The sequence below is a fragment of the Schistocerca cancellata genome, chromosome 1, assembly GCF_023864275.1.
Source record: "Schistocerca cancellata isolate TAMUIC-IGC-003103 chromosome 1, iqSchCanc2.1, whole genome shotgun sequence".
NCBI lineage: Eukaryota > Metazoa > Arthropoda > Insecta > Orthoptera > Acrididae > Schistocerca > Schistocerca cancellata.
The window spans coordinates 1,023,811,599-1,023,955,777 of NC_064626.1; the positions used below are offsets into that span (position 1 = coordinate 1,023,811,599).

At 40.2% G+C, this 144,179-nt stretch overlaps 1 protein-coding gene across 1 annotated transcript; it reads right to left on the reverse strand.

The window, feature by feature from the left end:
- Positions 1-4,753: 4,753 nt before the first annotated feature.
- On the reverse strand, positions 4,754-100,120 carry LOC126162844 (uncharacterized). Its single transcript, XM_049919612.1, has 11 exons — positions 99,943-100,120; positions 98,388-98,741; positions 97,941-98,020; positions 94,845-95,003; positions 76,752-76,914; positions 76,525-76,663; positions 54,163-54,377; positions 42,774-42,866; positions 38,702-38,877; positions 27,018-27,233; positions 4,754-5,201 (listed from the first exon to the last, which is right to left on the reverse strand). The coding sequence occupies exons 1-11, from the start codon at positions 100,099-100,101 to the stop codon at positions 5,030-5,032; spliced, it is 1,926 nt and encodes a 641-aa protein (XP_049775569.1). The 5' UTR covers positions 100,102-100,120; the 3' UTR covers positions 4,754-5,029.
- Between the last annotated feature and the right edge of the window lie 44,059 nt (positions 100,121-144,179).

Here is a 144,179-nt window from a genome sequence, read left to right on the forward strand (position 1 = left end):
GGATCTAAAGATTTATAAGTGTTATAACTTCAAGTTGAACAAATATATTTCAAGGACAACACAATACATGTAAGTCACGGATCAAGTAAACAAAGTTAAGACGTGTGTACACTTTAACAGTCAAATCAGAACTGAGTCCGAGTCTAGCGGCCACTGGCTGGTTGGCCGCTTAGGTGGCGCTGCTGCTGCATGGCTGGCAGACAGCACCGCATGTAGAGGACACGTGTAATTGTGCGGCAGCACTTTGAAAGACTGGCGAGTCACAACACTTTTCCCCCCTTTAAAGTTTTTGCACAGGTCTTGATGGAGGTGGCCTGTAGATTGCTAACATCCATAGGTGTTGTTTGACTGGCCGTAAAGTCTCGAATTGGAGGCTTCCCGTACGGTCGGAAGTGTCCCCGATGATAATGGGTCGAGATGACAGGAGATGTGGGGGTTGAATCTGCTGGGGCCCTGTGCACCAATCTGCCCGATGCGGCAAGTCCAGTTGTTATAACAGGAGACATGGGCGATGTGTCCACGTCCGTAGGAGAAGGACGCCGAATAGAGTTGCTCCGACAGATGATGGTCATCTGGTTCCTGCATGGCCATGTCTCCTGTTGGCATCAGTTCTTGTGCTGGCACTGATATGATGGTGAGAGGACTGCATAGTGTGTAATGAGAGATTCCAGGATCCCAAGTGTCAGGTAGAGCCGAAGGTGGTGTAGCGGCATCCGGAACAGGCTCTGCCGGCACATGAGGCCGAAGCTGGTCTGAATGATGCACTGCAACACCCATGTCCATCTGGATTTCATACAGGCATCGGCCACAGTGTCATAAGATGCAGTCAGGACTCCATTTTGACTGCCTGCCTTATCCCCATACCCATACAAGGTCGCCGGCAGTGAATCGGCCAAGCAAAGGCACCTAAGGCCGTGAGATGGAAGGCCACAGAAGATGAAGTAGCGTGTGGGGTTTCGGCCATGTAAGAGCTCAGCCGGGCTGTGGTCGTCCATGGGGGTGAAACGATAAGAAGCCAGAAATTGGAGAAGTGCATCTTCAGCAGCAGAAGAAGTCAGGAGTTTCCTCATCTGAGCCTTAAATGTGCAGACCAGTCGTTCAGCCTCACAGTTTGACTGTGGATGGAACAGAGTGACCATGACATGCATGACGCTGTGACAGGCACAAAAATCTGCAAAATCGGAAGAGGCAAATTGCGGACCATTATCAGCAACAAGAGTAGAGGGAAGGCCTTCCAATGAGAAAATGCGAGCTAGAGCATTGGTGGTTGCCGACGTGCAATGGACAATGAAAGGAAAGTTAGAGTAGGCATCAATAACGAGAAGCCAATAAGTACCTAAAAAAGGTCCTGCACAGGCAGCATGAATACGCTCCCAGGGCTTCTCAGGCGAAGGCCACAGTGACAAAGATGACTTCAGGGCAGTGGCCTGTGACGCACAAGGGCCACAGGCAGCAATCATGTGTGCGATTTCAGAGTCGATGCCGGGCCAGTACACATGACGGCGCGCCAGAGATTTTGTGCAAAAGATGCCCCAGTGCCGTTGGTGAAGGAAGCACGCAAAGACACAGGTACACAATACGCAGCGAAGCATTTTCGGTGGAAAGGAGGATAACACCATCCCTAGCCATGAGGCGGTAGCACAAAGCGTGGTAGTTCTGCAACAGATCAGAAGTCTTAGTGGACGGACGATCTGGCCAACCCTTCTGAATACAGCATAAAACCCGGGAGAGGGTAGGGTCAGAACCCGTAGCAGCCGCCAGCCGGTCCCCGGTGATGGGGAACCCGTTCACAACCCGGTGCTTGGCAACACCCAGGTGGAAACACAAAAGTTCGTCCCTATTGAATGCCAGATCAGGACCCATGGGAAGGCGAGACAGGGCATCAGCATTCGCATGTTGAGCAGTCAGCTGGAAATGAATCTCATAATTGAAATGAGACAAGTAAAGAGCCCAATGCTGAAGGCTGTGTGCAGCCTTGTCGGGAAGTGACGTTGATGGATGAAACAAGGAAACAAGTGGTTTGTGATCCATAACAAGATGAAATTTGGATACATAGAGATAAACACCAAACTTATGAAGAGCATAAATAATGGCCAAAGCTTCTTTTTCAATTTGAGAATACTTTTGTTGGGCATCCGTGAGCGTTTTGGAGGCATAAGCAATGGGTTGTTCAGAACCATCAGAAAAACGATGTGCAAGGACTGCACCAATCCCGTATTGAGAGGCGTCCGTGGCAAGAACAAAATGTTGGCCAGGTTGACAAGTAGCCAGGCACATGGCCTGTTTCAGCATAGTCTTCAGATTCTGGACCAGTGAAAAGGCATGTTTTTATGCAACAGGCGATGCAACGGCTGAGCCACTGAAGCAGCAGACGGTAAAAACCTGTGATAGTGAGCTATTTTCCCCAAGAAGGCCTGCAGTTCCTTAATAGATGTAGGGTGAGGAAGGGCATCGATCGCAGTGACAGTTTGCTGAATTGGACGAATACCATCCCGATAGAGTTGAAACCCCAAGTACATGATAGATGCCTGAAAAAAATTATTATTTCTCAAGATTACACTTAAGACCAGCAGTCTGTAAAACATGAAAAAGTGTGCGGAGATTCTGAAGATGTTCTTCAGTGGTGGAGCCAGTGACAACAATGTCGTCCATGCAATTTATACACCCAGGGGCAGTGAGCAATAATTGTTCCAAGAATCGCTGAAAGAGAGCAGGAGCGCTGACAAACCCGAATGGCAATCGTTGGTATTGATAGATGCCGAAAAGCATGTTAAGGACCAGAAACTGCCAAGAAGCAGTATCGAGAGGAAGTTGATGATAAGCTTCTGACAGGTCAAGTTTAGAAAAATACTGGCCTCCAGCAAGTTTAGTGAACAATTCTTCAGGTCGAGGCATAGGGTAAGTATCAATGAGGCATTGAGCATTTACAGTGGCTTTGAAATCGCCACAGAGATGAATATCACCATTGGACTTAGCAATCTACAATGACAGGAGAGGACCACTCACTGGAAGTGACAGGAAGCAAGACCCCTGAATCAGTGAGATGATCCAGCTCCCGTTTGACCCGATCACAAAGGGCCACAGGAATGGGCTGAGCCTGAAAAAACTTAGGCCGAGCAGTGGGTTTGTGCATGATATGAGCTTCAAAGTCGTTTGCACGGCCTAACCCAGGAGAAAAAAAGGGATGAAAATATCATCGACAAGAAATCCAATTGAGCATAAGGAATAGCATCAGAGACGATATTGACAGAGTCATATATGGAGAACCCAAAAACGCGAAAGACATCGAAACCAAAAAGATTCTCCACATTACTACGATCGACCACAAATATGGGAACAGTGTGAATGACAGATTTGTAAGATACCTCAGCATCAAATTGTCCCAAGAGAGAAATCTGTTGTTTATTGTAAGTCTGTAATTGCCTAGTGACAGGTGACAGGATTGGAGAACCCAACTGAAGATACGTCTGAGAATTGATGATAGTGGCAGCAGAACCAGTATCCACCTGCATGCGAACATCCCAACCAAGTATTTGGACAATGAGGAATAACTTCCCTTAAAGGGAAGAAGTACAATTGACAGACAACACAGAAGCAGAATCAGCATCATGTTCATGAACATCAGGTATGTGGTCGGATTTGCAAACGGATGATACATGACCCATTCTTGTTGCATTTGTGAAAAAAGGCCCAACATTGGGGATAATCCTCTCGTGAATGTTTCGTAAAACACTGCGGACATGAAAGAAGTTGCCGTGGGGTTTGCTGCAGTTTCTTAGAGGTTTGTTTATGGTTAGGCCGAGGCTGCGCTTGGGAGTGTACTGCGGCCACGTTGGCTGGCGGGGACACGCCGCATGCTTCGTCAACAGTGCACAGAGGTTGTATGTCCCCAACATCACCCCATGCCTCTATTTGTGCTCCAGTGGTGCGAGAAATTTCAAAAGACTGAGCGATGGATAGGACTTCATCTAGAGTCAGATTTGCCAACTGAAGGGCATATTTCCTAACTTCTTTGTCGGGCGCCGACCGGATAATAGCATCCCTTACCATGGAATTGGCGTACAATTATTTGTGAATGTCAGTAACAAATTGACACTTTTGACTGAGGCTGTGAAGTTCTGCAGCCCAAGCACAATAGGATTGATTCAGTTGTTTTTGACAATGATAAAAGGCAACATGAGAGGCTACCACATGCATATGCTTTTGTAAATATACCGACATAAGTAAGCACATTTCAGCAAAGAACAAAGACGCAGGATCTTTCAAAGGAGCCAATTACAACAACAACCGATGAATTTGAGGTGAAATCCATGAAAGGAACAGAGACTTACATGTTTGGTCATCTGCAACATGAAATGCCAAGAAGTGCTGTCAAAGACGTTTTTTGTAATCAGATCAGTCTTCTGCCGTCTTGTCGTAAGAAGGAAAAGGAGGTAGAGACAATGACGAGAGACGCCCCGCATTGGATGCCGTGACGAAATCACGAATCGCATTGGTGAGAAGTGTTTGCTGTTCTATGAGACCTTGCAATAGTTGCTCTAAAGTATCCATGGAAACCTGTGGGTCAACGATGAAAAAGAAAATTTCACTACCTCATTGCCAATTGTTATAACTTCAAATTGAACAAATATATTTCAAGGACGACACAGTACATGTAAGTCACAGATCAAGTAAACAAAGTAAGACTTGTGTACACTTTAACAGTCAAATCAGAACTGAGTCCGAGTCTAGCGGCTGCTGGCTGGCTGGCTGCTTAGGTGGCGCTGCTGCTGCATGGCTGGCAGACAGAGCCACATGTAGAGGACACGCGTAAATGCGCGGCAGCACTTTGAAAGATCGGCGAGTCACAACAATAAGCTTCCTAATCTTGTAGCCTTCTGAAGATGGCAAATTAATTTGTTGAAACCATTAAAGCATAACAAAATCTATTTGCAAGTGATGATTGAAATTTATCCAAAAATATTTTTTTACAGTTTCTGAAAATTACAGCCTTGAATAAACTATTATATTTCTTATCTATTCAGGATTGTCAATGGATAAAGGGCAACTCAGTTTTTGTAGTGGGCATTAAAGTATTAAGCTTGTTCCAGAATGTTTTCACTTGGTGTGAGGACCGTCTTCCATTATTTCTAAATGACCAGTCATTGGAAGTGACCTCTTCTATATACTGTTCAGCAGATTTCCTTTGCATATATCTGGTACTGTAACAGAAGGATACAGATAACGTTAGTCCATGTTGTAGAAATAACTGACTATAATGATTTTTCTAGAAATAAAGGTAACACAATTCCAGTTCTTAAATTAAACGATTTTCCAGTTTTCTGATACCAGTGTCATGCATAATGCAGTGAAAGAAAGCATAAAGTGTAGAATATTTCATTGGTGGATAGCTACGATCACTGTTGCAGGCCATTCATTTCTATAGTGATGACCAATGTTTCAACTGCTATACTTTCTTTATTTATTCCTGTTTCACCTACTTATCATTTTAGGGAACTTATTTATTTCAATATAAAGGTTATTGTATCACTACTATTACATTTTAGGGGTCTATTTTTGTTACTATGCACTGCCCTTTTCATTTTCATTGCACATGCTTGGCTGTTTCATTATGTTACAATTCTAGAATATGTTTCAGTTCAGTTGTGATGACATTTTTAACAGTAGACACCAAGTGGATTCTCTTATTGTAATACATAGGACAATTGTTACCTTTTTTTAAAGATTATATTGATTTTATGAACCATTATTGTTAAAGGCCGAAACTTAAATATAGATTCTCTAATTTTCCAATATCACTATTTATCATACTGTTATGATTGCTAATGGACTCTGTATGTTTTGTGGCTGTATTGTGTATATTTGATCTATTACTGTAATTGTTTCACTAGATCCTCTCTCTTTGTGCACACAGAAATACTAATAGTGTAGTGGGGTGTATGCCTCCTTCTTCTAAGTGTGTGAATTAAAAAACAAATGCACAAGCAAGATTGTAGTATGTCATTTCATTCCAGGACAAGCTCAAGTTTCAGGTAGGGTACAGGTATGATATTTGGCAGAAATCATATTGTTGTTGTAGATAAGAATACAAGGATATATGTCACAAAACAGGCTCAAACAGTCACATCCATATCTTGTGTCAAATGTCTGATGTCTTTGTGGCAATTGCAGTGTGAAGGCCAGTTGTTATAAGATTCAACAGAGCATGTAACAAATGAGTCAAATGGACAGCCATTGAAATTTTACTTTCTCCAACCATTGTAATCAAAGGATTGTGTTTCTATGATTAGAGTTTGTTGAATCCATGTTAGCATGGATGACAGATCTCTAATCAGATGAAATCATTTTCCATGTTCCACTACACCTTCATTATTGGGTTCCTTGAGCAGAATCTTCAGAATGTAAAGTTTAGAAACTGTAAGTAAAATATCAGACATATCTGTTGTAAATTAGATAAACTTTAATACATGCAAATCAAAATCCACCATGAAAAGGGAAACTGGAAAGAGTGACTGAGCGGTAGTATCGTCAGAAAAATCAGAGCCATAATCACAGATGCTATACAGTAGGAGGAGCCTCATTATTCAAACAAATTTAAAACTTTGAGCTTTTCATTTTCAATGAATACTTAATTTGAAAAACAAAAATTGCATTACTGTGTACATTTAAAATGAAACTATATTACATCAATATTTAAAGACAAAAAATATTATTAATCCAGTATTGGTATTTATTATGAATAATTATAATTTTTGTATATTATGATTTTAGCACAAGATCTCTAACCTAACCTTACAACATGTACACTGGTTAGTTTATGGTGTATACTTTACAGGAGATAATGTTATGAAGTACAAGTACATTGATGCATGTAATCTTGAAAAAAAAATTATTATTACATCTGTATATGAGACTTGAAAGTCTTCAAATCGATCATGGAATAAAACTTATAAAATTATAACTCCAACCTGAGGCTATTTTATTTATTATTATTATTACTATTGATGATGTCAACATTTTTGGGGAAACTGATGGGTGTAGACAAACATCTAGGTGACACATTTTGTTTTTATGATGGAATATTATGAATTATTCTCAGGTTATCAGCTGAGTGGTGGTGTTGTTTTGTCACAATGTTTCGATGAGTGCGAAACTCATCGAAACGTTGTGACAAGACGACACCACCACTTGGCTGATAACTCAAGAAGAATTCATCATTGGAATACACTGAGAAAGACTGCAATTGCATATACGATGGAACATATTTTGGGATAATGAAAATAGTAAAATGGCCGTGGTGTCTATGGCACAGTGTGCCCTATCTTTGGGGACCTTTTTTCTTTGGACTAGAGAGTCTGGCATGAATTTTCTGCTCATGATATATGTAACAGCCATAACTGTTGTATGCACAAGTGTTCAATAAATGTATATTTCACACCGAAGTGAGTTAGTTAGACATTGTGGTCTATCCTTCATGTACATCTTTACCTTTGGGATGGCTTGGCGTGCCAGCAAACTTCCAGGACTGTGAATCGAACATTACAATGCACTGGGTAGCACATTCTCATTTACATACTGTTGCATCATCCCCCCCATCCCCACCCTCCACAAGCCGTTTCAGCAATGCCGGTCGCCTCGACTGCGCTGGTTTCCGCGACCATCACACCATGGTTGCACCATGACCACTTTCTGCTTGCTTTCATAATGGCACTGGCCATTCCATCTGCACTGGATCCCAGGTCCACCACCCCATGGCACTACCACGACCATCTCCCGCCCACTTTTGCAACAGCACTGGCCGTTACACCCACGCCTCTTTGTTCGTCAGGTTTGCTGGCTGGACACACCTTGACAGCTTATACGCCCACCACCACCTCTGCTCCCTCCATATCACATGCTGCATGCAGCCACCGCCCCACTCACACCTCAGGTGACACACCATTCACCACTACCGCACTTTCAGCATTGGAGGCATCCTGCTCCACCTGCACGGATCCCAGCTCCCGGTACAGACTCAACATGTGTTGCCAGGCAGGTTCCCTAAGCTACCTGCATTGCAAAAAGACAACTCAAGAACTTGGTTCACCTTAGTGGACCACTACCTGGACATCCACAGCATTTCCAAAAGCGGCACCCATTTTGTCTGCCTGGTAAGCTATTTCCACGCACGTACGGACCTCATCAGTGATTTGCTCCTCTCACTGCCCACCTCACACAAATGTTCAATGGCCAAATTACTGCTCATTGAGTGTCTTTCCTGCCCTCTGGTGGAGGCTATCCATCACATTATACATGAGGAGCATCTTAATGCGCACCGAATCATCACATGCATGGCATACCATACATCGACTACCTGCAGCCACGCAGCAAGGTGGCCCAGCACACACCTCTACAGAGTCTTCTCGCCAACCTGCTCCTGTGTTGAGAATTCCCCCACCTGCTGTTTTTTTTGCATCACCGTGGATGAATCTCCAAGATGCACCTGCATGTGCCTCTCCAGATTCTTCGTGCCACTTCACTCATGCATTGCACCTTCCATCGCCGACTACAGCCAACACCTTGCCTATGTCATCCTTGTTCATCATGCTCAGTGAACCAACGTTGCTTATGGATACCTTCTTGACCCCTCATGCTGACTCCCCTACACTATTATTGGCCATAGTAATGGCACTTGCCATAAGATTCACACCACTGATGGCCCACCTGTTTGTTATAAGGCCATGCATCTTAACGCTTCCAAACTTCTGCGCTCCAAGGAAATCCTTCAGGATCTGTTGGCTTTGGGCATCCTCCACCCCTCTGATAGCAACTGGTCTTCCCCTATTCACCTTGTTCCCAAAAAGGATGGCACCTTGCGCATGTGCAGGCACTATAGGTCCCTTAATGCCCACACCATTATCAATAACTACCCCATACCGCATATCCAAGATTTCACACAGTTGCTTCATGGTCCTACCTTTCCCTCCATATTAGATTGTTCCAAAACATATCAGCAGATTCCTATGCATCCACTGGATATTCTGAAGATGGCCATTATCACACCCTTCAGCCTATTTGAATGCTGTTACATGCCTTATGGATTGAAAAATGCTGTCCAGACATGGCAGCAGTTCATTGATTCTATTTTGCTTCCTCTGCCTTTTTCTTATGCTTACTTAGACAATATCCTTATCTTTTCTTCCTCTGCTGAGAAGCTTCAAGTTCAACTCACTTCAGTCCTTCAGCCCTCGCTGCCAACATCAGTTATCTTCCTTGGCCATTCAGTCTCTGCTGATGAGTTCTCATGTCGAAATCATACTTAAACTTCCTCTCCCCGAGGATTATGCTCAGCTCCATCATTTTCTGGGTATGGCAAATTTTTACAGCCACCATATTCCTCAAGCTACCTTTCCCACATCTGCCTGCTAACCACACCACTGAATCTGGAGGAGCTTGCCCGACTACAAGCCAAAGATGACAATACACAGCAGCTAAGATCAGTCAACAGTTCATCGCTCTCTGTCCAGCCCCACGTACTACCGGTTTGGCAATCCCTGTCCTTTGTGACACCTCCACGTGCATACTTCAGTCCCTGGTCCCCGCTGCCATAGGGTCTTTACCACCTTGCATGGCTTAGCTCACCCTGGGACATGAGCCACAACGTGGATGGTTATGGAGCACTTTGTCTGGCCAGTGTCAAGCAAGACTGTCATGCTTGGAGCTGTGGGTGTGTTCCATGACAGCACAGCAAGGTCAGCAGGCATGCCCAGCTTAATCTGGGCAAGTTTGACATCCCTAAGGGGTGCTTCTGACACATCCATATCAATGTCATTGGTTCCCTTCCTCCACCTGAGGGCTACAGATACATCTAGTCAGTCATCAACTGTGTGACCCGCTGGATTGAGGCGGTCCCCCTTACTGACATAATGGCTGAGACCGTTGCCCGTTCCTTCGTCTCAGCTTGGGTTGCTCACTTTGGCTGTGCCCTATATCTCACCACCGGCCAGGGACAGACACCAATTTGAGTCTGCACTCTTTGCACTACTTTGTGAACTCTGCAGCGTTGCCAAGTTTCATATGACAGTTTACCAGCCGCAGGCGAACAGCCTCATCAAGCAGTGGCACTGCACACTCAAGGCCACCCTAATGTGCCATGGAGTTCTATGGCTGGAGGACCTCCAATGTGTCCTGCTGGGTATTCGCTTGGTTCATAATGAAGATCTTAATGCCACGCTCGCTGAGGCTCTGTAGGGCAAGCCACTCCTTCTTCCTGCTCAGTTCGTCAAGGAGTCACCTCCGGTCGCATCCAAGGATCTCTCTGCTCTGGTTGAGCATGTCCGCACGCACGTCACGCACCTCCGCGCCCCCTTGCACTGCCCCCCGAGCCCCCCCCCCCCCCTCCCTCCGTGTTTGTCCACAAGGACCTAGCTACATGCAACTATGTTATGCAGCAGAATGACACTGTGCGAGTAGCCCATCAGCTGCCCTATTTGGGCCCTCACTGTGTACTACGCCTCAGTACCAACACGTTTGTCATCCATCTCCACAGATGGCCCCAGACAGTCTCAGTTAATGGACTTAAACTGGCCCTGTCTTTGGTTGACTCATCTCTACCTGCCGTCAACTCTCACGTGCAGTCATTGGACCCACCAGGCTGCAGCACCACCGACATCACCACTCCCACTTCCCACTTCCCACGTCAACCACCACCTGCACCCACCACATTGGCACCAAGATTACGACTTCTTCTCGTGAGCCTTCCCTCTGCAGCACTCTGCACTACCGGGAGTGTGTGTGTTTGTGTGTGTGTGGGGGGGGGGGGGGCCTCTAAGTCATCTCTGGCACAGAGTGCCCTATCTTGGGGACCTTTTTTCTTTGGACTAGTGAGTCTGGCATGAACTTCTTGCTCATGATATGTGTAACAGCCATAACTGTCATATGCACAAGTGTTCAATAAATGTATGTTTCATATCAGACTGAGTTATCTCTCAACTGATCTCCCATGGTAACCACATGGATAATAGTGAAAAACAGCTGTGTTGAACTACCACCAGAGTGTTTCTTCAGAGTGTATACACAGACAAGAAAAAACATTTCGGATTCTTCCCGGATTTCCCAGTTAAAAATACACTTTTTCCTTCATGAAAGCACACTTTTTCACGTTAAGTGACAGTACTCTTTCCCTCAGAGCTATAAAATTTATCAATCCTTTGAATGGTAAAGGTTTTATACATCAGCATATAAGTTCCCAGCAGTTTAGAAAACAAATGCAATGACATGTACACTGCGTATTTTGTTATTACAAAAGTATAAACATGAATTCCACCAAATACAGCATATTGGTTTCCAAACATTTGAAATTGATATTGCTATGAGCCTTTGTCAGCCAGTCATAGTTCATGTCACGTGACCTCACCAGCCACTAGCATGAAGACACAAATAGGAAAAGTTAATGGTTTAAATTAATATCCATAATGTATAGCTACAAGCAAAGCTAAGCTTTCAGATATAATACTGGTTCTTCATTGCATGTGTTACCCTTTAAGGTTTACCAAACACAAATGTGCCATTAAAATTTAAATAATGACATAAGTGGCTGGTCTTGCAGGCTTGAAATGTTTCTAAATGGCTGGTCCTCAGAATGTCATGTTTTGAATGACAGTCAAATGCTCTCTGATTTGAAAAATTTATTGGACATTCTCACACATAACACAATTCATCCTGAGTGAAAGGAAATATACTTTGAAAGTAATGCTTCTCAAACCAACATTCCCAATTTTTTCCCCGGGACCTGTTAAAAATAGGTTTGTCTGAACAGTTGCCAGGAGAGAAAACAGGTATTACTGTGCATGTGCAGCTACTATGGCACAAGAAGTCTGTGCTTGGTGTTTGCTCATGTGCCTTTCGTTTCATTTCTGTTTGGAATTTCATACCCCGTGGGGCATCATGTGACGGTGGGCAGCACTGTAGTATGTTGTTCGGAGAGGACAAACGGAGTTATTGTACTGAGGACAGCTGTTATATCCTATCCAGATAAGGAATGCAAAATAAGAAAGCAGTCCTTGGCATAATATTCATTAAAAATTAGACTCTACAATTCTCAAAAGTACGCTGATATATTGCTGATGTGCTATGTGGTAACTTAAACATAGATTTTTTTTTATTCGTACTCTACAGCACGTATCTAGCATTTCCAATCAGGTTTACATAAACACAATACCACAAAAAAGCTAGTTAGAAGAAATACAAATTTTTTGCAAAAATAAAAAAAACAGTTGTTTGTATACATGATAACTATAGACAATAAATTTTTCAGACTTCTTCAAATGGTATATGAAATTACTTGGTTATCTGTGGAGCCAAAAAGCTATATAACTGACAGTTTATATTCTACTCCAGGAATAAACATAAAGCCTTGTGGGGAGTTAACAATGATAAACCATGGTGTGGTGCCAGTCTATAAACTACCCAACAATGGGGTTCTGTAAATGTAAGATGTAAACAACACCAATTACAAAATAACATCAAGCAAAGAGGAGGTACCAGACAATTGTTGAAACACATCTTATGATCAAAAAACATTGTTTTTCACAGAAGGCAGATTAGTAAAATTCTGCTAAAGCTGTCAATGTTTTATAAACAAAACATTTTATTCTTTACTACTGACCAAATTTGCCCTCTTATTCATCTTCAACTGAAGAGCATCAGAATTTTGTAACCATACTAAAATGTATAATTTGGCTTGAAATGCACATTCGTATGTCCAGATTTACCCTGAAGTAGGTTCCTATCTGCTATTAAGCTTTTCAGTGTGGTTTTTGGGATGCTTATTTTCTTGGAGTGCCATTACTGTATTATCTCATGTTTGGTTCTTAATTATGGTATCCATACCAGAAGATGAAAATGTGCCTTTTAAATTCAGCTAAAAGTCAGAACTAGCCAACAGTGTGGAATGAAATCCTTTGTTTCAAATAAATTGGCTGCCTCCACAGAAGGGATTAATAAAACCCAGTTTCCTTACCAAACCAACAAAAGTAACTTCATTGTTCTGCAAGACAGTTAATGCTTGATTCCCAATCATGTGGGAATAAGATCAAATCAGAGAACAGACATTAATAACATGTTTTAGTCTTCTGTAATTATGTGAATGTATTTTAATTCACTTGATAGCTCCAAGTCACAGAAATCCTTTTTGTTTTCATTTTATGTGAGAGCTATAAATGTAGAGAAAGCAGCATTATTGCAAAATGTAAATATGGATCATGTCAAGGCTAAGCACTCCCCCCCCCCCCCTCCCCCCACTACAACTCATATTGCCTCTATGTATGCATAAATCTGGCTGCTTGGGGGCACCAGAAATTTTTTTCTGGCTGAATTTGGCTGCTTGCTGCTCTGCTTACACATCCAATAGCTACGCTTCAAGTAGCAAAAGTGGGAGAGCTGCTCATATATAACTTCAGCTCTGTGGATGCATGAGAGCCTGCTGGCAGCTGATCAAACAGAACCGATGGAAACAGTTGTGGTGTCATGCTCACTGAAACCAGTTTGTTGTTACTAAGTATTGCATAGTTTTTGCCCCAAAGCCTTTGTCATATTCTGCTGTCAGGAGACGCTTGTGAATGCACTGTATTTTGTATAAATAGCACATTTTCTTTGAAATTTAAGTCTCATTTTGTTGTTTTTCTCTTGGTAATGTTTTATTGCTGCAGTATTATTCTGCAGTATTGGACTAAAACCTTCTTTGTTAGAGTTTCAGTTCTCATCAGTCAACATTACAAAAACTTAACTGAAAACTAAAACAATGAATATTTCCAGAATTCTAAAAAATTCCTAGGTTTTCCCTGGTTTCGCTCTGGATAAAAAAATTCCTGTGCTTTTCCCAGATTTCTCAGCTGTTCCAGAGTGTATGCATCCTGTTGTTGAAAAAAAAATCTAGGCTATTCATAAGGACTTTATGCCAGAGGGAATTTTGGGAAAGGGGGGGGGGTGCTGAAATGGAGCAAAATGGAATTATTCCATCTACCACCAACCACTTCCTTAACTAAACAAATCTTCGTATCTGGTCTGTCAATTGATCTCCCACTTATTCATGAATGCGTGTTATACCACATGTGCACAAAATTACCAAATTATTATTCATGCAGTACTTTACATAATCTTATTAGCCACATTACAGTTTCCAGTCAAGTGATTCTATTGGTATATTTGGTTTTGATTAAAAATTGTAAATTAAGAGAGATGGTGATTGAAGTTTTTCCGTTAGCAGATAATCGTGGAATGGTGTGAGCTAATAATAGTTTATTCACAAATATGCTTTACTCAGTGGATAGCACTATTTTTATGCTTTTTGTAATGATTTAAATTTTTTTCAAAAACTCATTACCTAAGGAATTATCCACGTTTAAAGTTTTGCTACACCCAAAAATATTTAAGTTATTTGAGTCTCTAAGCTTATTTTTCCCACATTTGACTTTTTTTACCCTAATTTTTATGAATCAGGTAATGTATTTGTTTTTAAGAATTTGAAAAATTAGAGAAATTATTAACCTAAGAAATTTACATTAAAATTGGTAGTTGTAGGTGCTATATTGTATCAACCACATAGTACACTGAACTTAAATATTTCAAAAAATTCCTGGAATATAGTTAAACAAAATTACAACATCATCTAATAGACCAACATTCCTACTGATTTTGATCCTTATATTATTATAAGCTATAATAACAGTCACCAATTTCACAAAAAGAAGGTGTGATCAAAGAGTAACAGAAATTTTTGTGTTTCTTAAAAAACCTTTATTTATTCATCAACACCAGCTTTGTCTCCTTGAAAGTAATCTCCCTCAGATGTAATACTCTTGCACCAGCACTTTTTACAATTTCAGAAACACTTATGAAACTTACTTTTTGTTATGATATTCAGCCCCTTCAGCAGTTATGTTTTATCTTATTAATGGTGGCAAAATGATGTCCTTCCATGGTTCTCTTCAGCCTTGGGAAGACGCAGAGGACCATGTCCAGCAAATACGGTGGCTGAGGCAAAATAACAGTTTTGCTTTTGGTGAAAAATCATGAAGGACCATTGAGGCGTGAGCAGGAACATTATAGTGATGCAATTTGCACCACAATTCTGTCACAGTTCTCATTGTTTTCTTCAGATTGCTTCACAAAAATGCCACATAACTTCCAAGTAGGATTCCTTATTGACCATATGACTATAAGATAAGAACTCATGATACACTACCCCATTGTGATCAAAGGAAACAGTGGAAATAACCTTCATATGTGATTGAACGTATGGATTTTTACTTCTTTTTTATTTTTTTATTTTATTTTATTTTTTTTATTGTGGCTCTTCAGTGGTTTCCATTGGATTACTGGGTCTTGGTTTCAATGTCATGCCCATATGCCCATATTTTGTCACCTGTTATAACCTTCTTTAGAAGTTCTGGATTATTGTCAACTTCATTCGGCAATCCCTGAGCAATATCTATATGATGTCATTTTTGCTTGAAATTCAACAATGTAGAAAAAAACTTTGCTGCTACATGTATCTTGCCCAAAACATCTGAAAAAAAAATGCTCGCCATGAGCCAAAGGACATCATCAGAAACCTCTCTGATGGTGATTCAGTGATTTTCCAGAATGATTTTCTTTACTTCTTTCACGTTGTTGACAGTAATTGATGTGCTAGAGCATCCAGATTGATCATCATCTTCAACAAATTCTTGATCCTCTTCAAAATGTTAATACCACTCATAAACTCATGTCTTACTCACAGATTAGCCAAAAGCCAAACTCAACATTTTGAATGCAGTGCTGCAGTTGATTCCATTTTTCCAGCAAAATTTCTACATCTACATGTGCATGGACACTCCACAAATCACATTTAAGTTCCAGACAGAGGGTTCATCAAACCACCTTCACAATTCTCTATTATTCCAACCTCGTATAGCTCATGGAAAGGACGAACACCTATATCTTTCAGTATGAGCTCTGATTTCCCTTATTTTATCGTAGTGATCATTTCTCCCTATGTAGGTTGGTGTCAACAAATTATTTTCGCATTTGGGGGAGAAAATTGGTGACTGGAATTTCGTGAGAAGATTCCATCACAACAAAAAACACCTTTGTTTTAATTATGTCTAGCCCAAAGTCCTGTATCATTTCTGTGACTCTCTCTCCCATATTTCATGATAATACAAAATGTGCTGCTTTTCTTTGAACTTTTTTGATGTACTCTGTCAGTCCTATCTGGTAAGGACCCCACACGATGCAGCAGTATTCTAAAAGAGGACAGACAAGTGTAGTGTGGGCAGTTTCCTTAGTAAATCTGTTATATTTTCTAAGTGTCCTGCCAACAAAACTCAGTCTTTAGTTGGCCTTCCCCACAACATTTTCTATGTCTTCTTTCCAATTTAAGTTGTTCCTAATTGTAATTCCTAGGTATTTAGTTGCATTTATGGCCTTTAGATTTGACTAATTTATTGTGTAACTGAAGTTTAACGTATTCCTTTTAGAAATCATGTGGATGACCTCACTTTTTTCGTTATTTAGTGTCAACTGCCAATTTTTGCACCATTCAGATACCTTTTTTAAATCATTTTGCAAATTGTTTTGATCTTCTAATGACTTTATTAGTCATCTGCAAACAATCTAAAACAGCTGCTCAGCTTGTCTCCCAAATCATTTACAATACATAAGGAACAGTAAAGTGCCTATAACACTACCTTGGGTAACACCAGAAATCAATTTTGTTTTACTCGATGACTTTCCATCAATTACCATGAACTGTGACCTCTCCAACAGGCAGTCACAAATCCAATTTAATGCAGATTCTTTGAGCCATCTTTTTGGAAAGTAATAATTCACCATGTGCTCAAAACATGTAAACCTTTTTGACTGTCAACAATAAACTAAATATTCAAAACAGCTGAAAATGCAATCCTAAATCAGGAACATATGTACCAATGAAACAAAACAAAAATTAAAAATTGGAAGTATAAAGACCACAAAATTAAAAAATTCCCATTCCTTTTTTATCACACCTCATAACAAATGCCTGTCTTTATATATCCCCTCCAGACAATGAATCCTCAGTTGATGTCTAAATTTCAGTTTGTTAATATCTCTTTCACAGTGTCTGCTCTTACATACAAGGAATCCACACCAGGTACCAACCAATTGACTTCTTAGTGATGAAGTCCGATTGTAGAGCTCAGTCAAGTATATCTCTGTGTCAGCCATCTCATTAACAGCATTTAGTTTCTTTCTCATTAAGAGTCCGCACTTGGGAAACATCATGTGTCTGTGCCTAGTTATCAATTGTCCACCAATGTTAATGTCTGCTTTAATTATTTTATTGATTTTTGTGTGTCAACAACATGAAAATTTGCATATTGCTATCAGTAATCAGAAAAACTACTGTGTACAGTGACTGTGCAATCAAAACTAACTTAGTGATAATCATCCATCAGTACTTGCATGTGAAAGTACACTGTCTGAATGTTTCATAGTTAATTGGTAGTTTGCACTTATGATTAGAGTTATATGTAACATCTTAAAGACAAATTGTGAGCGATAAAAAATATGAAAACCAGAAGAATTAACTGAATACTGTGGTGTGTGTATTATTTAAGAATGCATCATAAAACTAGAGTACAGCTAGATGATGGACATTTTACAATTCACTACTGAGAGCAATCAGGAAATCACATGAAGGCTTGTTGCAGGTTCAGTGAAATTCTGTTTTGAAATAGAATAGGCATGGGAGGTAGTGATATCTAATACAGCAACTGAAAATTTTTACAGTTTTTAATGTGTATGAAAAGGTTATAATTTTTCGTAAAACATTATTCTTCAGATACACATTTTGACGTGGGACTTTGAACTGCTATGGGGGAATGGTTAAACTTTTTCTTCCTTTAGTAATAATAAGTATTTTTATGCTTTTGTATGAATAATAAGACATTTTCTCCATGGTTTTGAAAAGAAAACATATATCCCTTTGTCTTAAACGTGGAAAATACTTTAAGGGTGGATTAAAATTTAATATTTTTGTACTATCATGGAGAATTATATGCATGATGTTTAGATAGCTTATGCTATCATGCAAACTGAATTAATATCCTCTCATCACAATGGAACAATATTGTCACATAAAAGTAAAATTTGATGATGTATCTGGTAATTTTTGTCAAGACTCAAAGAAGTCTGTGTGACTCTGTAGGAGCTGACTTGGAAAAATTATGATGCTTTATTAGTGAAGTATTATGTGAAAAAACTGCTGTGTGTTACATGAAAAAAATTATGTTTCAGAATATTATTAATCAAATATGATTTTCACATTCTAGAATTTTTTTAAGTGGTGGTTAATTGATTCTCTCTGCAATGAGAAATATGCTAAAATATCTGATTAAGAAGTTAACAAGGCTGGGGGGGGGGGGGGGGTTGCAAAATGCAAGCACAACAATAAAGATTTCACTGTTTTTCCTGAAAAATCATAATTTTGAAGAAATACACAAATATGTCATGTCTTATAATTAAAGATAATTTATTCTTAAGAGTTTTACCTTGTTTTTGAAAACAAGAAAAAATTTCCAATGTTTGTCAAATGTGCTTTGAAAGAGAGCCAAAACTTTTCTTATGAGTTGGCTAAGCTATTGAAAAATTGACATCGCTGTTCTAACAATTTAGGAAAAGGACAGATCGCTACTCATCATAAAGATGACATACTGAGATCCAGACAGGAACAATGAAAAGACTGTTACACATTTAGCTTTTGGCAAAAGGTTTTTTCAGAAAAGAAAACAACACACACATACACACAAGTATGTACACCTTACACACACAACTGCCATTATCGGCAGCTCAGACAAGAATGCGTCATGTTGAACAAAGGCAGCAAACTGGAGTGGGATGGGGAAAGGGGAGGTAAGCAGGGTATGGGTTGGGGGAGAGAAGAGTACTGTCTCGCTGAGTGTGCAGGGACTAGATGGAGGCATGACAAGACTGCCAGGTGGAGTGTTGGGAGGCTGCGGAGCAGGGAGGTGGGAGGGGGGAGGGGGACTGAAAAAGAGAGGAACAGAGAAAGGGAAAGATAGGGCAGATCCATTGGCAGAAGGTGGCATACATTGATGGTGAGGGGGCCCAGATAGGGAGGAGGTAACAGGACAGAGGGGGTAGAAACTGGTGGGTGGAGGTTGTGGGGCAGTAGGTTGGGATAATGTTGAGAGTGGAGAATGTGTTTATAAGGATAACTACCATTTGCAGGGGTTGTGATGCAGCCTTTGAAATCAAGCATGTTGTTCAACTCTATGTTGTGCCACATGGTAGACCATGGTAGACCATGCTCTTGGCCACATTTTGGTGTTGGCCGTTCGTCCAGGTGGACAGCTGGTTGGTAGTCATACTAATATAATGAACTATGCAGTGATTACAGTGGAGCTGGTATATGACATGGCTTGTTTCACAGGTGGCCTAGCTTCTGATGGGTTAGGATAAGCCTGTGACAGGACTGGAATAGGATTTGCTGGGTGGTTGAATTGCACAGATCTTGCACTGGATCTTCCACAGACATATGATCACTGTGGCAAGGGGTTGGGATTTGGAGTGCAGCTGAACATAACATGCTTGATTTCACTGACTGCTTCACAACATGAGCCATCTGGATCCTCCACTCCACTCTAAACTGTGCAGATGGGAGTTATTCTTACAACACATTCTCTGCTCCTGTGATTATCCTGGCTACAGTAACATTCTGTCCTCGCGCCCACCACCCAACAGTTTTCACTCCCTGTGTAACATCATCTCCTCCCCATTCCCGTCTCCCAGCCTCTTTGTTTGCCACCCTTTGCCAACACACCTGCCCCCCTTTCACTGCTCCTCTCCTTTTTGCTCCTTTTTGCCCACCTCCCTGCCTCACAACCTCCTGACACTACACCTGTTGGCATTCCAGTTCCTGCACACTCCGCCAGACAGTGTTCATCTATCACCCACACCTATACACTGCTATCCCTTCCCTACCCCTCTAGATTGCTGCTGCTATCCCATGTGATAGTTGCATTCTGGCCTGAGCTGGCGGAGTTGGCGGTCATGTGTGTGTGTGAGATGTGCTTGCTTGTGTGTATGAATGCTATGCATTTCTCTGTTTCTCTTTTGCTGATGAAGGCTATGGCTGAAAGCTTTGTGTAAGTGTCTTTTAATTTTCCTCTCTGCAGCTTAACATGTCTTCTTTATGGTAAGTAGCAATCCATCTCTTCCTACAGTGCTGAACATTTAAAAGGCAGTGAAATAATGAATCTTAAAGAGATTTCACTACATCATTTAATTCTATAGTTGTATTTCATTAGAATAATACTAATTATAAATCAGTAGATAAAAAGATTCTTTCAAATAATTGTGTGATTTTTTTCTGTATCAGACTGTTATTGATATTCTAATAGAGATTCAGGCAAATATATGCTATGTACTTTTTTTTAAACAACAATGTATAGGTTTCCTGTTACAACCAAATATGAGAAAGAAATTTCTGTGAAATTGTACAGGTTCACTTTTTCCTCACAGTCGATGTTAATTGCAATAGTAGGACATTAAACCATTATATAAATTGTTTCTCCCTTTCACTAACTCTTACCACACAGTATCTCAAAAACTAAACCTATACTCAATACCATTAGTACATACACTGTATATTTTTAAACAACACTTTATACGAAACAATATTTATGTAATAGTCTAGATGTGGTGTGATAATGTGTTGTTTTGTTTTCTTCTTCACAGTCAAGTTTTAACTATGATAGCAGGGTATTTAAAAAACTAGCCGAATATTTCAGATGGTCATTTGTATGCTGTACTATCATGAACAGGTATTTCAGGAAACCAGTTCTTACACTTTACCACACAGTATCCAAAAAACAAAAAATGTTGTATATTCTAAACTTTTGTAATTGTACTGTGTACAAAAAACTAAAAACGAAAACAATCCTTTGTTTCATTCATATCTTACATGATTTATTATACTTTCGAGTTCCATTTTCTCAAGGTGGCTAAAGTCAGTTCCCAGGGATACCCCCTATTATGATATGTATCTAGTTCCTGTATATATTTAGCAGTTGTGAAGCATTTTCAGGTTCACTCTTCACCAGTGGAGGTGGTGCAGTGGTTAGCACACTGGGCTTGCATTCAAGAGGATGACAATTCAAACCTGCGCCCGGCCATCCTGATTTAGGTTTTCTGCGATTTCCCTAAATCGCTTCAGGCAAATGCCAGATGGTACCTTTGAAAGGGCACAGTCAACTTCCTTTCCCATCCCTCCCTAATCCAATGGGACTGATGACCTTGCTGTTTGGTCCCCTCCCCCATGCCAATCAACAAACCAATCAGGTTCATTACTACATTCTATAATTTTACAGAATGTCATGTACATTCTATTCATAAAATATCAATTTGGTTTATATAAGTAGTTAAGATGTTTTAAATATTATATAAGTTTGCTTTCTGTAACAACACCATATCAAATGAAAGTAAGGCCACCTATAGCAAATCTAGGGAAAGCTTCATCTACTCATGCTACTGCAATAAAAAACTACTGTAAATCAATGCTGTGCCAACAGCAGACTTACCCTACTCTTTTTTCGAAAGAAGATACATACTGATGATGACAAATAAAACATCACAAGCAGTATCATAAATTTAAAAACATTCTATGTTGAAATAATGGAATAGGCATACCATGATAAAACTATACATGCAAACGTGCAACAACAATGGCAAATAAAAGTTCATAAGAGATGTTTCACAACATAGTGTGGTGATTGTGCCTGAAACTGTTGTAAGGCTTTTGTTTTTATCATTCTGGCTGATGAAATGATTGACATAGCACAAAAAATCTATAAGAAATAGACGTTTTGATTGTAGTGATGAAATTTGGTAATATGTGCTACTACTTAGACAAAATATTTTTTTTTCTCTCTATGCAAGGGGCACATCTTGTGGCTACCACTTTAGGTACATGCACTACAGTTGTACTGAATTATTAAAAAAAAAAAAAAACAAAGCAGTAATATTTCAGTGTTTATCAATAGTACATGCATGTTCAAATATATCTGTATTTATTGGGACAAAAATTAAAATACACCTATGCTCTTGAGTGATCTAAGAAAGCATAGCTACGTTACGTATTCTGACATGCATGTTGCACCCGCAATCAGAGAACAGAAGATGAATCTAGCAGCATGAAAATTCCTGGACAATAACAAAGACTCTCAAGATCAGTGTGTACATTGAATGGGTTTGTGATTGAACAAGAAACATTAAAACTCAGTGCCTTAAACTTCCGTCTCACAACTACTGACTCCAGAACTGATTGGTGTCCTAAGTAAGACTCACACAGTGTTTTGTGGTAAATGTCTCAACAGGTAGACATTTGTGTCTTTCATCAACCAGTTGAAATCCCTGAGTCTTTCAAAATTACCAAAGTGTCATAGAAATCCCTGATATTGCCAACTTATTAGGATAAAATCAATTTCCATGAGAGTTCATCATCCTGCTGACTGCAGCCTAATGTCTGCCTTCCATGCCATATGTGGCGTTCATTTATGGAGCTCATTTAGGTCTCTATTTAAGAAGCTCATGATATTGCCAACTTATTAGGATAAAATCAATTTCCATGAGAGTTCATCATCCTGCTGACTGCAGCATAATGTCTGCCTTCCATGCCATATATGGCGTTCATTTATGGAGCTCATTTAGGTCTCTATTTAAGAAGCTCATGAGATTTGTGGTTAACATTATGAACTTATTTACAGGGAACAGCAGCATTCACTCACTGATGAATGGTCTTTAGGTTATGAACACACCACTAACTATTGTTCAAAAATCAATGCATAATGTACATTTTAATAGGTAATAGGCTGACACAAGTCAGATCATACTGTGGAAGTGGTGATATAGGTGCTGTCAAGGCTACAGGCACAGGAATGTGACTTCTCCTACCCCTTGTGTTCCTGTCTTAACGTTTCCCTTGCTGCCTCTACTGTGTCATTCCATCCAAGCAGCATGATAAAGAAATGACTCCTACCCAACAGATGTCAATTCCTAAAATGCTTTATGTGGGAGCAGTGCACTTAATTCACACACCTGTCATTACACAGCTCACTTGCGTTCGACAATGCAGTTCTTGTTGCTGCAACTGTATGGTCAGTGAGCAGGTACTGAACGAAATGTAATATTTTATTTAAGGCTTCCAATTTACTCTGATTTATGCTGACTGAGGTCTGGAGCAAGATGTGAAGTGGTAGAAGCACACAAAAAAAAAGATGGAGGACATATTTGATTCAAATGCGTCTCCAGTGGTTACTTTTGGTACTCAGTTGGCAAGATCTATTGTGTAAATAAAAGGGAATTAAAGACTGAGACTTATGTGGCTGATTGATGGTATTATGGGAGTTTTGTACCTATAGGAAGTTGTACTCGATCATCCTCTTTCTTTATTTAGTACATCCAATTTTCTGCTGCAGAAAATATAATTCCTTCAATAAACATAACAGATCAAAAGAAGTCAGTATCCAGGGTAGAGCATACTAAGTTTTTGGGTGTACATGTAGATGGGAATCTTAATTGGACAATTCATATTTTGGATCTCCTAAAGCGACTAGGTTCAGCAGCTTTTGCAATCAGAATAATTGCCAATTTTGAGAATGTAGAAATTAGTAAACTAACATACTTTGCATACTTCCACTCTCTGATGTCGTATGAAATAATATTCTGGGGCAACTCAACACTTAGCAAAAGGTATTCACCGCTCAAAAGAAAGTGGTTAGAATAATGTGTGGGGTTCATAGTCACACATCTTGTAGGCATCTGTTTAAAAGGTTAGGAATTCTTACAACTGCTTCACAGTACATTTACTCAGAAATGAAATTTTTTCTCAACAACATGGACTAGTTTAAAATCAACAGCAACATTCAGGATTACAACCATAAAAAAAGGAAAGACCTACACTATTCTTTACTTAACCTATCTTTGGCACAGAAAGGGGTAAAATATACTGCTATAAAAAGTTTTGATAAATTACCAGGTGAAATGAAATGTCTGACAGACAGCAGTAATAATTACTAAAACAAATTGAAATTGTGCCTCCTTGACAACTCCTTCTATACCATAGATGAATTCTTGAATATGAGTAAATAAATCTGGAGATATAATTTATGCATTTTGTGCCATTTAAGGGAATGGGATAGATAATAGAAATATTTAGGTATAACACTGTAATGATAAAAAAACACCTTGTTTCCTGTGTGCATTTCCTGTGCATTTGACACATTCCACATCATAGGGGTTTTCCATGCTATTGATCAATGGAACACATAACTGACTAACTTTCTCATTATTAATTTATGCACTATCAATTATCTGTGAGGAGCAAATAAGATATGCTGTTTATATGACATCTTGCTAAAAACAGTGTACAATAGCTGTCTTCAACAGTAAGATTTAGATTTTCTTTTACTTTTAATGTTTTTGAAAGTTTATTCAAGCTATAATTTATTTGTAATGATGACACATGTAATTTTTTGTGTGTGATATGTTTCATTGATACAGTTCATTTAAGTAATATTACTCAATCACACTTACTTTTTATTAAAGCTATTTTTAAAATTATATGATCGGCTAATAAATTTTTAAAAAATTGTAGGAAGATAGTCTTACGGGAGACTGGGGTGGGGTGAGTACGCAACTTTTGATAATTCTGCTAAGGGCACTGGATCAGTTCAGCACAGTTCTGGACACAAGAGTTGAAAGCTTTCATTGTGACACTCTGGATTTTAATATGCAAGTTGGGCACTTTTTTCTGTCAAGCTCCGTTCATCTACTACAGGAATACTTTACATTCACCTAAGTGTGTTATGGGAATTTAATTCATGAAATTAATGAACTGGTAGGCAATATTGCTCACATATTATTATTTAACATTTATTTGATTGTATTATTGTAATTATAAGTCACAAAGGTGGACAGGTAAATGCAGCACCTGTTATTCTCTAGAGACTACAGGCCTGTTTATCTGGTGGCCATCCAGATTTAAGTTTTTGTGTGCCTTCCAAAATAGTAATAATAATAATAATAATAATAAAGTGTGTCTTCCAAGCCATATGTGGTGTTCATTTATGGAGTTCATGTAGCTCAATGGGGCTCTTAGGTAAATACTGACATTACCAATGTCTTCCCCTTTCCTCAGGTACTATTGAAACTTGTACAATTATATTAATTGTTATAATGTGCATTTCGTTAGTATTACTATCACTATATTTTTAAATCCGAAATGTTGTTATTCCATAATTTCTTTTCTTTCAGCAAGTTTTGTGTGCTAGTGATTCTGTGATAGTGTGTCACTGACACAGATGTTCAGTTGACTAATAATGAAATTCATTTAAACAAGCATCTTCTACTGCTAACATGTATCTGTATTCTACAGACTCTATTGACTTATAATAGAGACCACATTACAGACTTGTCCCAGAACACTTTTCTCTCTGTTGTGTAATGGTGACATCATCAGTGAGTTTCAGCTTTACATGGACACAACTTGCAACAGCTGCATGTGCTCTTATGCCTCAGTTGTACAGCTGAGTAACAAGAAAAATGTGGAATACGGTATTAAATGGCTAGTATTGCTGTTACAGTCATGTGACATTGTCTCACATATTACTTACTTCTGTGATAAACTTTATACTTTACTTTCACCCAGTTCACCCTTTTGTCTCTCAATCTTTGTTAGAGTTTCCTTTTCATGGATTATGCTTCATATTCGTACTCTAATGAGCACCACATAAACTATGCTAATATAAAAATGGAAGCATTGATTGCCATGAAGTTATTAAATTATGTACTAGGGGTGTTCAAAAAGAAATGAGCCAGAGGCATAATAAGGCCTTTTTAAGGGGACCAAAAATAGCATAATAACAGGAAGAGAGGTCTAGACTGTATGGAGGATAGCCGAGAACCTCCCATTTGAATTTCTGCAGGAGCGCCATGACTGTGTTGGCTGTATGAGGCTTTGCATTGTCATGGAGCAGAATGACCCCAGAGGTGAGATTGTCTGGGCGTTTTGATTTGATAACTTGGCGAAGGGTGGTCAAGGTTTGCAAGTAATGCTAGGCATTCACTGTTGTCCTGTGCTGCAGGAAGTGAATCAGAAGGGGGCCAAAGAAGAACATCAGCATAACCTTCCCTGCACTTGTGTGGATGGCCTTGGGTGTTTTTGGTGGTAGTGACCCTGGATGCTTCCACTGGAGACTTTGTCATTTTGATTCTGGTTTGAAGTGATGACACCATGACTGATCTCCAGCCATCACTCGTGCCAGGAACACATTCCCTTCCCGAGCATAGTGCTGCAGATGAGTAAGACAGAGGGCCATTCAACATGTCTCCTGGTGTGGTCAAAGACTGTGGGGCACCCAGTGGGTACACACTTTGCGCATGTGCACTCATTCCTTCATGATGGTGTGAACACGTCCGATGTTCTATACGACCATGGTGGCTATGGCTTTTACTGTCACTCGGTGGTCCTGGTCTAATGAGTGCATCCACCAGCTGGACGATGCCATCGGTAATGAAGTGTGGTGCTCCAAAGTGTGCATCATCATCTAATGACACCCATCCTCCCCTGAAGTACTCTATGCCTTGACCCTTGCAAGGGGCATGCAGTGTTCGCTGTACACTTGTGACATCTGTCAATGAATGTTTGTTCCTTCTACTCCTTCCACCGTCAGAAAACAAACAACACCTCTTTGCTCTTCTGTTGATGCCTCCATGTCACTGTTTGCAATGTGACTGGCCGCATTGGCCAATTGACGCATGCTGCTGCTAGCTCTGTATAGTAATGTGATTACACATGCCACGATATTACCCTCTTGTCACTGGTTTGCACATTCCAGACTCTGGCTCATTTCTTTTTAAAAGCCCATATATGTTAACAATTTGCTTGTCAAAACATTTTATGAGGCAACAAATCATTGCTTTTTAATAGTACCAACCATTGCCTCACTAGTAGCTCAGTGGGTAGCAGCAGTATTGCAATTGTCAGACCCACACCAAACATTTTAACTGCAGGCCACACGTCATCTAGTGTGATCCTCACAAATCCAGTACTGGAACTAGCTTCTTCACAGTGCAGCTCACTGGCTGGCCGTTTGCCAAAATAGCGATGCCATTCTCTCTTGACTAACCCATGCTCCATCAATCTTAACAACCTGTCATACAACAGAACATAGTATATATTGATCACCTCAGCAGCATGTAAGTTTTCAGCATAAATAAAAGACACATTACTATACATGTATTTAACGTACGAGATACCATACGTTTTTGAGTTAAACACATTCTTTATTTACTTATTTTATTATGTGAGTAAACAGTGACACAAAATGGATATCACAGATCTAATGAAAAGAAAGTTATGATGCCAACAAAAGAATATTCTATATTAGGTAATTCTAGTCCTTAAAACTTCAGAAGTGTCTAGATATGGGAAATCTCTTTTCAGAGACTAATCATCAAACCTCATCGAAAAGCATTCCTCTAGTTACAATCTAGTTCTGTAATAATGTGTGGCACAGATGCCAAATATGGTCTTGCAAGGTAGTGTTCCTTGCTTTTTGCAGCAGAATCAGTCACCCAAAGAACATTGTAACTAAAATAAAGTAAATATTACAGAAAAAGACTGTTCTATGGTTATTTATTTGGATGTTCATCATGCAGATGGTGTATATGAGGCAGAATGCATTTATGCATAATTTTGTGAGAGTTATTACACAATTGTGTGTGCTATCTTTGAAAAAATAGAACTATTTTAATTTTCCTGGATGAACAATATTCTATCTGCACAACTACAATGTTATACTGCTGAAACACACTTGTTTTTCAGTGTTACCCATTACGGAAACAGAATCTTATTTCAAGAACATACAACAAAACAGGTCAAAATTGATAATGTTTATTGCAATACAAATATGAAGAAGCTGTAGCAGAACATAGACTCACTGAAAAACTTAATACAATTTTGTTTGCTATTCCACTAAATATGTACATTGAGCTTTACATCCTCAGCCATCAAAGAGTTTTGCAGACCAATGTGTAAATCCACTATTTACTTTGTAGCTGCTGATAAATATCCCTTTCTTCAGCTTGGGAAGCAAATCTTCATTTTATGTGTTTTTGATTGGCAAAAGTTTATGATACCAGACAGGGAAAGCAAATGTTAGCTATAGGCAGGTTTCTTCTCCCAGTGTCTCTCAGCTCCTTTACTAAAATTGGTCAAACCACATCTACAGGATGTTATGACTTTTCTCCTCAGTGTAGTAGTTCATCATGAAATTTGTAGCCAGACATAATTTTATTGTGAACAAGCCTATGTACAAACCTTGGTTTAGTGCACTGGGATCCCCAAAATCCTCTTGATCCTGGTTCCATCTAACAGACAAAGAAACTGTTGTCTTTGGCATTGAAAATAAATCCAGTTATCTGTGTGAAAGGCCATTTTGTTTCTCTATGTAAGGGAAAAATATTATGTTGTTGGAAACTAGGCTCTGCCAAGAGGAGTGGGCCTACAGCAGATATATTAAACAGATATTCCATTTTGGACTAAGTGTTAGAAATCTGCAGTTGGTAATGAAATACAACATTTTGGCTGCACAAAATGTGAGCAACTATTTTTCATTATGAGTAGCAGCTACAACATAATTGTACTCACCCTCTCAGGTGGCAGTTTTTCAGAAACAAAATCACGTCTTCTTGACATATATAAGCACATCCACTATTCCTCAGTCCCTTTTGTTTATTGTTCTACCACCCACAAATATTAACATCATGACAGTTCCCTTTATTAAATAACTTCTGTGCTCCATTCATAACCTCAATTTTCAGTGTGTCACCCATGATGCCTTCACTTACAACAATAGTGGTCACAACAAGGAATTTTGTTGTTCACTAGTGGTATGAAAAAGTTCAAGGCACAAAAAATTTAAGAAGCAGGTAAAGGAGGTCAGATATAATGCTATTCCGACTCTAACTCACTTTCAAAAAAGATGTTAGTTACAACATTTGAGACATAGTTAAGCACATCTACATCTTAAATTTTTCTTTTTTCCCATTATATATGTAATACATATGTTAGAGTTCAAGAAAAATCTATTTTTTTTTTTAATAAAGCAGGAATTCATAAAAATTTTATTATTCGTTGAGTAATTTCCTGATTTCTCACAACAGTAGTATAATTAGTTTACTTGGAAACAATTTTCATAAAGAAATAGTCATAATTTAGGATTCATCTTGAACGCATGTAAGAGAAATTTACAGCAAGCTTATAGATTAATTTTGCTAAATTGATACATATAATTTCAGAGCCCTTATTCTTCTATCGAAAGTAGGAAAAGGAAGAGAAGGAAATGTAGTAGGTGAATATGGATTGGGGCTAAGAAATGAAAGAGGAAGCCACCTGGTAGAATTTTGCACGGAGCATAACCTAATCATAGCTAACACTTGGTTCAAGATACATGAAAGAAGACTGTATACATGGAAGAACCCTGGAGATACTAGAAGGTTTCAGATAGATTATATAATGGTAAGACAAAGATTTAGGAACAAGGTTTTAAACTGTAAACCATTTCCAGGGGCAGATGTCGACTCTGACCACAATCTATTGGTTATGAACTGTAGATTAAAACTGAAGAAACTGCAAAAAGGTGGGAATTTAAGGAGATGGGACCTGGATAAACTGAAAGAACCAGAGGTTGTACAGAGTTTCAGGGAGAGCATAAGGGATCAATTGACAGGAACGGGGGAAAGAAATACAGTAGAAGAAGAATGGGTAGCTTTGAGGGATGAAATAGTGAAGGCAGCAGAGGATCAAGTAGGTAAAAAGACGAGGGCTAGCAGAAATCCTTTGGTAATGGAAGAGATAATGAATTTAATTGATAGAAGGAGAAAATACAAAAATGCAGTAAATGAAGCAGGCAAAAAGGAATACAAACATCTCAAAAATGATATTGACAGGAAGTGCAAAATGGCTAAGCAGGGATGGCTAGAGGACAAATGTAAGGATGTAGAGGCTTATCTCACTAGGGGTAAGATAGATACTGCCTGCAGGAAAATTAAAGAGACCTTTGGAGAAAAGAGAACCACTTGTATGAATATCAAGAGCTTTGATGGAAACCCAGTTCTAAGCAAAGAAGGGAAAGCAGAAAGGTGGAAGGAGTATATAGAGGGTCTATACAAGTTGTGATGTACTTGAGGACAATATTATGGAAATGGAAGAGGATGTAGATGAAGATGAAATGGGAGATATGATAGTGCGTGAAGAGTCTGACAGAGCACTGAAAACCTGAGTCGCAACAAGGCCCAGGGAGTAGACAACATTCCATTAGAACTACTGACAGCCTTGGGAGAGCCAGTCCTGACAAAACTCTACTATCTGATGAGCAAGATGTATGAGGCAGGCGAAATTCCCTCAGACTTCAAGAAGAACATAATAATTCCAATCCCAAAGAAAGCAGGTGTTGACAGATGTGAATATTACCGAACTATCAGATTAATAAGTCACAGCTGCAAAATACTAATGCGAATTCTCTACAGATGAATGGAAAAACTGGTAGAAGCCGACCTCGGGGAAGATCAGTTTGGATTCCGTAGAAATATTGGAACACGTGAGGCAATACTGACCCTACGACTTATCTTAGAAGAAAGATTAAGGAGAGGCAAACCTAAGTTTCTACCATTTGAAGACTTGGAGAAAGCTTTTGACAATGTTGACTGGAATACTCTCTTTCAAATTCTGAAGGTGGCAGGGGTAAAATACAGGGTGTGAAAGGCTATTTACAATTTGTACAGAAAGCAGATGGCAGTTATAAGAGTCAAGGAACATGAAAGGAAGCAGTGGTTGGGAAGGGAGTGAGACAGGGTTGTAGCCTCTCCCCGATGTTATTCAATCTGTTTATTGAGCAAGCAGTAAAGGAAACAAAAGAAAAGTTTGGAGTAGGTATTAAAATCCATGGAGAAGAAATAAAAACTCTGAGGTTCGCTGATGACATTGTAATTCTGTCAGAGACAGCAAAGGACTTCAAAGGAGGGTATAAGATGAACATCAACAAAAGCAAAACAAGGATAATGGAATGTAGTCAAATTAAGTCGGGTGATGCTGAGGGAATTAGATTGGGAAATGAGACACTTAAAGTAGTAAAGGAGTTTTGCTATTTGGGGAGCAAAATAACTTATGATGGTCGAAATAGAGAGGATATAAAATGTAGACTGGCAATGGCAAGGAAAGCGTTTCTGAAGAAGAAAAATTTGTTAACATCGAGTATAGATTTAAATGTCAGGAAGTCGTTTCTGAAAGTATTTGTATGGAGTGTAGCCATGTATGGAAGTGAAATGTGGATGATAAATAGTTTAGACAAAAAGAGAATAGAAGCTTTCAAAATGTGGTGCTAAAAAAGAATTCTGAAGATTAGATAGGTAGATCACATAACTAATGAGGAGGTATTGAATAGAATTGTGGAGAAGATGAGTTTGTGGCACAACTTGACTAGAAGAAGGGATCGGTTGGTAGGACATGGTCTGAGGTATCAAGGGATCACCAATTTAGTATTGGAGGGCAGCGTGGAGGGTAAAAATCGTAGAGGGAGACCAAGAGATGAATACACTAAGCAGATTCTGAAGGATGTAGGCTGCAGTAGGTACTGGGAGATGAAGAAGCTTGCACGGGCTAGAGTAGCAAGGAGAGCTGCATCAAACCAGTCTCAGGACTGAAGACCACAACAACAACAACAATTTTTCTATTTTCCATTAGTATTTTATTTTTCTAAAAATTTCCAATTTCATAATCAAAGTGAGTCATGCTTGGGTAGTTCAGTTGGTAGAGCACTTGCCTGTGAAAAGCAAAGATCCCGAGTTCGAGTCTCGGTCTGGCACGTAGCTTTAATCTGCCAGGAAGTTTCATATCAGCACACACTCCGCTGCAGAGTGAAAATCTCATTCTGGAAGCTTCCCCCAGGCTGCGGCTAAGCCATGTCTCCACAATATCCTTTCTTTCAGGAGTGCTAACTCTGTAAGGTTTGTAGGAGAGCTTCTGTAAAGTTTGGAAGGTAGGAGACGAGGTACTGGCAGAATAAAGCTGTGAGGACGGGGCGTGAATCATGCTTGGGTAGCTCAGTTGGTAGAGCACATCTCCAAAACACTACAAGGAAGAAGGGAAGATTAGATTTTAATGCCCCATCAACTTTGAGGTCATAAAAGCAAATTGCAAGCTCAGAATAGGAAAGGATGGGGTAGGATATCAGTGATGCCCATTTCAAGGAACTGTCCTGACATTTGACTCTAGCAATTTAGGGAAATCACAGAAAACCTAAATCTAGTTAGTGAGATGTGAATTTGAACCATCATCCTCCCAAATGCGAATCCAATGTGGTGACCATTGTGCCACCTCTCTCAGTTGCAGTCACTGTATAAGGATGACAACGGATTAAGCTGGAGATGACTTGGATGTACTTTTGTGATTAGTGTTCTCTTAACAAAAATCAGAGGAATTCAGTCATACAATACCATGGCTCATAACAACATCATGCCTGGAGTTGTTCCTGTATTGTTAACTGATACATTCTTCCAGCTGCCATTATGGTGGTTGAAGCTGGACTTGCAAATGAAAATCACTGTCACCAGGTACAGGTCTGCTCTCATTACTAAACATAGCTGAGAGCCATTAACCTTTCATTTGAGTCTTTTATTACTTCAGTTCACACAGCCTTCATAGTAATTAGATGTGAGAGAAATCTGCCAAGGGGCACATAGTAACTATGGTAACTAAAGTTAATAAATCAGTCAAGAAAGCTAGGAGAGTGTTTCTACTTGGAAGAGCAGATAAGCAGTTGTTAGCATCTCACTTAGACAATGAACTGACATCATTAAGTTCTGGTTTGATGGATGTACAGGAATTATGGGCAAAGTTTAAATAGATTGTAAATCATGCTCTGGAGAAGTATGTGGCAAGTAAGTGGATTAGGGATGGAAAAGACCTGTCGTGGTTTAACGATGAAATTCAGAAAATGCTGAGGAAGAAATGGCTGTTGCACTCTTTGTTCAAAAAACAGCATGCAAATGATGACTGTCAAAAGTTAGTAGAGATTCATGTTCTATAAAAAGATCTATGCCTGAAACATGCAACAACTACTGCCGTTATACCTTAGCAAAAGATCTGACTGAGAATCTGTGAAAATTCTGGTTCTACATGAAATTGCTAAGGGGCTCTGAGGTTTCTATCCAGTCACTCATTGAGTAGTCTGGTGTGACAGCAAAAGGAAAGCCAAAGCTTTAAATTTTGCATATAACATTCTTCACACAGGAGAATCATACAAACATACCATCATGTGACTATCACAAAGAATCCTGTATGGATGACATAGTAATAGGCATCCCTGGCATAAAGAAACAGTTGAAAGAGTTGAAAGCAAATAAGTGAACAAGTCCAAATGGAATTCCAATTTGGTTTTACAAAAGCAATTCCCAACCCACGGGCCACGGCCAACTTAAAGGCCATGGGCAGTGTGGCACTGGGCCGTGAACACTAGTCAAGATTCAAAAGACAATATAAAAATTATTGGAAGCTTCAGGGTTTTGACTCATCAGTTGTCAGGGTCAGTGAGTACAGAATTAAATAAGAGTCAAAATGCACTATAGCTATCCTATACCATTCACCAGGTAATGGTCCATTTTATCATATCAAATCTACCCTGCCCCTCCTTTAAAAAAAAAATAAATTAAATAAAATAAAATCTGCACACCTACAGACTGCACTACATGTCTAATGTGCAGCCTTAGCTGTTTGCTCATGGCTTTAACACATAACATGCCACAATCTGATTGTAATTTGTTGTGTTAGTAGTTTGTCAGATGCAATTGTTCACAAGGATGACTTGCTTGAATTGCTCATTCAATATCCAGCCACAACAAGAAAGGAGGGAAGAAGATTGTTATGCTACCTCCCATCCACTGCTACACAGCTAAGATGACTAGAGATGGAGCTTTGCTTGAATTTCATACTACTTCAGGGAAGGAGGTGGGCATGGCCCTTTTAAGGTACCATACCGGCACTTGCTTGGGTGACTGCAGAAAACTGATATCTGAAAGGCTAACCCAAGAACTGAACCCAGTTGTCTTGAATGCAAATTCAAGGTGTCAGCTACTATATCACCTCACTCAGTTCCTGTGGAGATGATGCTGATATAGTATTCACGGACTTTTCCATATATTTGGCTGTTAATAGAATCCGTATTTATGCAAGTTTGTAGAACTGATATTCAGATACTGAATTGTGGCATGTACAATAATTTTTATAGCTAAGTCATTGCAAAATAAAGAAAGAGAGAGAGAAAAAGAGAAAACTGTTGCTGAATATTGCCTTTAATTTTTATGGATAAAATTTCAGAATACACTGAGAAGTCAGTCTGCATATAATTTATGCACTGTTATAGCTGGCATCTGACACATGTGTGTATTGTTCACTGTCTTCGACAGTTTTTTACAAAACTGCAACAGAAGAAACATTAATGCAAGCATATTCTGTTTGCACATGCGGAGATAATGAGGTTTGAAGGCAAAGAGATACATCTCAAACTGTATGGATGACTGCAATGACTAAGGTTGTAGCGACTTTGAAATACTATTTTCTCTGTATATTTTCTTAAAAATTTCTAGCTCTGATGGGTAATCATTAACAATGGAGGCATAAAAAATCTCTAACAACTGAGGTACACTTTTACAACTAGAATTTAATATTGTATGAGCAATTTCCCAATGGGTCAAAATACATCTAACAGTGTTTCAGAATTTTTGTGACAACATAAGGAAACTCATTAAAGAAGGGATATGTTAATATGAAACTGAAGACAATGAGTGACACATAGACATGGTGACAGTAAGCATAGTTTGCACTGTCATGGTCATGCCAAGGACGAGTGTGAACACTGCCATGTAAATTCCTACAACAATACTTCTAGCCACATCAGTGGAATCATGGCCCAGTTACAGCACTGCTCCGTCTCTTGTATGTACATGGCTGGCATACTGGCATATATTTTTGGTGCCTTTAACATTCTTAATAACTCTGCAAGATAAAGCAGAAGCAACATTAATGAAACTTCAACCATGGGGTCAACAAATGTAACAAGATTCCTTTGGCATATTTTCACTCTAACATGATTTTCTGGAAACCAACAAAATCAAAATTGATAAAATATCAGCTACAATCATAACAGAGCACTAATTTCCTTTAAACAGTATCTTTATTTAGAACTGTTAATTTTTTGAACATGCAGTTTTCAAAACTAATAATAACTGATTTTAGTTACTTATCTTAAACTGTAATTATACATTTTGTTCTTCAGTCATATGAATGAGAAATCAACCAACTAGACTTACTACAGCAATATCTAAGTATTTTCATGTTTCTTTTAGGAATTACTTCCTAAAAAAGAGGGTGAAATTCAATGGATCAGAAAGCCCTTTGAAGAAATTTCATCATCTGAAGACGACTCATTAATGTTAATTGAAATATCATGTAACCAGTCTCTAAACTCATTTTTTGAAAAAAAAAAAAAAAAAAAAAAAAAAAAAAAAAAAAAAAAAAAAAAAAAAAAAAAAAAAAAAACAAAAAAAAACCACACACACACACACACCACCAGTCTCATCTGGGATAAGTGTTTGGCAAGTATTTGATGGGCTTTTAGAGGACCTATCTGTGTGAACGAGCCTTTTCAACCTTACTTTTCTCAAAAAATAAGTACAGAAATAGACTGAATGTAGAGAGTAATTTGAGGCTAAAATTAACAATTTTAATCCAGATCTTGATTCTCTTGTGGAGGACAAACAATGTCAAAAGTCCCACTGAATTGTTTTTAACACTGATCACTTGATTTTGAGGTTCATATAATTGTGACAGATGAGGGCATACAACAAAATTTTCTTGTAAAAAATAAATAAATAATAATAATAATTGCACAGTATCTTTTACTAATGTCAGTAGGCCTAATTTTGTATATAAAAGCTTTGTAAGATAGGTGGCCCACACATCTATGATATTGGCCCCTTACTTAGCTTGCATTTATCATGAATCTCTCGCCAAGCACCAAGTCTTACAGACTGGAAGAAAGGGCAGGTGGCTCTTGTATATAAGAAGAGTAAAAGAAAGGACTCACAAAATTAAAGACCAATATCCTTAACATTGGCTTGCTGCTGAAGTCTTGAACATAGTCTGAGTTTGAATATAACAAATTTCCTTCAGAACAAAGAGCTTCTGTCCATGAATCAGTATGGTTTCAGAAAGCATCGCTCATGCAAAACTCAGCTTACTTTTTTCTCATGTGGTATACTGCAAACTAAGGATGAACAGCAACAGGCATTCCATTCCATATTTCTAGATTTCTGAAAAGCATTTGACACAGTGCCCCACTGCAAACTGTCAACAAAGGTACAAGCATGATGAATAGTTTCCCAAATATGTGAGTGGCTCAAGTTATAGAACTCAGCACATTTCCTTCGATGATGAGTGTTCATCAGAGACCAGGATATCACCAAGAGTGTCCCAAGAAAGAGTGATAGACTGCTGTTATTTTCTATGTACATAAATGATCTGGTGGACAGGTGGGGCAACAATATGTGGCTGTTTGGTGATGATACTGTGATGTATGGGAAGGTGTCATTGTTGAGTGACAGTAGAAGGATACAAGATGACTTAGACAAAATTTATAGTTGATGTGACAATGGCAGATAGCTCTAAATTTAGAAAATGTAAGTCAATGCAGATGAGTAGGAAAAACAAACTTCTAATGTTTAAATACAGTGCTGGTAGTGTCCTGCTTGACACAGTCATATCATTTAAATATCCAGATGTAATACTGCAAAGCAGTATGAAATTAAACAAGCATTTGAAGACTCTGGTAGAGAAGATGAATGGCTGAACTCAGTTTATTCGGAGAATTTTGGGAAAGCATGGTTCATCTATAAAAGAAACTGCTCTAGAATACTGCTTGAATTTTTGGGATCCGCACCAGATCATATTAAAGGAAGACATTGAAGCAATTCAGAGGCTGGCTACTAGATTTGTACTCACTGGCCTGAACAACATGCCAGTATTATGGAGATGCTTCAGGTATTCAAATGGGAATGGCTGGAGAGAAGTCAATATCCTTTTCAAGAAACACTACTGAGAAAATTTAGAGAACTGGCATTTGAAGCTGATAATAGAATGATTCTACTGCCACCAAAATACATTTCGCAGAAGGATCACAAAGACAAGATATGAGAAATTGTGGGTCATATGGAGGCATATAGACTGTCAATTTCTCTGCAAGTTGAACAGAAAAGGAAATGACCAGTAATGATATAGGATACCCTTTACCATGCACTGTATGGTGGCTTGCAGAGTATGTATCTAAATGCAGAGGTAGATGTAGATTTACTTGTAATTCAGTTTCCAGCAATTAATAGCTGGCAGTGTTTGATGATGTCCTGGCTGCATAATTTGTTCTAATTTATTGTATGAGCAGTACTAGATGGTAATTTGATGTGGCTATCCAATCATTAAACTATATGCCACTACCATTGAGAACCAGGTCAATGAAAATGTAAATTTTCTTTGGATAATTACCCAACTTTAACACCTGGCTGACAACTTACACCCACTAAGTTGGCCAGCTTTTAAGAAGAAGAATCCATTTTCTTGCAGGTCCACTAAATGACCGTGAATTAATTCAGTTACTTGTATGAATGTGTTTGGGTAACACTACTCTGGATTGTCTCCAATTTTTATTCACCAGTCCAATGTTAGAAATGACTGCAAGTCAGACACAACTGTCATTGCCTCAGCATTTTCATGCACAACATAGTGTTGCTGCATGATCCATTTTATGCACCTTTGAAGCATTGTCTTGAATCCTGTACTTCCCACAATCACTGTGTGTGTGTGTGTGTGTGTGTGTGTGTGTGTTATTTTTTTTTCATTTTTCTCTGATATAAGTGTTATTCAGTATAAAGGTGTAAATTAAATACAAAATTCAATGGATATGCATTGTTTGCAATTTGTAGCATGTATTACATAGACACATAAAAACTATTATAAAATGACAACAATAGATTGTTTCAGACATTCTCAGTTGTTTCACAGAAAAAAATTCGCTAAATATTATCTGTTCATATATATTTCCAAGTTAAAAAAAGTATGATGACATTCTTTCACCTGCACTGAAACATTTCCTAATAATAAAGATAGTGTGCTGCCAATGAAAAAAGAGAACACTGTGGGATTAAGTAGCCATCTAAAATTATGTGAGGGACTGTATGAATATGTATTATCATACTTGCAGGTACATAAGATGAACTGTAGTCCTTTTAGACAGGGTGTACATATACAGAAACTTCATGGATTTCATTCATCTTTGAAGTTAAAACACAAGATAAATATTGTGATATAAAGTCTTAATCAAATGAAATAAGCCATCTGTGATTAATACCAAACAGCAACTGCATGTTGCCACATTTTAGAACATCAGTGCAGTCTCAGGTTTGCTCAAACATTGGTGGCATGTTTGGTGCTGAGATAGGTTAGAATTGTTAAATGATGAGTGAATTCCAGGTGGAGATGCAGTAGGAATGTAGCATTCTGCTCATTGCTTACCCTTTATCAAATGCTTTTCTTAATGGTGAATTGTGTCTCAGTGCAAAACTTCTTTGATATCCAACACCACTGACAACAGGAATTTCACCTAAACCACACAGACTTTCTTCTGAGTGTTGGCTGTTTTGTAGGTATGTATGGGCATCAACTTGACCACATGAAAAAGCAATAGTCCCCTGAAATTCATAATCACAAGTAAATTTTTTTTTCCTGTCACTCATAGTGAATATTTTTATTAAAATTTGTTTTTCGCTTCTTTATAACTAACTGACCATAAAAATTACATATAACAATGTATTTTGACTAAAAAGTGATCACCTGTTAAATAACAAACAAGAAATAAGGAGAAACAAGTACTTCCCTTCAGATGAAGTGCAGCTGCATTTATGATTAGAAAATCACATTAACTTTCATGTGTTTACTCTTATCCTGCCTTACACCCACCCACCCACACACACACACACACACACACACACACACACACACACACACACACACACACACACACACACACATTCCAGACTCAGAATACTTACAATTATAAATTTATACATCTATGTGTCTGTACTCTATATTAAAAATAATATTTCAGAATGTATTGCCAGAAAGGAAATACACGAACACAACACCAGGTTGAATGGTAATTTAGACATACCGCGCCACAGATTAGCGAGAACAGGAAATTCCCACAAAGTTAACCCACTCAAAATGTTCAATAAACTGCCAATTCATGTTCAGTCTATGGATACAAATTCTTTTAAAATTAAGTGGTACAGCTGGCTGTCAGATCATCCATTCTATGACATTAAAGAATTCTTTGAGATGCCTGAGGAGAATATAAGCATTTAAAAGTTGTCTGTAGTTAAACATATTATTTTGTGCTGTGGTTAATCGTGTGTAATTACAAAGTTTATACTATAAACAATAAAATACCATATTATATTAGATTATAATATAGCTTGTTGTGTTAGCTTTTAAAAGCTATCCTTTGTAATTTGGTACACTGCCATGCTTCAAATGTATTTATAATGTATTGACAGAAGTTTATTTTGTTATTCTGTATGTACTAGTACATCTTGTATGACGAAGCCAATATCATTGTAAAATGATCTATGGTGAATAAAATCCTTGAAATTCTTGAAGTTCTTGAAACTGGTTATTAATGCCTGTCTGGGCAGACAGATGTGAGGCTAGAGGACTGGATTAGAACATGAAGAAGGTAGAAAAATGTGCATAGCGTGGAAGGTTGGAGGAGTATTTCATTTCAGAATAGGTGGGGAACAAATGGCTCTTAGTGGCAGTGGCAAATGTCTTCTAAAACTGATAATAATTACAAAACTTATGAGATGTTATGTATTTGATATTGCAGTGCCATGTTCAGATAGCCAAGTGGCAAGGCAACTGCTGATGATAAGCGGAAAATCTGGATTCAAATCCCAGCCTGGCACAAATTTTCATTGTCATTATTCTATTATACAGCTGATGGTAGTCCGTATTCACAACCAAAAATACATTTCATGAGACAGGATGTGTGTGAGAGAGAAAAGGCACAGAAAAGGGAATTAAATCTCAGTGTAGGAGAAGAATGGGCTAGAAGTTTGTGACGTGAAGAGAGATCAAAAGGTGAGGGCAAAGCTGTATTCTGATAACCTCAGCACTGTGTGCCCATAAGCTCCAGGCAAAGCTGTAGGAAGCTAGTAAGAGTGAGAGAAGGATGTAGTCAAAGATGAAGACTAGCCAACATTTAATACACTATTCAGAGGAGCTGTTGTTGGGGCAGGAGAGAGGGCGAGTCAAAATTGGGAGCATATTAATGGAGCTATTTAAGACATCAATATTGTGGTGAGCAATCTGTCCGGCAACTGGGCAATTACGTTTGTACAATATTTTAGTGCCTGTATTATTCTGAGTTACGATGTAAAAGCACTGTGGCAGCTACAACTGTTATGAAATAAATCAAATTTATTTATCCATCGACACTGAGCAAGTGATTTTCAAGTAAAATGTCTCACCTATACGGAAATACACATAATGGATGTATGAGCACCATTTTTAGGTGCATGGTTGATGACATATGAAAGTTTGGGTCTAGCTGTGAGCTGTGTGTGGCTAGCCACATGGTAAGGCAACTGCTCATGATAAGTGGGAAATCCAGGTTCGAGTCCTAGTCCGCCTCAAATTTTCCTTGTCATTCCATTTTACAGCTAATGGTTGTCCCTATTCACAGTTCTGAATACATTTAATGTAATTAAATTTGTAGTTTTGTGTACTGCCCATTTTTTTGGGTGGGGAGCTGATTAATTGTCATACCCACACAGAACACTGTGCAATAATTATATGCAGTATATGATGAGTTTTCTTTCACTTGTTATGAAATGAAAAATACCAAGCAATAATAGAGGCTGTTTGCATGGAACAGATCCTGAACTCAGGATGCAGAATTGCATATATGATTGGCATAGTGACAGACTGAGATATTGTGTAGTTTGAGTTAATGGTGGAATATCACAGAAGATGAAGAATAAAGGTAAGAGTGTGCATGGGAGATCCTCCACCTCAATGCACAATGAGATGTAATAGAAGCCCTAGCAAAAGTTATGGTTGAGTTTTTACAAATACAAATGTTTTATTCCACTCTTGAGCATATTTACATGCAACTGGTGCCGTCAGTGTTCACATAATAATAATAATAATAATAATATAAACTTTGACATTACAAATTTTATTAAGTACAATATAATAATCCAGGATGGATGCAATACATATTTGTGCAAATGTAAATAACAACAAGAAGCTTACTAATAGATCAATTACAAGATAAATAAACTACATAGTTCAGTGAATGACAAATAAATAATCAAACAGATAATTAACAATAAGTACATGAAAAAGTAATAAAATAGTTGCACAGTATGGCATATGTATAGTTTGCAGTTAATAGTACTGGTCATTATTTACCATCAGCACAGAAGTTACAAGGAGGTCTTGGCTGGTTTATAGGTGTGGTGAGTGTGTTATAATTATGGATAGAAATGGTGAGTTATTACAGTTTATAAACTAGCTGGACAAACTGTTGTCTGTCTGAAGATCACAACAAGAGTACCGGATTATTAAGGTAACGTTCTATTCACGCTGCAGATACAGTGCACACAGGTAGAAAAGGACAAAAGTGTCTGATGTGAAACAGGTAACAGTTGTCCAAATAACATCATGGAATTCTGCATGACCTGCTCATATGGGATAACATGCAGCATAACAGGAATGTGAATCAGACATTGCTCAAATCCACACAATTAATTGATGGTCCCTTGACTTGCACACAATACACCATAGCTGCAGTTTTTAGGCAGTCTTCCACACATGCTTAGACAAATGACAAACTGGTTACCAATCTCCACCTGATAAAACATACACCACAAACAGCTAAAATATCATAACAAATAACAACAAAGTTTACATAATTCAGACAGGTTGCAGACACAGATTTTCTCCCTTAGGTTAGCTGACAACTGTGGAAACAGGAAGGTAATCCATAAATAAATAAATGCCAAACCATCAACTAAAACAAACCTTGGGAGAGCTCTTAAGAGGAAGAGTTTGATTCTGGTTCCAAACATTCATGTTAGCACCTAAAGAAACAATCATCAGTGTGAGTAAGTCTTCTTTATATTGGTAAAGATGATTAGCTACAAAGTTTTTCAAGACTTTTCTTGGATGAAATGTTCTTGGTTAATTTGCTGTGTCAAAAATCTGATAAAAACTTTCTATGAATTTAATGTGGCAAGTTAACTAAAAACCTTTTACCCAGAATGTATTATTGTTAAAAATGTCATAGTAGATGAAGAGTAACTGTGCAGTAACACAAATACAGATTCTTTTTAAGCGTAAATAGCGTTTAGCAAACCAATGTAATGACAGTTTTTTGTGTCTTATATGAAAATAGGGAGCAGTTCTGCAGTAATCCATAGTTTCACTTGTATCATGTCATGAGTGATCTCCCTCAGGGTGGCATCTACAAAACATAGAGAGTGAATGAATGTTAAAGTTAGATAAAAATCACATCATTACTTACTTCTAAAGCTCCTTCTAAGCCCTCTTCTAATGAGAGAAATTCTGGTACCAATTCCAGTTTGTGTAAATTTTGGGATAGTGGATTTCTTTCAATCTGTAATTAGATAAATAAAATATGTTAAAAGAACTGGTAACTTTCTGTGGTGCTGTAGAAGATCATTGTGCTTCCCATCACACGTAGGAGGTGCAAGCACTCAAATATCCATCAAGATTTAGATTTTTCTAGCTCTGTTAACTTACTTCATCCAAACAGTGGGATGGTTTGTGTGAAGGAGCCCCAGTCAGTTTCATCTCAATTGCCCTCACTGTTAAACTCTAACCTATTTGTTCTTTTCCCAACACATGAATTTACATGGCGTCTGACAAAGTTAAGGGAATGCTATCTTCCCTTCCCCAAACAAAAGCAGGAGATTCTTCCTGAAATCTTGCAACTGAACTTGGGCTCGTTTACTACCTATTTTTTCACGTGGCTCATCTGTAAAGGGGGTTGATAGTAAACGGTTGCATTTGTGCCCCTATTATTGAGTCAGATATTGGCTGGCTTTTGAAGAGCAGTGAATTGAACTATATACGTTCAGATTGAAACTTATTTATTCAAAAGAAACACTTTAATGTTGTGGCCATGCATTTTTAACTTCACAAATAATAATCAGTGCAATTCGTACACTGTCTCACACCCACACACTTTCACTTTGTTCCTTCGCGTACCCTGGCATCCATGCTTACACTTGCGGCACTTTGCCACTCCCAACTCTCTACCACAACGGCCAACGACCAGAGACCCCGATTTTCCCGCTCATATCCACAGTCCTGAGTTGGGTCACATGACACTACAGTAGTCAAAATAATCGCTAAACATGGCCACAATTCATTTACAATATTTTATAATATATAAATACTTAAACCTAAATACATTATATAATTTTACAAATTATCACCACACTTATATAATTCGTTGCAATTAGAAGAAAACCAAAACACTATGCAACGGAACTACAACGCCCATCAAAACACAAAACAAGTATTTTCCGGTCTATTTTGCCCAGCATATTATCTATGCTGCTGTGCTTTAAATTTTAAATTACTTGAAAGAGTTCCATATTATCTCCTGTTACCTTACAATCTTTGGACAGCCTAAAAATTGAACTGGTTGGAATCACAAGGAGACTTTATAGCAGCAGCATATTATGGCATACACTATAATAGCAAACATTAAGATATCAACTTGATAAAAGCACCAGTAAATTATTTCAAAAACAATAAGTGATAATTAACTTTTTTTAATAGGATTTGAAACCAACTTTGTGGGCAGTAGTCCTTATGCACTGCTGTCAATAATGTGGTATACGTAACTTCAAATACTGTCACTAAGAAAAAACATTGCTTGTCATAAAGATCCAAGTTCACTAACAACTTCACTTTATCTTTTAGATTAATAAATTAGTCAGACAAAAACTTTCTACTGTCTAGGCAACAGCAGATGTAGGCACAAACAACAGATGACATGAAGGCTACTATGCGAGAAAATTGTTGGAGAATCTGAGACTGTCCAGGGATTAACTGTTCTTATGCCCATAATTAATTACACACACACACACACACACACACACACACACACACTCAATTGTGCTAATCTTTCTCTCTCACTCTCTTTCTCTGTTGCATACACATAATACTAATACATATTCAGAAATTATCCTATGGAGTAGAAGAAGTTGTCAGGCAGATGTGAATTCAGTTAAAATTCAAAGTTAATTTTATCAACTATTAAGTTCTTTACATCACTGGACAGGGGCTCAAAGGATTTTAGGGTTGAATACTTTCCTCCAGAAGGTTGTATACATGGAAGAACCCTGGAGATACTAAAAGGTATCAGATAGATTATATAATGGTAAGACAGAGATTTAGGAACCAGGTTTTAAATTGTAAGACATTTCCAGGGGCAGATGTGTACTCTGACCACAATCTATTGGTTATGACCAGTAGATTAAAACTGAAGAAACTGCAAAAAGATGGGAATTTAAGGAGATGGGACCTGGATAAACTGAAAGAACCAGAGGTTGTACAGAGTTTTAGGGAGAGCATAAGGGAACAATTGACAGGAATGGGGGAAATAAATACAGTAGAAGAAGAGTGGGTAGCTTTGAGGGATGAAGTAGTGAAGGCAGCAGAGGATCAAGTAGGTAAAAAGACCAGGGCTCTTAGAAATCCTTGGGTAACAGAAGAAATATTGAATTTAATTGATGAAAGGAGAAAATATAAAAATGCAGTTAATGAAGCAGGCAAAAAGGAATACAAATGTCTCAAAAATGAGATCGATAGGAAGCGCAAAATGGCTAAGCAGGGATGGCTAGAGGACAAATGTAAGGATGTAGAGGCTTATCTCACTAGGGGTAAGATAGATGCTGCCTACAGGAAGACTAAAGAGACCTTTGGAGATAAGAGAACCACTTGTATGAACATCAAGAGCTCAGATGGAAACCCAGTTCTAAGCAAAGAAGGGAAAGCAGAAAGGTGGAAGGAGTATATAGAGGGTCTATACAAGGGCGATGTACTTGAGGACAATATTATGGAATTGGAAGAGGATGTAGATGAATATGAAATGGGAGATACGGTACTGCGTGAAGAGTTTGACAGAGCACTGAAAGACCTGAGTCGAAACAAGGCCCCCGGAGTAGACAACATTCCATGGAACTACTGACGGCCTTGGGAGAGCCAGTCCTGATAAAACTCTACCATCTGGTGAGCAAGATGTATGAAACAGGCGAAATACCCTCAGACTTCAAGAAGAATATAATAATTCCAATCCCAAAGAAAGCAGGTGTTGACAGATGTGAAAATTACCGAACTATCAGTTTAATAAGTCACAGCTGCAAAATACTAACACGAATTCTTTACAGATGAATGGAAAAACTAGTTGTCGACGCGCTCAATAGCTGACGGCAATGAGACAATTTCTGTACAGGTTTGTCAAGTTTCTCATGCAAGGTTATAAAATAATGACAGTTTTTGTAAAACTGTGTACTATGTGGGGTGATTTCAGACAATGCCCAGAACGTACAGGAGCAGGAGAGGTGCTACAGTATAGTGTAATTATGACCCGGAACTTTTAGATAAAGCTGTTCGTGATATTTAGAGTCGTAAATTATCATACAGAAAAGCGTGTGATTTATATGGTATACCTAAATCAACCCTACAAAATAAAGTGCAGGAAGCACATCTGAAAAAAATGGGAGGACAGCCAGTGCTAAATAAAGAAGAAGAAGAAATGTTGAAGCAAGGTATCTTGAGGTTTGCACATTGGGGATTTCCCTTCACTAAATTGGATATTAGATATTCAGTTAAAGGCTACCTTGATAAATCTGGCCAAAAAGAAAAGAAATTTCATAATAATCTGCCAGGAGAAGAATGGGTGCATTTATTCCTCAAATGACAGTCAGAAGATCTTTCCGCTCGCTTAAGCGAAAATATTAAACGAGCTCGTCCAGAAGTGAACAAAGAGACTGTTAAGATGTTTTGCTCCAATATCAAGGCAAAGCCGGAAAATCTCTCACCTAACAACATGATCAACTATGATGAAACCAACATGTCAGATGATCCAGGCAAGCAGCAGTTAATTACGAAACGAGGGAGTAAGCATGCTGAAAAAGTGATGGACTCATCAAAATCTAGGGTCTCAATAATGATGGCAGCTAGTGCTGATGGTAAACTGCTTCCTCCTTAGGTCCTTTACAAATCAGAGTATTTGTGGGACATTTGGCAAGAAGGTGGACCACAAGGAACCCATTTCAATAGGAACAAAAGTGGATTGTTTCACCTGCCAGTATTTGAAGACTGGTTCTTTACAATAGCTTTGCCCTATTTGAAGAGGCAAAATGGGCCCAAGTCATGATTGGAGGCAACTTATCCAGTCACATGTCTTTAGGTGTTATTGAAGAGTGTGAGAGGAACAATATTTCATTCATTCTCCTTCCCCCAAATAGCACGCACCTCCTCCAACCGCTTGATGTAAGCTTCTTCAGGCCAATGAAAGCAGCGTGGTGAGCTGTATTAACTGATTGGAAGAAACACACTCATGGGACCATTTCCAAGGATGTCTTCCCATCTCTTCTGAAGCAGACACTGACTAAGATTTCAGCAAACTCCAAGGAAAACATAAAGGGTGATTTCACGCCATGGGCCTAATCCATTTTGATCCAGATCATGTCTTACAAAAATTGTCTGATAATGAGGAGAGCTAGCAAAGCAACGCAGATGCATGGTCTTCCGCTTTTGAAGAAATGCTCAAAGAAATTTTTTATCCTCCAAATAAGCTTGGTAGCTCCCGCCACCACTGCAATCTAGATGTTCAACCTGGAAAATCAAACACTGGCCGAGATTTTCAAGGAAATGAAAACAGTGCTGAAACAAGTGACAGTGCTTCTAGCAGTAGTGAAAGTGAAAATGGCACATCATCCAATGAAGTTTTACTGCTGAAAGAAGAGGCTTTTCTTGTTGCAGAGTACATATATAAACATGGAAACAAGGAGCAAACAAGGCAGTATGTTGGAGTGGGTACAAATGTTGGTGTTACAGAAGTAAGTGTGAAATCCTTGCACCCACACGAGAACAGTAAAAACATATTTGTGTTTCGTAATGTCCCTGATGAAGACACAGTACAAAAATTGCAAATTTCAAGAATACTTCCTAAACCAGTTGAGAGGAGAGGAATGTTCATTTTTCAAGAAGATGTGCTTTAGACTCAAAGACAATTGTTTATTTAAAGTGTTTGGAACTTAATTTAGAATGATGAGTGAGAAAAATTATTTTGACCTTTTAGTTCAAATGGTTCAAATGGCTCTGAGCACTATGGGACTCAACATCTGAGGTCATCAGTCCCCTAGAACTTAGAACTTCTTAAACCTAACTAACCTAAGGACATCACACACATCCATGCCCGAGGCAGGATTCGAACCTGTGACCGTAGCGGTCACGCAGTTCCAAACTGAAGCACCTAGAACCGCACGGCCTCACCGGCCGGCTGACCTTTTAGTTAAATTACTTTGTTTGTTTCTGTCTGTTTCTAATATTTCAGTTAAGAACCGTAAAAAAATAAATTTTATTTAAATTCTTGCAAAATAAAAACTTATCTATAATATATAAAATTCATTATATCATTCCATATCACTTATTCGTAACAAAGGGCTACCTTAAAATGTGTAAAATGTCACCAAAATCAAATAAAAGGCATGTATAATTTTTTAAAAAGGCAGTAACTGTCCAAATGCACCCTCTATATACTGTAACTTTGGACAGAAATTTAAAAAACATATGTCTGAAATCACCCCAATCCATGGGATGACTTTAGACACTTTGTTTAACTGCATCAGATAAATATACCCACACATACACTTTCTGGTTCTGGAATATTTTATTCGTTACACATATTCCCTACCATTTTCATAACATTCAACTTAATCTAGCAATATGTATGAAAGTTACAATCAAAATAATGACAGAACCATCTGAAATCACCCTGTTTGACAGTACTATATAATATATGAATGTTACTATTATTTTCTAATGGTAATTGAGAATGGACACCACTTACTATACTTCATTACACACTTCTTTTCAAGAATCCCTTTTTCCTTAGGGACGAGCTACCATAGAATATGATGCCATAAGACTTTAATGAATGAAGTCAGGGGAAGTAACTCAACTTTTATATCTTTTATCTCCAAAATTTGATATTATCTGTAATACAAAAGTTGCAGAGCTTAGACATTTAAGATTGGTAACATGTAACTTCCAGATCAGGTTCTCATCAATATGAACATCTAAGATTTTAGAATACTCTGTTTCATTATTGATTTTTCCTCATACAGAATTTCTAATCGAGTAGTTAGGTCTTGTATGACACTGAACTGCTTGTATTGTGTTTTATCTACATTCAGAGACAGTCGATTTGCAAAAAACCAGTTACCCATTTTAAAGAAAATATTACTTACATTTCATATGTTGAAGTTACTCCATCAGACCTGATTATAATACTTGTATGATCAACTAAGAGAACTATTTTTGCTTCTTGGATGTATTATAGAAGATCAATAGTGGACTTTTTCCTGTGGGACACCTGTAGTGATTATTCCCTATTCTGATGATGCTGTTTCATTGTGTACAGTCCCCAAGTTTCTTAATACTTGTGTGATCAACTAAGAGAACTATTTTTGCTTCTTGGATGTATCATAGAATATCAAAAGTGGACTTTTTCCTGTGGGACACCTGTAGTTATTATTCCCTATTCTGATGATGTTGTTTCATTGTGTACAATCCTCAACTTTCTTAATGCAATAGTCTTCATATTTTTAGTCGATTAGAATGGGAAATCAGCTACCCACAAGATCTCTGATGCCATAATATTTGAGTTTCTCTAGGAGAATACTGTGGACTACATAACCAAATGCTTTTGGCAAGTCAGAGAAAATACCAGTTGGTAACATTTTGTTGTTTAAATTTGGTATAGTCTGATTTGTGAATTGAAAAATAACTTCTTTTCTGGAGAGACCTTTCTGAATTTCAAATTGAGATTGCCCTTGTACACATTTTTTTCAGCACCTTTGAGAAGAATGTAAGTAGTAAGAGTGGTTGGTAATTTGTAATATCTGTCTTACTACCTTTCTTGTAAAGTGATCTGATAATTGCATAATATTACAGGCTGTCTTGAAATATCCTCTGTGAGAGTAATATGTTGTATGTGTTACTGAATTCATTGCATGCATGTGAAGAACAGGATTTCAGTACTTTTCTTCAACTTTGTGAAAGATTTTGGTTTTTAAAGTGTTAAATACAATCTTAACTGATTTTTCAGATCATGGAGTTGTTGTAATTTACCTGCATGTATGAGACACAGATTTTATTGTTTTATCTCTTGAACAGTCCATGCCAATCTTTTGAACTACTTCAAGGAAGTGTTTATTAAATATTTTGGCAACATGTCTTCTACATTTGTTACTTAGCTGCTTTCCTTAGTAACAAAGTCCTCACATTCCTTAACTGATTTCTTAGTTTCTTTCTTAACTATTGCCCACAAATTTAATTCAATTATCTGAATTATTTCTTTCAGAAAGAGGAAGTGATAAACACCAAGAAAGGAGGAGAAACACTGATACAGGATGAAGTAAGTCTGGAGATGGCAAGAGTAGTTGAAGAGTTGCAATGGCTCAATCAGACCATGTGAACAGTATAGAAATAAAGAAGGATGCCTGTAGACTGGAAAAAAGGAATCATAGTGCAAATTTTTTAGAAGATTTTCAGGAAACTATGTGAAAAACTTATAGAGGAATGACTCTGATGTATTATGCTGCCAAGGTATTTGAGAAGATTCCAGAAAAGAGAGCATGGGAGATAGTAGGAGGAGGTCTGAGAGAGGTTCAGACCAGGCAACTTCAAGAGAGAAACTATGAATATGGGAGGAACTTAGTAGGAATGTTTCTGGACATTGAGAAGGCATATGATAAGTGTGAAAAGAAGCAAGATATGGGAAACCCTTCAGAAAAGGGAAATTCAAAGGCTGACTGTGAGAAGAATAAAGGAAATATATCAAGGAAGTGTGAATTGTCTAACAGTAGGAGGAGAGAAGATAGACTATGTGAAAAAGCTGTAGGGGGATGTCTCTGATGTGTTGTGCTGCCAAGATATTGAGCCACACAGTGCTTCAATTGCCTGAGACTGCAGTCATGTGTGTGCGTGAGTTGCATTTGCATGTGTGTGTGTGTGTGTGTGTGTCTATTTTTGACGAAGGCTTTACTGCTCAAAAGCGTTATTTGTGACAGTCTTTTTGTTGTGCCTATCTGCAACTCAGCTTCTCTGCATGGTGAGTAGCAACTTTCCTTTTCATAATATTATTACATTCCATCCTGGATTTTACATTGTGTGAAGATTCATCACTGTTATAGATGAGGGGCGGCAGCATGGATAGGAGATGAAAATATGAAGGCAAAGGTATTTGTAGACATTTTAATGATGTGGGGAAATGGAGATGGAGAGGTACAACAAATACTAACTGTATGAGTGGAAGTGGTGGGACAGTTTGTATTGAAACTGGATACAAAGAAAGGTGAAGTGATGATGACAATGAGGAATAAGGTGAAGGCAGCAATGGGTATAAATATTACAGGACAAGTTCTAAAGAAAGTGGAAAATTTCAAGTACCTGGAGAGTATGACAGAAGACAGTGATAGGAAAGACAAGGAGATAACAAGCCATTATTTCCTGCACAGTGGAAGAAGCATGTACTAGAGCAAGGATATACTGCCAAAATTATATTATACATATTATGCTCCAATACTCAAATATGCATCAGAAATCTGGGTAACATAGAAAGGGCAGGTGAGCAGGATATATGTTTGTGAAATGAAATGTGAAAGAAGCAGAATAAGGCTTACTAGAAAGGATAGAGGTAGGAATAAGACAGTGGGAGAAATACTGAAAGAGGAGCCAAATCAAGAGACCATAGAAAAGACAAGATTATGGTCATATAGACATGTTAGAGGAATGGGAGTTGCCAGGATACTGAAACAGGCCCATGAAATGACAATGGGAGGCAAGAGATCTAGAGGAAGACTGAGAGGCATGTGAATCATTGGAGTGAAGGAATTATGATGAAGAGAATGGGAGACTGGAACAGACAGGAGAGAGACAAGTTGGGAGGGCAGGAAAAAGTGGGGAGGCTTATATATTCTAAACAGAATCAGCCATGAGTTGGAAACTGTAGAAGAAGAAGAAGAAGAAGATGATGATGATGATGATGATGATGATGATGATTATGATTATGATTATGAATTAGTTATTTCAGGTATTATATATGGATTTTTTTAAGTCATCTTTCTTAAGATGTGCAGAATTTCTTGTAACATGTAATCAGTCTTATTCTTCTGTTTGTCCTAACTGTTTCAAACAATTTAGTTGTCCTTGCACATATATGTCAACTGATCTTCAAAATTTGTGAAACAGTACTTATGCTTGACAGTAATGTGTGCTCTACAAGATATCTTTGTAACAGTGTTGTGTATAACAAAGTAGTATTCTGTGTGTGGCACTCACTTTTTGTGCTGTTCCTCCAACAGTGGCATTCAGAATCTCAATCAGAAGTCTGATGTTCATGTGTGGGATTGAACGGTGTGCAATGACACCTCAGCTGTGCATCATGCCATCCAACATGGCCCATGGTAACACCTTCCATTACAGAACAAGTTGTGACAACCCCCTTACCTGTTTCTTAATGTTGCACTTGGTTTTGATGAATGTGGACAGCATTGTGATTTTGGTCCTTACGGATATCAGCACCTCATTTGTATTCCAGTCAAGTGACCATGTTGCTAGACATTATTACTTGAGATTAATCATTTCCAGAAAAGGCACTTTGTGTTTTAAGTTGGTTGTTTACTCTGATGAAACCAGCTTTCGTGTGCAGTCCTAACATGAGCTATGAAGAATCTATTTTAAATACTAACAGAAAAGTAAAGCTATGAGGATGGGTCATGAGTCATGCTAGGGTAGCCTAGTCAGTGGAGCACTTGCCTGCGAAAGGCAAAGGTCCTGAGTTTGAGTCTCAGTCTGGCACACAGCTTTAATCTGCTAGGAAGTTTCATATCAACGCACATTCTGCTAGAGAGTGAAAATCTCATTCTGGGAACAGAAAAGTAAGTTATCAGGAAAAGTTAGCCACAAAGGTACCAGGGCCTCTGAGAACAGATGCTTTGATTGAGAGAGTGATGAAATCAAATAAGTGTGAGTGTAAGCAAATATTTAACAAGGAAGTGTACAGTCAGCACAAGCTGTTGTGTGAGTGCAGCACAAGAATATTGGATTTTCAGACCAGAAGTAAATTTGTAAACTAATACATCTGTTAGGGATCTTGTACATACATCTGTTAGGGATTTTGTATGTTTATCCAAAAAAATGCAAAAGCACAAAAACTCTTACTTACACAAAAATGCGAAATGGAGAGTTTGAAAGCTTATACATAATTTTGTTATTGCCCTAAATGTACATAACTGTGTACAAAACAACAAAATTCCACAAAACAATTCCTTCATTTGTCAGATAAGTTATGCACTTACTATTATTATTATTACTCTAGTTATTATTTTTGGCTGTGGCTGCAGTTGTATAAACTTGTTGATATGATTAACTGTTGTAAATCGGATACTATTAATTCCACACTCACTAATTTATCTGAATCTAAAAATTTGTGAACATCCAGAATGTATACTCACAAGTGCCAGTGTCAACTCACTCACATCTGTCCATAGCACGTGTATATAATTTCTGAAACAAGCCAGTGACTAGATCTCTATAAATTATGCATTTTACTGTCATTACTAAATGTGCTACAGTGTCTGTTCCAGCACCCCCACAGCTTACTTTCATCAGAGCAGCACCAAACAAATTTGAAGTCTGAATTTCTCTGAAGAGGGAAGGTGTGCTGCAGTGCAGATGGAATATAGTGACACAGAGGAATTTCAGAACACACTGATCCACTTACCAACCTGAAGGCACATGGCTAAAGAGACACTTGACCTGCTATCCATCTTTGATGCTACGCCAACATGTGACAAGATTTCTATATGCTGACAAAGCATTGCATCAACTATCTGTGTGTGACATTGCTACCAGGTAGAAAAATAATCTGGTACAAGAATGCTAAAAATAGGCAGGCTTGATGGTCTATCAGCAGTAAAGAGTTCAGCAATTGATGGTCTACTAGCAGTGAAGAGTTCAGCAACAGATTGATGGTCTACTAGCAGTGAAGAGTTCAGCAACAGAGTTCAAAAGGATCCATGTATTGGGTCATGAAGCCAATTGGTCACACTCCTTGGGATTCATGGTTTGATGCCACTGGCCTGCCTATGGAATCCTGTGAATGTGCCATTCTGTCATCAGTTAATAGACAGCTGCATTTGCTCCACCCTGTAACAACACTGCATTTTCTTCAGCTGGCCACTGCTACTGCATTTTTCCAGTACTTTGCCTCAGCAGCTTGCTTGGCCTTTAGGCACATCCATCCCCATTGTACCATGTATGAAGCAACCATGAATTGACACCTGGCTGTGCCCACCAGATGAGGGTGCACACCTGTAGAGCTGTGTCACTGCAAACTGTCTATCTTGCTGTGGTCACCCTCACTTTTGACAGACTCCTGTCTCCCTCACCCCACCAATCAAACCCCTAATGCACAAATGTGAGAACGGTTTTGTGATTCTGACAGACTGAAGTATTGCTATGACAGAACGGTTGTAACTGAACCATTACAGGTGCTATCTTGACATCATTTCAAAAGCATTTATTCTGATACATTTAAGAATAAAATGGGAGGAGCACTTCAACAAAAGGAGACAATATCTCACCTGGAATTGGGTATGATAATAATGGATGTCATGAAGAGCAACAGACATTTTGGAACTGCTCTCAAGGATACCCTGCAGTGAATTTGAAACAGGTTTTGTGGATGACATGATTGAGATTACACTTGCTGAATATGCTGTATACATCAGGACAGCCAGCAGAAACAATACAAGGAATAAAATCCGAGCCGCCATCGTATTAGGATGCCTATCTGCACCTGAAAACATGGGAACTAAGGTTACAATAGTATATTAAAATACAGCTACAAATTCACAGTTCATCAAAAGATGTAAAAGGTGTGATATCTTTTAAGTGCAGATAAACATATGTACATACACACAGAATACACATCGCTGTATAATCTTATTCCACAAAACACAGTGCCTAAGAATGTCATCAAAATCAGAAGAAAGCATAAGTCGATTTTGACCTTTTTTTGTATCAGCAGGTAAGAGAAATGTACATTTTAGGCTCTTTATACAGTTTAACTCATTCTCTGTATTCAGGGCTGAACAATTTTTTAGCACCATTACAAATAACAGTTCTCATCTTGAGGTTGAAGCTCACTCTTGCCGACCATGTTTGCTTACAGATAAATTTATTTGTAAGCAAACATGGGCACAAGAGTGAGCTTCAGCTAAAGATGAATATTTCAATGGCATCCTAAGCAGTTCCACAAATAAAATTAAAAAAAAAACAATGATGATGCTGTAACTTCAGTGAAACATATCTGGGTAAAAAGAAGAAAAATTGAGTTTGCTCAAGCAGGAGCCTATCCAAAAACAAATTTTCAAATAACAGTGCTCACTGTAAACAGATCAGTATTTTGAAAGCATGTAATATATTTCATTTTTATGATTATTAACCTAATAAGCAATAAACATACAATAATTAATAATTAGCTCAGATAACTACACAACCTGACACTTTCATCAAAGTAACATTTTCCTTCATTGTTTTTGTTATAGCATGCATAAACACAAATGTATTGTTGTAGCTTAATATTTTGATAATGACAATTTCATGATGGAAATGAAAAACAAAAAATCATGAAAGGTAGCCATGTTCTTGGAGCTGATGGATAGGTGGAACATATGTATACTTCAAAGATAAGAAAGCTTTTGAGATTTTGCACATGCACTGGTGCCCAAACTCATACATCCAGAATTTAATAACTGGTTGAGGAAGGCACTTAAAGAGTTGGAGGAAAGCAAGAACCATGTGTAGTAAAAAACTAGTATTAGAACAGACCTACAGGCTGAGACTAGTTTTTATAATGATAAATGATATACAAATAGTTACTGTCTTTGATTATACAAATAGTTACTGTCTTTGATTTATTTATTTGGTCCTGATGATTACATATTATACAACAAGTGTACAAGTAATATAGGAAAAGTCAGTTGATACAATTACAGTAGTACATGAACATTTATACATCACATTGCCCAGACATTTGTTTATTTAACAAGAACAATTACTTGCATGCAGTATTAAAGCCTGCTTTATGCCAAAAACAGTTTAAGTGACTGTTTAAAATAGTAGAATAAGTGATAGAGCATATTTTTATGTTACTGACATATACAAGCAGGTAAATTTGCTGTTTATAATGTTATTTCTTGCACATTATACATAGCCATAGCCACAAATACCACCTAATTTGTATGTATGCCTGGGAATATTCTTATCATTTTAGTCTTTTTTTTTATCAGATTTCACAGTTGAAGCACTGTAGTTTTTCTAGCCTACTGAGGTTTGTGTTTATGCATACATATCAATGTACATGAACATTAATACTATTTTTGCTAGCAATAAATATAAAATAGAGCCATAAATTATTAACCAGACTGGTAATATCAATAGAAGTAATAGTAATAGAAACACATTCAGATAATATCAGTAGAGAGAAACAGAAAAATAATTAAGAATTGTGGGCTGACAGATGTATCCATTAAAATGATTCTTCTCATTTCCTTCTAATTGAAGATATGCATCTTCCATAAACTGTTTCCATTTTTGTAATCATACCATCATGCAGTTTTTCAAAAAACAATAGTTTGGCTACTATTTCAAGTGGAAACGTGATGATGCAGTCGCATACCTGGAAACATTTACTGAAAAAGACAATGGCTGTGGAAGCCTTTGAGTTCTTATGAAACATAAACTGGTCAGGGAAATGTCTGGTATATTCTTTTCTTGTATTAAGATAATATTACGAAAAGGATAGATTGCTACTCATCGTATGGAGGAGATGCTGACTTGCAAGCAGACACAATGAAAAGACTGCTACAGGTTCGAGCTTTCAGCCAAAAGGCTTTCTTCTGAAGTACAAAACACACACACATTCACATAAGCACTACTCATATAAACATCATCACTGTTTCTGGCTGCTGATTCCAGACTGTGTCGAGGTACAGCAACTGTGCCCAGTGGGAGAAGCAATCTGTGGGTGGTGAGGGTAAGGAGGTTTCTGGGGCGAGGAGAGGTTGGAATAGCAGAGGGGGGGGGGGGGGTAGTGCTACTTGTGGCAGCAAGAAGGGTCTTGATGGGTACAGGGTAGTGCTGGTGGAACAGATGGCTATATAGTGCTGGAACAGAAGCAGTCAAGGAGACAGGAAGGTGAAGGACAGGGACTAGTGAAGGATGAGGCCATGGGAGTTATGGGAAAGTAGAATATAATGCAGGGAGAGTTCCCACCTGTGCAGTTCAGAAAAGCTGGCTTTGGTAAGAAGGATCTAGATGGTGTTAGGATGTGAAACAGTCATTGAAGTAAAGCACATTGTCTGGGCAACACATTCAGCAACTCCATGGCCCTGCTGTTTGTCAGTGTCCATTCATGTGGACAGACAGCTTGTTGGTTGTCATGCCCACATAGAAAGCAGCACAATTATTGCAGCTTAGTTTTTAGACCACATGACTGCTTTCCCAGGTGGCCCTGCCTTTGATAGGATGGGAGATGCCTGTGACTAAAATGGAGTAGGTGGTGGTGTGAGGATGGGTGGGACAAATCTTGCAACTAGGGTGGTGGTGTGAGGGTGTATGGGACAAGTCTTGCATCTATGTCTATTGCAGGGATATGAGCCATGAGGAAAGCAGTTGGGAGCAGTGGTTGTTTTCTGTAAAGCATCTGTGTACAAATTTGCAACTGAGGTTTCATTTGTGACCAACTATAAACTTAATGTCTTCAAAGGATACTAATAAATTTTCCTCTGGTCTCAGAAGCTTTACTTATTTACTTTTGTTTGTTCAACCCTTCTCTCTTCAAATAAATTAACATTTCAGTTTGGAGGGCTAAAAGTTCAGGTGAATGTCCAGGTGGATACATTACATTGGTCTCTTTTTCACTTCCCAATGAAAGAAGTGGGACAACCTATGAGAGGTATTCACACATGGGTGTATGTATCATCATTGTTTGGCTGCATCTCACAGTGTGGTCTGCATTTGAATGCTTTATGTAAGGAACTACTTGCACATCTATTTATCAGCAGCAATCTGTGTGACAAAAGCAGTATCCATCTTATCCCAACGATATCCTATATTTTCACTTTTTAAGGCAATTTTTTCTCAAAGACAGATCCATAGAGTATTATGGCAACAGCTGAAATAGCTATTTCCAGATCAAAATAAAAGATGACAAATAGTGAAGTTGAAGTCACAGAAACATAGTGCACAACTTCATCATAACCTAATATTTTCTTAACTGTATTCCTCCAAAACTGTGAGTCAGGTTTTGCCTTAAAACAGATAATGAAATATTTGAACAATAGCAGAGACCATGGAGGTAAGAATGGAGGGAGACGCCGTGACGTCACAGCTGCAAAGCCATGTGAAGCCGAGGTAGCCATCTCAATCCAACCAAAACATTGCTGCTGTAAGCTTTTGTGCCTAGGCTTGTCACTCGCTTTTGGAAGGATTTTGCACTATTATGGTGACTTGTGTGGTGTTCGGATGTACGAATCATTCTGATTGTGATGCGAAATTGAAGGGAATAACATTTCATGTGTAAGTTGTCTCGTTAAATGTGATTTTACAACTTCATTGTGAATGAACGTGTGCTACATCGGTACTTGTACTATAGCGTGTTTTTCTCCTGTATGATTTTAGATTTCCTAAAAATGAAAGTCGGAAAGCTCTGTGGGAGAATGCCATGAGGAGGAAGAATTGGCGTGCGTCTAAATGGAGCACTATATGTTCTCAGCATTTCCGAGAAGAGGACATAGACCGAACTTCCCTTTCAACAGTAAGACTTCGAGAAAATGCTGTACCATCAGTTTTCCCTACACACCCAAAACTTTTGCAAAAGGTATGTTAATTCAAAGAATTAAATTCTTAGTTTTCAAGTTCACGTTTCAGTATAATACTTACGTATCGTCGATAATCGAAGTGTTGAGTAACTCACTTTGTCTTCATCATGTACCAAATTAAAAGCTAACACTACATTAACTGGCATAAAGTATAGGCCTAAACAGGACACTGTGTAGATTTGCCATTCTATGTACCGTATTTCAGTAAATATTGGTGGTAATGAACAGTGTTTCCCAGTAGTGTAACGTAACTGAAATGTCCCAGTACGTATTACAAACAAGATGTATTTATGGGGCTTTGGAGGGAGGGTATAGCTAACTTAGTTTTCAGTTTCTATTATTTAGTTTGTGATACACGTTTATTACTGAATTAACAAAATTGTATCATTTACATTGAAGGCTAGCTATTCGTAATATTACATTTAAAACTATTTTTAATCAGAAGAAATGTGGAATTTCGCCTTTACGAGATTTTATTTTAAACAAAAACTTTGAAACAACCAATCTGATGATGTTACATGCGTATATGGTGCAATTAGCGACTGTAATACACGCAGCACACTGGCAATGTTTTGGTCAGAGTGTCATGGCAGCGAGCCACGCCCCCATGGCTTCAAAACATATTACGGCTGGGATACGTAGCGCCATCTCCCCTTATTCTTACCTCCATGGCAGAGACAATGGGTGGTTCATGGGTGAGATAGAAATATCTTGTGCTAAGAAAATAAAAATTCTGCTGGAAGGAGCAAAACTAAATATGTTCGTATTTGCAATACAAAGATTGTTGGGCATATGTGCTGTAAAAAATAATAAAAACAAGCATACTTTACTTACTTTCATTTCAGAAAGTCATATGGTAATTGTATTCTGCGGGAACTTACTAAACCAAGAAAAGTTTTCAGTAGCCGAAAATATGTGTTGTGACTCGCCGATCATTCAAAGTGCCGCCGTGCAATTACGCGCGTCCTCTACATGCGGCGCACAGTGGGCCAGAATCTTGAAAACGTGGCCAAAAAGGAAAACAAAAAGTTTAAGGATGGGGATTTTGGACTATCAGGTTGGCAGCAGCAATGCTGGGACAACTGAATGCCAGCTGTGCGGATGACCAGATGTTCATTTGTTCGGTAATATCTCAGGTCAAATGCGGCAGTTCATTGTTAGCGTGCGAGCAGCTGGCCAGGCTACAAAAATAGTCGTGTTGTTGAAGGAAGTTACTTATGTTTTGTGCAAGTGAAACCAATACTTTCCCAGGAGGTATGTACTAGTGAAAAAACACTTATATCACTATTAAATCATCAATTATGCACGTTTACATTTCAATTAACGTACTACAGGGAAATGAATGACAAAATCGTAAAATGCACTTAAAAATAGAGATAAGATACGAATTCCACGACATTCCGCTTTCTTTTGCACTGTGTACGCAAGTATATATTATTACTTTTGCAAATTAAGCTTCAAATCCTGTGACTAGTTGCAACTCTGGCTTTGAGCCACGTTTTAAGCGACACTTGCAAAATGTCATTGTTCAGACATCTTCAAAAATGACAGTAGAATCAATTAATTATGAGTTTTATTTGTACAATTTAAATTACAATCGACATGTAGAAGCATTGTAAAGAATAAAATAATTAGAAAAATGACGAAAAGTGTAACACAGATTTTTTTTTTTAAATTTCAGTTTCATCTGATCCAGCGTATTCCAGAATCGGATTTTCGAGGAAAGATATTTTTCTAATAACAAAAGAGTATTTGTCAAATGATTTGGAAGGGGTCAAAGAACATTTGGAAAGGTCGTTGACAGAAAAAAGTGGACATACAATTAAAATTCCCTATGATATGAGGCTTACCATTTCGATTTTGTTACCAAAGTTAAGAAGCAAGTATAAGGAAGCAACTCGGCCACAAGGATATTTTTTCAAGAAGAATGAAACCTGGTTAAATACAATAGTATATATTCCAATTGATTCGAAACCTGCAAGTGTGACTAAATCAACAGGCCGACCTGCCACAAAATTTGAAACATTATCTGATGGGTCTAAAAGAAGGAGAACTGAGGAGATTTGTACGAAGTTCAGTCTTGTCGAATTATCGTTCGCCGCGCAAATGAGTCTTCGATCTTCAGGGCACCCAGATGCTGCGAAGATTGTGAAAGACATCACACTCTCAAGTCCATCCAAGGTGAAAAATACAAGGCAGGCTTGCGATTTTCAACATCATCGCCATCCTCATATGATGCAAATGAAGGTCTAGCACTCCTTTTCGACTTGAAATTGTCAAAAGAATCTTACCAGCATTTGAGAAATGGGGCTAAAGGAAAAGGCTTAAACACACTACATCCACCGTATCCAGCTGTTTTGGTAGCAAAAAAATCTTGCTGCCCTCCAGACGTAACCCTCACTTTTACCAAATCAAAAGCTGAGGTACAGTTGCAAGCTTTGTTAGACCACACTGATCAACGTGTTCTACTGCTGAAATGAGACGATATTTTACATATGAGTGATTCAGAAATGTCTAATAAGGCCCTTCTTTGTAAGTGGGGCTTTGACGGAACCTCCGGGCAAAGCATGTATAAAATGAAGTTTTCAGATTCGAGTATTTCAGATGCAACTTTATTTTTCACTTCACTTGTTCCACTGAAACTTGCAGGTGTAAATGAAGAAACTAAAGAAGAAAAGATCTTGTGGATTAATCCGAAGCCATCTTCAACCCTCTTTTGCAGACCACTGAAGTTAGAATTTACAAAGGAAACAGAGCAAACGTCTTTAAATGAGAAAGCGTATTACGACAAACAGATCGAACAACTCCAGTCATTCGAAACAGTTATTCATGGGAAAGACATTTCCATCAAATACAATTTAAGCATGACCATGGTAGATGGTAAACTGTGCAATGCTATCACCAACACGAAATCTGCGCAATGGTGCTATCTCTGCAAGGCTACGTCTGCCCAATTTAATAACATTGACGATATTTTGAAGAAACAAGTTACCGCCAATTATCTGCAGTATGGACTATCAACTCTTCATGCCTGGATTCGATGTTTTGAATGTTGTATTCATTTGGCATACCAAATGAAAACAAAAAAGTGGCAGGCATGTAAAGCAGAAGATAAAGAGGAAAAAGCAATACTGAAAGCCAACATTCAAAAAGCTTTCAAAGAGCAGCTTGGAATTGTAATTGACATGCCAAAACAAGGGTTTGGCAGTATGAATGACGGAAACACCGCTCGACGTTTTTTTGAAAACACTCCAACATCAGCGCTGATAACTGGAGTTTCCGAAGAACTAATCCACCGTTTCCACATAATTTTGCAGACGATTTCGAGCGGACGTCAGATCGACGTTGAAAAGTTTCGAGTATATGCCTTAGCAACAGCCAGGTACTATGTGAAAGAATACCCCTGGTACAACATGCCAACAGCAGTCCATAGATTGTTGATTCACAGTCCAGACATTATTTCTTCGGCCATTTAACCCATCGGTCAACTATCGGAGGATGCTCAGGAATCAACCAATAAGTTGATAAAGCAATATTGCCTGAGTTTGTCTCGAAAGTTTTCAAGAGTTAAGACTATGGAAGACGTGTTGAGGAGATTGTTGGCAACGACAGACCCCTACGTTTCTTCCTTACGCAAATCTTCGCCGAAGAAACTGAAGAGTTTGTCACCAGAAGCCGTTGCCCTCTTAGTTCCTGTGGCGGAAGACTATGAAGATTCAGATGCAGATGCAGATAATGAGGAAACAGTGTTTGAGGATGATGATGATTCAGTTGAAGCAGAAGATGAAAAAGAATAAGAAAATGAAAACTTGTAAATTAAGTTATAAAAAATTTACGAAATAAATAATTGTAATTGAAATGAAATAATTTTTTGTAATATTTTACTCCGTCTTGTAACCTATATTTGGTCCTTCTTCGAGTTTTCCACTTTTTTGGTTTATTTTTTGAGCATTAACTACAATAACCCCTAAATACTGACTTTTATATCAATAAAAATATATAAATATAAATAAAAAAAAGACATAGATTTTGACCGCCATCTTGGATCCACCACTTTTAAATTTTTTGAACTCTGTCATCATCAGTAACCTCAATAATTCCCTAAAAATTACTTTTATATGTAAAAAATGATAGTAGTGTACATAGAACCTGCCATCCTGGGTCCGTCATTTTGTTTTTTTTCACTTTTTGATATACTCTTAATCAGAAACTCCGTAAACCCTTACGTACTAAGTTTGGTACAAATTGAACAACTACTTATATTTTGACCAGCTTTTTGGGATTCTGACCCACTGTGCGGCGCTGTCTGCCAGCTATGCAGCAGCTGTGCCACCTAAGCAGCCAGCCGAGCAGCGGCCGCTAGACTGGGACTCAGTGCTCATTCGATTGCTAACGTATACACATGTCTTGCTTGTCAACTTACTCTGTGACTTATATGTGTTGTGTCGTTCTGAAATATATGTGTTAAATTTGACGTTATAACAATTGGCGATGAGGTAGTGGATTTTTCCTTTTCACCGTTGACCCATAGGGTTCCATGGCTACTGTCAAGCAACTATCACAAAATCTCCTTGAACAGCAAACGCTTCTAACAGCGGCAATTCGCGATTTCATCTTGGCGTCAAATGCAGGGCATTTCTCGTCGTTGGCTATACCTCTTTTTCCTCCTTACGACGAGACAGCGGAAGACTGGTCTGATTATGAAAAACGTCTTCGACAGCACTTCTTGGCCTTTCATGTCACGGATGAACAACCGTGAGAGTCTCTGTTCCTTTCCTGGATTTCACCTCAAATGTATCGGTTGTTGTCGCAATTGGCTCCTTTGCAAAAGCAAATGCATGTGGTAGCCTCTCGTGTTGCCTTTTATCATTGTCAAAAACAGCCACAATAATCCTATCGTGCTTGGGCTGCTGAACTTCACGGCCTCAGTTGAAAGTGTCAATTTGTTACTGATGTTCACAAAGAATCCTATGCCGATTCCAGGGTACGGGATGCTATTATCCGGTCAGCGCCCGACAAAGAAGTTTGGCAACATGCCCTTCAGTTGGCGAATCCGACTCTAGATGAAGTTCTCTCCATTGCGCAGTCTTTTGAAATTTCTCTCGCCGCTGGGGCGCAAATAGAGACGTGGGGTGATGCCGGGGAAATACCACCTCTGTGAACTGTTGACGACGCGTGCGGCGCGTCCCCGCTGGCCGACATGGCCACAGTGTGCTCGCACACGCAGCCTCAGCCTAGCCGTAAACAACCCGCTAAGAAACTGCAAGAAACATTCACGCGAGGATTGTCCTCAACATTGGGCTGCGTGTCACAATTGCAAAAAGAAAGGTCATGTGCCTTTCGTTTGCAAATCCGACCGCATACATGATGTTCATGAACATGATGCTGATTCTGATTCTGTGTTGGCTGTCAATTGCACTTCTTCCCTTTCAGGGAAGTTATTCCTCACTGTCCAAATCCTTGGTCGAGATGTTCGCATGCAAGTGGATACCGGTTCTGCTGCCACTATAATTAATTCTCAGACGTATCTTCAGTTGGGTTCTCCACTCCTGTCACCTGTCACTCGGCAATTATGGACATACAATAAACAGAAGATTTCTCTCTTGGGACAGTTTAATGCTGAGGTATCTTACAAATCCGTCATTCGCACTGTTCCCATATTTGTGGTCGACCAGAGCAACGCAAAAAATCTTTTTGGTTTCGATGCCTTTCACATTTTTGGGTTCTCCATAGATGACTCTGTCAATATTGTCTCTGATGCTATTCCTTATGCTCAACTGGATTCCTTGTCGACGACATTTTCGTCTCTTTTTTTCTCCTGGGTTAGGCCGTGCAAACGACTTTGAAGCTCATATCATGCTCAAACCCACTGCTCGGCCTAAGTTTTTTCGGGCTCGGCCCATTCCTGTGGCCCTTCGTGATCGGGTAAAACGGGAGTTGGATCGTCTCACTACTTCAGGGGTCTTGCTTCCTGTCACTTCAAGTGAGTGGTCCTCTCCTGTCATTGTCGTTGCTAAGCCAAATGGTGATAATCGTCTCTGTGGTGATTTCAAAGCCACTGTAAATGCTCAATGCCTCATCGACACTTACCCTATGCCCCGGCCTGAAGAACTGTTCACTAAACTTGCTGAAGGCCAGTATTTTTCTAAAATTGACCTGTCAGAAGCATATCATCAACTTCCTCTCGACGCTGCTTCCTGAAAGTTTCTGGTCCTTAACATGCCTTTCAGCCAGCGTCTATCAATACCAACGCTTGCCATTCAGGGTTGCTAGCGACCCTGCTCTCTTTCAGCGATTCTTGGAACAATTATTGCTCCCTGTCCCTGGGTGTATCAATTACATGGACAACATTGTTGTCACTGGCTCCACCACTGAAGAACATCTTCAAAATCTCCGCACACTTTTTCATGTCTTACAGACTGCCGGTCTTAAGTGTAATCTTCAGAAATCACAATTTTTTCAGGCCTATCACGTACTTGGGGTTTCAACTCTCTCAGGATGGTATTCGTCCACTTCAGCAAACTGTTGCTGCGATCGATGCCCTTCCTCGCCCTACATCTGTTAAGGAACTCCAGGCCTTCTTGGGGAAAACAGCATACTGTCACAAGTTTTTACTGTCTGCGGCTTCTGCGGCTCTGCCGTTGCATCGCCTGTTGCATAAAAACATGCCTTTTAACTGGTCCGCGTCATGCGAAGCGGCTTTCCAGAAATTGAAGACTATACTGAAACAGGCCCCGTGCTTGGCTACTTATCGACCTGGCCAACATCTTGTTCTTGCCACAGACGCCTCTCAACATGGGGTTGGTGCAGTCCTTGTGCACCATTTTTCTGACGGTTCAGAGCAACCCATTGCTTATGCCTCCAAAACGCTCACGGATGCCCAACAAAAGTATTCTCAAATTGAGAAAGAAGCTTTGGCCATTATTTATGCTCTTCATAAGTTTGGTGTTTTTCTCTATGGCTCCAAATTTCATCTTGTTACGGATCACAAACCACTTGTTTCCTTGTTTCATCCATCAACGTCACTTCCCGACAAGGCTGCACACCGCGTCCAGCGTTGGGCTCTTTACTTGTCTCATTTCAATTATGAGATTCATTTCCGGTCAATGGCTCAACATACAAATGCTGATGCTCTGTCTCACCTTCCCATGGGTCCTGATCAGGCATTCAATAGGGACAAACTTTTGTGTTTCCACCTGGATGTTGCCGAGCAGCGGGTTGTGGACGGGTTCCCCATCACTGGGGACAGTCTGGCGGCTGCTACGGGTTCTGACCCTACCCTCTCCCGGGTTTTACGCTGTCTGCAGAAGGGTTAGCCAGATTGCCCATCCCCTAAGACTTCTGATCCGTTGCGGAACTACTACGCTTTGCGCTACCGCCTCACGGCTAGGGATGGTGTTATCCTCCTCTCCACTGACAATGCTTCACCGCGTGTTGTGGTACCTGCATCTTTGCATGCTTTGGTCTTGTGCCTCCTTCACCAAGGGCACTGGGGTGTGTCTCGCACAAAATCTCTGGCGCGCCGTCATGTGTACTGGCTTGGCATCGACTCTGAAATAGCACACATGGTCGCTGCCTGCGGCCCTTGTGTGTCACAGGCCGCTGCCCCGAAGTCATCTTTGTCACCATGGCCTTCGCCTGAGAAGCCCTGGGGGCGCATTCATGCTGACTTTGCGGGACCCTTTTTAGGTACTTATTGGCTCCTCGTAATTGACGCCTACTCTAACTTTCCTTTCATTGTCCGTTGCACGTTGCCTACCACCGCGGCAACCACCAGTGCCTTTGGAAGGCCTCCCCTCTACTCTTGTTACTGATAATGGTCCACAATTTGCCTCTTCCGAATTTGCAGATTTTTGTGCTCGTCACGGCGTTATACATGTCACGGCCCCGCCGTTCCATCCACAATCCAACGGTGAGGCTGAACGACTGGTCCGCACATTTAAGCTCAGATGGGGAAACTTCTGATTTCTTCTGCTGCTGATGATGCGCTTCTCCAGTTTCTGGCATCTTACCGTTTCACCCCCATGGGCGACCACAGCCCGGCTGAGCTCTTACATGGCCGACAGCCCCGCACGCTACTTCATCTTCTGTGGCCTTCCACCTCACGGCTGCGGGTGCCTTCACTTGGCCAGTTCACCGCCGACGACCTCGTCTGGGTACGGGGATATGGCAGGTGGCCAAAATGGAGCCTGGGTCGCATCTTAAGACACCGTGTCAGATGCCTGTATGAAATCCAGATGGACACGGGTGTTGCAGTGCACCATTCGGACCAGCTTCGGCCTCGTGTGCCAGCAACGCCTGTTCCGAATGCCGCTACACCACCTTTGGCTCTACCTGACGCTCGGGATCTTGGCATCTCTCAATACTCATAACGCAGCCCTCTCACCGTCATCGCGATGCCAGCATAAGAACGGACACCACCAGGAGACGTGCCCATGCAGGAACTGGATGACCATCCTCTTTCAGAGCAAATCTACTCACCTCCTCCTCCAATGGACGCCGACACATCGCCCATGTCTCCTGTCATATCAACTGGAATTGCCGCAACGGGCAGATTGGTGCACGGGGCCCCAGCAGATTCGACCCCTACATCTCCTGTCATCTCGATCCGTTATCATCGGGGACACTTCCGTCCGTACGGGAAGCCTCCTCCTCGAGACTTTACGGCAAGTCAAACAACACCTATGGATGTTAGCCATCTCCAGGACACCTCCATCAAGACCAGTGCAACAATTTCAAAGGGGGGAAAAGTGTTGTGACTCGCCGATCATTCAAAGCGCCGCCGCACAATTACACGTGTCCTCTACGTGCGGCGCTGTCTGCCAGCCATGCAGCAGCTGCACCACCTAAGCGGCCAGCCGAGCAGCGGCCGCTAGACTGGGACTCAGTGCTCATTCGAATGCTAACGTGTACACATGTCTTGCTTGTCAACTTACTCTGTGACTTATATGTGTTGTGTCATTCTGAAATATATGTGTTAAACTTGACATTATAACAATATGTAATACAAATTATTTGTGGTGTTAATAGAAGAATGACTTTTACAGAATCCAGGTAAGACTCTAGTACACTAACTACTGCTTCTTGATTTACTTCGTCCTAAAAATCTTGTTCAAAGCAACAGATCAGTTAACAGAAACAAAACTGTGGATAAAAGCAATCAACACAATGACTTAAAAGTCATTTATTCTGGTGCAGAAAGGTGTCTATCATCCAAGAATATGCATTTTCAATAACTTTCTAACAACCATGAAAAGTTTAGCTGGTAATGAAGTACAGTTTCAGAGGAGTCAACAACATTTATTGGTGTCCAATTCCTAGTCTGCTGACAAATTTCTTAGCAGAACCAGCTGATGTATGTATTACTAACAACATGACATAATGTGAATGCTACATAATATCTGACTTCTAGGTGTCATAAATTGAATAATGCTATCTGTTTTTATTATTCCTACCTAGAATTTATCTGCTATTGCTTCCTGGAATGTTTCACATCCACAAGGATTCCTTCACTATCTAATCTCCACTGGGAAATTTTCATATGTTCTTAGAAAGTTTGAGACATTATTATGTCATGTGTCAGTCAAAAGAAAATCATTCCAGCTGACAAGAATCAACCCTGCTCCCAGGCCCACCCTTACCTCAATGCAAGCCATAGTGGCATTATAATTTAAGACCACACCATCAACTATAGTTGTTTTTTAACTCCCATACAGAGCAGAGATTGATGCTGATGGAGGCAGAGCTCTTCTGGCACCCAGACACCTCCTAACACTAACTCTACCATAGGGAAACGCCACCAAGCCCTGGAGTGAGCCACCCCTTCATAATCCTGGCCACTATTAGCTCAGTGTGCCATTTAAAGTGGGAGAGGGATTTTAATATTCATTGACAATGCTATTGAATCAGACATCATAGCAAAGATACTACTAATTTTCAAGTTGAAGTTTTTCAGATGGCCTTGTGTAAGTCATTTAAGCAGCAAATTTTATCAAAATAGCAGCATTTGTGTAAATTTTAGTATTTTAAATTTGGCTTGGATAAGTAAATATAGACTATAGGAGTTTAGTACTGGTTCTTTATTGATACTATCCTACAGGTTCTATCACTCTGTCGATGTATTCATTGACTCTTTCCACATCTGTAAATGTACTCCTTCACGATGGGAATTACAGAACATGGCAAATGCTCAAAGACTCAATGAATTCTAGTGTCTCATCATGATTGACTCATTAGAGACAAAGTAATTTGCCAGTGGAAGTAAGATAAGAAAAAGAAACCACAGTGTTTAAGGAACTGCCTCAACAGTCACCAGAAGTGATTAAAAACAATCACAAAAAGCCTAAATCAGAATAACTGGATGGGAGTATGAATCTCATTCTCCTTAACATGCATTCAATGTGTTTATGAACATGCCACAATATTAAGTGATGCTATTGAGTGTAACATTTTAAAATTTCCTTACATGTTTTAACATAGTTTGATAATGGAAATTCCTGAAAAAATGTTGAACAACCGTACATCGCTCACTCTTTTCCCAATTTAGGCATACACACATTCACAAATACATATGGCTATGGCCATGATGCCATTGTGTTACTATGTAGTTCTGTTCTTTGTGCCAACAGCTTCCCTAGTAGATGTTACATCCTGTCACCAGGTGGGCCAGCATGCTGCCTGAGAAATCCCACTGCCAGGGCTGGAATAATGCTGAGGCAACTTGGTGCAAGACTGCACTGTCTCCACCCCTCTATGATCCCAGAAGTGGTGCCTTTTTACAATAATAGCAGGGCAAGCAAGCATAAATACTAGTCACTTCAGTCTCCAGAGTTTGTCATCAGCTGCTGCCTACATCAAGAGCTACTCGACACCAGCTGTTGACCTGATTTGGGTCACCTTGCCTCAACTACAACTACCTGCTGCCTCTGCCAGCTGTTGGTCTATGGACCTCTCCTAAGCCTGATACAGTGAGTGCCTGAATAAGTGCCAGCTGGCTGGGGGTCTCTTCCTAACTGTAATCAACCAACTCCTGGATGTCTCTGAGGGCTCCCAGGTGTACCCTGCCCCCAGGTGCACCCCACACCTGACCTACTGTTGTGGCTGCCTCCTGACCAGCACTTCCTCAACTTTATGTTGGCAGAGTACCTAATGGAGAACCACACTCACGAGGCCACTGATGCAGTGACTCTTCATGGCCATACTGTTACCTGAAGGTGTCCATGCAGTTCCAGCACACCACCTTGTGTTATACTGACATGGACTCTGCTGCCTAAGAGTGACACCATAGCTGATACAGTACCAGCCACCACTGTACGAGTTCTTGTTAAATAAAGTGTGAGGCTTATATTGCTGCATTTCAGATTTCGTATGCATCAGAGAACTGGTGCTTCGCATCTGTCACCCTGTTCACCACCCAGACTCATCATCCTGACATTTTACAGTGTCAGTGACTATTAAACCATCCAGATGCTTACAAAGGTACCAACTCACAACAATTGCTACTAGAAGTGTGGTTGTACGTAACAACTGCTGTCAGAAAAGTCAGTGACATCGAGCAGCATTCTGGGTCAGCTATGCCATTGCCATCACAGTGGGGTGAGTGACAACAAACTGTTTTGGCTGTTTGTCGTTTGAATCAGTCAAGATGCCACACCAGTTATACTGACAAATAGGATTCAAAGTGTGCTTTGTGAAAAATGATTCTGGCTGAGATTTGAGCAAGTCCAAAAGGAACACCAGAGAGACTTATGCAGGTATGCACTCAGTCAGATTTATGCAATGTAATTTGCTGGAGCATAGTGCCCCCTCTGTACAGTAGATACCTACAGTTGGTTTTAAATGTAGGAGACCTGGTAATCATATCAGATAATTCAGTGACTGCACTTCGTTTGTGCTCACATGTGAAGATCAATTTTTTTTTAAATATTACAGTCTTGCTAAGATTAAGTGTTTCCTTGTGTTTGCCCTATTATATTTTGCTCTGTCATTACCTAGAGGCTTCACAATAGGTAAGTTAGAGGAACAGATGATTACCAAACCAGAAGCTGTTTAGTGTTTATTAGATCCAGCACCACAAACAAGAATAGAATGAGTCCTGCTTCGGTAGCTCAGTTGGTAGAGCACTTGCCCGCGAAAGGCGAAGGTCCCGAGTTCGAGTCTCGGTCGGGCACACAGTTTTAATCTGCCAGGAAGTTTCATATCAGTGCACACTCTGCTGCAGAGTGAAAATCTCATTCTGGAAACATCCCCCAGGCTGTGGCTAAGCCATGTCTCCGCAATATCCTTTCTTTCAGGAGTGCTAGTTCTGCAAGTTTCGCAGGAGAGCTTCTGTAAAGCTTGGAAGGTAGGAGACAAGGTACTGGCAGAAGTAAAGCTGTGTGTACTGGGCGTGAGTCATGCTTCGGTAGCTCAGTTGGTAGAGCACTTGCACGCGAAAGGCAAAGGTCCCGAGTTTGAGTCTCGGTCGGGCACACAGTTTTAATCTGCCAGGAAGTTTCATATCAGCGCACACTCCGCTGCAGAGTGAAAATCTCATTCTGGAAACATCCCCCAGGCTGTGGCTAAGCCATGTCTCCGCAATATCCTTTCTTTCAGGAGTGCTAGTTCTGCAAGTTTCGCAGGAGAGCTTCTGTAAAGCTTGGAAGGTAGGAGACGAGGTACTGGCAGAAGTAAAGCTGTGTGTACTGGGCGTGAGTCGTGCTTCGGTAGCTCAGTTGGTAGAGCACTTGCCCGCGAAAGGCAAAGGTCCCGAGTTCGAGTCTCGGTCGGGCACACAGTTTTAATCTGCCAGGAAGTTTCATATCAGCGCACACTCCGCTGCAGAGTGAAAATCTCATTCAAGAATAGACAATACAGAACTGCATAGACAGTCAGACATACAGATCTTGACTCAGATTACTGGTGCCCATCCTAGATAGTAATACCGCTATCTTGTTACATATGACAAAATTACATTTAATAAGAGATTCTAAAACATATGTCATATACCATGAGGACCTGAGAAATGGTCCAACATTTTAAGTAATGAGGAAATGATTAGTGCAGCAGTACAGAAGGTAAAACAGTTTTAGGTATTATTGGGAACAGTTAAATGGCGTGTTCCAAAGACAGTTTCATGGGCACAATAAGAAAACCCAATGTTAATACCTACCAGTTAAAGTAGAGTGATGACAGAAATGGCGTGCTTCTGCAGAAAGCAGATCAAAGGGCTTTGGATGCATTTTTACTGTTATTGCTATCCAATGTGTTGAGAATGGCACATACAGATGAAATTCCTAAAAATTTACATAAAACCATAGGCACAGCAATGGCTGTAGAAGAAATGGAGGCAGTTTCTACTAAATAAGACAGAGACAGATTATTCCCCAACAGAGTAGGAAATGTTGAGGCTCGTTTATGGTGTGACATACTTCTGTTGCTATCTATTTGGTAAGAAGTTTAAGGCAGTAATGGATCATACAGTGTAGAAATAGTTGTTGGGGTTCAAGGATCCATCCAGCTTATCAATGCAGTGGGCACTTAAACTAAGAGACTTTAATTTCAAAGTGATCCATAAACCTGGTACATATCATTGGAATGCAAATGGCCTTAGTAGAAAAGTCATTGTATTACTGAGAGTGGAATGGCAAAAAGCCCTAGCAACTGACAAGGGCTGCATGTGCTGACAATAGCATGTTAGGCAAGATAGCGAACCTTGGACTGTGTGTTGTAGTTCCAGTCACATTGCGAGACAAAGTGTTAAAACAGCCACATAATCTATGTTATCTGGCCAGAGGGGTCATATGACTACAGAACAGCATGTAGCTGAGAATTACTGGTGGTGTACATGTAGACAAGATGTGGAAAAACATGTGAAACATTGTGTAGCATGCACACAATGGACTGAAATTGAGGCATCACCATATTCTTCTGCAAAAGTTTCTGGAAGCTAGTGACCCTTTTAAAATGATTGGAATGGCTATCTTGGGCCCTTATCTACAAACACTGGTTGGGGAACTGCTATATTCTTGACATAACAGATCATTTTTTGCAGTATGTGGGAAGGATAGCTATCCCAAATCAGTAAGCTGTTATAGTAGCACAGATAATGGTTAGTAGTTGGTTATTAATGTCTGACATTCCAGAAACATTAATTACAGATTAGAGCACCAATTTTATGTAAGTGTTAATGAAGCAGGTGTGTCATCTATTATGTATATATGAGTTAAGGACAAGTGTCTTACATCTGCAGTGAACAGAGGAACAGAGAGTGTGGATTGAAAAATAGGGAAAATGCTATGCCACTTTCTAAATAGCCATCACAATGATTGATATACTTGTTGATATATATTTTCGCCATGTATAATTCTAATATCCATGAAAGTATAGTCTATCACCATAAGAAGTGGCATATGGTCAAAAAATGTCATCACCTTTTGGAATTATCAAATCTAGGATAGGAAATAATGTAGAACCAGTGCAACTTTATGCTAGGACATTCCAGTAAAGTGTGGAAGCAGGTAACAAATGACAATACAAAGCCTCTGAATGTCAGGAATGATAAGGCAGCACAATGTGAAGCTACCTAAGTACTATATAGGACATTTCAAGATGGTAACAAGCCTGTATACCCTAAAGGGTAAAACAAAGAAATTTGCCCCCCTGTATCAAGATCCTTATCAAGTATTTGAATGATCTCACCAGTGAATGTTAAGCTGCAGCTGCCAATGCATACAGTGGACAAACAAGTCAGATGTATCTGTCCTTTATGGGTGTGCTAGATATGTTACTGCTGTTACCAGTGCCACCATTGAAAAAGGGAAAAGGGGGGTGGTGGGAGTGGGAATTGTGAGAGAAAGAAAGGCAGATTGCATCCACACAAGCTACTACATGCAAACCACCAAATGCTGTAAGGACATGGAAGTGATAGTGGATTAGAATTTCAGATTTATTAGGTGTAGGAAAAGATAGACTACTACTTACTGTAAAGATAACATGCTAAGTTGCAGACAGGCACAATTAAAAGACACTTACACATAAGCTTTCAGCCATAGCCTCTATCAGAAAATGTTCATTCACACAAGCAAGCATGCCTCACACACATATGACCACTAATGCCAGCAGCTCAGGGCAGAATCTGGCCTGAGCTCCTGGAGTTTGTGGTCATGTGTGCATGAGATCTGCTTGCTTGTGTGATGAATGGTGTGTGTTTCTCTTTTTCCAATAAAGGCTGTACCTGAAAGCTTATGTGTAAGTGTCTTTTAATTGTGCCTGTCTGCAAATTAGTGTATTATCTTTACAATAAGTAGCAAACTATCTTTTCTTATGTTTTTGATGTTCTACCTGTAGTTTCATTGCTAGACTTATTAGGTATATTTCTGTGTATCTTATGTTATGTAATGTGGTAATAAGAATATGTGAAGTGATTGTTGTACAAATGATGAAGGCATTTAACATTTGACAATGCCACTATGGCTGCAGTACATTAGGACTTTGTTTTTGTAAAACAGATCTGATGATGGTCATTATAGACCAAAACTGGTAATCTGTTAACAAAACATTTGTGAGCATAGATGTAAATTAAAGGAAACTTATTGTATATAAGGGTCACTGTTTTATTCGCGACAAAGTCACAGCTTCTGAAAATGATGAAGGGTTTCTGAGTTACTTAAACTTCTGAGGTCATCAGTCCCCTAGAACTTAGAACTACTTAAACCTAACTAACCTATGGACATCACACACATCCATGCCCGAGGTAGATCTGATGATGGTCACACGGTTTTGGAAGCAGCAAATGGGTATGTGTTTGGGAGGAGGGGTGGGGTGGGGGGGGGGGGGGGAAGGAGAATTCCTTACAAAGTTTATGAAAAAATAAATTAAATAGAGGAAAAGTTTGTTGTAATTAATTGTGTATAGATTTAGGAAGGACGTACTGTAACTTGCAGTTGCACTGGGAGAGGAAGTAATGTACAGTGAATGGTTTTTTTTTTGTAAAGGCTGTCCCAGATGATCCAGACTGCCAGAGAGATGTGTGAAATGGAATTGTTTTTAGAAAGGACAGGAGCAGAAGGGTGGCAATGTGACATTCTGGTACCAAAACTTTATTTTCAGAGGGCGGTTCCCCACTAGATATACTCAGTATATGATCCAATGTTAGTTACTGCTAATTGCTACAAACAAGGATGATCTAAGAATACAGAGCACCTGGAGCTGTGAGGCAACAAAACATTAGTTAACGGTATGATGTGTGACATTTTGGGACTGACTTTCTGGGTTCCAACACCCATAACAGGGCTACAGATCCATTGGACAAACTCATATTAGGGCAGAAAAGGTGCATTAGTGCCAAGCACATTCAACAGTATCACAGTAGATACAATCACACAATCATTGTGGTTGGAATCTCATGTACAGTACTATATTGATTCTGGTTCTCACTTGTGAACTTATGTCTATCTATGGTGGAGAACCACCCAACCTCCTGAATTTCCTATCTATCCTACACTGACCAACTGTATCACTCCAACAGTGTGAGTAATCATAAGTACACCAATCATTCAACACTGTGAATTGGACTGGACTAGTAGGAGGGCAATGAGAGTGGAAAACATAAATATTTGTTCAAGGGAAGAATATATAATGTACTACGTAATGTTTAAGTAATTTACACATTTAGCAGAAGCCTGAGATTCAGTGGACAAAATCTTTTAAAGTGGGAAGAGTGTTGCACCGACACCTACCATACCAGACATCATAGGTGAGCCAGCATGCTGCCTGCAAAATTCCACTGCCAGAGTTGGAAAATTGCTGAGATGACATGGTGCAAAACAACCAGTCAGAGCAGTGGCAAAAACAGTTAGTCATGCTACACTGTCTCAGCCCATCTACATGCTCAGAAGTGGTACTTTGTCAATATAAAACTGGAGTGAGCAAGCTCCACCTTGGCAATTTCTGTTGCTGACTGCTGCCTATGCCAAAAACTACTCCACACCAGTCACTGACCTGATGTGGGTCAGCTAACCTCTTCTACAACTATCCAACACTTTGCCAGCTGTTGGTCTATAGACCACTCCTGGCCCTGATACTGCTGGCATTTGAATGGCACTGTTGGGCTGGGGTGTCCTCCCAGTTGTCATCAACCAACTCCTAGACATCTCGAAGGGGTACCAGGTTTGCAACCTTTGCTTAGGTGCATCCCACATCTGACCTACTGCTGCTGCTGCTGCTGCTGCGTGACTGGCACTTCCTTGCATTGCAGTTGGCAGAATGCCTGACTTAACACTGCACTCATAAGGTCATTCACATAGTGACTCATCACAGCCACCGTGCAATGTGTTGATGATATGTGGAGCCAGCACACTGCCTTCTGTTATGCTGACACAGGCTCTGCCACCCAGAGTCAATGCACATTATTAATAAGCCACCAGTGGTCTCTGTACAAGTTCTTGCAAAATAAACTGTGATGTTTATATTGCTGTATTTCTGATTCCACAACTGTCAGAGAACTGGTGCTTCTCACCCATTGTCCTGCTCACCTTCCAGAGTTGTCATCCTGTCATTTTATGTTATCAGTGCCTATTGGACCATACTGATACTTATGTGGCTGGCTACCCATAACACTAGGCACCATGCACCAACCAGCCACTAATCAATTGTTTGCAGTCCTCATAAATGTAAAAAACATCAACATACCAAATAGCAGCTGAAAAAGCATACACAAAAAAAACTGGCAAAATCAATAGGTTTTGGACATATATTCACCCAACAAAAAAAAGTTTGCAGTTAGAAGCAACAAAAAGAACTAGGCAGGAAAACCACAGAGGACCCAAAGTTAAAAGCTACAGTATAGCTACCTGTGTCTCCCTCGATTAAACATCTCATGATTTTCCCAATACAAAGTTGTATTTCCTCTTTACATCAAATATTTCAGATATTATGCAAATCAGTGCTTTGCAAGGTTATGTATACATCCTTTATTTTACCACAGCTTAACACATGGAACTTTTTTTTAAACTTTTTCTTTTACATAAATTCGATACAGATATTTTCGTCTCTATAAACACAGGAAATTTTGACACATACCTTGTTGACTTAGAGCACCAATTGTAACAAGCATTACTTCACTCAAGTCCCATGATGGTTGCTCCAACATATTAAGGCTAAACTGCTTCCTTGATGCATTGATCCCAGTGAATGGAAAATTCTCACCAGTAGAATTTTTCTGAAAAATATATATTTATTCTTAGGTCTCAGAAAAAGTTTTTCTGCAACAGGACTTAAGAACTTCAATTGGCCCATGTTGATTATACCTGTGCAATAGGTAGCCTTGTTTCACTACCCAATATGAAAGTAAGGAGAAATGTGATACCCACAAGTAGTGAGAACAGAGAGACCCACACATCCAGAGAAAATGGTAAAGAGTAAATGTTACGAGCAGCTCGAAGTGACTGGACCTTATAGAATAGTTGTGGTCTGGAAAACAAGAAACATTAAAAAGACATTCCATCTTCTTTAATTCATCATCCGATGTCTAGATAATTTAATTTAATTTAAACAAAGTTACCAACATCTGAGTGGTGGTATTCTTAACTGTAGGGGATACCAGCATATAATTAGCTCTAATAATAACGTATTTGCTATCTAGAAATTCAGTGAACCTTTTGGAGTAAATTTTGGATCACTGGTACTAACCTTGCTCATGAAAAAATGGAAAATAAACCCCCTGAAGCAATGATAATAACGAAACAAAACTTTATCACATGCTACACACATCATATATTGTAGATGACCACAGTTATTGTCGACTGTCTTTAATAACAATTTCAGCATCTTATATGCCTTTTTAAATGGTGCTGTAGCCCTCAAGTTGTGCATAGAAATGATGAATTTCAGGTCATATTGATATGAATGCTTCAGGCTACTTCTGTCTGTTTTTGTAGTTTGTATGAGTAGCACAGGACAGCCTAGATAGGATTGCATCATGTCTAAAAGATGCTCACTAGTGCACAGGTCTGATTACTGTGGTAGCCATGAGAATTGGCAAACTTTTTTGAGATTGTATTTTGTGATGCAAGTAGTATATGGAAGGACACAGCCCTGCTGAAAGTGTATGCTACACTAATGCTGAAGGATTGGAACAGAATAGATTGGATGATGTTCTAGGCATAGCCTACACCATTCATTATTTCCTCAGCAAATATTGCAAGTTCATGCTCGTCGTATGCAGTGGCTCAACACAGCACAATCCCTGGAGTTAGTCATGTATGTTGCTGTCTCACAAATCACCATCACTGATGCCATGACAGATTATGCTTTTATCAGTAAACACATATTTGAGCCATCCTGGTTGTGTTGTTCACTTCACTATTGAACTAGATGGTTATGAAGTATGAGAGGGAGTCTGGTGAGTAGCTTCCTTGTTCATTGTCTACATCCAATGATGGTCATACCTGACATTCTGTGTGCAACATTGTTGGTGATTTACGCTGTGCCAATGTGAAATAAATAATGGCTGCTCCTCCATATATCATTCCAGGCTGAATCTGCATACCATTGCCATCTGTAAACAGGATGATGAGTGTGATCACCCTGTTGAACACTGATGCCAGTATTGAAACACAGTTGAAGTCTCATGTCCAAAATTGGGTGTCAATGCCTTCTTTGCATATCTACAGTGATTACTAATTCAGTTTGAGTCCAGAAACAACAGACCATTCCTTCACCAAGTAATAATACATTTTATATGAGACCAGCATTTTCATTCTCACTAAGTACTTCCTTTTCTATCCACAATATTGTGCATTGATATATTGCTATACTAATCCACTTAAATGTGGTTTTGTTCTATGTAACACCTTTTGCGGTAGTCATATTTCACGCCTATTTCATATTCCTGTGTTTTTTTTCTTTTTTTTTTTTTTTTTGCAACACTATATACAAAGGGTGAGGTCAACATTATACAGATGATGAACTTTGATGCAAGGAACTAATGAACAGAAGAAATATTAAGTTATTTGTTGACATAAAAGAGTTAAACTTTATAGCACCAAACTTAAACTTATAGCCATCATTTAAAATTATCCTGGATGGCTGTCCATGCCTTGAACAACCCAGTTTCTCATGAGTGTCTGTCTGCTGTGGTAAGTTTCTTCTGCCTGTTGTAAAACTTGCCTCTGTTTGCTCAGTTGACTTTCAAAAATCTCAACATCACGAAATGATTAAAATAGAATAATGAAGTACTTTTGTCTAGGTAACATATTTAAGTGATTAATGCTACAAGATCACAGGTTTGTGTAACCACGAGAAAAGCCAATGCATATGCGAAATGCTGGTACATTAATAACCCGTGCAACCACTAGAATGTTGAATGCAAGCATTCAAATGTGCCTGCATTGTGTCGTACAGGTGCTGGATGTCATCTTTTGGAATGGAGTTCCATGCCTGCTGCACTTCGTCGGTCAATACAAGAACAGTGAATGTTGGTTGTGGATGGCAATGGAGTTGTCATCTGATGATGTCATGTGGGTGCTTGATTGGAGATAGATCTGGTGATTGAGCAGACCAAGGTAACAAGCTGACACTCAGGAGAGCTTGTTCGGTTACAACAGTGGTCCTCAACTGGCCCCTCCTAACTAACCCAAGGCTATCACTTGCAGTGAGGCAGAACCAGCTGTCATCAGGAAACACAACAGACCTGCACTCTGCCCTCCATTGAGCAAATTGTGGAGGTTTGTGGTCAGCAAAATGTGTGCTACAGGGGACCTGGCTTGGAATTGTCCTTGATGTAACCAATTTGTAACAGTTTGGTGAATCACTGTGGTGTCAACTGCTGCTCAAGTTGCTGTTGCAGATGCAGTATGATGTGCCTGAGCCATGTGCTGAACACAATTGTCTTCCCTCTTGGTATTGTCATATGGCCTTCCAGAGCCCAGTCTTCTTGCAATTGTAGGCCATACATTCTCATGATCTCCTCTACCAGCAGTCATGTACAGTGGCTACTTTCCTGCCAGGTTGTTCTTCAACATCAAAGAAGGAAAGTCCAGCTTATCATAGACCTATGACACGATCTAGTTAAAACTTAGTGAGGTGTTGGTAATGGTGTCTTTGCCATCTTAAAGATGTTCTTGACTAACATCAACTCAGTACATCCAATGTCAAAGGTAACTAATGCAGCTTGTATCTGAAGCATACTTAATTTGCATTCCCAGATTGGTGCTACAATCGCCACTCCTACATAAGTCCCACGAAACTGATTAGATGTCATCTTTCAGGTGCAGAAACACACCTACCAACTTTCATTTACCTCACATAAGTCCTTTTTTGTGGTGTTGCTGTTTTTGATATCAGTGTATTAAATACATATTTGCAAGTTAGTATAATGAATAATATTTTGTCTTCAACAACTGGTAAGGAACTGAAAACAGTGGTAAACCATGCTGTGGACACTTCACAAACAATTGTGAGTTGTTTTTCATTGTAGCGTCGTCAAGGTTGATGCAGTCAGTTTCTTGTTATGAAACACAAGTAATTTCAAACATGTCTCTCACAACCATAGTGCTTATTCAAGATTTCATACCAAGTGACCATTTGTGTCCTTATTTCAAAATCCTCAGTTTAGGATCCTCGGGAATCAATTCTGACACTAAAGGTTTGGGACATCCCATGCAACACTCAACAGTTTTACATCTACACATCTAAACTGAAGTTTCACAAATATGAGTTTGAGTATTAATAACAGCATGTAGCTGTTTCCTAGAGTGGCATCTGATCCAGAACTCTACTTCGAGTGGGTGCAGTTAGCTATATGCTGCCTGACTGCCTGAGCTGTCCAGCCACATCCCACCAAACAGTTTTCTTTGGAAGCAGGTCCACAGATGCTAAACAGTTTTGAGATGACTCCATAACCACCTGAAACTCTACAGTAACAGGCTCAGCGTAGTTAATTACTCAGTTTCATGTTCCATACACCATTTTCATAATAAACCTTAATTATGTGCAATGAATGTCTATGAGACATTTTATATCAGTGGATATTTTAGTTGCAGCATTGTGCACCCATTTCTGTACTAAAGACAGCCTTAATGTGGAGTAATGAATGTCATTTTTCTTCTGGCACTGTAATAATGTACATCATTGTTCCTTCTGAACTGCAAATGGATCATTTACAGCAAATGTTATGAGGGAATAAATACACTGTGAAGTAGTAGTCAAAATGTCCAACTCCTTAAACACATCTACTAGGTGTTCATAGGTGAGCATCCTATATTATTCATACAGCACATTTTTTTAGCAATGAAGACTTTCTTTCTTAAAGATGAGTTACCGCAGAACATTATTAAATATGATGTTATTAACTGAAAATAAACAAAATATGTCAACTTGATGATTTTTCTCTCCCCAAGATTGCAAATGTGACTGAACTACGTTGTTTTACGTGCTCCAGAAAGTGTTTCTCCATTTTAAATTCTCATCAATATTGTCTCCTTAAAATTTTGAACTTTCCATTCTATTTATTAATTCCTTACCATCTGTTATACTTATAGTTGGAGTTGTGCCCCTAGATGTACAGAACTGAATGTGTTGTGCCTTTCTGAAACTGAGAGTGAGACCAAATGCAGACCCCCCAGCTAATGACACTGTTAAGAACATTGTTTACCATATCTTCTGTTGGTATGTGTATGCTTGGACTGATTGCAGAACTAATATCAACCACAAAAGAACTAATTTTGGTTAAATACATACATACACGAGGAACATTGGCAGATCTAAGATTGAGCCTTGGGGAACCACATATATGATTTCTCCCCAGTCAAAAGAATCTCCCCTTATTAGTTTGCTTGAATTAATAAGTACAACTTTCTGCATTCTTTTGGTTAGCTATGACTTTATTGACGTTATTCATTGGTTGGCTATACCACCAGTTCCATAAAACTACAGTTTATCTACGAGGACAGGGTAATTCACACAGTCAAATTCCTTAGATAGGTCACAGAAAATACTAGTTGGTGTTATTTTGTGATTTACTAGTTGTAAAAATTTGTTAGCGAATGAGCAAATGGCACTCATAGGAAATCTCAACTCTGATTTCCTCAGTATATTAATGTTGCTCAGGTGGGATACTATCATGACAGACCTGCATACATGGCCTTCTCAAAAATTTTGGAAAATGATGTCAATAGGGTCTGCACTTATTTTCATCTCTTGTATAACATTTCTTATAGAGGGTATTAATAGTGACATATTTCAATCTCTCTGGAAAAATGCCCTGAGCAGGTAATGTATTACATATTTCACATAAGATAGGGCTTATTATATCAGAAAAAAATCCTTAGTTCTCTGTTGGAAACATCTTCAAATCCATATGAGCCTTTAATTTTGAGAGAACATATTATTTCTTAATTTCAGAGGGAGAAGCTGGTGACACATTCTGAAGACTGAATTTTATGAGAGTTACTTTTTCAACTTACTGCTGTGATTTTTCTCTTGAACTGCTTGTGTCCATATTTTATACTATACTTAAGAAATGACTATTAAATGAATTTTCTACCTGTGACTCATCATTTATAAGCCTTCCATGTAATTCAGTAGGTATTTTATCCTGTTCTTTGGCCAGTTGTCCTATCTCTTGTTTCACTACATTCCATATAGCCTTAAGTCTGTTGTCAGAATTACTGACATAATATGCATATTTCTTGCTTTTTAATAACTTTTCTTAATATTTTGAGTAGTTATGGTAGTGTAACTAATGCAGGATCTCTACTTGTTCTTACCAAAAGATACATTTCCCTTTCCCTTTCACAAGATACTCTAATCCCTGTACTCATCCTTGTTTTTTTACATGGCTCTTCTATGTTCTTCTGATTAGCATGTGCACACAGGTGTTTTCAAATACTGAAAGTAATTTATCATGGAAAAAATTAAATTATATGCCAGCATCTGATTCATTACAAAGTTCATCCCAGGAACAACTGTGGAACATGATCATAGAGAGCATTTGTCATTCAGTATACAGTTATTTTCTTGCTTTGAGCTTCATCAGAGAAAACATTTAGATTGTGGTCCTACTGTCTTTACGCATTTGTGTTGGAAAGTTAACTGCTGAAATCAAATTGTAAGATCTAAGTAAGCCTTCCAGATCATTTTTTCTATCAGATTCCTTTAGAAAATCTACATTGAAATCACCACAGACAGTTAATTGCTTGTTGCTGCCTGACAGATAATGTGAACCATCATCAGCGACAAGTGAAAATGTTTGCTGGACCAGAATTCAAACCCAGGGTTTCCTGCTTACTAGGCAGTTATGTTAACCATTGTGCCATCCAGACACAGTGTTCATCACATCTGTGTGGACTGTCTTGACATGTCTCCTGGCTGACCAACATTCTTACCTATACGCAGTTGCCATCAACATACTCCGTGCTCTCTACTTTGAGATTCCTGCTGGAGGTTGAACATGACTAAGCATCTGCACTGAAGGTGGTGGATTCATTGCCCATTGAAGGAAATCAATTATATAATTGATTCACCTTGAAAGTCAATGAATCCACCACCTTCAGCATGGTTGCACAATCATGTTCAACCTCCTGTGGGAATCTCAAAGTAGAGAGTATGGAGGTCATGGATGGCACCTGCAGATATGTGGCACCAGGTGAGAATGTCGGCCATACAGGAGGCATTCTGAGATAGTCCAGGCAATTGTGATATGACCTGTGTCCAGATGGTGCAGTGGTTAATGCAAATGCCTAATAAGCAGGAGATTCCAGGCTCAAATCCGAGTCAGGCACACATTTTCACTCATCACCACTGATTCTGTACTAAGTCATGATGCAGCTGATATTAATCATTCCTTCCCTTTCCTTTCTCTCCCCTCCACAGAAGGCCAAAAAATTTTCTGCAAGCATGTCACAACACAATCACAGTGTTAAAGAAAAACTATGTTTTACTGATGAGCTGAAAAAATTAAGATGCGTAGTATTGTTGTTACATGATCACTACAAAACAGCAACAGATCCCAGTGCAAAGGAAGTGTTGTACAACAGATATTTACAAGCAAAAAGACATTACAGAAAGGATGTAGGAGAAGCCAAAAAGAAAAGCAATGATCGGTTTGTGGCGTAGAGCACCATAAATATCGATATTTGTTCAGTGCGTAAGTGTGCTATCTTTGAGGAGAGGGCTTTGGGCAGGATGTTGGATGCTAACGGCAGTTAGCCTCTGGACTTGTATCTGTGTAGAAGCTAAGTGTGAATAAATCTGTATCTGAGAGAATTCTAGTTGTTTACCTACAACTATTCCATATTCCCTCACTGGTGACCCCGTTTATTGTGTAATACGTGTCCAAGTTACCGCTCGAAGGTTATTTACGTGCCTACCGCGTCGGGTTTCTCTGCGATTGCGAGGGCCTTTGTTCAGCTCCAGACAATGGCCTTTCAGCACTCACCGCTGCCCGGATTCCAGCAACATCTCTCCAGCACTCCTGCCGTCGTAGTGGACATGCCGCAAGAATCTTCAGAATCCTTCAGCCAGAACATGCAGTGGAATTCATCAAGTGCCGCCAGTTTCTTCCAACCGCCAACAGTCGTGGACTCTGGCTTTGTTAGCCTAGACCTTCCCACGTGTTCTCCACAGAGTGTTACTCGGAACATTCCTACTCCTGTGTCGAACGCACAATTCAATACAGTTCGTGGCGTCGAGTGAGGTTTTGCTACTTTGGAAAATCCAGTAGTAAATTCAAACTCGAATCAGTTCCCGCCATGTGTGTAATCTTCCACGCCGGATAGTCAACAGGTGTTCAATGCTCTCCAAACAGCAAATATCACACCGAGTGTGCATCCTAGTGGACGTGTGTGGGATCCTTGTGTTGCTTCTAATCAGGTCAACAATTCTGTGCTGGACAGTAATTACTCTGACATCTACAACCAGCCCCACCACTCACGGTCAAGTGAATACTGTGTTTTACCCCCCCCTTAACAAACATATTCCTTTCACTCCACCGAGTGACAGTTCGGCTAACACCAAACATGGGTGCTGTGCTAAGAAGTGTGTAAACCTATCCTTGAAGCTGCAATCTTGGACAAACAAGTGGCTAGTGGAGTGCGCCAAGTCTTCGAAGTTGCAGATGGAATGTACGGAAATGCTGCTGCATCTCCGCAACATACACCACGAGTTGGCCTCCACACAACAACGCCTCATGGCACTACAAGCAGACGACTTGTCGGCTACAGACAAGGTCAGTCTGTGCCAATCTGGTGTTCCCGTGCCCGCGCACGTTAACGACAATGTTGTGAACTCCGTAAACTGTGTCAGCACCCCCTTTTGTAATGATAGTGTATGCCCGAGTGCTCATGCTCCTTGCGTTCCGAATGGACAATTAACTTGCCAAGCTTGTGGCAATGAACTACGGCCATCTGCTGTTCGGCCATGCCCACTCGTGCCTACAGCGCTCGTAGCGGCACGGCCCGCTACCAAGAACCAGTGTACCAACTTCGCCCATGTTAACACGCATGCGGCCTTTACACAGCCTACGAGCGGTTGGCACACCTGTACTTCCGTGCCCTCAGCCCCACAGCTTTTCCCGTCCGCCACTGCCTGCTCCACTTCACGGACATCTGACTGTCGTGCCGCGCCATGTATTGCAGTGGTCACTAATGGCACAGTTCATCGGTTACATCTAACCGATGGGCCGTCCATATTGTAACGCCCACGCCGCCTCAAGCCGGAATTTATGAAAATTGCAAAAGAACAATTGGATGATCTATTACAAAAGGGAATAATTGAACCTTCTTCCGGTTGCTGGGCTAGTCCTATCCTGTTTGAACAAAGGAAAGACAGTACTTGGCGTATGGTCGGAGACTATAGGCGTTTAAATGCCCGCACCATCATTGATAAATATCCGGTCCCATACATTGCAGACTTCAATCATGCACTCGCAGGTGCAAAGTACTTCTCTGTTTTGGACTGTAAGCACGCATTTCATCAGATTCCTATGGCTCCGGAAGATATTGAAAAGACTGCCAAAACCACTCCCTTCGGGCTGTTCCAATACAAATTTATGCCTTTTGGGTTGAAAAACACCCCCCAAACGTGGCAGCGTTTCATCAATCAAACTTTATCCCATCTAGACTTTCGTTTTGTATACATGGACGACATATTGGTTTTTGCTTCTACTTTGGAACAGAGTGAGGAGCATGTTCAAGTCATGACAGATATTTTAGCAGCCACTGGTATTGAACTGAACAATAAAAAGACTCAATTGCACCAGTCATCCATCACATTCCTAAGTTATGTTGTGTCATTGGACGGTCTGACACCACCGCAGGACAAGATCAAGCCTGTTCTTGAGATGCTACGCCATCAGACCTATAGGGAATTACCCAGGTTCATTGGAACAGTTAATTATTACCGAAAACATTTGCCAGCCGCTTCTGCAGTGCAGGCTCCTCTCACAGATGCTCTCGCTGGCCCACAAACTTCTGGCACCCGCCAGGTACCATGGACACCAGACATGGACAAGGCATTTAACGAACTCAAACAGCTGTTGGCCTCCGCTATCACTATTGCTCACCCACGTGCGGACGCCACAATGTTTATCACTACTGATGCTAGTGACAATGCTATCGGCGCAGAACTGAGTCAGACATACAACGATGTTACGACCCCCCTGCAGTTTTTCTCAAAAAAACCTAAACAACACGCAGAAGAAATACTCAGCATTCGACAGAGAATTACTTGCAGTTTATGAGGCCATAAGACACTTCAGAACTGATGTTGAGGGACGAGATTTCTATGTGCTCACTGATCACAAGCCGTTGGTTCATGCCATAAAAAATCCTGCGGCTGATCCGCCCCCACGACGCTTTCGTCAGATTGATTACATGTTGCAATTTACAAATGACATTCGCTACATCCGAGGAGCGGACAATGTGGTTGCTGATTTTCTCTCACGTGTTGGTGCTGTCACAACCTTAATTGACCTAACGGACCTACCTCGGTTGCAATTGGCAGACCCCGATACCATGCAGTTAATTTCGGACCACAGCTCCTCTCTCCAACCGGTACACTCTACTTTTCCTGGCATATCTGACTTAGTGTGGCATGATGAATCGACTGGTATGTTGTGGGCATTCATTCCTAAGCCCCTTCAACGCCAGGTCTTTTACAAACTACACACATTAGCACACCTCGGTGTCAAAGCTTCCACCCGTCTGGTAGCTGAACGGTTTGTCTGGAGAGACATGCACCGCGATTGTCAGTCTTAGGCAAGGGCATGCATATTGTGTCAACAGAACAAAGTTTCCAGGTACACTTCTCCACCCCTTGGCTGTTTTGCCCAACCCCCAGGCCGGTTTCACCATGTTCATGTTGACCTCGTAGGCCCTTTGCCCCCCTCCGAGGGTTTCCGTTACTTGTTTACAGCTATTGACAGGATGACTCGGTGGGCTGAGGCTGTGCCTATTCCGAACATTACCTCTGAGACAGTAAGTCGAGCATTCTTAGATGACTGGATCTCTAGATTTGGCTCACCTGTTTACCTCACCACTGACCAGGGGCAACAATTCGAGTCTTCAGTTTTCTCTAACCTATGTAAAATGTGTGGTATTGTCAAAATTCATACTTCTGCATACCACCCCCAAAGCAATGGGCTTGTCGAGTGATGGCATCACACCTTAAAGTCTGCCCTGCGTTGCCATGACTCACTATGGACAGAGGCACTGCCCTTTGTGCTTCTTGGCCTTCGTGCGACTTTCAAGGAAGACCTCAAGGGTTCCGTAGCCGAGTTTGTGTATGGCCAACCTCTGGTTTTGCCTGGAGAATTAGTCACTCCCACCCCACTTCCATGGCCCTCTGAACTCCCTTCACTTCTCGTGCAGGTGCGTTTGCACTGCAGCAAAATTCAGCTGCCACCTCCGGCTGCTCATACACCTCCGCACGTGTACGTACCGCGCACGCTAGACTCTTGTGAGTACGTGTTTCTCAGAGACAACTCAGTCAAAGCCCCACTTCAGTCGCCCTACAAAGGTCCTTACAAGGTCATCAAATGCTCTGAGAATAACATGGATCTCCTCATAAAAGATTCTGTAACCATGGTCTCACTTAAGCGAGTGAAACCAGCCTTCATTGAGCCTCAGGTGAACCTCCCTGATTCTGCCCCTATTTCTCCCACTCCTGCTTCGAGCGGCCATCCATCTTCCCATACCATGCATTCGGGTATTGATTCTCCACAGTGTGCTTCTCTGCCGAGCACTGCTCCTTCTCTGCGTTCATCTAATTCGAGAGGCCAATCTTTTCGGGCCTTCACTCCTCACAGCTCTCGCAGTCGAACTGCCAACCACTCGGATTCTACCATTGTGTTACCATCTTCGTGTGACAGCTCTTTGTCACGCCGTTCAAGCCATGCTGGCTCCTCGTTGCCTTCAGTCACGCTTCCTCGTCTGTCAGCTGATCGCCCGAGGTTGTCCCCTGCGCAGTCCAGTGCACCTGCCACCCCCCTCTTAGCAGATGCTTCCCCCTGCCATGGCTTTCCCACACCTCCCTACCATTGCTCGTACAGGTGCCACCCAAGAATTCACAACACATGTACACCGTGATGACATACATAAATTTTCTGTTGTCGTAGATAGCGATACGGTGTGTGTGGTACTCGCATGTGACAATGTTGAGGGAGGAAGTGCAGAATCTCGTGTGGTGCGCCGCTTTAAATTGAGCAGAAGTGCTGCGTGTGGCAATTTGCATGCCTTTGTTAGGCCTTCTGGCAAGGTGATTCTCCACCTGCCGGCTGACGAAGTGCTAAACCTCCACTCCAGGATGGGACGTCGTCTTCAACCGCCGGCGTCGCTTGCTGACTTCGCCGTCGACATACCGGGTTTCATCCCCCGGTCTCCTACCAGTCGACCGCTTCCGCTTGATGCAGAAGAACTGTACGTTACCTTCCTAACTTTTCACCCCCCCCCCTCCCGCACATTCACAGGGACGTACTCCATACTGTGCAGGGGGGGGGGGGGGCCTCCGGACTTGTATCTGTGTAGAAGCTAAGTGTGAATAAATCTGTATCTGAGAGAATTCTAGTTGTTTACCTATAACTATTCCATATTCCCTCAGGTTCATTGCAGGAGCTCACAATCCATGTCAGGCAGCCTGGGACCTGATCAGTGAAGACAGGAAGAAAAAAATTAAATAATAAATATTGTAAAATCTTATAAACTTTCTCATAGTGATAATATGTACGGGATGTCCACTAACATTCCCAAGAAAATTATCTACATAACTGCTGAACCAATAACTATGGTAATTAATAAGTGTTTCATGGCTGGTGGATTTCCAGACTTTCTGAAACCTGCATGGACAGTGCCAGTTTATAAAAAGGGTGACCCAGCCACAGTAGCGAGCTGCAGACCAATCTCAATAAATCCAATCTTCATTAATGTCATTAAGACTGCAATGAAAGAGCAAATATCAAATTACTTTGAAATTAATGAACTCTTCACAGATGCGCAGTATGGTTTCTGGAAAGGCAGATCTACAACAACAACAGCACTCTATCTGGTTGTTGGGGTAAAGCACAGTTTTGATTACAAAAATCTGTGAGCTTAGTAAGGCTTTTAACTGCATTCCTGATTAAGGTACTCTTAAACAACCTCAGTAAGTATTGAGTTGCTGGCACTGTTCTGGCAACACTCAAATCTTGTTTGGAAAACAGACAGCAGATTGTATCAATCCAAGGAGAATTATTATGTGAAGTGAATTTGGAGTGCCACAGGGATTGGTAGTGGGTCTCCTACTGTACCTTGTTTTTGTAAATGATTTAAGGTCTCATAAACAGTACCTGCAATTTATGGGTGGCACAAGTCTATACTCAAAAGGCACTGGCACCAGCAAGGCTCAAGAAGAAGTAAATGCTTCTTTCAGTGCTGCAGAGGAATGATTTGTTACAAACAAAATTAAAATAAATGAAGGAAAAATGCAAAACTTGGTATGTAGCCTCAATGACAAAGGATACCTAAATTGTGCAGGAACTGTGAATCTTCTGGGGTTTATGGCAGATAGTAAACTCACTTGGCAAGAACAAATTGCACATGTGTGTGACAAACTGTCATGAGTTGCATACCTCCTGAGGAAACTGAAGCATGTTATAATTGATCAGTATCTGCTGATGGTATATTTTTCACTGTTCCACAGTTCCATCAGCCAGGTTGCAAGAAAATGCTACTACTACTACTAAAAAAAAAAAAGTGATGAGGATCGTAACAGTAAGTAGAAAATTGGATCACTGCCAACCATGAACAGGAGTGACATCTACAATTACAAGTGCCATAAGCAAAACCAACATAGACATCCTAAGCTGTTGATTCTCCATGACATCGGATAGTTTTCCAATGGTAGCTATTAAAATGTTTAACCACCTAAATATTAAAATGCAGACCTTGGAATTGGTGAAATTTTGAGGAACGATGTCACAAAATCTCTGCTAAAAACCACTGTACAATTTAAATGAGTTCTTTGACAGTGAAACAACAAATTGTACCATCTAAACAATCCACTACTGTGTGAAACCAAGTGAACATGTACTCAAAAAGTTTTCATGCTACATCTCATTTAGTGTTATGCTATATTTATGCAAATTTGTTCTTATATTATTATGCAAACTTATGCTACTTTGTTCTTGTATTATAATGCTTGCACTACACAATCTATCCACTCTTGACTGGCGAGCAACATAGCTGTGGCAATAAATAATAAATGGTAAGGGTAATAAAATATTTCTGATCAATAATTGACATCTGGCAAACTAATGTATTTATTTTTTTAAAAATTAACAAGCTTATCTGGAAATGGCTTGAGGCTGAAACTGTATAACTACACTGAGAATTAGTCAAACAGCTTATATTTCCAGGAAATTATAGATCCAAAAGGAGACAGAGAAAAAAGAGAGGGTGAGGGGGAGAAAGAGAGAGAGAGAGCATATATCATTTTGCTCTAAGTAAGTTGAGATTGCCAAAATTTGTTTTTCTGAATTGGGTGCAGTTAAGTGTGATGAGTTCTGTTGCTGTGAGTTCTGGATTGTTTCTGTTCACTGCTATGCACAGCAGTTGAACATACTATGTTTCACAGAATAAATATCTTGGTAAGATAACCTGGATCCCATGAGAGATAATCCTACACTCAAATGTGAGAGGTTTTAGAACTAATTGATACAAATTAAAACTTAACACAAGCAACATCTTTATGTATATGTCTGTGAGAGACTCATTTTAAGTTTCCTGATGCCATTGTTCCTTGTGGCTATAAGCATCACAGGAATGACAATGTAGATGTTGACACAACTAAGAGACATGTGCCTGCAGTCACTAGCCACTCATTCATTCATACTCCAGCATCCCAGTTCACAAGTGAATTTCTCAGGCCTCTTCCAGCAGCTGTGGTATTGCTGACTGTCTTCAAAAGCAATGAAGGAATGTTCTTTTTTCAAATCCACTTTTGCAGTTAATGTGTGCTACACATACTTTCCTTGCTGCTTCTGCAGAAAATTTCATCATTTCTTATCCTACCAGTCCATTTAATTTTTGGCATCCTTAAGTAATATCACATCTCCATTAATCTGATTTTCTGTACTACCATTCAAAAATGCCAACAATTTCCTGTTACTGAAAATCATCATAATTAGCATAATTTTGGCTGTTAAAATCAGCAATATTTTAAAATATAAGCATGTATCCAGGCTTCAAGACTTTGTAATTAAAAGTCTAAGAAGCTGACCTTGCCTAGGGTACGGGACAAGTAACAGATAGTGCATAGTGAATGTTACATCAGATATGGTGGACAGCTGTGAATACAGAATAAGCAACCCCAGACCAAGGAAAAACACAGCCAGTTCCACTTTGCATCTGTCTTGTAGCAAACAGCAGAGTGATTAGTATCTGTTCACCAGTGGTGCGGCTGGAATTTATATTCTGGAATTAACTCTTCCAATCTTAACACACTGAGTTCGCTTAATGAGTCTACTCAACCCCACCTGATTCCAGGTACAATCATCATAGAGCATTTTGATAATCACAATATTACCCCAGATGGTCAAACTACCACCAGTATTACTGGCACAATTGGTCTTTTGGATTCTGGGGCAGCCAGTTTAAAACGCAATGTGACTCAACAACTACATTTTTTGCAACACTTAACATACACAACTACTACATATTTAGCAACACTTAACATACAAACACTTTTGCAACCAAGTAAACTTCATAACTTGGGATATACATTAACAGAACACAAGATTCAAATTTTGACACTTCAAGAAACCTGAATGATGGATGATAACACTATGGATCTTGGCAATTATCATCTTTTCAAAAGTACAATGATAAAAGAATACTTAATAATACACCACATCTAGGAGCTGCTTTTGCAGTATCCAAAGATATTTTAAATTAAATAATGGAGGTAAAGCCCATTAATAATTGACTAATGACAATGTCTCTTAAATGTGCAAACAAAACATACACTTTAATTAATGTCCATGTACCAGTCAATGAGGATAACCATAAAAAACTGGAAGGAGTTAAATGAAACTTGGGAAATGTTAGAAAGCATCATCTTAAACCATGATAAAATTTTAATGGCTGATTTTAATGTTCAATTAGGTAAAGAGAAAAAATATAAGAAAATGATGGATGGATTTCCTATGCATAAATGGACAAACTAAAATGTCCGAAGACTTGTTGAAGCAAAGAAAAATTTTAACCTTAAAATCATGTCAACACATTTTAAAAAGAATCCTTCTAAACAAAAAAAACTTGGTGGGCACCCAGTACATTTATTGGGGAATTTCAGATCCATTATGTAGCAATTTCATACCCTAACTATAAAGAAATTTTAAATGTACAAGTTAGGATAGGGCTAATACTGATTCTGAGCATTATTTTACATGAGCAAAAGTAAAATTTCAACCTCACAAACTGTTGAAAACAAAAAACATTATCCTAAATTTTACACTGCTAAAACGACCCCAACTCTAACAAGCAAACTTCACAGAAAACACTCCAACAACTGGCAAAGTCTAAAAGCAAATTTCATCAAAACACTACAAAATTTAATTCCGCTTCTAAAAAAATAGAAACAGCCTTGGTGGAACGCAGATTATGAAACAGCAGTTAAGTCTAGGAATGAGGCATTCAAAAATTGAATTAGTAAGAAAACTGAAAACACATACACCACCTTTCTAACTGTAAGAAAAGAAACCTCTAAATTAATCTGACATATTAAACAAACCTACAAAAGTGTGCAACTTTTAGGAATCAAAAAGACTTCCAAAAGAACAATACAACAAACTTTTATGAAACATTCAAAACAAAGCTAACTGGTTACCAACATCAAAGTCCTTGCTTCAAAAATGAAAATGGCAGTTCAGCTCTTAACAACCAGGAAAATTGTAAGGTATTTGCTAATTATTTTGAAAACTATTAAACTGTCCAGAAACTGAATAAATTCCAACCACAGTAAACTAATAAAAATAAACCCTAACTCTAAAGAACCTGATGAAATTGAAATAACTAAACAAATTAAGAGACTTAAAAACAATAAATCATCTGGAGAAGACATTATAATTGCAGAACTACTAAGATCAGCTGGCCCTAACACTATAAAATGCACTACTCAACTAATAGGACATATCTGGTAATCTAAGAAAATACCTGAGAACTGGAAAACTGCCCTATGATGTTAATAATTACCACGGAATCTCTCTTCTCCTGCTTGCATCAAAATTCTCTCGCATTGTTTACTTCATCAAGCCAAAGAACAGTTAGAACTTAAAATTGGTGAATAACAAGCAGGCTTTAGACCAAACATATCCTGCCGAGAATAAATTCTTAACTTAAAACCAATCCTTAGGCTGGTATTAGACAGGGAGACAGACTCTCCCAATTATTGCTCAACTGTGTTTTGGAAAAGGTAATTACAGAATGGTGAGAGCAAAAGTCGAGTCAAAATATAGATCAAACAATCAAGTTAGGCAGAAGTAATATTAGAGTAGTTGCCTCACCTTTGCAAATGATCTGGCAATTTTAACTAGGGATATTACCACAGTTCAAAAACAAATTGAAATTCTTAAAGAAGTTGTGGAAAAAGCAAGAGTACAAATATTATTTGAAGAAATGGAATATAAGACATGCAACAAACAAGAACCAAAGTTTCTGAGCATGAAATACAGAAAAATAAAAATTGTTTCTCAGTTTAAATAGTTGGGGGAAATCATACAAGAAAACGGTCTGGAAAAAGCTGCAAACAAAGTTCACAATCAAAAAATTGCAAGTGCAATCAGAGTAACACAAAATATTTATAATAAAAAATCACTTTCTAAATTTAGTAAACTTAGGCATTACAGGACTATAATCAAACTTGAATGCCTTTATGGAGCAGAATAGAAAGAGGAACTTTCAAGAAATTCAGAAGAAAGAAAGAAAGCTTATTAGGGAAATATTAGGCTCCAAAATTACTGATGGAGAAATCTGTAGGCTGAGAAGTAATAAGGAAATAGAAGAATACACAGACATACATGGTGACATCAGAGAATGAAGACTTAAATTTCATGGGCACATTAAAACAATGGCACCCACTAGGTTGACAAAACAAATAGAAAATGTAAGTAAGACCAAAACTGAGCCTATTAAATGGATCACTGCAATTAAGGAGGATCTTAAAGTAGGTGATATAACTGAGGCAGATGTTACAGATAAAAAACATTCAGACAAAAAATATGTGATTGGAAAACTGGTCAGAGGGAAATTAGAAAACAGGTTGTAACATCAAGGTCATGAAAGAAAGAGACCTCCACCTGCAAGGATGAAACAAATTTGGACACAAAAGAAGGCCAACCATCAAGAGTGACATTGATTGATTATACTTTGCATGGTCCTATTGGGCCCATGTGTGGATAATAATAATGATGATGACGATAAATATTTAATAAATTTACTGCCTTTAATTATTGGTTCTGAAATACATCTTTGTCCTCTGGAACAAATAGTGTAAAATGCTTTCTCTTTGGAGGTGAGTTATAGATTGTACATCTAACAGCTGTCATTCTTTTCTGATTCATGTTTCTAATACTATAAATCCATGTTCATGAAACAAATGCCAGTAGTGGTGGATTTTTGTATCTGGGTGATTTTTCATTACTTGACTCTAGATTATTTTCCCCATTTCTCATATTCAGTACCTCTTTGTTTCTAAAGGTGGAAGCATGGTTCTAAAACACCTAAATATGAATTTCCACACTTCTGAAAAGAGCAGCAACCTAAACTGTTGCTAATATTATTGCCTGCATAAAAAAAAAATATTAAATTGTGATTATGTATTACATTGCCAGGTTCTCTGTTTTGGATACTTTTATGAAATAACGCACTTACTTAAATGTGTCCACACCAATGCTATAATCTGCCATTCCAATTCGATCATACGTTAGTAGAATAGTGGTTGATCCTACATCAATTTTATTGGTTGCTAGTTGCCTCAAAATTGAAAGATCTCGTGAATATTTCTTTCCATCGTGGTTTGAAACTTTTAACCTGCAAACGTGACCATACTGAGAAAAAATAAATTAGTGATACAGCATATGCTGTAATCTAATACAATCATTTCTAATTTAAAATTACTGCTGGAGGACTAAACTGGAAAGATTTCTAGTCAGTCACTAAAATTTGTATTTATTAGTCAAGACACACTTCACAAACTTAAAATATTAATTTTTCTAACTGACTGTGCAGTGTTTTGTTGAAGCTGCCAAAGTATAAAAATTTAAAATAACTTAGAGGAATGCAGCCAGGTGAAGTCTTCAACACCCACTGATATTTTGACATGTGCTGACCCTGTCATCTGAACACACAAATGCAATGAGAGAGGACTGATCAAAGAAATGTAAAACCTCAGTATCTGGGTTATATGCCAAAAGACAACAAATACACCATAAACACTAGTAGCATTAAACTGCCAAAGGTGACCAGTTTGACCAGACAGAACAGAGCTCCATGCAGAACTGAAGCAAAAACGTCCATCTCTATTTGTAAGGTCATTTCCTAATTTAATCACAACTGATTGCTAATAAAACCATTGCAACAGCTGAAATGCATGCTAGGATGTCCATGTTGTATTCCATAAGACAAGGTGATGTTTTGCAGTAACATATTTGCTTACCTGTTGTAAGTGCATGTATGATGGTATGACCTCCATGGTTCTGATTGTCCACCTATGCCACAACTGCAAGGAATACAATAGATACCCATCTTACACAAACTAAGATCATCCTATACAGATCCTGAAAGGGCCTAATCTAATATGGAATTCAGAAAATCACGTTCCACACTATGTTTTGATAGAATATGACCAACTCAGATAACAAACTATCTGGGTCTGACATGATATCCTATGAAGCAATGTTGGTTCCTTCACACTAAGCTGTATGATGAAAACCATCAGCCTTTTAGATACAAACCAGTGCAAGTTATTTTCCTATAAATGGCATGATGCAGCATACCACGAACCATTCTCCTGACAAATGCATCAAGGAAGAGAAGGCAGCCATTCCTTACCGCTTCCATCATGAAGTAAATATTTGGGTGGACCAACTTCAAATGCTCTAAAAAGTCACTTAAGAGAAGAGGAGTTTTTGGCACAACTTGACAAGAAGAAGGGACCGATTGATAGGACATGTTCTGAGGCATCAAGGGATCACAAATGTAGCATTGGAGGGCAGTGTGGAGGGTAAAAATAATAGAGGGAGACCAAGAAATGAATACACTAAGCAGATTCAGAAGGACGTTGGTTGCAGTAAGTACTGGGAGATGAAGAAGCTTGCACATGATACAGTAGCATTCAGAGCTGCATCAAACCAGTCTCAGGACTGAAGACCACAACAACAACAACAGTTGACAATGGGCTCCCCATTACAGTTCTATCAGTCTGTTCATAATACTGGTCGCAGAATAAAAAGTAAGTTGAAATAAACACAAGTTGAAGTAGATTCTTTAATTTAACACCAAACCCAACATCAGTTAACTGCAATGAATCAAACAGAGGACCACACCAAAACTTACTAAAATATCAGAGTCATACGAATGAAATCCCTTTAATTGATGCCAGCCGGAGTGGCCGAGCAGTTCTAGGCGCTTCAGTCTGGAACCGCTACGGTCGCAGGTTCGAATCCTGCCTTGGGCATGGATGTTTGTGATGTCCTTAGGTTAGTTTTGTTTAAGTAGTTCTAAGTTCTAGGGGACTGATGACCTCAGATGTTAAGTCCCATAGTGCTCAGAGCCATTTGAACCTTTAATTGACATAAGAAGTACATTGAGATTTTAATGTAATAATGTGAAGCACACTCTGACCTACTAGTGGGCTCAACAGAGTAGTTGTTTTGCTTCACAGTTTGCCAGAAGACCAATGTTACTGACAATAGGCCTAAGAGGAAGTGCTTCCTTGTAGATCTTCAGAAGGCCATATAATCAGTGGAGAGTAGCATTAGAACTAAGACTCTTGATAGTTTTCTGTGACAAAGAACTTTTCTTTAGGAGGTTGTTAGTCTTTCTTTCAAAACTTTTTGCTAGGTCAACATTGACCCTATGATATGCTGAATCAGATAGTAAACAATGCAATTTTTGAATGTAACCCTCCTTATCCAACAGAACCGTACCTTGGTTGACAATACCCCCTCATCTCAGACCCAGGAAGTTTTTCAGATATGTGGTATGCTATTGACCATCCCCGAATCAGGAGTGTGATTACAATTATGAGGTGGCACCTAAGTCTACTGCCTTTTACCTTACACTGGAAGAATTTATCACAGTATTTATCAAATTCTGTGAAAAAATTGTGTGGAAGTGTTTCTTGACTACAGTCAAAGATTAGGGTCCTTGTAGGATGTGTGAAGGCTTGTGTGAAGTGGATGTCTGTCAAATTCCTTGAACTTGTGGTATGTCAATATCGATAAGTCCTTCAGGACCAAGGAGACCATTGTATTGAATATAAGCAACACACATGCTTACAACAGCAGGGCAAATCTGTTGTTGCAGAGCATTACTTTGGCATTGATCTTCCTGTTGTATATAACATCATGGAGATTCTGACATGCACTTCCAGCTATTCACATAGTGCTATTAAGGAAGCAATTGAGATTAAATTAGCAAGTGACCTTTCAAATAAAGATGGAGGTTTTTACTTAAATTTTCCATGGAATCCTGCTGCTTCCCTGGTCAAATGCAGAGAGACAAACTTAATGTTACCTCACATGATGGCTATTAATATTCACTATCAATATTCTGATGTCGGTCACCTTTGGTTGTGTGGTGGCGTACTTGTTGCATTTGAGTCTTGAAAAATGCAGGGTGTGAATGGTGTCATCAGGTTCATTCCTGTAAGCTATCTGAAAAGTGTTGTTGCTGCCTTTACAGTTCAACACATAGTAACAGGCACATCCTTAAAATACAGTTATGTGTAAAGGTCTTTCACATTACCTAAACTCCAAAATATCCTGCAGCAGATGAAGAATAGATCTGTCAAAAAGTTCACGGTTCCGACTCATATCCATTTGAAACTGTAATGGATGTAAAGGACAACTGTTCACATTTTATGCTATAAAACAGAATTCTAGTGACACAATATAAATAGCACTTTCACTATAACCTAAAGAAAGGCAGGTCATCATCCTTGGTTAGTAATGTCAATATAAAAAAGATAAATCAGTCTTGCAAACATCATTTCATTCATTTATTCATAGTTAAAGATTTGAAGAAAATACTGTGAGGTCCTTGGAAATATTATACTACAGTTCTCATTGACCAAAATAACATTACTGATGTAGCTCATGATTTGTAATCCTAGCAATGTTATGCTGCATGCCAGTTTCAAATATTCCATTGTTTTACATTTATATATAGTAAACTCATATTTAGTAGACTTACATTACTATCTGTTCTGACCACTGTGCCTCTCGCAGAATATTTGTAATTACTATCCCCTCGAATATCATATACATTAATTTTGTAACTTAGATTTCCAACAAGTGATTTATTTAGTCTCATATCCAGAAAACTGCAGGCATCCTTGTGTGACAAGGCAGTTTCGCTTACTTCTGTTGTGAAACTATGTTCTCTGTGTGATATATTTGCAGTGCATTGGAAGTTGACTTCCGATATGTTTAAAGCAGTGGCTGACATGAGGAAGTCGTTTTTGGAGAAGAAACTTAAATTAGACTGTTCTTTTACCATGCAGAACCAGTGGGCTCCACAATAGCCAAATGAATCATTTTTCAAAACCTGTCAACAAAGAGATTCAGTATCATTTGCAAATGTAAACAAAGCAACAGAAACATTTCTACATCATCGTTCCCTTTTACTTTGACAATGAACTGACTTCAGTCATTCATGATACACAGTATGTATTACTTTCCAGCTGCAGATGTTGTATTTTATGTAAACATTAAGTACAGCAACTACTTAGCTACAGCTTGTGGATGTACAGGGAAGCTAAACTACATCCAAAACACACACGCACGCAAGAGAGAGAAAGAGACAGAGAAATAAAATTTTCCACTGTATTTGTTGCTATGGAAGAGAATAAAAATTGTAGAAAGAAAATATGAAAATGTGTGAAAATCAGTGGTAATATCACACATTTTTCTATCAAAAAATGTTAACAGGCAACTCAGTTTACTTATTTACTTTTCTTCTATAATTAATTAAATTGGTAACAGTATTTTATCTGCTCACTCAATGAATCTGCTTATGGTTTCCAGAAATAACATAATTTTCTCACTTGTGTTAATTATGAACAATCTATACTGGACTTATTGACCTCAGATGGGGACTACATACAGACATGTTTCTGGAAAGGAACACAAGTAAGTTTAATTTCAACTTAGAACCTGCATCCTGGAGTACCTTGGAAAATATTTGTCTGACTGATCTATCGAATGTACGCTCTTGAAATTTATTTTATCATAACCTTTGTTTGAGTGGCTTAATGATGTAACTGTTAAGTGTTTTTAAATGCCAAGTTCTAGGATACACTTTTAAGTTCTTGGCATGATACAGGGTGTTAAAAATTATTAGAACAACAAAAACAGTCAGTAGACTGTCATTAGAATATGTATTTACTAACATCATTATTACAGTCTGCCACATCCACAATGAAGTATGTATTACATAATTGTTTTATAAGAAGGTTTAAGAAGGTTCTAGCATCACCTTTCAAGAAAGTAAGAAGCTCAGCACTTGCAAAGCTATATTAAAGTATAGATTAAACATTTTATTCATATTCATTATGTACTAGAATGAAAAATTATGAAATTATAAATTTAACTTACATTAATCCTTCTTTTCTGATGGTTTTTGTGTTAACTAAAATGGGAATGATTTTGAATAAATAGGAATCTGTGACTATTATTCTTACTTTCAATCATGCTATTTGGCTTCACAAAAAATATTTGAATTTAGCACAGTTGTAACACATACTCACTGATTTCAGGAATGTTTCACCTTTTTCACAAGTAAGATCAATAATGACTCCATGTTTTGAATTATTTCCATATCTGTGCAAATCAGTAACCCACAAATTTTTCTCAATTTCACAGTCAAGTAATGATGAAAATACACCATACTCAGAAAGTTTCTTCATGTATAGAATTGTATTACAGTTTTCTAAAACAATAATAATCATATATATTAATAATTTTACTGATAAGATAAGAGAGTGATCACTGAAAATGTCAAAAAATAGTGTTACCATTTTCACAGCACAGAAAGAAAATAACATATGATATCATTTTTTTGTGGAAAATCTTAGCAAGAAGATTTAATAAAGAGACATCCATACTAGTGGACTGCCTGAACATCATACTGTTCATTAGGAAAGTGCTTCACTGGATATATCTGTCTGCCAGTCAGAAAATCTGACAGGGGTAAATGTACTTGATGGGCATTATGAGAGGACAGAGCTTGGTATTGATTGTCCATTTCTGGCATTCAAGTGATATACTACATGAGAACATCCTTCGTGAAATTACATTAATAAAGGCACAGTGATCTAGATGTATTTCACTGGTCTAATTTTGTCTAAAATGTTCTCAAGAAACCAATGAATATACAATTGCCTTAATACAATTTCAAACAAAAAGTACACAATCTAAATTTAGAGATAGATCATTGACTGTTACCTAAAAGAGATAGACAGAGAAAGTGCTTCTTTATAACTTCTAAATATTCTGCAAATAAAAATTTATAACAAAATCAATATTATCAAGAGACTGTTCTTGCACGAACTATGTTCGATGCCACTTAACTCAGTAACTGTGAGAGAACATAAGCTGTTTGTAATATTAATTATTTTAAGTGGAAGAAAATAATGGTTTAGGTAAAGACTAGCACTATTCAAAGAACTAAGAGAAATCACGAATAAAAAAATTATCCCCGTTTTCTAAATTTATGTGAGTGTATCTCTGAGAGCTACATAATGAAAAATATGTAATCCCTATGTACCTTGACACAGTCTTGAGAATGTCACTTTGCATTTATATGAGTGCTTATCAGTAAAACTATTTTGAAGGATTACATAAATAAACCTCAATTATTAACTAAGGAAAAGATTTCTTTTAGACATGCAAAATTTCTCATGAGTTTTTGGTGACGATACGTTGCTGTATGTCTACATCTTGATAAAAGAATTATCTTCAGAAAGAAATTTTCTCACCAAAATATGATATACACACAAATATTAATGTATCCCACTGCAAAATTTTAGTATATTTGTTATAATGTGATCAAAATTCTTGATGGTTAAGCTCAAGTCACACACCAGAGTGTTAAGGAACAACAGAATAAATAAAATGTGGTTTTGTAGCCCCTGCTAACAGAATATCATAAAATAAAATGACACAGCAATTACTCTTCAATATAGAATCAGAACTTTCTGGTTTCCTTGCATAGTTACCAAGTAATAAGAATTCCTCTATCACTGAACATTGAATGTTGTTTATTATGCAGTTGGACCTATGTAGTACTTCATATCTTGGCATGAAAACGCCAATGATATTCAGAAATGACAGTTTTCAGACTTGCATCATGCCTATGGATGAATTTCTATCTCATTTCCAACAACTGTAGCTGCAGCTACAAGAACAGAAGCAAAACCATCAGCAACAAGTGCAAGTAATTGATGAAGAGCAGCAGGAGGTTGTGGCCTTACAAAATCATTAATGTCTTCTGCTTGCACCAGCTGATTATTCTACTTGCTTTTCAAACTTTTGATGAAAATCCTCTTCCTGCTTGTGTCAGCTGATTATTCCACTTGCTTTTGCAACTTTTGGTGAAAGGCCACCTGAACAGCAATACTCTTCATATTTGACATGGTAGTCCCTGGCAGTGATGTGGCTGTTGCATAAACAAAAGACATTTGCTGATCTGAGAAGGTTATCTTCTACACAGATCTTTGCCTTGATATCTGCTCATTTTGAGAAAAAGCATGCAGTGTTTTCAAGATTGGAGTAACAGGCAGTTCTGCAGTTGCCACTAGAAGTTAACACAAATAACCACCCCTTTAGCATTGGGAATTAACGTTATGGCAGTTCCACAAATTTTGCAAACAAATTGATCATCATTGAACATGCTTCACGTTATGGCAGCTCCACAAATTTTGCAAACAAATTAATCATCATCGAACATATGCTCTTCCATTATATCAACTTCATCCTCTAAACAAGAATGCTGCACCCAGCTGCACCATAAGTTTCTCTTCTGCCTCAACTGACTCCATTCCATTAGGTCGGTGCTTTTCCTTTAAGAGAGTAGAATGCCTACTTTCATAGCCATGTTCTGTGTGCTAGAAGACAACAAGGAATAGACTCATGGCTCAGTTGCACTCTATTAAAACTACTGGGAACTTTGTATAGACATACCTCATAAGCTTGTGATTGATCTTCTACTGCATTTGTAACAAAGCAGGGGAGTCTTCCCAGCTGTTAAGTTTTTGTTCCCCAAAATGTGATCTTTTTCACATTATTTAAAAATATCAGCTATTGACTCAGAGAATGTGCTGATATAAATTAACTTCAATATCTATTGCCTTTGTTTGGTTATGCTGAAACTGTTAGTATGATCTGTTTGGCTGAAAACTATGCTAATTACAACATATACAAGATTACTGACTTTCTAATAAAATATACAAAAACACTGTAGAAATAAATGAAATACTCAGATAATCATTGACAAAAATCTGTTAGTAATACAAATGTTCATTTAATTTTGTAATAATTAAGATTTTTAGTTAGAACATTGTTACTGAAATAACGTACCTCGTTTAGACAAAATATTTGGTGTAATTCTACAGAAATTATTACTATATGTGAAAGTTTGCATTTAAATGAATCTCCATTCACTATTGAAATGCTCAGAAACGTAAATCTTTAATTGTAATTAGTTAAAATCTGGTAAACAACAATAGACAAATTAGTTTTAATTATTGTAAACTTATAAAAGAGACATGTCGGAAGCCATGTTAGTTGAGTTCTAGTTCAGTCTTTGGAGAGTTATGAAATGAGTAAGATCTGTGTCCAAAAATATGGGGAAAATGTACCACTCATGATTCAATGCAGATTATAAGTTGGATATTCACCATATTTTATATAAATTTCATATCCAGGAATTTATACAATAATTCAGTGACTGTTTATAACAATTAGTTGGAGTATAAACTTAAAATTAATTTCATCGTCTGTGTTTAAGGTTCACTAATGGCTATGCAAGCTGTGACAATAGGATCAGTTTATAATCAGCAATGCTTAATGTGTGCATCGTTTTTGTTTTTGTACGACCATTAGAGTGGAAGGACAGTGCTTTTACCATTTCATACAGTGCTGTGTTAATTATATGTTTGTCATATGTGGACTTTTTGAATAATCATGTCAGTCTTAGATTATTGTACTTGAATAATATTGTAGGGCAACTATGAAGTGTAGGATGCAGGACATCTATGAAGTCCCAGATGTCACTTCTCCTTAATCTGTACCATAATTAAAACTGATGAGGCCATAAAAAATAGTTTATTCAGTAGTCATTTGTAGTTAAAATGTGGGAACTGTGGTGTGGACTTTATTACTGGTAGTAAATTACTTTTCAGCCAGTTTCAACAAAAGCACTGCTATGAAGGCTGTGCAGGTAAAAATGGTAAAAATGGGTAGACTACATACTCTAAACTCATAACATTTCAAGTGTCACGTACACGATGGTCTTTAAGTCTCTCTTCCCCCAGATTCACGGGTCCAGAGCACAGCACGGCCGCACCAGCCGGCGGAGGGTGTCTTCACGACACTGCGGGACGACCCAATGGAGACGGAGCCTTCGCCTCCTCTCGTCCTACCCATGGAGGTGGACCTGCCGCCTTCTTCATCTGGTTCATGGCAGCAGGAGGTGGACGCATACCTCTCTGGTGGTTTTCCGGGAGAAATTTCCGCCAGAGCGCAGGCCGGAAGCCGCTCGTCTCCTGCAGCTGCAGCTTCCGGCTCATCAGAGCATCCAGCCTCGTGCATCACCCGACGTTATTGCACTCCATGTATGACGACGGTCCGTCGCTTTGGGGGGGGGGGGGAGGGGAGGTATGTCCGGCGTAACCACAAACGCCTTAACGAAGGGGCAAGAGCAGAGAAGGCTGTGAAGAAAGAGCGGCCAATGGAGCGCGGAATCGGAGCGCGCCGCACAAGGCGCGTCCCCCCTGCAGCAAGTGAATATATACGCACTTCCTGCTAGCCTCGGCCGCTTAGATCGAACCGAGTCTGCAGCGTTTTATAGCTTCGCTACATGGAGGTAAGAATAAGGGGAGATGGCGCTACGTATCGCAGCCGTACTACGTTCTGAAGCCATGGGGGCGTGGCTCGCTGCCATGACACTCTGACCAAAACATTGCCAGTGTGCTATAGCGCTGCGTGTATTACAGTCGCTAATTGCACCATATACGCATGTAACGTCATCAGATTGGTTGTTCCAAAGTTTTTGTTTAAAATAAAATTTCGTAAAGACGAAATTCCGCATTTCTTCTGATTAAAAATACTTTTTAATGTAATATTAAGAATAGCTAGCCTTCAATGTAAACATACAATTTTGTTAATTCAGTAATAAACGTGAATCACAAAGTAAATAATAAAAACTGAAAACTAAGTTCGCTATACCCTCCCTCCAAAACCCCATAAATACATCTTGTTTGTAATACGTACTGGGACATTTGAGTTACGTTACACTACTGGGAAACACTGTTCATTACCACCAATATTTACTGAAATACCGTACATAGAATGGCAAATTTACACTGTGTCCTGTTTAGGCCTATACTTTACGCCAGTTAATGTAGTGTTTGTTAGCTTTTAATTTGATACATGATAAAGACAAAGTGAGTTACTCATCACTTCGATTATCGACGATACGTAAGTATTATACTGAAACGTGAACGTGAAAACTAAGAATTTAATTCTTTGAATTAACATACCTTTTGCAAATGTTTTGGGTGTGTAGGCGAAACTGATGGTACAGCATTTTCTCGGAGCCTTACTGTTGATAGGGAAGTTCGGTCTATGTCCTCTTCTCGGAAATGCTGAGAACATATAGTGCTCCATTTAGACGCACGCCAATTCTTCCTCCTCACGGCATTCTCCCACAGAGCTTTCCGACTTTCATTTTTAGGAAATCTAAAATCACACAGGAGAAAAACACGCTATAGTACAAGTACCGATGTAGCACACGTTCATTCACAATGAAGTTGTAAAATCACACTTAACGAGACAACTTACACATGAAATGTTATTCCCTTCGATTTCGCATCACAATCAGAACGATTCGTACATCCGAACACCACACAAGTCACCATAATAGCGCAAAATCCTTCCAAAAGCGAGCGACAAGCCTATGCACACAAGCTTACAGCAGCAATGCTTTGGTCGGATTGAGATGGCTACCCTCGGCTTCACATAGCTTCACAACTGTGACGTCACGGCGTCTCCTTCTATTCTTACCTCCATGCTTCGCTATCAGACTGTATTCTTTTCATGTCGCCTCTCGCTAGCGGTTATTTAATTGAATTGTTGTATAGCATTCCGAGAACGCTGCATCCTGCAGGCACCCTATTAGCAACGACTGGCGCAAGACACCACGTCAAGGTCACCACGAATTACCTTGAGTATATAACGGAACTTTTCCCCTGTCATCTCATATATTCGTAAAACTTGTCTGGTTATTCCGATAACTGAGAACCAAATGTATAGTACTCCCCTTGTTCTTTACGAGACAGGAAAGCTCGTTCACATTAATTCGGCGTGTCTTTAACAGCAGAAGCCGCTATGCAGCACTCGTATTCAAGTACAGAGCCGTTGTGGTATCCACCCCACCCTAAAAGGTTAAAATCTGTCCTACTCCATAACAGAATAGATTCTAACCTAACGTATCCTGACCTTCTTTGCCCCTGCCAAAAACTGACGAAAGAGATGGGACGCACTATGACCACGCTATCGGCCGATGCTATCGGGCGACCTCTGGCGATGGTGTCCGACGACCGCTGTCGGTGCCTCTGTGAACGCGGCCTAAGTAACTCGGACTTCGAGAGAGAAGGACGTGAGGCAAGGCAGTCTTATTTACATTCTCTGGGGAGTTCTACAATAACTCTTTCTGTCTTATAAAAACATCCGCTTCCGACGCACATTTTCTGATGTTCTCGATCTCGTTTTGGGAGTCGAAAGCTGTGTAAATGGCTACCAATATTGTAAGTTACGTTTCACGGATCACTCTGGAATTTTCTACACATACCAGTTTTAAACATCAATATAGCACTAGGAACGAGGACAATTTCGTGCTTCCCACTCATACATTAAAGCTATAAGCAGAAATCCCAGGTTACATGGGCATGAAAATTTACAACATTCTAAAGCTAGGGGAACTGAAACAAAAGCAACGAAAGTTATTAGTGTAGGAATGCTATTATTCCTTGGAAGCGTTTACGAGTGATAATGTGAAAATCTGAACAAGAAAGCAATTGGTTGACACATTTTGTTAGTTAAGCTTAGCATTTTTTGGTCAAATAAACGACTGAAAAACTTAAGTTTTTTGTTTATATTAATGCTATTGTTATGTAATGATAATTAAGTAGACACCGTAGCTGCAAGCAGGCGTTGATATACTTCATTGGGGACATGTTGAAAATGTGTGCCCCGACCGGGACTTGAACCCGGGATCTCCTGCTTACATGGGAGACGCTCTATTCATCTGAGCCACCGCGGGCACAGAGGATAGTGCGTCTGCAGGGACTTATCCCTATTGTTATGTGTTGTTTCTGTAGTTCAAACGGTTTGTAATTTTAGTACTGACTTCGATTTAACTTTTTATGTCATGAGTCAATAAAAATTCTAATCTGATTCGGAATTTGCATTGATTAGCCTGTCGAAACTGCTCATAAGAAATTTAGTGTTCTGTGACATGTTGGCTACTTGATAATTTATAACTCGGCAAAGCTAAGTATTCCCTGAGCCAAAGCGGCTCAAAAACATTGTAATACTGATGACATCTTATCTTAAACAACGCTGTAGGATGATTTTTCGTCAACAAGAGCACAAATACCTACATGTATCACTGATATTATTGATAAACATACAAAGCGTTTCCCCTGCTATAAAAGGGCTCTATTAGTTGCTCCTGCTTTGCCTGCAACTACAAAACTGAATGATCTTTCAGCACTCTACGAAGAGTAAAAATGTGGCTTCATTATACAATAAATGAAAACCTGGAAATATTTCTGCGGACGTCCATGGCTCCAAGTGGTAAACACTTAATAAACTGTGCATATGTAATATTATACAATCTCTGTTAAGAGTTGACAATCTGCCTCAAACAGAACGCATTGTTAACAACCTACTACTCAATACTATAAGATTGTGCATAGTTAAAACTTTTTATCTTCTACCACTTTGGAACAAAAACATCTTTTTCAATAGTACGTTTCTGTAAAGCACTGAAGAATTTACATGTAAGAGGATACATCTGCATTGAAAATGACAATAATGCTGTCAAAATTTTATTATATCTATTGCAACTCTCATGCTGTGCATGAAATTAAGAAAAAGCGCAATAAAATGAAATAAAACAAAAATAATTAAAACAAAAGATTTTCCATTTCACTCAGAATGTTTTACTCTGAAGCTTAAGGATCAAACATTGACCTTCAACTGTAACTGTTTGACATGAAATAACTCGACATGCTTGAGTTGTATATGTTGGATGTGTAACATGAACATGTACAGTATATCGCATGCGTTGGACGTGACCTACAGTTACATATGCCTGTTATTGACAATGTGCAACAGTCGTATTCGACGTTATAGTTGCGACATCTGAAGTCAAGCTGCGATCACACAGCTTGTTCATAAGTGAGGAACAAGGAAGGAGGTTACAGTTTTGCGCCCTGTTCATGACGAAGCCATTAAAGACGGAGTACAAGTTCAGATGTGGAAGGAAATCAGTTGTGCCTCTTTCAAAGGAACCATTCCATTATTTGCCTTAAGCAATTTAGGGAAACCACGGAAAACCTAAATCTGAACATTCGTTCTCCTGAATGCAAGTCCAGTGTCTTACCACTGTGTCTCCTTCCTCAGTTACTAAAATGGGATACCACATTCTGCAATGGTGTGATTAACCTGCAATATCCTATGTATTGCTTTATTTTACATTACATGAAGACATCTGTAGCTGTGAGCTTGATCTATGAACGAGTGGTGTGGTTCTTCATAAATAAACCACACTCACTGAAGCAGTTGGCCACTTTTCATGTTTTGATATCGTAACCATTAAAACAGACGTAAAGAAGCTTAACGTTCCTTAAAGAAAGCATAGATGGCCAAAGTCGTTTTTCAAACCACCTGTCAATCAAGTCTGACAAATTGTTTGATCGTGGTCATAGTGCGTCCCATCTCCTTCGTCAGTTTTTGGCAGGGGCAAAGAAGGTCAGGATATACCACAACGGCTCTGTGCTTGGATACGAGTGCTGCATAGCGGCTTCTGCTGTTAAAGACACGCCGAATTAATGTGAACGAGCTTTCCTGTCTCGTAAAGAACAAGGGGAGTACTATACATTTTGTTCTCAGTTTTACGAATATATGAGATGACAGGGGAAAAGTTCCGTTATATACTCAAGGTAATTCGTGGTGACCTTGACGTGGTGTCTTGCGCAACTCGTTGCTAATAGGGTGCCTACCGGATGCAGCGTTCTCGGAATGCTATACAACAATTCAATTAAATAACCGCTAGCGAGAGGCGACATGAAAAGAATACAGTCTGATAGCGAAGCATGGAGGTAGGAATAGAGGGAGACGCCGTGACGTCACAGCTGTGAAGCTATGTGAAGCCGAGGGTAGCCATCCCAATCCGACCAAAACATTGCTGCTGTAAGCTTGTGTGCATAGCCTTGTCGCTCGCTTTTGGAAGGATTTTGCGCTATTATGGTGACTTGTGTGGTGTTCGGATGTACGAATCGTTCTGATTGTGATGCGAAATCGAAGGGAATAACATTTCATGTGTAAGTTGTCTCGTTAAGTGTGATTTTACAACTTCATTGTGAATGAACGTGTGCTACATCGGTACTTGTACTATAGCGTGTTTTTCTCCTGTGTGATTTTAGATTTCCTAAAAATGAAAGTCGGAAAGCTCTGTGGGAGAATGCCGTGAGGAGGAAGAATTGGCGTGCGTCTAAATGGAGCACTATATGTTCTCAGCATTTCCGAGAAGAGGACATAGACCGAACTTCCCTATCAACAGTAAGGCTCCGAGAAAATGCTGTACCATCAGTTTCCCCTACACACCCAAAACTTTTGCAAAAGGTATGTTAATTCAAAGAATTAAATTCTTAGTTTTCAAGTTCACGTTTCAGTATAATACTTACGTATCGTCGATAATCGAAGTGTTGAGTAACTCACTTTGTCTTCATCATGTACCAAATTAAAAGCTAACAAACACTACATTAACTGGCGTAAAGTATAGGCCTAAACAGGACACTGTGTAAATTTGCCATTCTATGTACCGCATTTCAGTAAATATTGGTGGTAATGAACAGTGTTTCCCAGTAGTGTAATGTAACTGAAATGTCCCAGTACGTATTACAAACAAGATGTATTTATGGGGCTTTGGAGGGAGGGTATAGCTAACTTAGTTTTCAGTTTCTATTATTTACTTTGTGATACACGTTTATTACTGAATTAATAAAATTGTATCGTTTACATTGAAGGCTAGCTATTCTTAATATTACATTAAAAACTATTTTTAATCAGAAGAAATGCGGAATTTCGCCTTTACGAGATTTTATTTTAAACAAAAACTTTGAAACAACCAATCTGATGACGTTACATGCGTATATGGTGCAATTAGCGACTGTAATACACGCAGCGCTATAGCACACTGGCAATGTTTTGGTCAGAGTGTCATGGCAACGAGCCATGCCCCCATGGCTTCAAAACGTAGTACGGCTGGGATACGTAGCGCCATCTCCCCTTATTCTTACCTCCTTGTAGCGAAGCTATAAAACGCTGCAGACGCGGGTCGATCTAATCCCCACTAAACCTCTCCCTCCCTCCCTTCTCCCCCCCAGTCCTTTTGTATTCCCCTCCTCTGCCTACCCCCCTCCCTGTCGCGTCTGCCCCCCACCCCTCTTTTGGGTCCTCATCCTCCATCAGCTCCTTTCCCGGTTCCCCCCCCCCCCTACGCTTTTACTCTCCTTTCCCCCCTTTTTTGTTTTCCCATCTTCTGTCCAGTTTCCCCCCACCTGCTCTCGACTGTGGTGTCACATTTGCCAACTTTTTCGTGCAGTGTTCCAGTGACTATTCAGTGTTGTTTGTCTTTCTCGTGTTGCGAACAGAAACCATGCTGTCGCTGGGTGTGAATTTTATGTCTTTTGCGAACAGAATCCAGACTGTCGCCGTGTTTTTTAATTGCCTATTGTTTTCCCTGTCTGCTCCGTATGTACTTTTATTAGCATCATCATCCCTCTGTTGTTTGTTTTAAGTTCCACGATTTCATTTCGCCTTGTTACTCTCTAAGTCCCCGATTTTATCGCCTGCTTTTTATTATTATTTGTTCTCCTGATCTTTGTCACACAATCTGTAGGCTGAAGAGCGGCATACTAAGCTGCTGCCAGCCCGCCCCCTTCGGGGGGAATTGAAATTCAGTAAAGAAAAAAAAAGAAAAGAAAAAAAAGGTCGATCTAAGCGGCCGAGGCTAGCAGTAACTGCGTATATACTCACTTGCTGTAGGGGGGACGCGTCTTGTGCGGCGCGCTCCGATTCCGCGCTCCATTGGCCGCTCTTTCTTCACAGCCTTCTCTGCTGTCGCCCCTTCGTTAAGGCGTTTGTGGTTACGCCGGACATACCTCCCCCCCCCCCCCAAAGCGACGGACCGTCGTCGTGCATGGAGTGCAACAACGTCGGGGGATGGACGAGGCTGGATGCTCTGATGGGCCGGAAGCTGCAGCTGCAGGAGACGAGCAGCTTCCGGCCTGCGCTCTGGCGGAAATTTCTCCCGGAAAACCACCAGAAAGGTACGCGTCCACCTCCTGCTGCCATGAACCAGATGAAGAAGGCGGCAGGTCCACCTCCATGGGTAGGACGAGAGGAGGCGAAGGCTCCGTCTCCATTGGGTCGTCCCGCAGTGTCGTGAAGACACCCTCCGCCGGCTGGTGCGGCTGCGCTGTGCTCTGGACCCGTGAATCTGGGGGAAGAGAGACTTAAAGACCATCGTGTACGTGACAGAGGGGAAGTTGATTTTGATGACAGCGCTGCAAACTACCTGGACCTGAAAGAAGGTACCTGCAAGCGCCTAGTCGACGGACGATCTCGCCTCGCGCCCACCTTTCGCTACCTCTAAAAACCCTGTAAAAGACAATATCATGCGGCACAAAGCGATACTTGCGGCCTTCCTGCGGCGCCGGATGCTGAGGAGAGTGGAGCAGGCGGAGCAGAGTCCGATGGCGGCGGCCGTGAAGCAATTCCGCCAGCGATGTTCCATCTCGTGAGTGCGAACGATACGAGGCGAGAAACAGTTGCAGCGCTTGATCCCTGGTGTGTGCGGAGCGAAGTTTGGCCATGTGCTGCTTGAATGTTCTGACGAAACGTTCCCTTCGACTTTTGACTGTGGATGTACACCTTGACTATTTATGACATGACCAAGATACTGCAATTCAGGTTTAAAGAAAATCACACTTGTCCAGTCTGCACTTTAGACCTGCATCAGGAAACACACGAAACAAAGCACGTAAATTTACAATATGTTCTTCAGGTGTACGGCCTGCTACTACAATATGGTCCAAATAGTTGAACAGTTTTTCACTTGTGCAGTCAGCTGTTTCAAATACCGTAGGAAAATTGCGGGTGCGGAAGCACTGCCAAAAGGCAAACGCAAATATTTAAAAAAGCCCAAGTGAGTATTCACTACACATACTTTCTGAGATTCTTCATCGAGCGGTATTTGAATATTTGCGTCGCGCAAATCAGTTTTTGAAAAGTAGCGTCCAGCGACTAATTTGACCATAAGATCTTCTGGGTGTGGCAATGGATAAGTATCAATGACAGTTTGTGGATTAACTGTAGACTTAAAGTCAACACAGAGGCGAATGCGACCTGAAGGTTTGGGGAGAAAAACCAGTGGACTTGTCCATTGAATAGCTGATATGGGCGCAATAACTCCGTTATCGTGAAATTCGTTACGTTCAGCAGCGACTTGTCCCGTAATGGCATAGGAACAGTTCTGGCCCGCCAAAATTTCGGCTGATCATCGTCTTTCAGCGTAATATGTGCAACAAAATTGTTAGCTTTACCTAAACCTTCAGAAAAGCGTTCTGGGAATTCTTTTAGCTAACTAGTTACACTGTCTTTTGCATTGAATGCAGACACTGACAACACATTGTCCTGAATGTTAAAGCCCAACAAGTCAAATGAGTCAAGACCAAATATGTTCGCCGGCTGTTGTGGCCGAACGGTTTTAGGCGCTACAGTCTGTAATCGCGCGACCGCTACGGTCGCAGGTTCGAATCCTGCCTCGGGCATGGATGTCTGTGATGTCCTTAGGTTAGTTAGGTTTAAGTAGTTCTAAGTTCTAGGGGACTTATGACCTAAGATGTTGAGTCCCATAGTGCTCAGAGCCATTTGAACCAAATATGTTCTCACACTCGCGTGATTTTAGCACTGCAAATGTCAGTGTTCGCGTATGCGAGCGATACATGGCAGGCAAAGTACATGTTCCGAGAACGGGAATGTCTTGTCCATTATAAGCCGTCAGTTGCGTGCTAGTTGTAGACAGGCGTGGAGAGCTATCAATTACAATTCATATGTGTGACGACTGAGCAATGTGACGGAGGTACCCGTGTCGAACTGAAATTTCCCATATTTCCCGCATATAAGTAAATGAACAAAACGTTTGTTTGACTAACGTATCACTGACGAAACTGCACACTTGCTGGTTGCAGACTATACTGCATTAATGACATGGACCTTGTGATGAGAATTTTGTGAGTGGGCTGAATGCTTATGTTTGTTCCGTTGCAAAGCTATGGTTTGCACATGTCCTTTCCGTCCACAAATGTAACACTCAACTTGTCGGGAGAGGCAGTCTTGGCGTTTGTGCCATGTATACCAGCGAGGGCAAGACTTAGTCTGTTCACCTGTGTAGCCGCCGGTCTAGCGAACTGCTGTCGCGGCATGGACAGGTGTTGTTTACTTGGCGTGGCTAGCGCACGCCGCCGGTGCGAAATGGGCCGATCACAAACAACGGACTTAACCCGACAAACAGCTGGCTGTTCAAATGTATGAGCCGACAAGCACCAGAATCGTACTGTTCTAATATTTGCACTACCTGCTGAAACGATGGATCGGACTGTTTCAAAATTTGTTCTCTGACTTTGACATCAGGCACATCGTACACGATCGCATCACGCAATACAATGTCTGAATATGAAGCACTGGCCGGCCGCGGTGGTCTAGCGGTTCTAGGCGCTCAGTCCGGAACCGCGCGACTGCTACTGGTACGACTGTTCACCTGTGTAGCCGCCGGTCTAGCGAACTGCTGTCGCGGCATGGACAGGTGTTGTTTACTTGGCGTGGCTAGCGCACGCCGCCGGTGCGAAATGGGCCGATCACAAACAACGGACTTAACCCGACCAACAGCTGGCTGTTCAAATGTATGAGCCGACAAGCACCAGAATCGTACTGTTCTAATATTTGCACTACCTGCTGAAACGATGGATCGGACTGTTTCAAAATTTGTTCTCTAACTTTGACATCAGGCACATCGTACACGATCGCATCACGCAATACAATGTCTGAATATGAAGCACTGGCCGGCCGCGGTGGTCTAGCGGTTCTAGGCGCTCAGTCCGGAACCGCGCGACTGCTACGGTCGCAGGTTCGAATCCTGCCTCGGGCATGGATGTGTGTGTTGTCCTTAGGTTCGTTAGGTTTAAGTAGTTCTAAGTTCTAGGGGACTGATGACCACAGATGTTTAGTCCCATAGTGCTCAGAGCCATTTTTATAAAGCACTGCCAGCACATTTAAATTTGCATTTGCTTGTCATACCCTGCAAATCTGTTACCCACTCGCGGTATGTTTGTTCTGACCGTTTTTTGCAATTAAAGAACTGATACCTAGCTGCTACCACATTCACTGGTTAGTCATAAAAGTTTGTTAGAGAGGCAGTAACCTGGTCGTAATTAAATTTACTCGGGGTGGCATTTGGAAAAAGTTTGTTGATGAAGCGGAACACTGCACTCCATACCGTTGATAATTCACACATCAAAAAAAGTTTGCATCACCTTGGTTCCGAGAGTTCCGGAACCTGTACAGAAAATTGGAATAGAGATCAACATAAACATCATTTCCGCCCACTTTTTGCTCATGAAAATCACACATTGCATGTTGTACCAGCATACAGCGAGATCTTCAGAGGTGGTGATCCAGATTGCTGTACACACCGGTACCTCTAATACCCAGTAGCAATTCCTCTTGCATTGGTGCATGCATGTATTCGTAATGGCATACTATCCACAAGTTCATCGAGGCACTGTTGGTCCAGATTGCCCCACACCTCAACGGCGATTCGGCGTAGATCCCTCAGAGTGGTTTGTGGGTCACGTCGTCCATAAACAGCCCTTTTCAAACTATCCCAGCCATGTTCGATATGGTTCATACCTGGTGAACATGCTGGCCACTCTAGCCGAGCGATGTCGTTATCCTGAAGGATGTCATTCACAAGATGTGCAGGATGGGGGCGCGAATTGTCGTCCATGAAGACGAATGCCTCGTCAATATGCTGCCGATATGGTTGCACTATCAGTCAGAGGATGGCATTCACGTATTGAACAGCCGTTACGGCGCCTTCCATGACCACCAGCGGCGTACATTGGCCCCACTCACTGCCACCCCAAAACAGCAGGGAACCTCCATCTTGCTGCACGAGCTGGACAGTGTGTCTAAGGCGTTCAGTCTGACCGGGTTGCCTCCAAACATGCCTCCGACGATTTTCTGGTTGAAGGCATATTCGACACTCATTGGTAAAGATAACGTTATGCCAATCCTGAGCGGTCCATTCTGCATGTTGCTGGGCCCATCTGTACCGCGCTGCATGGCACCGTGGTTGTAAAGATGGACCTTGCCATGAACGTCGGTCACAGTTGTGCACCATGCAGCCTGTTACGCACAGTTTGAGTCGAAACACGACGCCCTGTGGCTGCACGAAAAGCATTATTCAACTTGGTAGGTAGCGTTGTTGTCAGGGTTCCTCCAAGCCATAATCCGTAGGTAGCGGTCATCCACTGCCATAGTAGCCCTTGGGCGGCCTGAACGAGTCATGTCATCGACAGTTCCTGTCTCTCTGTATCTCCTCCATGTCCGAACAACATTGCTTTGGTTCACTCCGCGACGCCTGGACACTTGTTGAGAGCCCTTCTTGGCACAAAGTAACAATGCGGACGCGATCGAACCGCGGTATTGACCGTCTAGGTATGGTTGAACTACAGACAACACGGGCCGTGTATCACCTTCCTGATGGAATGACTGAAACTGATCGGCTGTCGGACCCCCTCCGTCTAATAGGCGGTGCTCATGCATGGTTGTTTACATCTTTGGGAGGGTTTCGTGACATCTGCGAATAGGCAAAGTGACTGTGCCTGTGATACAATATCCACAGTCAACGTCTATCTTCAGCAGTTCTGAGAGATGGGGTGATCCAAAACTTTTTTTGATGTGTGTAGATATTGAAGTGTCACAGTACCTGGAACGTTGTGGACGAGTAAATGTGTCTCGAACTGGGACAACTACTCGAGCCATTCTTCATTGTGTTCACTAAACTTTCTAAAAGCTTGTATAGCAGCTATAGTCGGCGGTGCTGGTTCTCTTGGGCGCGCAGCGTTGTCGAGTACCTGCTGCACCGTGTTGAGAAGAGTCGAAATCTGGTTTGTCTGAAACTCTAACAACTGCATTAGCTGAGTGCCATCTAACGCTTGCGGTTTCGGCGCCTGAGCAAGGGGCGGGACAGATGGGGTGACCATATTGTAAGACACAAATACAAAAAATATACAAGGTAAAAATTCCTAATAACGACAAGATCAAAGCAATATTCTACAACGTCCGCTTGAAACCACTGATTAGCAAAAACGATAATAAACTGTTAAAGTAAAGCGAATGTCCCTGCAAAGTAAAGACAAGAGAGAAATTAGGCGCTTGACGTAAAAAAAAAAAAGTAAGTCTGTGGCCGGCAGACACGTACTTCCGTGGTAAGACTCGTCGCCAGTTGTGGTGTCTTGCCCCATCCGCTGCTAATAGGGTGCCTACGGGATGCAACGTTCTCGGAACGTCATACAACAATTCAATCAAATAACATTAGTGGTTTCATTTCCAGAATGAAAAGTGACAATACTTAACTTCCAGAATGAGATTTTCACTCTGCAGCGGAGTGTCCGCTGATATGAAACTTCCTGGCAGATTAAAAGTGTGTGCCCGACCGAGACTCGAACTCGGGACCTTTGCCTTTCGCGGGCAAGTGCTCTACCATCGTTTTTTTTTTTATCGCATTTTGTTCGTTTTAGTTCGGTGCATCGCTCGGGGTGGATGTCGCAAGACACCCGTTTCAGTTCGTCGTTGTTCCATTAACTCAGTTTTTTTATTACAGAGGGCAGCTACCCCTCTGACCGAACACGTTGAGCTACCGTGCCAGCTGCGTTGATAAATCCGTGCAGCCATACTGTGCTCACTAAATGAATTTCTTTTTATGGTTAACTGGGAAATATGTTGGGTAACTTCCGTCCATCTGAGCTACCGAAGCACGACTCACGCCCGGTACTCACAGCTTTACTTCTGCCAGTATCCCGAGTTCGAGTCTCGGTCGGGCACACAGTTTCAATCTGCCAGGAAGTTTCAATACTTAACTTGTCTATAATTGGTTCAAATGGCTCTGTGCACTATGGGACTTAACATATGAGGTCATCAGTCCCCTAGCACTTAGAATTACTTAAACCTAACTAACCTAAGGACATCACACACACCGATGCCCGAGGCAGGATTCGAACCTGCGACCGTAGCAGCAGCGCGGTTCCGGACTGAAGCGCCTAGAACCGCACGGCCCAATGACTGTCATTTAGCACTCGAGTGAAAGACAAGCATAAAGTGTAGCATGAGATACTCTGTTAACCTGCAGCACTTAAAAATAGAAATACTTACCGTATACCACATTTGCAAACCAATTCATATTAACAGAATCACTACCCCACTGGCATAAAACGCCAGCAAGCAGTAATAATAATTTGTAAGCAACTAATGACAACCTACCACAAGAAGACCCAGCACAGTAGCTATAAGCATATAAGATACGTCAGCCTTTTCACTTGAAAAAAATATTTTTTGAGGTTGTAATCTATGCATAAAATTTCCAATAAGGATTTTGCCTATTTGAGGTTTAGAATAAACCTACGATTTCAGTCCATGGATTCCTAACTATATTCCGATTGCAATTTTTCATCCTCAGGATGCCACAAACCAAATTTTTCTTAGACTGAACGTACCAGTTTCTCATGCTCCATATTTCGTGTGCGAGAAAGTCGGTCGATTTGACCGAAGTAAACAAATTGATTTGAATTTCACCGATCGTCGTCCGAAGTCTGTACGTTCGGGAGATAAGTTCGGCTATAGTGTGACCGCACACGTAGTGGCGTACTGTTTTGGAAACATCGGCCGTCTCGTCTCCGACCGATGTCGGTCGTCGGCGGAATCCACCGATATCGGAGCCACTGTGACCGCAGCCTTAGAAATGGGGTCGGCTGACGGCTTCCGACGAATTGTTTATTATTCTACACATCAGTCGTTGATTCCACCTTTCCATGCCAGACTTGAAAAATATGAATGATCGTTGTATCCGGTTTTAGCTGACAGAAGTCCACAGGATTAGCCTCATTGCGAGTCAGAAAGTCCAGTCCTGTCAGAAGCGTTCAGTTGTTGTTAAATGAACTTAATAGACTAAACTAGCTCACCTAACTTCCACACGCAGGCTACAATTCCTTCCAGCACAATGAAATGGCGTAGCGTGCTCTGGGCTGTCTTCGGCACAGAAATAAAGAGCTCGTGATGAAGACAACAAGACTGCAGTGAAATCGATAGTTTAAGAAATAGCGCAGTGGACAAGGTGCCGCACATGGCGTTCTATGAAACCCAACAATGCTCCAGGAAGCGCTGCATTTAACTATCGTTTTTTATGTTATGGAGACTCGACTCGGCATATGATTCCGCACCGCTAGGATACGCCTCTTGGCCAAATTGACAACAATATTTCGAAGAAAGCAATAAAGGAAGTTGCCACGACACGCGAGAGCGGTCTTTTTTTCTGCGTTCGTTTGGGATGACTCACCAATGAATGTAGCCTACGCTCTTCGGCTGGTGATACACATTCCAAAGAGAAGATGGCAATTGCTATAGCTTTGTCTCAGTGCCATCAGTCACATAATGCTACAGTTGGCTAAACGAGACGTTTTGCGGTATCACGGGAAATCACTTCTAGAAGTGTATGAGAATTCTGTAATAAATAAAACTCTGTACTCCAGATTCCAGGGGGAATGGGGGGACAGGTGCCCCTCTCGCCCCTCCCCCCTCGCCTTTGTGGACGCCCGTGCGTGGAGCGTGTAGATGTGTAACAAGCGGCGCTTAAGACGATGGGTGGCCCTGACCACCATTTGGCTATAAATAGGCAAACGCTCACCAAGTTTTTGTCTGGTCGGACCGCAGAGGTGCGAGCACTGTAAAGCGTCCCACAAAACGTAAAGTCCCGCTCCGTTTCTAACCACTGTTTCGGGGCTGTTCGTATTTGTTGTGAGATTCCGACAGGGACAAAAGCAAAACTGTTATCACCGTGGGGAGGTGAACCATGCCTACTTAACAACAATTTGGTTACAGTTTGCCGAATCAGTAGCCGTAACTGATCAAGTGTGGACACCTTCTGTTACAAATGAAAATTTTATTTTTCTCATTTTTTCTGCATGACTTTGTATCAGAATGCCAGTGCATCAGGACGTTTCCTTTGGAGATGAAACATTAAAAATAGAGAGAATCTAGCCTATAGTTAACTTCTCCAGATTTACAAACTAACAACGCAAAATATCGAACTCCCTCTTCTTAAATTGTTTAACTTAAGAAGATAGTACAGAGGAGAGTGTTAGTCCTTGGAAGACTTTCGCCTTCGGAAAGTCCTGTAGTTGAAGTTTAATATATTTTCTTGTACCAGTTTTAAATAGTTGCATTCACTTTTTACATGATGCAGTCTTCTTGGTTAAAACTAAACTTTCCCTATTTAACACGTTATAACGCGGAAACTAATTACCGTACGACTACCAAACTTGGTAGCATTAATGTCAAGGACATGGGGAAGAGAAATAATGCAGAATCAATTCGGTTGAAACACTTTTAATGTGCTACTATGGTACGTCATACAATTAGTTACCGGTACCATTAGTGCTAGAAAAGGGGCTCAAAATAGCGTCCATCAGTGTCCAGAACAGTCTGAAAGCGCAGGATTGCATTCTGCACAGCAGAATGAAGCATGTCCGTAGGTATGCCGGCTACCTCTCCTGGTATGCTGCGCTTCAGGTCAGCACATGTGTGAATGCTTCCTGGAAAACCCTGTCGTTCAGGTAGCCCCACAACCAGAAATCACAGGCAGTGAGATCAGGTGATCGTACCGGCCAAGAATTTGGAAGCGATCGGCTGATAATTCGATCGTTTCCAAATGTGTTGCGGAGAATCTGGTGAACTTCACGAGCGATGTGCGGTGGGGCCCCATCTGGCATGAAAACTGTTGAGTTCAATGCGTCTCTCTCCTGTATGACATGCTGGCGAAACATATCGCAGTAACGCTGGCCAGTCACACTTAACGTCTTTGGTCCTCGGGAGCCAACCTGTTCAATAAAGAATGGGCCAATGATGAACGTAGCTGTGAAGACACACTACCGCAGCTCGTGGTCGTGCGGTAGCGTTCTCGCTTCCCACGCCCGGGCTCCCGGGTTCGATTCCCGGCGGGGTCAGGGATTTTCTCTGCCTCGTGATGACTGGGTGTTGTGTGATGTCCTTAGGTTAGTTAGGTTTAAGTAGTTCTAACAAGGGAAACTCCCCATCGCACCCCCTTCAGATTTAGTTATAAGTTGGCACAGTGGATAGGCCATGAAAAACTGAACACAGATCAGTCGAGAAAACAGGAAGAAGTTGTGTGGAACTATGAAAAAAAATAAGGAAAATATACATACTGAAGAGTCCATGTGCAACATAGGCAACATCAAGGACAATAAGAGCTCAGGAGCGCCGTGGTCCCGTGGTTAGCGTCAGCAGCTGCGAACCGAGAGGTCCTTGGTTCAAGTCTTCCCTCGAGTGAAAAGTTTAATTTTTTATTTTCAGACAATTATCGAAGTTCAGGCACTCACACATAATCAACTTCGCTCTCCAAAATTCCAGGACATGTTCAGATATGTTTGGACATATGCAGGATTTGACGGTCTACACACGGAAATATTTGAAAACGTTAAAAACATATGTTTTGACAGAGCACAGGGAAAACTGTGCGACTGTGAAACTGTTGCATTCATTTGTTGCAGTTCATGTGACAAACTCTTATGTTTTCATCACTTTTTTGGGAGTGATTATCACATCCACAAGAAAACCTAAATCGGGCAAGGTAGAAGAAACTTTTTACCCATTCGCCAAGTGTACAAATTAGGTGGGTCGACAACATATTTCTGTCATGTGACGCACATGCCGTCACCAGTGTCGTACAGAATATATCAGACGTGTTTTCCTGTGGAGGAATCGGTTGACCTATGACCTTGCGATCAAATGTTTTCGGTTCCCATTGAAGAGGCACGTCCTTTCGTCTACTAATCGCACGGTTTTGCGGTGCGGTCGCAAAACACAGACACTGAACTTATTACTGTGAACAGAGACGTAATGAACGAACGGACAGATCATAACTTTGCGAAAATAAAGAAAGTAAATATTTTTTACTCGAGGGAATATTTGAACCAAGAACCTCTCATTCTGGAATTGCTCACGCTAACCACTTTTTTTATTTTTTTTTTTTTATTTTCTTAATCTCATTTTGTTCGCTTTTGTTCGTTGTATCTGCTCGGGGCGGACGTCGTAAGACATCCGTTTTAGTTCGCTATTTATCGATTAACTCAGTTTTTTTATTACAGAGGGCAGCTAACCCTCTGACCGAACACGCTGAGCTACCGTGCCGGCGTACTGGACCACGCCGCTGCTGGGGTCAGAGTATCCTTAATGTTGCTTATCTTGCACACGGACTACTCAGTTTGTATATTTTGCTTATTTTTTTCATAGTTCCACACAACTTCTTCCTGTTTTCTCGATTGATCTGTGTTCAGTTTTTCAAGGCCTATTCACTGTGCCAACTTATAACTAAATCTGACGGGGGTGCGATGGGGAGGTTCCCTTGTAAGTTCTAGGGGACTGATGACCATAGATGTTAAGTCCCATAGTGCTCAGAGCCATTTGAACCATTTGAAGACACACTATAAAGTGACACGTTCACCATACAAAGTGTTGTGGGTTGGCAGGAGAGCCAATACCGGTTTACTAGAGGAAGCCGAAAGGCACGCGTTTTAGCTCACGCAGGCTGGCGTGAGGTCTGGAACAGGACAAGGAAATTAGACTTTAGAAAAACGGACGTAGCAGGTGGAATACTTAACTTTAATCCATTAATGATGAGCGTCGCTCTTGACTGTACATGACTCAGTATCAATAGTAACTGGTAATGGCGCCTTGCTAGGTCGTAGCAAATGACGTAGCTGAAGGCTGTGCTAACTATCGTCTCGGCAAATGAGAGCGTATTTTGTCAGTGAACCATCGCTAGCAAAGTCGGTTGTACAACTGGGGCTAGTGCTACGAAGTCTCTCTAGACCTGCCGTGTGGCGGCTCTCGGTCTGCAATCACTGATAGTGGCGACACGCGGGTCCGACGTATACTAACGGACCGCGGCCGATTTAAAGGCTACCACCTAGCAAGTGTGGCGTCTGGTGGTGACACCACACAAAGGAACTTCATGCACAATGACTGGAGGTGAAGATCCCACACTCGACAATCCTGTGTGCTCACCTCACCCATCAGAGAAGGATGAGCTTTGTCTGTCCATAGGATGGTCCAGGGCCAACCCTCGTCAACTTCAATCCTTGCGAGAAAGTGGAGAGCGAAGTCAACACGTCGTTGTGCGACCTGTGGTGCAAGCTGCTGTACGATATGGATCTTGTACGGATACTATTTGAGAACGGTACGAAGCACCTTCCACACAGTATACCACGGGATGTACAACTGTCGTGACACAGCGTGCGCACTGCCTGACGATCGGCTATTGCGCGCAGCGTTGTCTGCCATAGCAACAGCGATTTCATCAACCACCTGTGGCGCAACCGGTCGTCGGCCTCTTCCCGGAGCGACGCCCAGTTCCCCAGTTGATTCGAACTTCTTCATAATGCTCCACGCAGTAGGTGGAGAAAGAGGACCCTTCCGTAATCCTTCCAGCCAGAGCTTCACCAATCATGCCCCGTTCCTTTTGTCCAAGCTCATGTTGACACGTTAACAAGTGCCCAGAGACCGACTGGTCACGTGTGTGAGACTATGAATCACTATGACTGATCACGGCGCCCGGTGACCATGGTTGGAACTGGATGGTGACGCTGTGAGGCATCGAAATCATCCACTCCATAATCTGGACATTAATGCTACCAAGTATGATACTCGTATGGTAATTAGTTTCCGTGTTACAACGTATTCAATAGGGAATGTTTAGTTATAAAAATGGCTCAAATGGTTCTAAGCACTATGGGACTCAACATCTGAGGTCATCAGTCCCCTGGACTTAGAAACTACTTAAACCTAACTAACCTAAGGACATCTCACACATCCATGTCCGAGGCAGGATTCGAACCTGCGACCGTAGCAGGCGCGCGGTTCCGGACTGAAGCGCCTAGAACCGCTCGGCCACTGCAGCCGGCAAAGTTTAATTATAACCACCCGCTAAATTAAGTAGAAGTATTATCGAAACCCAGTTACAGTTACGAGTTCAATACATTTTGAAATAGAAGCTATTGTAAACTAACACAGATCTTCATTTTCAAGACAGCTAAAACGGATACGACATTAAAGAAATTCAGTTAATTTCCTAATATCACACATTCCATGGTGTTAGACATTCTTCCATTTCGTGGTAAAAGACAGTGCACGACCGACGAAGGGGCTTACTCGTACACACGTTGTATGACTAGTTTTAAAAATATACAGAATTTTAAGCGCCATAAAATTCTGTTCACCGAGGAATTAACAATGTCTTCCAAGTAGCTGCAATATGAGGTGTGATCAAAAAGTAACGAGAATTTTTTAAGTTCCCGGGGTTTATTCATCAGGTTTACAATTTTTTTGTCTTGTTAATATACATTTTCCTGATGTATGCATTTTCAGCAGCTTTGAATATTTAGCTTATTGTTGATAGCTGAAAAGATTACACGTGTTTACGAGTGCTCGATGAATTTTTACTTCCGAACTTTTACTTCCGAATTTACTATATATTTTGCTTAAAAAATGGAATAAAGTGCAGCACCGCACTCGAAATGTTGACTGTGACTTTTGACAAATTTAATATGGGTCAAATTAGTGTTTACGAGTGGTATAAACGTTTCAAAAGACGCTGGGAACGAAGACCGCCTGGACGCCCTAGAACCTGACGGGTATGTAGAAGAACTAAAGAATATGGTCCTGGGAAATCGCCAAATCACCATCAGAGAAGCTGCTGACGATGTCGGCATATCCTTTGACTAATGCCTAGCATTTTTTTCGGATGTTTTGGGCATGGAACGAGTAATAGCAAAGCTTGTTCCAACATTGTTGAATTTCAGCCAAGAACGACATCGTTCAGGAGTTGCTGAATGAAATCGACAACGATGCAGAATTTGTAAATGTTATAACAACTTGGGTGTACGGGTATGACGTCGAAACCAAGGCCCAATCGTCCTACCGGAACTCCGTGAAGAGCCAGGAGCGAAAATAGTTGATTAGTTCAATCACGTGTGAAGGTTTTTCTCAATTTTTTCTCCGATTTCAATGAGATAGTGCATCCTGAGTTCCCGCCTTATGATCCTGGAAGTTATGCGCCCGAAAAAAGGGTGGGGGGCAGCAAGACCTGGAGTATGGAGTATTTTTAATATTTTGGAAGACGAACGGCACTAGTACGTAGTCATGAAAAGTTCCAATTCTGATCCTGCTGAAACTTGCATATTAAGATTTTTAAATCTTTTCTTGACAGAAAAAAAACTGATTACAATATATCTTTTTCCTTTCCATGAGAGGCATGGGGGGGGGGGGGGGGGGGGAGGGCCGGCCCCCTTGCCAAATGTACATTACAGACGTCAAAATAATTACAAACGCTACTCGAAACACAGCTTCGTCTCTCGTGACAATAAAAACAGTAGGAAATACCGGAGACTGCTTATGGAAGTCTCTGGTACGCATTCCTTCATGTGGTTCTAAAATCGGTCATCAGTTTGAAACACCGACCAGGAAACATTATATGTTCCTGGGTATATTTTCCTCTAGGTATAATACTCTCCCCTGCTTACAAATACAATGCCGGAAAAAAATTAGTACACCTGGAAAGGTGATGTCGATTTTGTTCCGATGATAGCATACGCCACATGGGAGAAGTAGATGTACTGATAATGGTTTTAGCGCCGTCCGCCAACAGATAGCATAGGGCACAGCTCCCAGAACGCCATCTATGTCTACCCTTTAATAGGGAACGCTCACAGCCGTAAGGCTCGGTGTGGTGGAAACGTTTGAAGTAAACAGGCATCCATGTCACTGAATCGCACTCGTGCTTCCTATAGCCAACTGAGCGAGTTTGAAAGGGATCAAATTGTGACATTCCGAGTGGCGGGCTTGTCCTTCCGGAGAACTGCCACACAAATCGGACGTACTGCGTCAGTTGTGCAACGATGCTGGTATCAGTGGTCACGTGAACATTTTCATACCTGTAGACGAGGTTCTGGACGTCCACTCAGCGCAGACGCCCGCCAGGAACCTCGTAATGTAAGGGCAGCAGTGGCAGATCGTACAGCTACCTCAGCATAGATAAGAGAGCTTGTGAGACCAGACGTGTCAACACGAACTGTTTATTAGCAGTGGGACTATGGGGACGCACACCTCTAGCCCGTCTTCCAATCTCGCCTCAGTATCGACATGCATGGCGCGACTAGTGCCGTAAGAGGATCACTGCAGATGGAAAGCACACTGCAGTCTTAGGGGATGAAAGCAGGCTCTACCTTCACGCAAGAGAAGGTCGTTTGGGCTTTCGCCTAAAACCTGGTGAGTGCTGTGGAGTGTATTCGTCCAAGACACACTGGCCCCATCCAATGCATTGTGTCTGGTGTGCGATAAGCTACAACTCTCGTTCACCTTTGGTGTTTCTGATGGGAATACTATGCCGAGTTCAGTGCATGCAGAATTTTGTTAGACCTGTTCTTCTGCCATTCCTGCAACAGGGAGAGGATTTGATTGTTCCAACAGGATAATGCTCACTCACATACTGCCCGTGAAACTTAACATGGTCCGCAAGACGTGCAACAACTTCCTTGGCCAGCGCGATCTCCGTACTTGTCTCCAATCGAGCACGTGTGCGATAAGACGGGCCGAGAAATCACTCGTGTGGCTCGTAAACCTAAGGTGCGGAAAACGTATCCCAGGACAGTATTCGCCATCTGTGCGATCGACTGGGTGGCAGAATCAGTGCCTGCATTGCCGCGTGTGGAGCCTACATCACATACTAAATATGGGTGTTCCAACATGGTTTGATATTTGGTACCTCAGAATTGCTTGCGCAATTGATCTGTAAATGCAATCATTTCAGGTACTCCGCATGCGCTGGTGCCCCAATAGAGCGGAATGAACTGGAAAACCTTTAAAAGAGTGTATTGTATTGTAATTTATGTTAATCGGGGTCCTAGAAACAACGGAGAGGCTCCGTCCCCGCCGCACCCGCAGTGGTCCACAACCCCGTGACAACTACTGCAGTCCACTTCACCCCTCCGCCGCCCACACTGAACCACTCTTTCAGGGTTACTGTGCGGTTTGGTCCCCGGTGGACCCCTCCCCCCCCCCTCCCGCCGCCCACCCATGGAACGTTTCACACCAGACGAATGTAACCCCTCTGCGTGGTAGAGTAATGATGGTGTACACGTACATGGAGAACTTGTTTGCGCAGCAATCGCCGACATAGTGTAGCTGAGGTGGAATAAGGGGAACCAGCCCGCATTCACCGAGGCAGGCGGAAAACCGCCAAAAACCATCCACAGACTGGTCGCCTCACCAGACCTCGGCACAAGTCCGCCCGTCCATGCAGAGGACCAGCTGCTCCTTCCCAATCTGGGATGCCGTGCGTTAGACCGCACGGCTAACCGGGCGGGCTTAAAATGGTGTACTATTTTTTTCTGGCAGTGCAACAAATAGCGAAAACTGCAACTAGTCTATTTTTTAAATATTTGTTTATCCTGTCAACCTGGTTTCAGAGTCTTTTCAGGCTCATCTTCAGATGGAAGTAACACCTTTATTTCTGCAGCATGATGTTGGGTACTGGCTGGCGACAGTATGGACAGCACTGTAGTTTGTGTCCACCTGCCAGCTTCCATTTAAACTGCTGTTGGTCACAGATTAATCACTTTTCACTATAAATATAAATACTAAGTCTCACCATAAGTCTGTCAGCATTCAGCACATGCTGTAAAACTTCCTACCATCGTGCGAATGCTGGAAAGACAGAGATAAAGTGATCGTGGAAATGGGCATTATTTAAAGAAGTTAAATAGAAGAAGGATCGCTAGACTCGATAGGATACTTGTACGATTCTATACTTATTTATATGATAGTAGCAGCTCCACTACATTGCAGGAGCAACAGAGCGACGGGTAAAAGGTGCAGGTCATTTCCAGCTCCAAGAGGAGTCCATGGATAGTTGAGTGTGATTGAAGACGTCGATCTTAAACAGTGGTAAGGTACAGTCAATGACAGAGTTATTGCATGTGACACATGGTATGTGATGTCCTTTATTCATATCCTTTCGTAATTCCACATTAAATCGAGAAGTGACAGTTGTATCTCTAATTTCAGATTCCGACTAACGGCAACTTTGTTGAGATGTCTGCATGCGTTAGTTTTCCACAGCACAGGATAAGTCACGAATGAATTTATTGAGATAACATACAAAATCGGTACGTGTGTTATTTTGTAACAAACAACCTCAAGCCTGACTCACGTAGTGCATCAGTACTCCATTTCGCCACCAGGAGCGACAGTGTAGTGCACAGTTCAAATGGCTACTTCCACTGGTGTGGAGTGCGCTCGCTATTTGTTTTGGTTTCATGAAACGAACTGTTCAGCGTAAATTTCGCACCGAATATTCTAAAGAACCTCCAATGAGGCCTACAATTTACTCTTGGCACAAGGACTTTGTTGAGACGGGTTGTTCACTGTGACATGATAAATCACCAGGTCGCCCAGGTGTTAATGATTATGTTGAATAAGTTAAGGAAAGCTTTGCCCACAGTCCACAAAAATCGACTCGACGTGCATCTAGTGACACTGGCACTCCACAAGACTGTTTGGCGAGTATTGCGTAGACGTTTACACTTGAAACCATACAATCCACAATGCCATAGCACGTTAGTGATGCAGATAAGGTAGTTTGTAGGGAATTCTATGCGGAAATGTTGCGTCAGATAGAGGAGGACGAGACATTTCTGATCACAATAATCATTAACGATGAGTCAACATTTCACGTCAGTGGCGTGGTGAACACTCACAATTACAGAATATGGGGCAGCGAAAATCCACATGCAACACTGGAACACGTTCCTGACAGACCCAATGTTTTGGGTCCTTACGAAATTAAAAGTATACGGCCCTTCCTTCTTCATGGAGAAAACCGTTGCTGGTATTGTGTATCTGGATGTGCTTGAAAATTTAATTCCACAGATCGATGAAGATGACTTCCTCACAGAAGTTCGAGGTTTCCTCGGCTTCCCAGGTCGGTGTGGATTGGCTGTGAAGGGCAAATCGCGTGACCACCTCGCTCACCAGACTTGACACAACTGGACTTCTTTATCGGGGTTTCATTAAAGACTGTGTGTATGTTACTCCCTTACCAAACAATTTAGCCAACCTGAATAATCGAATCTACATTGCAGAAGTTGCGCCTGACATGCTGCAATGACTGTGGGGAAAGAAACTAGTTACCCGTGAGACGTTTGTCGCATCACAAATGATAATCACATCGAACCAAAATGATACTTGACGCTTTTATGTGAAACTTAACGTTGTTTACAACTAAATAACACATCTACCGATTCTGTAAGTCACCTCAATAAATTATTATTATTCCAAAGTTGTAAAGTCCCTTTCAACTCACCCTGTACTATGCACCTGGTTGTGAGTGCACTTCGGTCGGCTTTTCATGAATCTTTTTATGATATTTCACGAGGACACGCTGAAACACTTGATAATATATGCACATCTGTTTTGAAATCGTTCACAGTGCGATCCGTTTTCCTAAGTCACCACTGTAATTGCTTGCTGCAACGCCGTCGCCTGTTTCCGATAACTAAGTTCAATAATACCATAATCGGGTAGTAAACAGTGGACAATGCCAAAAACATGGCTGACAACAGTAGCAACATGTGCCATGTTCGTGCCACAAAAATGTTTTTCTGGGGCGATATACAGGGTGCTACAAAAAGGTACGGCCAAACACACACAAAGAAAGAAAATATGTTATGTGGACATGTGTCCGGAAACGCTTACTTTCCATTATAGAGCTCATTTTATTACTTCTCTTCAAATCACATTAATCATGGAATGGAAACACACAGCAACAGAACGTACCAGCGTGACTTCAAACCCTTTGTTACAGGAAATGTTCAAAATGTCCTCGGTTAGCGAGGATACATGCATCCACCCTCCGTCGCATGGAATCCCTGATGCGCTGATGCAGCCCTGGAGAATGGCGTATTGTATCACAGCCGTCCACAATACGAGCATGTAGAGTCTCTACATTTGGTACCGGGGTTGCGTAGACAAGAGCTTTCAAATACCCCCATAAATGAAAGTCAAGAGGGTTGAGGTCAGGAGAGCGTGGAGTCCATGGAATTGGTCCGCCTCTACCCATCCATCGGTCACCGAATCTGTTGTTGAGAAGCGTACGAACACTTCGACTGAAATGTGCAGGAGCTCCATCGTGCATGAAGCACATGTTGTGTCGTACTTGTAAAGGCACATGTTCTAGCAGCACAGGTGGAGTATCCCGTATGAAATCATGGTAACGTGCTCCATTGAGCGTAGGTGGACGAAACTAAAATGAGCTCTGACATGGAAATTAAGCATTTCCGGACACATGTCCACATAACATCTTTTCTTTATTTGTGTGTGAGGAATGTTTCCTGAAAGTTTGGCCGTACCTTTTAGTAACACCCTGTATATGAATCTGTGGATGACGTAGATAACTACGACTCAGATAAAAATCCTGAATACAGGATGTCCCACAAAGGGATTTACGCTGTTTCAACTTAAATAACTGAGGAGTTATTAATGATAACCTGAACAAGCTGTGAGGAATCAACTTATGCTGACGGAACTATTGGTAGACTTGGCTCAAAAACTAAGTTCTGCAAGGTCCCACTCTCTCCATTTCGGTAGAGAATGAAAGATGAGTAAAAAAACGAAGAAATGCACTGGTTTAAACGAATAGCGAACAAATACTGGACACAGTAGCAACAGTAAAATATCTAGATGAATGTATCCAGAGCAATTTAAAATAAATTGGAACAATCACATAAAAATAACTGTAGAAAACATAGATGACAGGCAGATTCATTCGAAGAATTCAAATGAAATGTAATGAGGTAGCTTACAAAACCCTTGTTTGGCCAAAACGGAAACATTCCAGCTTATATAGCGGCCTACTGAGAATACGTTTATCTGAGGAACATCTGCTCTGGTAGGAGTGGAAGATATACTCTTTGCTACACGTGGTAAATATGTCGTGTGACTGGGGCCTCCTGTCGGGTAGACCGTCCGCCGGGGTGCAAGTCTTTCGATGTGACGCCACTTCGGCGACTGGCGCGTCGATTGGGATGAAATGATGATGGTTAAGACAACACAACAACCAGACCCTGAGCAGAGAAAATCTCCGACCCAGCCGGGAATCGAACCCGGGCCCATAGGATTTACATTCTATCGCGCTGACCTCACAGCTACTGGAGCGGACGCTAGTCATGCTAAGATGGCTTGAGAAGAACAAATGTAGACGTACATTTATATCAAAGATTTTGCAGACAGCTTCTTTGCTCAGTTCTTCCCGTTCAGAACTGTCATATTAGAAGTTAAATTACTGTATTACAACTCAATTCTGTAACATGTTGATAACCTATCCATCACAGTCAGTAATACATCATTTAGTATTAATGTTATTCCAATCCATTTAGATGGAAACAAATTAACGGCGTCCTCAATGGACGAGGAGATACTGAAGTGAACAGCTTAGACGACGTCATTTACACTGTGCGCAAAATAAAACTAGCCCGGAAAATGTTTACAGTAAGACTGGTGCAGAGTTGATCCCTGTTAGCCGGCCGGAGTGCCGAGCGGTTCTAGGCGCTACAGTCTGGAGCCGCGCGACGGCTACGGTCGCAGGTTCGAATCCTGCCTCGGGCATGGATGTGTATGATGTCTTTAGGTTAGTTAGGTTTAAGTAGTTCTAAGTTCTAGGGGACTGATGACCTCAGAAGTTAAGTCCCATAGTGCTCAGAGCCATTTTTTTGATTGGAAGAAAGATCCCCAGAATGGCCATGGCCGGAGTGGCCGAGCGGTTCTAGGCGCTTCAGTCTGGAACCGCGCGACCGCTACGGTCGCAGGTTCGAATCCTGCCTCGGGCATGGATGTGTGTGATGTCCTTACGTTAGTTAGGTTTAAGTAGTTCTATGTTCCAGGGGACTGATGACCAAAGCAGTTAAGTCCCATAGTGCTCAGAGCCATTTGAACCATTTTGAACCCAGAATGGCATGAATGAACGCCAGTACATTCACCAAAGTACCTGATAGGTGAAACTAACTGGCTGTAAATATTAGATGTGCGAAATGAAACCCTGATGCAGATTAACTAGCTTCGTGTCCTCCTAGTCTCAGTGGTTGCATTGGCGGCAGATACTTAGCACTCTTCAGACGTGCAAGTCTGGAAGATGGCTGCAGTAGCACCTGGAGTTTCTTAGTCCAGGTTGCCCCCTGTACCATGCTCTAAGTCAGAGACATCTCTGTCTCCAAATATCTTTGATGTCTGTGTAAAACGAAGTACATTCTCAGTGTTATCCCTGAAACCAGTGTTCTCTTTGCTCTTCCTGGCCAAGTGTGTTCTGACTTTACTGTACAAAACTTACTGGTTTTGTCAGCGGTCGGATGTCACCACCAAATTGCATCAGACCTTGTGAGTTTCAAACACTAAGAATTTTATAGAAAAATTTAACAATTTCCTACTGTCACAAATTCTGTCATGGTTAACCAATAAATTATTACACGGGGAAGAGGGTGGAAAATCTGTGCCTCTACATGACAGACTGACAGCCACGGCCAACTAAAATCTTTGCAGGTGTGCTCACATGGGAAATCGTTGCTTGTACCAAAATATTTACTGTGACCAATCACAGAACCCCTTTCTAGGATTTGAACAAAAATTTCCTGTGCGGGTTGTGGGTGCTAATGGCCTGTGCCATTGATTGTCCGAAGCTCTGTATTTCACCTGGCCTTCAGATATTATCTAGCTAAAAAGGTTTCCTTTTAGTTTCTCGCACAATGCGGTTTTATAGCATACAGCCAGGCTCTTTGACGCTCCTGCTGTGGAGACATGGCAGAGTACTATTCCTCGTTCTATACCTTTTTTAAGACGCTTTCAGCACCAAGAAATTTTACGACACACCTGTTCTGGTATGTTAACTTCCCTGTCACAAGCCAGCTAAAAAGCCCCTAAGGCTGCAGAAATAACAAGTCTCCCTCAACGTATAAAGAGGAAAAGAGGGGAGAAAGTAATAGGCTGCAGTACTGCCACTGTAGAGCCCTGTATACGGGAGAGTACCGCCAACCTGCCTACTGCGCAATGGCAGCCCTATGGACGGAAGAAGGGAACCGTTCTGAATATGATAGTGCGTTAAGTGAACAAATAACTATCGTTATTAATCATTACATCCTTGATAACTCGGCGTCTACTGGGAAAATTAATGAAAGTTTGCTACTCTATCGCTGAGATCTAGACGCTTATAAATATAACTAGCAGTAACTTTTTTCTCACGCTGACCTTTGTGAAAAGTATTACATGCTCTAATGATAGACTCCAGTCAAGGTCTTCTGAGGTACATACATGACTTACAGTACATATTAAAATACAAATGCATACTTCGATTTGGGTAATTCCTTTTTTAATGCTTGTTTGTTACAAATAATGGTAGTTATTTGTAATAAAAAATAAAAAAAACAAAATTACAAATTACCGGTACATAAATTTAGCTAAAACATATGAAAGACAATAATTTTCTTCTTCTTAAAATACCTTTACTGCATTTCTCATACCAATACTTCTACAACCGCACTTTACTGTGGCATCCTTCTGTACCTGGCAGTTATATTTCCTCAGAAAAATATAAATTCGCGTCTTCAAAAATTCATGTACAGCTCTGTCCACGACACTGTGACAAGAAGGAATATTCCGAATGAGTTCCTCGATTGATATGCGTGCAACTGCCTCCAGTGCTTGGAGAGACAACTTAGATAACAGGAACAGTTTTTCATTCACACGAAAGACTTTTTTCTGTCATCTCAATAATGCGAAATATTTCTTGGGAAATGCATTCCAAGCTGTCTTGAGTTATGTAATTTTTTAGTTCATTGAGTCTTCGTACTGCTTCACATTCAGACTTCTCCTTTGCTGAAAGTGATTCTCGGCACGCTTCACAAAGCAAATACTTTTGCTTCATTTGCTTTATTGTTCTGCCTGCTAAATAATATAGAGACTGTGCTTCCTCAGGTGGCATTTCTTCAACATCGCTTACGTCTGAATTCGCACTTGCAAGCAAGTCTGCATCGTCTGTGCCCTTTGCTTAATCGTACGTCCGTCTGTGTTTCAAGTAGTCGACAAGAAATTCAGCATCTTCTGTCTGATAACTTCCATGGCGACTAGGACGAAAATACTATGACACAACAATAAGCCGCAGTATCATCTTGAAACTGAGACAACCCGGAACAGGATTACTAACTCGAACCATGCTGAAAAGGTTTTCCAAAGCATCCTGTGACAGCCTGCACAACAGAACACACTGGAAACCTTTTTCGTTCAGAAGATAATCCTGAACATTAATAGCTGTGCATGTTGCTAGAATAATTCCAGATTGTACAGGTTTCCAGATACCCCTCTTTCCAACTTTCAAACAGCGAGATGACACTCTTAAAGGAAGTGTACAGCATCATTGTGTTTGCCCTCAACGGCTCTACTCATGACAGTTTTCCTGTTCCTTGAGGTCATTAATTTAAACCAACGGAAAAATGTGTCTATGAAAAACGCTGTTGATGTTGCAGAATCTTTAAGAACATGTTCCTCTATTGCACACTGTAACGCTGCTGCAACGCTGTGATTTAAAAGTGTGTAAGCAGGACCAACCTTCATTTTATCATAATGCCCTGGCCTTATGAGATTATCTTTTAAATCCCAAGCAATATTTAATTTCTTTTCCTTGCCAAATTCGTACAGTTTTTTGATAGGCTCAATCGAGACTACCGGTCCCGCCGAATTATTGTCTGCGACTACTTGCTGTGGTAGGATAATGTAGTCGGAATTAGTTGGGTGACTCCTCACACTCTTCAAGATATGAGCTACGTCAGGCATGAAGTACAGCTTCCACTCTGGAGAAGATGGATGTTGGCAGAAATTCTAAGTTTCATTATAACGGCCAGCAATAATGCCACATTCACGCCACAGTGCCTGATTTTGTCCACCCATATCTGATACAATAACTTCTACCATCAGACCAATCGCTTCACACTTCATAATTAACTGCCACGGGAAAGACTTAAGTTCTTTACCTGAAATTGATTTCCCAGTGAAATGGTAACGAATTATATGTTTCCATCGCGTACTTAGACCACCAAGCATAAATACCAAGGCGTGAGAAGCATGTTTTTCAAATGAACCCATTGGCTGCTGGGTTGTTGGATGGCCAATTACGAATTTCGATGAAATGTCGTAGTTTAGGCCTGGCGTGAGACTCATCTCACCCATCATAATTGCAACATGTCTTTCAAAGGGATTCATGGTGTCTACCTTCACTTTAAGAGCGGATACGAAATCCTCCAAAATACATGGACTGAATGCCAGAGACTCGAGTTTCCTTTGTAGAGTTCGTTCGCTTGGTAATGGTTGTCCCATTACTCTTACCACATTATATCCAACTCTTCCACAAGCTAATCGAATTTTCAAAGCCTTCTTAATAGTTTCTGGTGATCACTTTGTCCCTCACATAGTTTTTTTCTGCAGTGACGAGATCTGATCGTCGTTTAAAACAGGTTTTACAGACGCAGCCAGTGTATCAATTTTACCATTCGCACTGTGTAATTGCTTCTGTAATAACTGGATTTTCCTTTTCAAATTTTTCTAGTACCGTTTCAGTGTCATTTTCAGGAGGTAATCCGACGTCAGAACTGTGAACATCCGGCAAAACTTCTTGAGGAAGTACGGAAACTTGCTCATTACCTGAAAAGAAATAATATTAATAATAATAACAAAAAAAAATGTTTTGTCGAACTACAAGGCGAGAAATTTAAGTTTCATAAAAAGTTAGCAGTGAATAAGATAGATAAGTTTCTCTTTAGTTACATATATTCAAACAGTACGTGGCTCTGTCTGCGTAGTGTAAGTGCACTCAGGTTCCCTTTGCAAACCCCTATCCTTTGGTGGCTCTCGTTCCTTAATTTGAGGACGACGGCTAAATATAGTGGGTACCACATTAGGTTTCAGTTTTTAACACCATCCTTACGATTTCCTTCAAACTGATCAGGTGTGAAGTGAAGCTAAAAATGACAATCCAAATTACACTGTTAAATGAAGTTCAAAACTAATACTTGTAAAGTAGTAAAGATGGCATTGTGAATAACTAACAAAATAAACCTTTTCAAAATTCATATACATGAAGTACATCCGTATTTGAAGATTTGATTCTTCAGGTTCTGTCTCTTATTGAATGGTGATCGTAGGCATTATTGTAAAAATGATGTGGATGTAGCTTTATTAATACTATCAATAACCTTGTTAATGCATTTAGAGCTATTTCTATATAAATATTACTAACAAAACTTTATAAAGTGAAGAAAAAAATTTTTGGTTTCAGGTGGAACTGAACCCGGGACCCACATATCAAAAATCAAATGATATACCGACTTTTTTTATTGGGACTCGAACCCGGGTCTCCTACTTACTAGGCTGATGCTTTGGCCACTTTTTTTGGTGCAATAATCTTTATTGAACAAACTAACACACACACACACACACACACACACACACACATATATATATATATATATATATATATATATATATATATATATATATTGCAACAGTTCTTCAATGTGCCATTTAAACATATACTGAGCTATACTTGCACTGTCGCACTGGGCTTGTAAGACGTAATTGACATAATTATCTGATACAAAGATAAGTTTCCTTACCTCACACAATTTAGCTGTTTCGTTTGGAAATGTATCTCTTTGTCCAATACAGTGTAGCCACAATTCGCGTCTTTTCGCATTCCTTTCGCCCTGTGTAATGCGGAAAAGCTTGCTGCCTCGGATTGGTTTCGTATAACAATTTACAGCACAGCACTGCGGCATTTTCACTATAGAACAGTGGAACATGCCACGTTAAGCTCTTAATTTAATACACAAAGAGTATATATATTTCCAACACCTGTAATTTCTAAAATATCGGCTAGTTAATTCAGATTTGCCACTTACGCTCGCGTATTGCTTAGGCTCAAAATAGCTGCCTCCCTCTGCTCGCCTCAACCGACCAATAGCAGCCGCCGATTATCGGCAATCCGCACATAAAAGGTTGGCGGCACTCTCTCTTATACAGGGCTTCCGCCAGCTCCCTCTCCCTGATGATGTCCTCCTCCCCTCCATCTACCCCTCCTATCAACTTTGATCCTCCCCCCCCACTTCCTGTGTCCTTTCCTTTAGGCACCCTCCCTCCCTTCTCTTTCCTTTTCCCCCGTCCCCTCCCTCCACCCCTCTTCCCCCGGGCTTCCCCTCCCCCTATCACCCATACCCCTGGCATCTCTGCTCTCCCCTCTCCCTCTCCCAGTCCCCTTCCTCCTCCTCCTATCTTGGCAGGTCCCCGGACTCGCACACGCTCAGTGAACATTCGCGCGCCGGAGATCATCGCCATCAGTGTCTCGTGTGTGTGCCTTCGTCTGCGTTTAGTGTTCTTTCGTCGTCACGCCTCCACTGTTCACGTGTGCCGTCGCAGGCGTCCGTATGTGCGCCGTGTCAATAAATTTTAGTGTTTTTTTCGTCCAGCGTGAATGGCTTCATGTTTATTGTTTTTGTATCTACATTTTTTGCCCACCGTATTTATTGTATTGTTTCTGTCACCTATATGTCATATTATTGTACCCCTTAAGGCTGAAGAGCGGCGTAATATGCTGCTGACAGCCCGCCTTGTATGAGGTGCTTAAAATTACAATAAAGAAAAAAAAAAAAAAAACTCTCTTGTACAGGGCTCTATGCCGCTGCAGGACTCCTAAACTTCCTGGTAGCCTACCTTCTATTTCACGAGGCACAATACGATCTTCTCTCAAGCAACCAACATTAAAATGTGGTTTCTGAATGGTGAAACTGCCGCATAACCTTTAAATACAATTTGTACAAACGTAAAAGTCATTACTCTGTGTGCTTTGTCAAGTGTGCAGAATGCTACTCACTTGCATATTCCAGCTTGTAAGTATACTTAATAGTAGTTTGATGTATATCGCATGCCACCTTACAGGTGTTGCAGTTTTAATCGTCAGCATCAGTGGGAGCCGGTTAACACGTGCTAATGTGCTACAGCACACTGTAAATATTGCATTAAAATTATACCTTTCATTTTTGAATGCAATCTGGAAATCGCACTAAACCTTCGCCGTTTCTCTTAGAATATATGCTGGTATACAAATAAAATAGATGGGGACATGTTTTGAAGCGCTCTGTACGTGATTACTAGACACCAGTGTCAAGTGCTGAAATGATGATTAGCCGGCTAGGATCAACATGAAGATGGGACGCAGCTATCTGTTTTCGACTGCGTGTGAACTAATGTGACGTCCTCTCTTCCAACACTACGAGTGCTACATAGCTCACAGCACCAGGTCATTATTTTTCTTTGAAATTGCGTGTAGGGTACTGTTCAAGTAGAATATGAAGGATTCTGAGGACTCGCTGTGACGGCGGTCTGGCCAAGTCGTGCCAACACGGTAGCTCACCATATTCGGGTAGACGGCTCGCTGACCTCTGTAATAAAATAACTGAGGAAAGGCCCTACGATAAACTTGAACCGGTGTCATGTGACGTACGTCACCGACTAAATACAATGAGCAAAAAAAGAAAAAAAGCGGTCAAGTGCACAGACGGGCAATTCATCTTCTTGGGTTCGATGTCCACTGTTACTAAACATTTCTTAATTTTTTTATTCCTCACGATGTTAAACTTTTAATTACAAAATTTTATATATTTATACAGTTCAATTTGTGCATAAAATTAATATATTCAATTAAGATACGAATATTATCTTTCTAAGTGAAAAGGCTATAGGCTAGATGTGGTAAAAGAAGCTAGTATACAAGGAAATTCATAATGAAAGTGTTGTCTGAACGTGATCTGCTGCTACAAACGCCCTTTTCCAATCAACCTTTGGAAGAGAACCCGATATTTAAGGGGCTAGGTAGATCTACCTTTCAAACGTAAATGTGATAACAGAGAGGCGTGGGACGAGGCTCAATTTGTCTTACGCAACCGTCAAAATTTCGAAATAACTGCAAAATATTTTGATCACCTTCGTAATTGAAACTTCCTGGCAGATTAAAACTGTTTGCTGGACCGAGACTCGAACTCGGGACCTTCGCCTTTCGCGAGCAAGTGCTCTACCAACCGAGCTACCCAAGCACGACTCACGCCCCGTCCTCACAGCCATACTTCTGCCAGTACCTCGTCTCCTACCTTCTTAATTGTCCAGAACTAATGCATAAGATCGAATTGTTAAATAGTCTAGAAGAAAGAAATTGAAGAAATTATTAAAAGCTTATAAAGCTAGTGGAGAAGACCCTATTATAGCAGAACTTTTGAAAAGGTCTCTACCACAAATGAAAAAATGAGCCAAAATTAACCTTTGAGAAAATCTGGAAAACAGAAGAACTCGCAGGAGAGTGGAACGCCTTGATGCATCCACTAACTTATATGAAAGCTAGTAAATAAGATGTTAACAACTACAGAGGAGTTTCTTTGCAACCAGCAGCATATAACATATTTTCCAAGATTATTTTAAAAACAGTAGAAACAACACAGGAGAGTAATTTAGGTGAGCGTGAAGGTGGTTTTAGGAAGAGCTGATCGTGTTCTAAACAAGTAGTTAATCTTGGTTTTAATCTTTGGTTTTAAGTCACCGCAGTATTCAACGATTAATTATAAAATTTAAATATATTTAAACAGTTCAGTTCACATACGTAAAGTTAACACGTTTAATTTAGTTACTATTACTACATTAGTAAGTCAGAAGGCAGTAGGCCACCACATTTTAGCACAATGGTAAGTTTCTGGACGAGCCGCTACTGGTTAGCAGCACATCTTCCACGAAAATTATGATTTGGACGAAAGTGATGGAAAAAGTGCAGGTGTTGCTATTGACAGTGCTTCTTCGAAGAAACACGAATGCGCAGGAGTCACATGCTTCAGGTCTCTAGAAAAACCACCAGATTTATTATCTACAAAGCTGAAAGTTTCCAGAAGCTTGGAACGAGACAGGCAGTACTGCGTAGGAGCAGAGAAAAACAAGGAAATAAACATCGCGGCTCAGCACAGCATCCCACTTTGTTCAAGGTAAACGGCAATATAACTCTGCCAGTCACAGGCATACAGAACACGTGACATTAAACCACGCATCAGTCAGTAACATTTAATCGAACGACTAAAAGTAACAATACTGTTTCTCATGCTAAACAATAGCTCGAGCAACTGCGGGCGATATTTAAAGGTCTTCCGCAATACGTCACACGGACTTGAGACCAACCACAATGGACACCCAAGGATAACTTCGTTGACTAGCTCTCTGGACAGGCTAATGGGCAACGCAAACGCTGTTGGCACAAACAAGTCCGCCAGATGCGAATTAAATCCACGAACCAGATTAATGACTGTTAGTCTGATACATTGGTCAGCATACGCAAGACTCAGCATTTATTTCAGCAAACAATAGACTGATTTCGTAGTCAGCTAAAGAGAGTATGTACATTACATGAGCACATGGGATATAGAGGGAGCGTAAGTACATGAATTAAATTCGGCAACAAATTCCTCCCTCCAAAATGATGTAAAATGCACGGTAAACATACCCTACGTTCGGAAATTTCTGGTTTTTTACCTATGATTCTAAGTTATGTTACATTACCGATAAAAGCCAACCCGTTAAAGATCTCTTCTAGCCTTAGCACAAAATATGTCAAGACTCATGTAGTGACTGCAGCATCGTCCGAAACACATTGGCAGAGATCTACATGACAAATGGATATAATGTTTAAAATTGTTATTTCTACTGAACAGGATCACAATTGCACCAAAATTTCTCCATGATCGAGTTTGATCCTTAGGCCATTTTCAACTGTTCGCAACAGGGAAACAGTAGCCTCTCTGTCAAAGTAGAGTGCATCACATCAATGTTAATGAACTGACGCCATCTTAAGCTATTAAAGAAATAGTTTCACCCGACATCGGCCTCTTAAGGTCTATAACTACAATAAAAAAATATATTTTTGTTACTTTTTAAATACATAAATATGAAAAACTATAAACATGTTATGAATAGGTGCAATTTTAGTTTTTTTTTTTTTATCATGACGAGAAGTAACTGTAAGTTTATATTTCATTGTTAAACGTAAATATACACATTGTGCACAAATGTGAACGGTAAGAAGAACTTACGTACATAGAACCGAATCCCAGATGTTACTTCAGTGCCATCTAGTGGCCATAGCTTGAACCATATACACAGTGAAATATCTTGTGATAACGCCGAAAATAAACATTTTAAATTTTTTTGTCTCCTGTGCAACTAAAATACCATATTTTCTACTGTGTGTGCCAAGCCAGACGTTAGGAGACATTAGCAAATACACTAATTTTTAAATTGAAAATACAGATCGCTGAATTATGTATACAGCTGCTGTCCATCACGGTCTATTATCCTCAAATATTTAAAAACAAAAAACATGTTTGTATTTTGTTTTGTATTTATAAAAATGAAAGTAGTTCATGCCGGCTGAAACGTTGTTTTTGTGAGGTATCTTCCGATTACAAAATTTGTCCTGTCAGTCGGTAAGTATTTAGGGGAGGAGCTGTTCCATGAACTGCACATTCGACCTCAGTTTGTTCGTCTGATCTTTCTTCCTCGGAACCTATAGCAGAACTAATTTATACAACCGACCCTTCGTACGTAGAGAGGCCTTAGCGACATGTCGTAGACACCTGAGAAAATTTTCGATGCCGTGTGAGTGTTCATAAAGTGTGCGACGGCACGTGTTACAGGTGCATAAAACCAGAATTATGATATTTTGAATATTTTGCATGAGGTTCTACAAGTTAGTGGCACTGAGAATAATTCCTGCCACTTAACATCCGTAAGTAGGAAATGAACCACTGTAGCCGACATATTCGTCGCGAGAGAAATCAGCAACTGTATTTGAAATTACAATATTTTTTATATATCGATTATTTTTCAGACTCAGTTGCAGCTTTTTAATACAGTATGGCTAGTTTCGATCTCACTGAATCATCTTCAGATCTTTGTAGTTTCATCAACAGCCCGGCGTGTTTGTACCGGAACTATATATCAAAATCGCATCTGTATGGCAACTACACGTAACAAGACACTGCTGCGTAGTTTCGATATACGACGGGTTGCTGACGCAAATACACAGTTCTGAAGACGATTCAAGGAGATCGAAACTAGAGATATTGCGTTAAAAAAAAAAGCAACAGGACGTGAAAAAATACATATATAATTTTTTTAAATGAACGTTGTACAACCGTTGTAATTTCTGGACGTATACTTACCTAATACATTTTCTTTGGACTTTTGGTGAGAATTCTATCCTTAAAGTTTGCCCATGTGTTTTTGATACACCTGAAACGTGCACTGTCTGATCGAAAGTATCTGGAAACATATTGCTGGGCATTAATATGGGATGCGTCTGCCCATCGCCTGTATGACCGCTTGAACTCTGGTGGGGCCACTTAAGAGTCCGCCGGAGGTTCGAGTCCTCCCTCGGCCATGGGTGTGTGTGTTTGTCCTTAGAATAATTTAGGTTAAGTAGTGTGTAAGCTTAGGGACTGATGACCTTAGCAGTTAAGTCGCATAAGATTTCACACACATTTTTTTGATTTTGATGTCCTCCTTGCTCTATCCGTCACGGGTCATTTTGCTGCCTAGCTAGCAGAATTCCTTAAGTTCATCTACTTCGTGATCGTCAGTTTTGATATTAAGCTTCTCGCTGTTTTCATTTATTCTACTTCTCATTACTTTTGTCTCTCTTCCGTTTTCAGTCCATATTTTACACTCATTAAACTGTTCATTCAGATCAAAAGATCCTGTAATTCTCCTTCACTTTCACTGAGGATAGCAATGCCATCAGCGAATTTTATCACTGCAATCTTTTCACCTTAAATTTTAATCCCTGAACGTTTCTTTTATTTCTTTCATTGCTTCTTAAATGTATAGATTGAACAGTAGGTGCGGAAGAGTACATCCCTGTCTTACGTTCTTTTTAATCTGAGCACTTCGTTCTTGGCCTACCAGTCTTACTGTTGCCTCTTGTTTCTTGCATATTTTGATGATTACCTGTCTTTCGTTGTAGCTTATCCCTACTTTTCTCAGAATTTGGAACATCTTGAATCATTTGACATTATCGAACGCTTTTTCCAGGTCGACAAATGCTATGAAATGGTCTTGATTTTTCTTCAGTCTTGCATTCATTATCAAGCGAAAATTCAGAGCTGCCTCTCTGGTGCCTTTACCTTTCCTAAAGCCAAACTGATCGTCATCTAACAGATCCTCAATTTCCATTCTTCTGTATATTATTCTTGTCAGGAAGTCGGATGCATGAGCTGTTAAGCTGACAGTGCAGTAATTTTCGCACTTGTCGGCTCTTGCAATCTTCGGAAATGTGATGATGATATTTTTCTGAAAGTCTGATGGTACATCGCCATTCTTATACACTCTGCACACCAACATGAATAGTCTTTCCCCCAATGATTTCATAAATTCTGATGGAATGTTATTAATCCCTTCAGTCTTATTTGATCTTCAGTCATCCAAAGCTCTTTTAAATCCTGATTCTAATATTGGATCCCCTGTCTGATCCCTGTCGACTCTTGTTTCTCTTCCACAAGCTCATCATCCGCATCCTGACCTCATAGAGGCCTTCAATACACTCTTTTCACCTATCCGTTCTCTCCTCTGCATTTAACAGTGGAATTCCCATTGCACTCTTAATGTTACCACTCTTGCTTTTCATTTCACAGAAGGTTGTTTTGACTTTGCTAATGTCCAGTCAGTATTTCCGACAGTTTCTCATTTTTCGATTTCATCACACTTTTCATGCAGCCATTTATCCTTAGCGGCCCTGCACTTCCTATTTATTTATTGATGTCCATCCTATCGCATGGACGATGGACTTCAACTGATTATATACAGGATGTTACAAAAAGGTACGGCCAAACTTTCAGGAAACATTCCTCACACACAAAGAAAGAAAATATGTTATGTGGACATGTGTCCGGAAACGCTTACTTTCCTTGTTAGAGCTCATTTTATTAGTTCTGTTCAAATCACATTAGTCATGGATTGGAAACACACAGCAACAGAACGTACCAGCGTGACTTCAAACACTTTGTTACAGGAAATGTTCAAAATGTCCTCCGTTAGCGAGGATACATGCATCCACCCTCCGTCGCATAGAATCCCTGATGCGCTGATGCAGCCCTGGAGAATGGCGTATTGTATCACAGCCGTCCACAATACGAGCATGTAGAGTCTCTACATTTGGTACCGGGGTTGCGTAGACAAGAGCTTTCAAATGCCCCCATAAATGAAAGTCAAGGGGGTTGAGGTCAGGAGAGCGTGGAGGCCATGGAATTGGTCCGCTTCTACCAATCCATCGGTCACCGAATCTGTTGTTGAGAAGCGTACGAACACTTCGACTGAAATGTGCAGAAGCTCCATCGTGCATGAACCACATGTTGTGTCGTACTTGTAAAGGCACATGTTCTAGCAGCACAGGTAGAGTAACCCGTATGAAATCATGGTGGTGAATCGAGGAAGTACAGTACATTCTGACGAAACTAAAATGAGCTCTAAAATGGAAATTAAGCGTTTCCGGACACATGTCCACGTAACATCTTTTCTTTATTTGTGTGTGAGGAATGTTTCCTGAAAGTTTGGCCGTACCTTTTTGTAACACCCTGTATATGAGTAAAAAAAAAAGTACCACCACAGCCGTATCTTGAGAATGTCTTTCAAAATGGTTCAAATGGCTCTGAGCACTATGGGACTTAACATCTGAGGTCATCAGTCCCCTAGAACTTAGAACTACTTAAACCTAACTAAGCTAAGGACATCACACACATCCATGCCCGAGGCAGAATTCGAACCTGCGACCGTAGCGGTCACGCGGTTCCAGACTGAAGCGCCTAGAGCCGCACGGCCACACCGGCCGGCGAGAATGTCTTTATTGTCTGACACGACTAGTTTCGGCGGCACATTACCGCCATCCTCAAGCCTC

Bases quoted from the DNA above. Each gene is read 5' to 3' on its own strand.
- LOC126162844 (XM_049919612.1), bottom strand. From the start codon at position 100,101: ATGAAGAAACTTTCTGAGTATGGTGTATTTTCATCATTACTTGACTGT. The intron at 98,021-98,387 runs GTAAGTCTACTA...CATCCATTACAG, and splicing joins TGGTCAGAACAGATAGTAAT to TTTCAAATGGATATGAGTCG. The intron at 76,915-94,844 runs GTAAGTGCGTTA...CTTGTTTTCCAG, and splicing joins ATTGGTGTGGACACATTTAA to ACCACAACTATTCTATAAGG.